Genomic DNA, 144,179 nt, shown 5'->3' on the forward strand with positions numbered 1-144,179 from the left:
GCCCCTTTGTCCAGCAGGATAGTAGCAGTTCGGCGCCCGCACCAGGTAGTTAGGGGAAGGGGCTGAAAAGTTGCCGTTTAATTACTGACGCGTTTCTGGCTTATGTTCATTAGGAGCATCTCCTAGATTTCTGTCCCCATCTTGTGTATATACTGGATATCTATATACTGGATGTCACCACTAGCTACCACCCCCCCTCCACCTAATTTTTTTAAATTATTTAATGTATTTTATTTTTTTATATATATATTTAAAGAAGCACCTCCATAGCCCATTCCAAAAGAGAAGAGGCAAAAATATTTTGCACTATAACCATATACTAAACCTTTGGCATACTATACTCCTCTAGCACATGTGATCGCACAGTGTGTATGTGATCCTTACAAGTAGTTAGTAGTGAGTGTTGACCTAGTCTACAAGCTCCTGGCAGCTCCTGTACCTTTCCTCTTGTCTAACATCACAATACAACCAAGTGGTTCTTCTGTTAGTAGGGAACTTTTCATTGACAGGGATGTGTGACAGGAGGAAAATAATTTGCAAGTCTCTGAAGGTTTGGAGGAGTGATCACAGGACAGGCTGTATGGTGACAGTGCTGAGCTGCTATGGTGAGATGTAGCTTCAGATGAGCCAGTGACAATGCCAGCTTCAAAGCCTCTCACAACAAGCAGCCTCACGTTTGATATTTTGATTCAATAGGACCTGAGCTTCACAAGATCCCCCCTTCCCTGTTTATCACTTTCTTCCTTAGTTCTGATTTCTTCCCTCACCCAGTGTCTTTCTGGTGCCTGCTCAAATTAAGCTTGTCTTGTTTCCATCCTGACAACTGTTCCACGACTTGTCCTTCTTCAAGCTCCTCAAAGACTCTCTCATCCTGCCTGATCTTCCCCAGCAATCGTTCTGAATTTGCTTCTTGTCTTGCAGCTGATGCAGAGAGAAGGCTGAAGGATAATGGATTTAAATGGCACTTTGCAATAGAGGCACTAGATCTAGAAAAAAAAAACTGCTCTTCCTTTATCTACTCTGATGTTTTCAAGATGGAAAAGGGTTAAAAGTATAAAAGTATACACAGTGCAATGACTATACCATAACCCAATATTGCATCCTATAACATAGTATAACAGTATATAAACAATGGTACATTAGGCTATTATAACAATTTGGTAGGAATTGTCACATGACACAATCATTTCTCCTTACTCCAGATGATATAGATAGGCTTGTTTCCTCACACAGTAAAAATAAAATCTAATTACAACCGTCATTTTAAGTGAAAATATTAAAGAGTAAAAAAAAACAACAAAAAAACGGCGGTATTTTGCAAAAGCTGATCTTATATAAGGAGCGTGTTTATTATTTGAACAGCCGTAATCAATTATGAACGTTATCCTATACGGTGTGTACACTGTTGTCCAATTTCCCATTGACTTCAATGGGTGCATTATTGTATTGAAATTACAGCTGTATTTATTTTTTTACCTCAAAATTACTTTTTATTTTACAGTGTGTGAACATAGCCCTAAGGTGTCATGGAACATGTTCTCTTTTTTCAGTGTGTGTTGCTGGCTGCACTTTGGCAGTGGTTTGTCCTATAGAAATGAACAGGATATGTGGACTGATTCATCATCATTATTAGTTGTTGTCACAAACTGCCAGTGTGAATGGGCCCTTACTGACATATGAGTCCATTTTGTTTATTTCAGACACCGCCAACCTGTCATTTTTACTATACAAATACTATATACCTGTATGTATAGCAGTTTACATGTTAGAAATCTCCCAGGGGCACCTTCAGTTCAAGTTTCAACAAATTTATGTCATGTCATGTACAGTATATATAGTATATATATATATATATATATATATATATATATATATATATATATGTTGCAAACTCAGCAACATGACAGTGAAAGCATTGCCTCACAGAAGACTCCATTGATTCATTACTGCTAAGGAGTTAGGATGGAGCCAACATCTGATTTGTTGCTGTCCCATAAACTTTTTTTTTTTTTTTTTTTTTATGATCAATACATTTGTGCATAAAATGATATTAGTTTTCCAGTCATTTTTTTTTTCTGGGCTTGATGTCCTTTACAAGACCTACAGTATACACATACTGTATCCTGTATATAAAAATGGGTAACCTGACGTAGAAGTAGATACATTTAACATCCCAAAGAAATGAATGGGGTCTGTCACGCTACATGTTGGTAGCCTTAAGCGGATACCAGAAATATTTCATGTACTTTAGCTTCAGGTGTAATAGATGGGATTGTATTGTGTCTGCATCTTAACTTTACTATAGTAGGATATTTTTTAAGCTAACCTTTATGTCAATAATAAATACATATTATATGTATAATAATTCCCGCCATATGTTAATGACAGTAATTCGTGTGTAGTTTGGCCCATAGAAATTACTAACACCTGTCTCTTATTCCTTCATGATTTTTTTATTTTTTATTTTCATAAGAACATACTGGAACCCCTTCAGTCCTAATTATTATTATTATTATTATTATTATTAGTAATAATAATTTACTAAGCAGATATTTTTCTATTGTCTTTATGAAATTATTTTGATAAGTTTTTTGATACTTGTAATACTAATAAAGTGAGAGTATCATTATCATTAACATCATTTTAATATAGCAAAATCCCCCCTAGTTCTTATTTTATTGAAAACTTTCACATGCTGTCATGATAAGTAAGATGTTATAACTACAATCATGGCGATCTATTATTATTATTGTTTTTGTTGTTGTTAGTATCAGCAGCGGCAATATGTTACACCCATAGTTATATTTTTATTATTATTATTATTATTATTATTATTAGTGCTTCAGTATGATCATATTTTTGTAATATATATATTTTTTTTTTATAAGATTTTATATTATTTTTATACTCTTTTTATTCTAAGACACTATGGTCCGGCTTCCCCTCGAAGTTAACTAAAGCCCCTTTCTATTCGAAGCCTTTTCTGATTTTACCCAAAGACAATGTAACAGTTCAAACTGCTTCCGCCATTACAGACTCATTAATAAGAGCCTCTCTGAATCTGCGAACCCTGCAGAACTGCAAAATGACTTTTTACACTGTGGCAGAGTTTAACAAAAGATGACATAGTCTTATGGATATTCGATTTTGTGTATCCTCCATACATAATGAGTATGTAAAAAAAAAAAAAAAAAAAAAAAAAGCTTCTAGTCAAAGGGCATCTTATTAGATGAGGTTTGTATGTGGCTTTCTGCAGCCACACTAATTTAGAGGGGGAAAAAAAAAAAAAAAACATTTACAAATCACTAGTATTAGGCAGTCCCATTATACAGGCCTTTCTTACCCATTCCATTATCTTTCCTTTTCCATTTTCATGTAGCTAATTTTACCTCTCCATTTTTATTGCTGTGCTTACTAACCTTTAAGCTGCAGTGGGTATAATAGAAGGGCAAACAATTTTCTCACAGTTAACTAGACAGCATAAATGTCACATGTTGCAAACTGAAGCCTATTTGCAAAAAAAAAAAAAAAAAGAGACAACATTGAATACATAACATGCTGTAATCCCAATGATTTGCTTTCCACATTGATGCGGCTGGAGCTTTACATCCACTGCAAGGGATGGATTGTTTACTGCAGCACTAAACAAAGAAAGAGTGGAGCCCACCACCATATATCACAGGGCTCCTGGCATTTGCAGACAGCAAGCAATGATTGCACAATGGAGAGTTACATTATTTATTTATTTATTTATTTTTATAAAACAAAAACAACAATTATCAGTTCTAAACAAATAAATCAAATAGATACTTTGTAACATCGAGGCCTTGAATGTTTGTAAGAAATCTGAGACCAATAACAGAGGTATATTTAATAGTTTGGATGTCTATGCTTTGCCTTTACTATTATGTATCAATGGATAAATATTACGTATTTTTATTATTTTATTATCAATAGAATAATTTAAAGGCAAACTAGAATATTAACGGTTTCCCCCCCATGTATCCAGATTCCACCAGTTCCTAAATATAATATTTAATGTTAATATTTGGGATTTCATATAAAAGTTGTATTGAGGTGCTTCAAATCTGGTTGTTAGTACGAATGATGAAGTCTCTATATATTCCTCTAATTTATTACGCCCATGTTCAGATATGCATATACGATAGTAGTAATTGGCTATGTTCACACATAGTATTTCCGTCAGTCTTTTTTCAACCAAAATCAGGAGTGGAACTGACAGGGCAAAATTATAATGGAAAAATTTGCCTAATTTCTGTGTTTTTAGTCCACTACTGGTTTTGGTTAAAAAAAAACATTGACCAAAAGACTGATGGAAATATTATGTGTGAACATAGCAATAGATTGTAGTATAACAAGAGATTATGTATAAGGCTATGTTTACGCACAGTATTCTTGCTCAGTATTTCGCAACCGAAACCAGGAGTGGATAGAAGACACAGAAAGGATCTGTTCACACACTGTTGAAATTGAGTGGATGGCCATCATTTAATGACAAATAAATACCATTAGTTTAAAACAATGGTCGTTATTTCCGTTAAATGACAGCCACCCCCTAAATTTTAACAGTGTGTGAACATAGCCTTTCTGTGTTTTCAATCCACTCCTGGTTTTGGTTAAAAAATACTGAGCAAAAATACTGTGGGGGAACATAACCTTAGGCTATGTTCCCACAACCATTTCGTTTATCATTTTTAAAATGACGTCCTTTGGCTGTGTCTTTAATTGAAAAGTCCATTGAATTTAATAGTAAAGACTGAGAAAGGACGGTGAAAAAAAGAAAAACTGTGTGTGAACAACTTAAAATATAACATCTGTTGTTTGCAAAAGACGACCGAAAATTATTGACATGATCATTATTTTGATGTCCGCACAAACAACGTCCGGTATTTTATACATTGTGTGCATTGGAACGTCCGTCATTCCATTGACTTCAATGCATTGCAGTCAATTAAATTGTGGCAGTAACGGACGTGTTTTTAAACAGAAAAAGCGTACGCCTTTTCTCTTTTTTGATGTTATGTGAACATAGCCTAATAGGTCTCTTTTCCATGTAAACAACAGTTAGAGAAACATAGAGAGAGGTGGGGATCCTCAGCAGGGATTGTGCAGTGGGTAGAGTAACAGAGATATATCTATTAATTCTACAAATTTAATTAAAAAATTTGCGTTAGTTTTGGATGGAGTGATACGGAGCACGTCCCTATTTTTTCATATATCATTTAAAGAAGTTGAACACAGGTCTTTGTTTACATCTGGAATAGACTTGGGAAATATGCCAGCCAACAGTTGTCTTGGGTTGTCCAAAGCGTTCATTAACATGCATGTTTGGCTCAGCCAAATCAGCATGTTAATCCCTATGGATAAAATAGGGAAAGCAGCTGCCAAACACCTCTGGCACCACTTATCTCCCGGGGAGAACAATAACATCAGCTGTAAAAAATGAAACATGGTCAGTCTAATTGCCCCAAAAAGAGTAGATACCGGCGGGTATGAGGCAATCCCCATAGTTAAAGTGGCCACAGTGTTCCTAGCAACACGGTCCTCTTTGGAGACCTATGTTCTACTGTTGTGAGGCTTGTGTAGATGCAACCCTTCAGATGACCATCATATGGCTACATTGTAGAGCCAGGATCTTTTACATATAGATGACTATGGGATTTGATGGTGATCCCAGTTTTCGTCAGTGCAATCATAGACACTTAAGACACCCAAATACAAATGTTACAATGCAACTAAATCGGCCTAGGACAGGCACCCATATAAACAGCCTGTTTAGATATGAAGGAAACAGAAATGTAGAATAAAATCCCTGCACTGAATATATAAAATACTTAAATAAATGTAATTGATAAAAATATATAATAAAAAAAAATATTTGTATTCGGAGAACATAAATTTGCCCTTACTGTGTAGCTCATGTTCAATCCTTACGCGTCATTTTCTATTATTACTTCTAGAAACTCTTGTTAGATCTCCTACTAAATACGATATCCTGAACTGATTTACATGCTGTGCACAAGATCTTTCTTTACTATGTAATTAAACATTAAACAACACTGCGCGAACGGATATGCAAAGCATGATGGGCACATTATCAAAGACTACAAGAACGCTAGCATTTAGTGCTGGGAAAGCTGCACACATCTCTCCAGGAGCACAGCGTAATGGCTATGTTCTCAGAGTGTTTGATACAGTGTTTATATCAGTAATATATAGAGCATGCGGTGTCTTTGGAAAGGTAGCCACTCATATACGGACTTCAGCGAATGCTCAGTTTATTAAAAAAACAAACAAACAAACCCAATAAACGAAAAAAACACACATACACACATATGCGCTATTCATTTTGTATGGGGACGAGTTCAGCGCTCGGAAGCATTGAGTGACCCCATAGAGGATGAATGGAATGCAGACCATGGTGGCCATTCATTGTAGGGCGTCTCCATTCTTGGGATCAGTGATGGCTCCCGTGGTTGGACCTCCAGTGATCAACTTGTTGATTCCTTTCCTATGGATGAAGGTTAACAAGCTGAGATGGAAATACCCCTTTAGGGTGCGTTCACATGTACAGGATCTGCAGCAGATTTGATGGCCCATATTAGATTCAAAGCAAATCTGCAACTTCAAATCTGCTGCAGATCCTGTACATGTGAACGCAGCCTTAAGAATATCTCTTATATGCTCAAATTAGTGTCCCTCACTATCTATACATTGCTGTAATCTTGTAAGTTATCGGCATACATTTCTAGGCAGGCTTCTTGTATGAACTGAATCGTGTTACCAAATATTCATGGTTTTCTTAAATGTACCTTATCTTTGATAATTCCCCCAAAAGAAAAAAGTCCATTGGTGTCAAATAGAGTTGATCGAACCTCGGAAAATCCTAGGTTCGATCGAACTTGAACATTCCCTAACTGTCCGCATTAGATTGCTGATGTCTTCACGGTCCGTGTGGAAGGAGGAGCGTGCCCGGGGACCGCCTGGAATTCCGTGATTCAGCCTGGGTAATAGGACCGGGAAGGCATCAGCAATCTAATGTGGAAGGTTAGGGAATGTTCGAGTTCGATCGAACCTAGGATTTTCCGAGGTTCGATCAACTCTAGTGTAAAGTCTGGTGATCATGACGGCCATTTGATTGGGCGTATGTATTTATGCACCTATTGGTTATGTTCTTGTTAAAGCACAATGAGGGGCACCTCTATCTTGTTTCATTTTTCTTCTCCAACTCCAAGTGGGGCATAAAGTTTTCTTGCAGCATGTTAGGGAATCTGTCAGCTGCAATTCATGTACCAAACTGCTGACATTGTTAGATCAAGGAGACACCTGGTACCTTTCATATATCTGTCTGAGATTCCAGAATGTAGAAAATGCTTGTATTCTATATTAAGAAGAGTCAAAGAGGCTTTCCTGATCTCCTGAAGTGCAGCAGGTTTTAACACCACCTTATTCCCCTCCCCCCCTCCCCATACCTGACCCTTCTTGGAAATCCAGGAGCTACCAGGCTGCAATCAAGCAGGGAGACTAAGAGAATAAGAGCATTTCTTTACATCCTGGAAGCACAGCTGTATATATGAAAGGTACCATGTGTTTCAGCTATCTAACAGTGTCAACAGTTTGGAAAGAGAATTACAAATGGCAGATTCCCTTTAAGGTACAGGTTTGAGGTAACCACTCTAGCCTAATTGGGAACACTATATGTAATATGTTTATTTATTATTACCTTTTAAAAAAAAATAAATTAAACTTTGAGGAGGGGCTGTGTCAAATTTTTAAAAACTTTTTCAAAATACTTTTTAAGTCCCCATAGGGAACTATTATGTGCAATTGTTAGATTGCATACACTGTTCAGTGCTATGCCATTGCCAGTGTTACCAGCGCTCTTCTCATAGAGTCTGCCTGAAGCAGACTCTATGACCAGATTGCTAATCGGACTGCACAGAGGTATTAGACCTCCGTCAGTAAGTGAAAATGATAGGTACCCCCGCAGCCACACTATAGGGGTCCTAATCAGGCAGTGACAGGAGCTCACTGACACTTAAATACCACCATCGGCGTAATTTGAGGGGTTAACAATAGGCAAGAGCACAATTGCTGTTGTCCATTAACAATGAGGACCCGGACCCTCTATGAAGCAAACTCAGCTTGAGCTCACTTCATAGAGCCCCTGCAGTTAATGACGTAAATGTATGCCATGTATCGTTAAGGCACAGACTTCCATGGCATACATTTACGTGCAATGTCAGGAGGGAGTTAATAGTACAGGGTTCAGAATACAAATGTACACCACAATCTCCAGATTTAAAAAAAAAAAAAAAAAAAAAAAACACAATAAAAACACTATACAATCACTTCCTACATTGTGTTGGTCTAGCAAATAAATCTAAATAAATCTAGTTTGTGAGTGCAATGTGAATACGTTCTCAAGGCATCGTGTACATATACAATTTGTAAATAATACAAATACAACCTTCCCCACTGTATTGGTGCTTTGCATTTACAGATATTTATTTCAAGCGAGAGGATTTACAGAGAATCACCATTGGCTTCCCACATATTCCAAAACGCATTTGTTGTTAATTAAAAGCTAATAGATCCACTGGAAAAAAAAGGTTACATGTTGTTTTTCTATCTCATTACAGTAAATGAGGGATAAATCCAATGGATCCATTGCAATATTTTTTTTTTCTACGTAAAAGTCAATGATGGATTGAAAACGGGGCGAAAAAACTTTACATTTTACGCACCAGTTGTCCAGCAATCCATTATTGATTGACTGTGGATGGTTTCTAGAGCGTGCAATTACACATTAGGCTAATCCAATATTAGTAGAAAGGGTTTGTCTTCTTTCCAAAGATGTTGTCCATAGAGCAGAGGACTGCTAAAGCCTTCTGTACCCCAGAGTTGAAACCACCCCCCCTCCTAAGGGGGTGTCTAAGGGACCTATTAGACGGGCCCGATCAATAATGTAAACAATCACCGATTTTCTAGATTTACTGGGCCTATTATATAGCTCGAATATCAAGGGCTGCATGGACATTGTTAGCGATGTCTGTGCAGCCCTTATCCTAAACTGTTCATACATTACCTCTCCACACTCCCGGTCTTCTTCTGCATTCGTCTCTCTACCTGGCACCATGCGCTGCAACTTTTCTGATCTAACAGGCCGCTTAGTCAATCACATATACATGATCTGTATAGGAATAATTCACAGGCAGCAAATATTTTGGGTCAATTATGTTCTTTCATGTGCCTTTAACTTTACAAAGGTTTTTCTAAAGGATATGAATCCATGAGACACGAGAACTGCTGTACAGAGACATTCTCCACTTCTATTCTATATACTACTATTTAGGAAAAATAAAGGGAGATTTATCAAACTGGTGTAAAGTAGAATTGTCTTAGTTGCCCCTAGCAACCAATCAGATTCCACCTTTCATTTTTCAAAAAGTCTGTGAGGAATGTAAAGTGGAATCTGATTGGTTGCTAGGGGCAACTGAGCCAGTTCTACTTTACACCAGTTTGATAAATCTCCCCCATAGTGTGTCATATATGCATACTATGAGGTCTACAGGTCCATTTGTTGTAGTGTGCAGATGTGAATCATGGTTACCATGACTGTGAGGCCCAACAACAAGGTAACATCACTCAACAAATTTTTACCTCTTTAGGCTATGGTGCACCTGAGGAAGAGGCCAGTCTGGCCTGGAAACACGTTGTGCTTTTACCCTTTTATGTATTTTATTGTTTTGTTTATTAAATTTTATATTCCATATTATCTGGTCCTCATGGTGGATGACCTGCTTCTACTCACCTGTGTTTTGGATCAAGTGGATTGGAGGTGTGGTTGCTGACTGGCATATTAGGCATTCTTTACAAAAAAAAGAAAAAAAGAAAGAAATCTACTTCAGCCGAGGCACAAAACCAGAAAAACACACTTGTTGGCAGTAAAATGTGAATATCCCTGACATCCATGGACTTGCAACCCCGGAAAGATTTTCCCTTGCAGTATCAACATTTTTTTTTTTTGGCAGGCGAGATCCATATTTCTCATCAGACTGGAAGCTTCCTTTCGGCTGCATACATCTTCTTCTTGCGCTGAACAATACATCTTGTTGAATATAAAAAAGAAATAAGGAACCAAATGATGCAGAAGAATAATCTGAAAATCAATCACGGCAAATAATATACTTAGGTAGAGATGTAACCGATGACTATATTATTTATCTAGTGTGAAATGACACAGCTTAAACACCCGGCTTGACTTCTATGTCTATTAAATGTTTATACATTGTAATCATGTTTTTTACATGCCATAGTGGTACTAACATTTTTTTTATTTTTTTATCTTTTGGTTTTGTAATATTGTGGTTAAAAAGTGGTAGAAATGGTATCCCCCTCTTGATAAGCTAATCCGTATTCATGGAATAGGGAATAACTACCTAATTGGGGGTGACCACAGTTTCCCATTAGTATGAGAAGTCAGGTGCGCATGCGCTATGTATAAGGGATTACTTGTGTGAACTAGGCCAAGAGCTTTTATCTGGTGTCAATTCTAACATCCGTTGGAGATGTAAGCTCAAAACACAATATTAGACTCATACACATACATGTTAAGGCTATGTTCACACATTGTATGACACTGGCCGTTCCGTGAACCGGCCGGGTCACGGAACGGCTGGTGTCAGATAAGATCATCCCGGCCGGTACTGCTGTACCGGCCGGATGATCTTTAGTGCTGCTGAGTTCTGATGCGGGAGGATCAGTGTGTGCTCGCATCAGAACTCCCCACTGCACACTATGGAGCAAGCGGCCGGAGCCGCACGCTTCATTGTGAGCACTGACAGGTTCTCAGCGGCCGATGTTCAATGAATAGCAGTTGCAGAAAACTGACATGTCAGTTTTTTTCGGCGCCGCTAGACATCCCGGCCGGAGCGTATACTATGTGAACATAGCCTAAAGGTGACTATAAAATTGATGGTCAATCTTTAGAATATTCTATCAATATCTGATGGTTGTATAACTCCAGGCATGAGGATCAGTATCATTGTTTACCAGATAAAGTACAGTCCATTTGGTTGTGGCTGCTGGTGCTTTAGTTTAAAGGGGTATTCCCATCTAAGCATGTTATCCCCTATCCATAGTTGATTGTTGAAGGTCAGACTGTTGGACCGATCCCAAAAATGGGGACCTGAATCTCCCATCAGAATAGAGTAGCAGGGAGTACATGCTGATGGGAGACACAGGTCTCTGTTCTAGAGATCTGTGAGGGTCCCAGCAGTCCAATTTGTATTACGAGGCACAACCACAATGTAAGGTGCTCTGTCTGGAAAGCAATGTAAGGGATATACAGTATTACCAACTGGGGCATTATGGTTTTTTCATTCAGCTAATCAGCAAGGGTTCTGGAAGGTGGGCCCACAACAGTCAGGTATTAGTGACCCACCTGAATATACTCTATATAGTCCCAGAAAACCTATTTAAGGCTATGTTCAAACAAGAAGTTGTTTCGTAGCTGTTTTTTTGGCCGTCTATATTATAGCCATAATTTGCATAAATCGGTCAAGTTTTGGTGCCAAAATGATAGTTATCTAAAAAAAATAGCCGTGGAATGGCCCCCCTCCAAAAAAGACGTAGTGTGAACATAGCCTAAAGCTGATATATACACACAAGGGGAGATTTATCAAACTGGTGTAAAGTGACACTGGCTCAGTTGCCCCTAGCAACCAATCAGATTCCACCTTTCATTCCTCACAGACTCTTTGGAAAATAAAAGGTGGAATCTGATTGGTTGCTAGGAGCAACTGGGCCAATTCTACTTTACATCAGTTTGATAAATCTCCCCCACAATATATGCCCAATATTACCTCTACAAAGGTCTACACTGGGTGACACAATAACCACACTAGAGCACATCACCCTTTTGCGTTTCTTCCCAAGAGACCAGCAGGAGGCACTATTACAAATTATTTTGTTTTCATCATTATATATATATATATATATATATATATATATATATATATATTTATTTATTTTTATTTTTTTTTCTAAATAATAAATATAAGGCTGGGTTCACACTACGTTTCTTTTATCCTTTTTTTTACAAACAAAGCCAGAAAAAATTGTGTGTGCATCCATTTTTCCATTAATTTCGATTATATAAAAACAAAAAACGGATCAAGACGCATGTTTTTTTTTAAAGTACAGAAAAATGTGGTTGACCTTGTTTTTGTCTACAGTAAAAAAACAAACAAAAAATGTTTTGATCCATTTTTTTTTTTATTGGAAGTCAATGGAAAAACGGATCAAAACAGATGCACACAAATGCATCCATTTTCCATCTCTTTTTTTTTTTTTTGGAACAAAACTAAGTGTGAACCCAGCCTAAGGGATATCTAAATGTTTGATCTATTTGATACTGATATTCCAACTTCAATTCTAGACATAAAAAAGTGAGATTCCGTTCACTGCATCATGGGTTAGAAGCCTATTGTAAATTAGATGATAAGTACTGTAAACAACCCAGGAATCTAGTGTCTTGTGTATGGGAGACTCCTGCGGTTGCAATATAAAGCTAGCCCAGTGCAATTTATCAGTGTCCTCAGAATAGATAGTTATAACATTGCTGCGGGATGTAAAGTATTGACAGCAGTAAATGCTCCTGATGCTTCATAAAATAAAATTAAATGGACTCACATTCTAGAAATCATAAATTAAGCTCAACCTAACTCAATTATTAATTGGGACTTCATTAGCAAAGAGTCTCAGGGCGGTTGTTAGTGCAGTTTCCATTTATTTTCAAACCATTAGACAGAGACTGTCAGATATAATCTTTGTGGATGCAAGCAGAGTTCAACAAGTTATAGTAATAGCCAAAGTAGGACATAAACAGCTTGCAGCAGGCAGACGGACATCGTTTACTGAGGGATCGGTAGAACTCGCTTCATAACGGCCAAGAACGTGTTTCTTGGGGTAACAGATCTTACTTAACTGTCAGCACTTGCCATTTGCTTTATTGCATCTTTTATGTCAATGCATTTTCTATGACTAATTTGCCAATATAAATATACATACTTGGGAAGAATAATACAAAATAATAAAAAAATGCAACAGCTCGCCGCAATGGCAAGATACAGACCCAATACAGATATCAAAATCACTAAAAGCAGCGCCGCAACTGCTAAAAAAAATCTCCATAAAAATAATGAGGCTCTTGGTTACCATTAGCAAATAGTGTGAACCATCCCACCACGATAAGGTGGCCTCATGCCCGGGATGGTCCTACACTGTACTTTGGCCTCTCCATGGCATGTAATACGCCTATGTTCTGGGCATCCAACTAATAAAAATAAAAACAATAGTAGAGGCAGCCCCCCCCCCCTCATATCTGAAACCTAGGCAAAAAGACAAATTTGGTCAGTTCTCCTACAAGGCAGGAACACATTACATTACTATGGCTGAAATTGCAGACACACAAAAACACCAAAAATAATAATACGAGAGAACTACTCTGGTAAAACCTGTACTTCACAAGCAGGACAAACAGAAGCCCCGTTCCTCATAGTTTTGTATAATTATCACTTAGTCACTTAGTAAATATTATCAGAACATATATCTTAATACTTAGCACTTTTTTGCCTCTGATGTGATTCCATCAAAATTTACAACATTTGTAACTATTCCTTGAAAATGTATGAATTAATTCATAAATGTCAAACAATCTGAACTGAAGAACAACATGAGGGGTCTTGCATGTCATGAATGTAATAAGCGTAAAAGGAGAACTCCGACATGAGCTAAAAAAATAAACATGCTGCAGTAGCTAATCGTATGTTGGGCTGTATATATATAATGGTATGCTGGGCTGTATAGCTAGAGGTATAACCAGTAGGAAGAGGGAGATTGTGATCCCGCTGTATTCAGTTCTATATCTGGAATACTATGTCCAGTTCTGGTGACCTCACCTACAAAAGGATATAGATAAAATAAAATGGGTCCAAAAACCGGCTCCAAAAATAGTGAAGGTTGTCAAACATAAAACATATCAGGAAAGACTTAAAGGCGTACTGCTGCACTGATAAAAAAAAAAGCTAAAAAACCCCAAAAACAATCAATCGTAAACATAGTTTTTACACTTATCATCCCTCCTGAGTCTGTTTCCGTTTGAATTTCCCGCTGTTTGCAGGTCCCTGAAGCTCCAGTTGGTGTCTTCATTTTTTCTTCGTTTCCTGGTTTGGGCTTTCCCATGATGCACTTTGTCTCCTGTGATGTCTAACTGACTCTCTAGAACTGTTAGATGGCTTACATCTCAGCCAATTAGAGCTGAGCGACCTGAGTCAACTGACAAGGGGAGGCTGGCCTAACAGGGCTTAGACCCGCCTCCCTCTTGATGATGTCATTGTCACAAAATGGCTGCCAGAGAACAGCCTGGGGTCGACAGTCATTAGGTAAGAATGAGTTTACTTCACTTCCTGGTCGGGGATTGAGGGGGGAAAAGATAGGGAAGGGGGGCAGATAGGTGATTGAAGCATATTACAATGTTATAAAACTTTGTAATGTGTTTCAATTACTGGGGAAAAAGCTTTTCACTGAAGTACCCCTTTAAGGATCTGGAGGAAAGAAGGGAAAAGGGGGGGGGCATAAGTGAAAACTTTAAATATGTTAAAAGACTAAATAAGGTTTAGGAGGGAAGTGTTTTTAGAAAAAAAAATGAACACAAGAACAGGAGAACACAGTGATAGGATAGTTGGGGAAAAGATCAGAAGCAACTTGAGAAAATATTACTTTACTGAAAGAGTATTAGATGCTTGGAACAAACTTCCAGCAGAGTTGGTAGGTAAATCTACAATAACAGAATTTAAACCTGCCTGGTATAAACATATATCTATCCTAAGATAATAAGAAGGGAAATACTAATAGGGCAGGACAGGTGGACCATCTTCTATGTTTCTATCACTTCTTGTCAGCTCCTGTTTCTGTAGATTCATTCAGCACAAGGCAGCATCCTGTAATCACGCCTCACTCTCTCTAAATGTCCCAATACAAATATGTGTATATGTATATATCACAGGAGGATGGGGATGTAGGCTGGAAGGGCTGGTCAGAAATGGTGACATCACTCAGACTACAGGTCCTACTACACGGGCCAATGGTGAGGAGCGAGTGCCGTCCTGTCAGGAGCTGTGGGAGGGGCTTCCCAACATCTGTAGCTTTAAAGGATTTCAGCACAGGAGGGCTTGTATCCTAATACAGGTGAGAGGGCAAATATTCCCTATAATTTTCTTAGTACAGGATTTCCGTAATGGAAGAAATGGAACAAAACAAAGATGCAATGGACATGTTATCTCTAGCAAAAAAAATGGGAAATGTTGGGTGTTACAATGTTGTTGTGCTAGAAACACAAAATCGCTGTGGGCCTTTGATGTAGCAGAAGGATCAGGTGCAGCATCCACCAGTGCCGGTACCCATAGTGGGATCGGTGGAGAGAGAGATCTCCTGTAAGATGTTGGTATGCTGAAGTCATTATTCCATCGTGCCCACTGGTGAAAGTAGGAGAACCAGTGGGGAGACAACCTCTTTCAGGTTTGTGTCTGTGTAAAATGGCCCCATAGACTTCTCTTGGCTCTTTCTCCTGATCGGTCATGGTCTGAACATGCTCAGACCCCGACCAATCAAAACTTCTGTGACATGTCAAAAGTTTTATCTAATGACCGTGGCCATTCAAGGAATATTTCTTCATTAATTTTTTTTTTAACATTCATAATGTTAATTTTTGGAAATTTCTATAAAATGTATGAGCAATTTTTTAAGTTTCAAAACTGCATAAAACTTTTCTTTAAAAAAAAAAAAAGAAAAAAAGTGAACTGTAGCTAGAACAAACTTCCAGCAATGATATATGACTTATTACTCTGTGTAAATACCAAATTAGCATAGCTGAAACTAACATTTCTGAAGCCAGCCAAGAAAAAATATTAACATTAAGATCTTGTTTTTTTTTTTCTGTTAGGTAACTGGTGTTTTAAATATGCGGAATAATCATCCCGTAATACCACAGATATACGCGAGATGGAATCGTTACTTGATATATAGTGAAATTAAATGCTTGAACCTCCTCTTCAAAACCGTTCTTCTAATTTCAAAAGTAGAGGAGGAATACACAAAGATTGGAAGATGAAAGATTGATCTGCCGGCCTATTATCGACAGAACATAACCACAAGTTCTTATTTGTTGCTAAGGAAAAAAAATTTAATTGGCCATATATTTTATTGGCAATCCAGTATAGAAGAATAACTAGAAGTGGAGAATAACATTTAAGACAGACAATCATTTATTGATATTTATGTTGTCTCATAGATACGTGATACTATGTCATGTGGCTGCAGATTCCTATATAATTTTACCTTTTTTTATTTCTTTTTCTTTTAGTGAAAACCGAGAATTAGCAGCATGCCTAAATGCCTAAACTGTCCAGAGCAGGAAAGGTTTTCTATGGGGATTTGCTACTGCTCTGGACAGTTCCTGACATGGACAGCGGTGGCAGCACAGAGCACTGTGTCATACTAGAAAGAATACATGACTTCCTGCAGGACATACAGCAGCTGAGAAGTACCGAAAGAGTCTAGATTTTTAATTATTAAAAGTAAATTACATCTGTATAAACTTTCTGACACCAGTTGAATTAAAAGAATTTTTTTCACTGGAGTACCCCTTTAACCCAAATGATGTCCTGGGACATAATGAAAAGCAGCAAGTTACCGCACTTATAATGGCACATTATAATGCACAGGGGCTCTATGAAGCAAGCTCAGAAGCTGAACTCATTTCATAAAGAGTGAGGATTGGCTGCTATCGAGCTGTCCTCCTGTCACTGTCCGATTGGGGCCACCACAGCAAGACCGAGGGGGTCTGGATTGTATTCCTTACCTACCGGAGGTCTAATACTTACCTCTGTGCAGTCAGCTTGGCACTGCACAGAGGTAACACAGATAACACTGCTCACGGCTATGCAATGTCTTAGCATTGACTAGTGTTAGCAATCTAATGATTGCATGTAATAGTCCCCTAGAGGGACATAAAAAAAAAAGCCAATATGTTTAAAAGTTTAAATCACCCCCTTTCCCAACAAAACATGTCAAAATAAATAAACATATATAAAAATATTATATATATATATATATATATATATATATATACATATATATATATATATTGCATTTTCTGGAATTGTTTTTTAAAAAATAACTTTTATTCAAAAATCTTTTAAAATAGAATTTTTATGCCACACGTCTATTAATATACTTACACAGCCTGGAGAATTACATAAAAAATGGCATAGTCCCGAGGGGATTAAGAAATCCAATTACACCCGCACCAAGATTAAAAACTGTAAAAATTAAGGAACGTTGGGAGAAAGAGGCCACTGATGGCTCCCTACGTCTGATGAAAATATTGCTAGAAGAAGAAAAAGTATATTTGGAAGAATTAACGACGAAACTGGATGAAGCCGTAGAAAAAATAAATTTTCAGAAGGAAGAACCATCATTCAGCAAAAAAGAAAAAATCTTGGAGGAAGACATACAAAAATTTGTATCTCATTTAAAGGAAAGAAAACATCAGCAATATAAAAGGGATTCAGCAGATTTAAAAGAAAAACGGGTATATGAGTCCATCAAATATAATAATGTAATAACCCCTCAAGAAACAGACGTGTCGTCTTCTGAAGCTGAGGTATCTGACACAGAAAATTCATCTGGCCGAGGAATAAGAGAGTTACAAAGAGGAAGGGGCCGTGGACGAGGAAGGGGACGTGGTTTTTTAAGGACCCCCCCAGTATCCCAGTATGTACTGAGAAATAGGAAATAAGAGGTGGAAGTGAGGAAGATAAGTTGCAAATAATAAATTTAACAAAACGTGTACTTACAGAATCCGAAATGAATGTCCTAGTGAGGGGTTTATCATTTGTACCATCAGTCAAATTTAATGCGTTCATGTGGGTTAAGGACCTAAACATGTATGCTCGAAATTTAAAATGGAGAAAATATTTCACAATAAAAAATAAAAAGGATTATCAACAATTGGGGATTGAGGAGGAAGACATGCCCATCTATAGAGACATGTTGGAACTAGCAAATTCAACATCAAGAGTTGAAGGGGAAGGTCCATTCACTCCTCTGAGAAATAAGAGCTTGAAAACACCTCCGATAGGGGATTACACACAAATTGACACGTTTGTTGAAGTGGTGACGGAAGCCTTCAAAAATTTGGAGGAAAAAACTATTGGTCATCAAAACCTCTCAAAGGAGGAAAGAGAGGCTCTGGTAGGTCTAGAACGTGATTCCTCCCTGGTCATCAAGACCTCCGACAAGGGGGGTAATATTGTATTGATGACCAGGGAGGAATATGACGCAATGTGTCTTAACTTGTTAGAGGACCAAGCATGTTATCGTAAATTAAGAACAGACCCCACAGAAATATTTTCTAATCAATTAATCAGTATACTCAATAAAGCCAAAGAAGAGAAGCTGACTGATGTAGTGGAATATAATTACCTTAAACCGGACCATCCAAAAATTGCTAGTTTCTATACGATCCCGAAGATACGGGACAAAGATATGAGATACGGAACTTTGCCAATTGTAACACCACGGGAGTGATATACATGCTAACCTGCCCATGTCCAAAGAACTATGTGGGGAAAACATTCAGGACATTGAAGAAAAGGCTGAGTGAGCATATTGGGGACATAAAAAACAAGCGTGATACCCCCGTAGCAGCACACTTCCTTGAAGAGCATCAAGGAAAATGGGATACTTTAAGATGCCAAGTGATAGAAGTGGTTCAGAGGTCTAAAATGCGGGGAAACTACGATAAAAAATGATTGCAAAGCGAGGCACAATGGACATTTCGGTTAAATTCAGTGCGACCCAACGGTCTGAATGACTATATATCGTATATGTCATTCCGCTTAACGTATTTGCAAATTAGAAATTAAAAGTAAAAAGAAAAAAGAAACAAGATCTAAAGCATCTCTCTAAAAAGATACAGACTTGCGGCTCAAGAGCGGGATCCAAAAAGAGGCTTGACACGCAGCGGCGTCTCGAGTAACCAAGCAATTATGCACATGATACAGATCACGTGGACACAACTCTGGACTGAAACGTCATCGCTCCAGCATGACCGCTCTGTAGGTGATGATTGGAAGGTGCAACAGTTTGTAATTAGAGTGGGCGGAGACGTGCAACATATAAAAAGAAGCCAGGAGCGTCGATTCATTGTACGGCCATCACCAGAGCTGTACGGAGTGGAGCAGTTGCACCTAGTCCCAAAGAATATGTGAGACTAACCTAATGGCCCCTGAAGATGTATGGAGCAAGAAACGTGAGCACGTCGGGCATTAAAAAACAAGCTTGAAGAGTGTCCAAAAGAAAAATAAGGGAAGTAATCTCTTCAGTCTATTTTTATATTTATAAATAAAAACGCAATAGTATGAATACTCGCATAGTAAATGGACAATAATATAAAAGACTGGGACAAAAAAACTATAAATTAAAAGAATAACCTATGAGATGCTTGAAGTGAAAAAACACATATCTGAGAAGTACTCATAGTAATATAGGACATTGTAAGGTGCTGGTTTGATGTTTTTTTTAACTTTTTTGCACTTTTTGTACAAGCTTAATATGGTGATGGCTGTGTAAGTATATTAATAGACGTGTGGCATAAAAATTCTATTTTAAAAGATTTTTGAATAAAAGTTATTTTTTAAAAAATTTCCAGAAAACTCAGTGCAATATAAATTAATTACAGGAAATAAATTATTTATTTATATCTATCAGTGCACATATATATATATATATATATATATATATATATATATTATATCATAGCGTGCACAACTGTCTACGTATTAAGATATAACAATACTACTGCCATACAGTAAAAGGTGTAATAGGAAAAAAGTGGCAGGATTGCAAATGTTTTGTCATATCAGAAAATTTTTAAAAACTATTAAATACAATACAAATAAAAACTAGAGATTGTGGTGCACCAAAAAATGACGCCTCAACTAGTTGAGTCAGCTGAGACTCCGTTTCACAAAAGTATGTTTGTTTTATGGCATTGTGTACTGACCCAACCAATTGCTTAAGAGACTGTATACCCACAATCTGCCCCCCCCCCTCCCAAGCCACTTGTACCGTCAGATAGCTGCTTTTAATCCAAGATCTGTCCTGGGGTCCATTCCGCAGGTGACACAGTTATTGTCCTAAAAAGCAACTTTTAAACTTGCAGCCCTGTGCCAAATGGCCATTGCCTAGATTGTGTATGCATTAGGCTGGCACAACCTCTCTGTCCCTCCTCCTCACCATTAGGAATGCCACAGGCAGATTTTCTGTTCATCAACTGTGTCAGCACGGCACATGGGCTGGATCATTAAGGCACAGTTCACTGCAGAGGAATAGGAAATATCCTGCCGGGGCATTCCTAATGATGAAGAGGGTGGGGAGGAGGGACGGACGGGTGGTCCAAGGTTAGGGCACGGATACTCTAGGCTACTGCTGTTTGGCACAGGGCTGCAAGTTTAAAAGTTGTTTTTTAGGACAATAACTGCATCACCTTCTGAACGGATCTCAAAGGTACAAGTGGTTTGGGGGGGACAGATTGTGGGTACACAGTCACTTTAATAGCCAGAATTCCCAGAATCACAGATCTCTCTGATGCTGTGTTTATATAATCCAACATTCAGGTAAGGACACTTGGATTCCCAGTGGAATAAATGTACCTATAATAAAATTTGTGAAAGAGAAACATAATCTACATTTCTCCCCTTCCTCCGATTGGATTGAAGAAAAGACACATAGCGATACACAATGGTCACACTGCATCAGCTCGGCTATTCACAATGCTCTCATTATAGACAATCAATATTGGGAGCTACTCATTCACTCATTGTCTGTAAGTCGCTATCAGTGCTTACATGTAAATCTATACTTATTCCTATCACAATAACTAAGAATGATGTCAGAGGTTATTAATTTATGTATGACTACCGATATTGCACTTTACAGCCCTCATTAATAACTATTGAAACACCAAGACAACGGACATTAACAGATGTCATAAAATCTTCACATTTGCCCATCAATTCCACTAGGCCTTGCACTCCAGTAACATTCAGCGCTGCGTACTAACTGAGGTGTCAGGATGTTGACAGGTAGAGATGAGTGAATCTACAGTAGGAATAAAGCAAAGCACTATGGGAGATTTATCAAACATGGTGTAAAGTGAAACTGGCTCAGTTGCCCCTAGCAACCAATCAGATTCCACCTTTCATTTTCCAAAGAGTCTGTGAGGAATGAAAGGTGGAATCTGATTGGTTGCTAGGGGCAACTGAGCCAGTTTCACTTTACAGCATGTTTGATAAATCTCCCCCTGTGTTCCTATCTGTATTCTGCTCATCAGCTTTGAAGTCTGCTCTGCTCCATGCCAGGTGCTGGGAAAAGATGGATCCAGTCTTGGGAAACTGGGAGAAGTTTCCCAGGACTGGCTCCATCTTTTCCCAGCACCGGGGGAGGAGTGGCAGGGAGAGGAGCAGACATCACAGCCCGCTGCCTTCTGAGCACAATGCAGATAGGAACGAAGCGCTTCTATTGACAAGTTCTAACCTGCAGAGAACTTTGGGGAAGATTTATAATTCCTTGGCTTAAAGTGGGCATGGCCTCCAGTATATGCCAAATTTACACCTGCAGACTGACTGGGGTGTTTCTCCTATAACGCAGTGCATTTGGGTTTCTGTCATTGTGGGAAATAAAATGTCTCTATATCAAAGTGACTGATAACAAGATGTTCCTACACTGTCCCATACTAGTGGATGCTCTTTACAGATACGGTCCCAGCAGAAGGCTATTCTAAAATGTGAGCCACATTGGAAAACACAAAAATATTATTAGTCTATTTCTCATAGCTGTTATTTTTTTTAAAAAACCAGATTACCAGACTTAAAGGGGTTATCCAGCGCTACAAAAACATGGCCACTTTCTTCCAGAGACAGCCCCGCTCTTGTCTCCAGCTTGGGTGGGATTTTGCTGCTCAGTTCCATGGAAGTGAATGGAGCTTAATTGCAAACTGCACCTGAACTGGAGACAAGAGTCGTGTTGTCTCTGAAAGAAAGTGGCCATGTTTTTGTAGCACTGGACAACTCCTTTAAAACGTACGGAAGTTCTTCAGACCCTTTTACTTTTTTCACACTTTATGATGCAACCCTGTGCTAAAACAAAATAAAAAGTCAAGTTTTCCTCCATCAATTTACACTCACTACCTCACAAACAGAAGTGAAAACAGAAGGTTAGAACTTTTTGGCAAATTTATTAAAAAGATTTAAAAAAATCCTTCTTTCTATTTGTCCTCAGTCAGCACATGTAAAGGTTTAACCACTTATTTTTTCCACTTTGCACATAAAAAAGAACACACCAGTAATAATTAATTAATTACACAACAGAAGGGGTGAGTATGCCAGTCTTGATAAATGTCCCCATAACAATGCATTCCATACATGTCATTACCTTTTCTGTCTCCTTCCTTCAGTTCTAAGCCTGCTGCTTTGTGCTGAAGACACAAAAAACTGTATAAGAACTGTTCTCTCCCTCCTTTCCGAGGCAGCTCACGTATACAGGGTTCTAGGCTGGCTTATTATGCCATCTGTAATGTGGGAGAGTTAATCTAAGGTCAAGTACTAGTGTGGGGAGAGAAAAGCGAAGAAAGCGGGGGCGCCTCCTGGTGCAATAAACGATGGCAAGAGTATCAAACACGGGGAAAAAAAGTGTTGCACTCACCTAGAGGAGTTGTGCTGGATTATAGGCACAACTCTATATTAAGCATTGTAGCATTGTAAGTGGAACACCGCAGCTCCTGCCGGGGTACGTCCAAGGGAGTCGTACAATAAATGATGAGGTATGCCGGCCACAGCAGGCTTTAGGACCATGTGAAGTCCCGACTTGTGTAGAGCGCAGGTGTCCAGTAAACCACAGATTGGAGTGGTTATTTCATAGCAGGAATATTTATTAAAATCACAACGACGCGTTTTGGCCGCCAAATATAAGGTGGCCTTTCTAAAGTTTACCTCTCAAGTAAACTTGAGAAAGGCCACCTTATATTTGGCGGCCGAAACGCGTCGTTGTGATTTTAATAAATATTCCTGCTATGAAATAACCACTCCAATCTGTGGTTTACTGGACACCTGCGCTCTACACAAGTCGGGACTTCACATGGTCCTAAAGCCTGCTGTGGCCAGCATACCTCATCACAATCTAAGGTCAAGTTACTTGTGACCTTAATGTGATTAACCCTCCTGGTCTCACAGAAAGCATGTACTTTCCTTTTTAGCCATTGTAAAAGGGGATCCCTCCAGTCAGTTTTATAGCCAAGATAACAGGCATCCACTGGCAAGTTAAGATGCCCATGGTTTATTGCATACAGTCATAAACAGCACTTGCATTAGGCAGGAAATGGGAAAGAAAAAAACCTCAAAGAGGATGTACCACCAGGTACATCCTCTTTAAGCTGAACCCTCGGATCGAACGGCGCCGTCAAAGGGAAGCCGGTGCCGCGGTCTGTTTTTCGGCCCGCGGCCCGTTTCCTGTGCACGGCGCCGTTCTATGCACCGGAACCGCCCGGTGCTCAAGCACTGGAAGTAGGCCGGGCCGCCCCCAGTGGGAGGGAATTCCCTCCCCTGTATGACGCAGCTCTGTTAGAATGAATGGAGCCACGTCATACAGGGGAGGGAATTTACTCCCACTGGGGGCGGGCCGGCCTACCTCCAGTGCTTGAGCACCGTAATATGACTCATGTATAGAACGGCGCCAGCACGGGGAAGCCGGTGCCATGGTCCGTTTTTGAACCGTGGCCTGGTTCCTATGTACGGAGCCGCTCTATCCACGGGTATCGGGCCGGGGCTGAAGCACTGAAGGCGGGCCAGCACACCCCAGTGGGAGGAAATCCCCTCCCCTCTATGATGCTCCATTAGAATCAATATTGGTTAACTTATATGACTAACTTATGCTCACTATTCCTGCTGCATCAGATTTATAGGTGAAGACCGGCCTGGACAGTGATCCTGTCCATGAGAGGAGCATGTGACATGCATGTCACTGTGTGTCCGCAGCAAGTATACATTGCACATCAATGGTCTTTAAGTTTACATTTTATTCTCACAATAAGCTGGTATATCCTTTTGAATGCTGGCATAACATGCCTGTGTACAAAAATTTCCACAGGCACCTATTTGGACATACACCAATAGGTGAAAGCCCTGGAGATTTTGTCAGGATCTTGTCTGTCTCCACCTCTATGCCAACAAGGCGGGCATTTGCCATTACACAGGGTTCTTCTTGAAATCGGTGTTTACAGATTTATATACACCAATTTATGGTGCATGTAATTGAATTTCACAGAAATAGAGATCCACAGGGGAAATGAAAAAGTGTACGTGTTACAGTGAGGACACAGCTGCCGATGGAAGTTGTGTCGCTGTGAGAACGTCTTAGCATTGGAGAGTTCCGTGTACAAGCCCTACTGAGAAGAATAGGGCTTGTGCATGGAATTTGCCAACGCTCAGCAACCTGAACTTAGAAGCTGGGTCTACACGCAGAAATTTAAAAGGCCTCACTGAAACAGCTACGCTTCAATAGTTGGTACAGTGCAATTTTGCAGTGAACTGCGCAATTGTGGTAAAATAGCGCTATTTTTGCACCTATTTTGACAGAATAGCGGGGGGGGGGGGGGATCTGCTATCTTGACGCAATTGTGCAGTTCACAGCAAAATGGCAGCGGGCGGTCTCTGTATCGGGCCCCCCGGCTTCTGTGTTTTGAATAGAGCTGTGCGTAAGGCACTTGACCCGCAGCTGGACTACCCCTTTAGCCCCTAGATGACCCAGGACGTAACTGTATGTCCTGGCGTCGCTAGGGGAGTTCAGAGGGGGCTGCGTGGTGACACCACTCTGAACTAGTGATGCACGATGCACCGAAATATCGATACTACTATCGATATTTCGGGCAAAAAAACGGTTCGGTACCGAAATGGTTCGGTATTGAAACTTTATGTTAAGTTGCGTAATAGCGCAACTTAACATGAAGTATAGTTCAGAGAACATGGCCGGCGGCTAACTGAGCGCCGGCTATGTTCTCTGGGTACTGCCCCCTGGTTTCCCCTCCTCCGCCCGCTCTCCGCTCCCGACGGCGCGGATTTCAAATAGCCGGCACATATCGATCGCTAGTGTCGGCTATTTGTACATGCCGCTGTCACAACTGACAGCGGCATTTAATCACTCCCAAGCCGCTCCGTATGCAGCAGAGGTCTGCTGCATATGGAGTGGCCCCCACTGCTAATGACTGCGGCCCGCGATCCCGCGAGCGGCAGTCATTTAACCATTATCAGTCTCCCCACCCTGGGATCGGCTGGTGCAGCGGCGTCCCCCGCACCCTCCAGTTCTCTACCTTCCAGGAGCCGCCGGTGCAGCGGGGGTCCCCCGCACACTCCAGGAACCACTAATACAGCGGGGTTCCCTGCACCCTTTAGCACTCCCACCAGGACCTGCCGCTGCAGTGGGGTCCCTCCACAATCCTGTCGCCATCCCCACAGGGCCCGCCGGCACAGTGGAACAACTCCCAGCATATCTTTTTGTGGGGAGTTGTGCACAAGGAGGTACGCTGGGAGTTGTGTCAGGAGGCTGCTGCTGCACTACAACTCCCAGCAGCATACCTCGTTGTGCACTAGTACAACCCACAGCATACCTCTTTGTGCACAAGGAAGTATGCTGGGAGTTGTAGTGCACAAGGTGGTATGCTGCTGGGAGTTGTTGTGCCAGGAGGTTGCTGCTGCACAACTGAAACTCCCACCATAACTCCTTGTGCACAACAACTCCCCACAAGAAGGTATGCTTGGTGTTGCAGTTGTGCATTAGCAGCCTCCTTGTGCACTACAAGTTCCAGCATACCTCAGTGTCCACTACAACTCCCAGCATACCTTCTTGTGGGGAGTTGCAGTACACAAGGAGGTATGTGGGGGTTTTAGTGCATACGAAGGTATGCTGGGAGTTGTTGTGTCAGGAGGTTGCTAATGCACAACTGCAACCCCCAGCATACCTTCTTGTGGGGAGTTGTAGTGCACAAGAAGGTAGGTTGGAGGTTGTGCACAAAGAGGTATACTCCCAGCATACCTCCCAATGCACTACAACACCCAGCATACCTCCTTGTGCACGACAACTCCCAGCATACCTCCCAATGCACTACAACACCCAGCATACCTCCTTGTGCACTACAACTCCCAGCTTACCTTCTTATGTACTAAAACTCCCAGCATACCTCCTTGTGCACAACTCCCCACAAGAAGGTATGCTGGGACTTGTAGTGCATAAGAAGGTATGCTGGGAATTGTAGTGCATAGGGAGGTATGCTGCGAGGTAGAGGGGAAATAAAAAGTGTTTTGTTTTTTAAAAAAAAAAATCATAATAAAGGTTCCAATAATCCCCCCTTTTCCCTTTTCTTTTCAAAATAAGTAAAAAAAAAAAAAAAGGAACATACATGTATTTGGCAACCATTGCATGCATAATTGTCAGAACGATAAAATGTATCAAAGTGATCAAAAAGTCAGATAAATAAAAATGTTGTACATAGGGGCATCATATTCGCAGTCTGGGCGGGGGGAAATTACAGTATATTTGTATTTTTACATGTTTTTTTTTATTTAGTATCGAATTAGTATCGAGTATCGAAATAAGAAAGCTGGTATCGGTATCGAACTTAAAATTCTGGTATCGTGACATCCCTACTCTAAACCGCCATGATCCTGGGTGCTATATGCAGCCCAGGACCACAGCTATTAGTGGGCATGGTCCGATCACCGTGCCCGCAAATTAGGCATTTAGATGCAGATGTCAAAGTTCACAGTTGCATCTAAATGCTTGTTTTCCCCCATACCTGGTGGTCTAGTGGCGGGACCGCCCCCTATCCGGACGGTGGTCTGTGCCATAATGGCACTGATCCCGGCTCTGTAATCTATTGCTCTCGTTTGCAGCAGCCAAGAGCAATAGAACACCAATCTCATTGATCTATGCAGTATATCTATACTGCATAGATCTAAATGAGAGATCAGTGTAGTTATACTAGAAGTCCCCCAGGGGGACTAAAAAAAAAGTTTTTTGTTTTTTTTATTAATAAAAAAAATCCCCTAATAAAAGTGTGAATCACCCCCCTTTTCCCATTTTATAAATAAAAAAAATAAATAAAGGTTTAGTATCGCTGCGTGCGTATTCGCTTAAACTATTAAATAATCATATTCCTGATCTTGCATGGTAAACGGCGTAAGCGCCAAAAAAAATCCCAAAGAGCAAAATTGCGCATTTTTGGTTGCATCAGATCCAGAAAAAAGGTGATAAAAATTGATAAAAAAGTTGCATATATGCAAACAAGGTACAAGATAGAAAGTACACATCATAGCACATAAAAATGACACCTGACACAGCCCCATAGACCAAAGGATAAAAGTATTATAAGCAGGGGAATAGAGAAATTTAAAGGAACATATATTTTTTTTAAAAGGTTTTAATTCTTTAAAAGCCATCAAATAAAAGTTATACAAGTTACATCTCGTCGTAATCATACCGACTTGAGGAACATATATAACATGTCAGTTTTATCCTACGGAGAATGGCGTAACCCCCCCCCCCCCCAAAAAAAAAAATAAAATAAAAAAAAAAATAAAATAAATAAAAAATTTGCCTTTTTTTTTTTCCAATTGCACCACACATAATTTTTTTCTGGTTTCACAGCATATTTTAGGCAAAAAATATGTCTGGCATTGCAAAGTGCAATTAGTGGTGCAAGAAATAAGTTCTCAACTGGGTCTCTAGGTGGAAAAATGCACGCGCTATGGCCTTATATACATGAGGAGGAAAAACGAAAGCGCAAAAATAAAAAATTGGCCCGGTCTTCTAAGCGTTAAGCTAAAGGTACATTGACACTGACCATGTCATGTTATCACATTACATTTACAGAATTACTGTTAATGGTCTCACACAGTATAGTCTGCTTTTTACCACTGAAATCCTCTTATTGATCTGTGTCTATGGCTACTATTGATACATACATAAATACATATTGTTTTTATGGTTAGACACAAGTAATAAAACTTTTTTGGCCCAAAGCACGCCTATATAGACCCTTACCTTGCCATCCACATGTTGTAGGGTGTCCATCTTCTGGTACTGATATCACCGGCAGCAGACTTCATTATATAAACATTTACAAAAATTTTTTTTGTTTTAAACATATAAAATGCAAACATGTTATTCTCTATTATAGCTCATGTAATGATAAATATATTTATTTAGGTTTATTACTGACAAACAATATCTAGGATTTGTAGGAAAATTTAAAGATTTCTAATCATTTTCATTTCAAAAAAGGTTTATTTATTCACAGCTCCATATTACCGGCATATCCTGCAGTGCTGTACATAGATTGTCATCACTCACATCAGTCTCTGTCCCCATTGGAGCTCACAATCTACGTTTATTATCTCGCAGACACACGTTCTATGGCCAATTTTACTGGAAGCCAATGTTCCTATCTGTATGTTTTGGGAGCATGGGAGGACAATTGGTGTGCAGGGAGGAAACAAACATGGCAAGAACATACAAACTTAATGCAGATGTTACCCTTGGTCCCATTCGAATCCAGGACCCCAGCACAATGCTAACCACTGATCCCCCATGCTGTCCATAAACATAAGATGAGATTGTTGTTTCTTTTAGCGACCAATATTTAGCACAATGTAAACCACTTCACCTAGGGAATTTTTTAGGCTCTCTGTATTGATATAATAAATACTTCATATTACCATATACAGTACCTACTAAATATTTATATAGAACATTACATCTGCCCCGGAGGCCTTAGGGTATGTGCACACTACGGAATCGCAACGGAACACCCTTTGCAGATTCCACAGAAAGGTGTTCTGGGACTCTGCTGGCCGCACGCAGCTTCGTTGCTAACATAGACTCCATTCTATGGTTTGCCAGATTCTGCCGATTTCGCGAGCTGCAAAATCCGTCGTGGTTCCGTAGTGTGCACATACCCTTAAATTGAATCTATCATCAATTCAACGTTCCACAATGCAGACACTGTTAGAGCAAGGAGGCCCATGGTATTTCTCATATATCCATCTGTGCTTCCAATTGGTAGAAAAATGCTCTTCTTCTTCAGGGAAAAGTGTCAAACAGGCTTCCTAAGCCCCTGAAGTAGTGAGGAAGTGCTCGGTCCCCTTCTCATTCCTGTATGATTAACAACTGGAATCTGTGCCCTGCTTCCACCTCTCGCACCTGCACACAATTTTTATGCACAGCACAGGTGTGAGATATGAAAGCAAAGCTCAGTTCTTAACGCTGTCAATTAAGCAGGGACAGGTATAGGAGGGGAAGCGAGGAGACGTAACAGCCTGCAGCACTTCGGGGGCTTGGGATAGCCTCTCTGGTACTTTGCACTGGAAAATAAATGCATTTTTCTGCATAATGAAGGCACAGGCGAATATATGAAAGGTACCATGTGTCTCCTTACCATAACAGCTATTTAACAGTGTCAGTTTAGAAAGAAAATTCCAGATGACAGATTCATATTAAATACGTTGTTTTCAATATAAAGGTGTATTTTAAGAACAAGGCAAAAAATATAATAATTTATCTTAAAAAAATCCACTTGTCAACAAACTTGTCTCTTAGAGCATAAATTATTTTCTATTTATATTCTAAATGTAACTCAGGAAACATAATTATAATGTAGGTAATGATAGCTAGAAGAGCTAGGGTAAAAAAAAAAAGAAAAGTATACTTCCACAATAAAAGAAAAAAAAAAAAATATAGCAGCAGCATTTATGTTTTTACTGAGTAAAACTCTTTTTGATGAACACATTTGGAAATCTGGAAGAAAGTTCCTGAACTACACGGCTGTCAATCTGTGAACAAAAGGAAACGTCCAGTAGGATAAGCTCTTTGCAGCATTCCAGTAACTTCCGTAAAGATGGTGGACTCACCAGCCTGGTACCTAAAACAAAAACACAAATTCAGCTGATGTTCTCTGTGAACAAAATTGAGGTTACATTGTAGAAGTACAAGGATAAATTTTACAAATAGTACAGTTACCGTATATGCCACCATGCCTTATTTTGTTCACAGATTTAAAGAGGTTATCCACTTAAGATTTAAAAAATCAAATGTTAACTGGTCTTACTCACCAAGTCCCCCTGAGTATTTTGAGCCATCTCCTGTCTTTCTAGCTGCTGCCATTCCTGAGTTACAAGTTTTTCTAAAAGCCAATCTATGTGAAGGTGGTGCCGGTCGGGAAACTACATTTCCCATCATGCATTTCCCTGATTGGTCTGTACTCGCCCCCTTAGCTTTCTTTCCTCCCCACTGCTGTCATTACTATTGCACAATAAACACAGGATTGTTTTTTCACTTATTTATTTGAATTAGCACTTTCACTAGAGAACAGGTGCATGGAGATGATGCAGATGATGTCTCCAAGTCAATAGCTCTGTATATACAAAAGAAGAGGATGGAACTGAGGTGGGTGGGGCAAGTGTGGAGGTGGGCGGGGCAGGTGCTGCTAACATAAGTAATGTACTGAACTGGCTTACTATAGATATGGTCCAAGATAAATTAAATAAACTCAATGTAACCAAAACTCTGGGGCCTGATGGATTACACCCCAGAGTTCAGAGTGCTATAATTTCTTTACTCTTGTATAAAATATTCAGTGATTCTTTGGTGGCTGGTATTGTGCCGAGCGATCGACATAAGGCAAATGTAGTGCCGATCTTCAAAAAAGGGCTCTCGAACTTCCCCAGGTGACTATAGACCCGTAAGCTTAACGTCCATTGTGGGGAAACTACTTGAGGGGCTTATAAGGAAATACATCCAGGAATATGTAGTGGGTAATAGTATTATAAGTGATAACCAGCATGGCTGTCAAAGCTGTCAAACCAACCTAATATGTTTGTATGAAGAGGTGAGTAGAAGCCTGGATGGAGGGGCGGCTGTGGATATAGTGTATCTGGATTTTGCTAAAGTGTTTGACACAGTCCCTCATGGGCGTCTGATGGGTAAGTTAAGGTCTATGGGTTTGGAAAGTTTAGTCTGTAACTGGATTGAAAACTGGCTTAACAATTGTACCCAGAGAGTGGTGGTCAATGATTCCTACTCCGAATGGTCCCCGGTAATAAGTGGTGTACCCCAAGGGTCAGTACTGGGCCCCCTTCTGTTTAACTTGTTTATTAATGATATTGAGAATGGAATTAACAGCAATGTTTCTATCTTTGCAGATGACACCAAGCTTTGTAGTACAGTACAGTCTATGGAGGATGTGCAGATGTTACAAGCTGACTTAGACACATTGAGTGTTTGGGCGTCCACTTGGCAAATGAGGTTCAATGGGGATAAATGTAAAGTTATCCTGGGTACCTGGGTACTAATAACCGCATGCATCATATGTCCTAGGGGGAGTTACACTGGGAGAGTCACTGAGGGAGAAGGATCTGGGTGTACTTGTAGATAATAGACTACAGAATAGCACACAATGTCAGTCAGCGGCTTCTAAGGCCAGCAGAATATTGTCATGCATTATAACAGGCCTGGACTCTCCCTTGGTGCAGTCTCATCTGGAGTATGCTGTCCAGTTTTGGAACCCGGTTCATAAAAAGGATGTTCTAAAGCTGGAGAGGGGAAAAAAACGGGCAACTAAACTAATAAGGGGAATGGAGCATCTTAGTTATGAGGAGAGATTAAAAGAATTAAATTTGTTTAGTCTTGAGAAGAGGGAGATATGATTAATTTATTTAAATATATAAATGACCCCTACAAGAAATATGGGGAAAAGATGTTTCAGGTAAAACCCCCTCAAAGGAGACGGGGGCACTGCCTCCGCCTGGAGAAAAAAAAGGTTCAACCTCCGGAGGCGACAAGCCTTCTTTACAATGAGAACTGTGAATCTGTGGAACAGTCTACTACAGGATCTGGTCACAGCAAAAACAGAAGGCTACAAAACCGGCCTAGGCAAGTTCTTAGACCAAAATAACATAAATGCATATGTATAGAACCTAAAATCATCTGTCCCCTTCCCTGTATCCATCCCCTCCTTGTATACCCCCTTTCCCTGCATCCATCCCCTCCTTGGTTGAACTTGATGGACATGTGTCTTTTTTCAACCGTATTAACTAAGTAAATAGACAGCTAAACTGGGCACCACAGAGAGGAGATCACATGTCCTGTGTCTACAAAGGGAGGGGGGAAGAGGGAGCAGTGTATTGTCAGAGAGGACACAGAAGAGAAAACAGGGAAAAGGTGCAGGAGTTATACATGCATATTAGATATAGGGTGGTATTGGGAAGGGGGATCATTTAGAATATTATTTTTGTTACCCGGATAACCTCTTGAAACTGAAAAATTAGAGGAAGGCAGAGGGGTGGGAAAATAATAAACAAACTATACCTATCCTCGTGCCCTGTACCGCTGGTCCGAGGTCCCATTAACAGATGTCAGCCATGAGCAGCTCTTCCAGTGGCAACGCCACGCACCCGGGTGATCGACTGCCTTCTTAGCCAATCAGTGACTGTGGCGGGACACCACCCCACTCAATTAATGGCTGAGAAAGCAATCGTTGAGGGATGCCATGGTATTGCAGCTGGAAGAGCCAGGTGTACATGACGTACCCAGATTTTAGCAGAAAACGACAGCTGGCGACTGTCAACGGGACCCAGAAGCGGCACTATTGAGGTGAGTTTACTTTGTTTTTTATTTACTCATACTCCCCTGACTTCTAACCATTATTCAATTTCATGGCAATTTTCTATAAAGCAGTCCAAAACCTGCTCTCCAGCAAACCTAGAGGTTCCTGACCCAGAAAATAAAAGATTGCTAAAAATCTATAAATATTAATATGTAAAATGCCAAAAAGCTTCAAATATTTTCTGCATAGAAAATAAGCACAATTTTTAACAATACTTACCTAATATATCAAGGTACTGAAGATGCTGACAATTTGTGGCTAATTCTTCGATGTCAGAGTCACACACGGAGCGGTTAGCGGTAAGAAAGAGCTTCCTCAAACCAGGGAGCTTACGAGCAAGGCTTGAAAAACATCCGGTACCACTGTGAAGTGTAGGACACCAACCAAGGTCAAGTTCTTCAAGAAGAGAACAACCAGAAGTGAGGTCTATTATTCCTTTTTCCGTAATGTTTTTACATCTCCACAAGTCTAAAGTGCGTAACTTCTTGCACTTGGCGCCTATAACGCCAGCGATTAGGTCATAGTCTTCAATCTGTCAAAATAAAGAATCTTTCAGTCTTTAGTTTTTTTTTTTATTTATTCCCAAAACAATGTTAATCCTGCCCATTGGTTGTGTCTGGTATTGCAGTAAAACAGGCCCCATGGACAATAATTACCTCTTATTATGAAAAAATTACTTTACTTTTTAATAAGAGATCACATTTAAATATGGTAAAATACATATATTGGGATATCTCCTTTGGAATTTAACCACTGAGGTCGTACATGTATGCCCTGGCGCTTGGGGAGCCGGGGTGGGGGGAGGGGGTGTCCCACTCCGAACCACCAGGCTCCCAGCCAGGGACTGTGGCTGTTAGCGGGTGCGGCGATAGGTATTTAGGCAGCTGCATTTAAATCCATTGGTGGAGGTATAGTAAACAGATCCCCCCTCCCTCTGCGATGCGATCGCAGAAGAGGATCAGCTGTTTTGGCCGGGCTGGGCCTGGGTAGCAATGACGCTGATCCCAGCACTTCATTGCTCTGGGCTCCAACAGCCCAGAGCAATGTATCACTGATCTCATGGATCTATGCAGTATGTATGTACTGCATAGATCTCAGTGAGAGATCAGTATAGTTATAATAGAAGTCCCCCATGTGACTTCAAATTACTGAGTAAAAAAAAAAATGCCGAAGTGCAAAATTGCAGATTTTTGGACACATAAATTCCAGGGAAATTGTAAACAAAAGGGATCAAAAAGTCTCATATAAGCAAGAAAGGTATCTATAGAAAGTACAGATCATGGCGCAAAAGATTACAACTCAATTACCCCAAGGACTAAAGGATAAAAATGTTACAAGGAGGGTAATAGAGCAATTTTAAGAACTTTTTATTTTTTTAAAGGTTTACATTTTTTAAACGAGGTCTGATAAAATAAAAATTATACAAGTTGCCTATCGTTGTAATCCTATTGACTTGAGTAACATAGATAACATGTCAGTTAAAAAAAAAAAAAAAACACACACAAAAAATGTGGGGTTTTTTTCAATTTCACTGCGCAAATATTTTTTTTCCATTTTGCAGCATATTCCATAGAAAAATTAAGTCTGTCATTGGAAAGTACATTTGGTTTAGCAAATGATAAGGGCTCATGTAGGTCTGTAGGTGAAACAATGCAAGCGCTGTGGTCTTTAAAACTTGAAGAGGAAAAAAAGCAAACGTGCAACAATAAAAATTGGCTCAGTCTTTAAATGGTTAAGCTGCAAAATAAGGATAGTTTAGACACCTACATATGTAGATAGAAACAAAGACGGATACTTTATACACATAGAAATCATCTGAAGAACATATAGGGTGAGAATAGCTGAAAAGACAAGTGAAAATGACTAGAGTATTGGATACTTACCAGAACGCAGCTGCCAAGGTTAAGGTGCTGTAGCTCTGGACAGAAGTTCAGAATGCTAAGTAGAGCTGTTTGCTGCCATTGGAATTATGTCAAAGGAAGATTTGAGAGGAAGAAAAAAAAAAAAGAGGTCAATTGGGTCATCACCTGCATTGCTTAAAATGCAGCTTTAGGCTTCCTATACAAACATTACAAATACCATTTAATGAGTCCCTAGGTATCCTAAACATTGATTAGTTTATAGTGTAAAAATCATTACAGGCCTAAATGTCTGTCACTTGGATGTGATTTCTTATCCCCTGGAGAGGTCTATTCTTTAACTTTGGCAGGCGCTCTCCCAATGGATTTCTGTTTGAAACAACGGTTAAGTTCAAAGATGTAGGGAAGCTGGGTCATAAGCTCAGAGACCTAAGAACATCTTATAAAGGTGGGCAATAGAATCTCTGACATCTCCATCCAGACTGATAGAAATGCCAATAGAGCTGAAGAGAATCGGCATTGAATTTTTGACCTCTGTGTCAAAGGATTCAGCGAGCTGACAAGGCTACTACCACTAGAAGGCAACAATGAGCATCGGGGAATCCACACGCACACCGATCATGGTTATATAGATGGTTTGTATAAAGGTAACACATAAAATCTATATTTATTTGCAAATGTCAAAGTAGTAAAGCTTAAATTAATTAAATATATATATATATATATATATATATATATATATATATATATATATTGCGGACATGTCATTGGTAAAGTGCTCGAGGAGATGTACATCTAACCCAGGTTAATACGTAGCGTGAGATGGTGAGTCCAGGAGGCATCTGTGTTCAGCAGTGTTATGCTGCTGAGCTATTATTTATTATTGCCGGGCCTGGACTTACATGGAATGGCAGGTAGGTTTTTGGTAGTGGGACTTGCCATTCCCTCCCCCCGATCCAGGTCAGGTTTAGGGGTCAGGTGTTTCTGACCCTAATCATCCTGACAAGGTAAAAGCCCTGCAGAGGATCCAGTGTGTGCTCTCAGCCAGGGGTGAACAGTCTGCATGCTGGTTCTCCTGGGAGCAAGGAATACTGCTGCCGCTGGGGCCACTTCATACCTTGCGATACCGCCTATTGAAGCATCAGATAGGTAACCTGCCTGTTAGTAGGCGCCCAGACGGGCAAGACCTTTTTGTTTTGTTCTTAAAAGCACGGTGTTGCTGTATTTATGTTTTCTGGACTGTTTATGCTGCAAATAAACGCCAAGCTGTTATTTTACAAAGCCAAGTCTGCTGTGAACTGTGTCCAAACACACCATCCCCCGGGAAGATCCCTACAATATATATATAATATATATATATATATATATATATATATATATATATATATATATATATAATATATATATATATATATATATATATATATAATCAGGGCTCCAGATGGCGACCAAAATGGTCGCCAATGCGACTGATATTTTGCAAATGGCGCCCAGATTTATTAATCTGGGCGCCATTTGCGACTGGCCCCGGCGGCGGCGCGCTGTCTCTTTAAGTATCCCCGGCTGATGCGCGGCTGCCGGGGGTGTCCCATCCTATCCCCGGCAGCGCGGCGCATCAGTGAGCTGCCTGGGGCCCTGACTTCCGGCACAGGAAGCGCGCGTCAGAGACGCTTCCTGTGTCAGAAGTCACAGCCCCGGCGTACAGAGAGCTCACTGATGCGCCGCGCTGCCGGGGATAGGACGGGACACCCCCGGCAGCCGCGCATCAGTCGGGGACAGCGTCCGAAGAAGAAGAGGATCGCCGGGGGAGCGGGTTGTCAGGTGAGTTTGTGTGTTTGTTTTTTTTAAATACTGCTTAGCATAGAGGAAAGGGGGGGCATCTATAATGGGGGGAGAAGAGAAGGGGGGGCATCTATAATGGGGGGAGAAGAGAGTGCCATCTATAATGGGGGGAAGAGAAGGGGGGGCATCTATAATGGGGGGAGAAGAGGGGCCATCTATAATGGGGGGAAGAGAAGGGGGGGCATCTATAATGGGGGGAGAAGAGGGGCCATCTATAATGGGGGGAAGAGAAGGGGGGGCATCTATAATGGGGGGAGAAGAGGGGCCATCTATAATGGGGGGAAGAGAAGGGGGGCATCTATAATAGGGGGAGAAGAGGGGCCATCTTCAAGGGGGGAGAGGGGGCTAGCTATAAGGGGAGGGGGTATCTATAAGGGGGGGAGAAGAGGGGGCATCTATAATGGGGAGGAGGAGGGGGCATCTATAATGGGGGGGAGGAGGGGGCATCTATAATGGGGGGGAGGAGGGGGCATCTATAATGGGGGGGAGGAGGGGGAATCTATAATGGGGGTAGAGGGGGTCATCTATAAAAGGAGGGGGTCATCTATAAGGGGAGGGGGTATCTATAAGGGGGGGGAGAAGAGGGGGCATCTATAATGGGGGGGAGGAGGGGGCATCTATAATGGGGGTAGAGGGGGTCATCTATAAGGGGGGGGGGCCATCTATAAGTGTAGGGCAAACTGGCTGCAGACACTGGGAGATAGATATATGCACAATTATTATTATCAGGGCCCCTCAGGTGTCTGTATTGTAGGGGGTCGCTTGCATTAGTCACTAGGTGAGAGATATATCTATCTATATACACATCTTGTGGGGGGTCACTATGGCTGCAGTCATAAGTCTAGCTCAGTATGTATAGACTGTTGCAAGCTTTTAAAGGGAACCTGTCACCCCCGGTGATGGGGTGACAGGCTCCCAACCCCCCGTTAGAACTCCCTATACTTACCTCATCCCGCCGGGTCCCGCTTCTGGAGGTGGTCAGGTCACGGAGATCTCAGCCGCTGCAGCCCGGCGCGCACACTGAGAGATGAGTCCAACACCCATAGAGAATGACGGAGCACTGGACTCTCCCGTCATTCTCTATGAGCGTTGGACTCATCTCTCAGCGCACGCCGGGCTGCAGCGGCTGAGATCTCCGTGACCCGACCATCTTCAGAAGCGGGACCCGGCGCGATGAGGTGAGTATAGGGGGGTTGGGAGCCTGTCACCCCGGCACAGGGGTCGACAGGTTCCCTTTAAGTTCAAGTTCAGAAGAGTAAGCCTCATTAAAAGGCTAGCCAAGTGAAGCTGAAGTACTGAGTCAGACTGTATATGGTTGTCAAGTTGCAAGTTTCCATGTTGAACATTTTCAAACTAAGAAAAGAAAGGATCTAAAGGAGGAGGAGGCTGCCGTGGCCTCTGCACACAGTAAGTCCCATGTAACATAACATTAATTTTACATGGTTTAAAATGTTGGCGACCAAATATTCTATTTGGCGCCTAAATTTTTCAGGTTAGGAGCCAATGGCTCCTAGGTACATTTTTTAGTCTGGAGCCCTGTATATATATATATGTTGGTATTGCTGCAATCATACTGACCTAGAGAAGAAATAATTTAAATTATTTGATGAATAGCATATAATAATAATTATTTTTATTTATAAATTTCATGAAAACATTGGATCTTACAAAGGTCAAAAAAGGGGAGCTGGTAAAAAATGGTTAAAGGGGTACTCCAGTGGGGGGGCACTTTTTTGCTTGGACCGGGGAGGAGGTGGCTGAGGGAAAAGACGTCCACTCCGGTGCCCGGCCGCTTCCTGGTGTCTGACGTGGGCCCGAGACGTCACGTCTCAGGTCCACTCAGCCAGTCAGTGAAGGAGGCGGGATCCATTTTAAGTCCGCTCAGACCCCGCCTCTGTCACCAACTGGCTGAGCGGACCTGACACTGGCTTCTAAAGAGACTTAGCAAGGACCACAAGGGAGACAAATTGGGTAGGTCCCCCCTTTTTAGCCAAATAGCTGAACAAATCAAGCAGCTTTTGCAATCAGCCCCGCTTCATATCTTGGTGTTTACCAAGCCAGAAATGCAAAGCTGGACAAAAGGAAAAAAAAGTCACTTCTTTATGCAGGTTTCTTGTACAACTAAACTGATTACTGGAATTTATTTTACTTCCACTTTATAAATGAACTATTCACCAGCAGAACAGGCTGATAAAAGAACAGAACCTCCGATTCCTACACCCGTGGGTAAATGTTAATAAAAGCACTGATGACAGCACAACACCGCAACCACTGCCTTACATAAAAGCAGTAATACAAATTCCACCATATACACCATCATATAAAGCAGGCATTGCCTACATACTACTCATTCTGAAGCATAGGTCAAAGGCTTTAAAAGTCAGCTAACAAAATAAAAGGTCACTGAATATACTTTGGGGAAGGTGTGGACTTATCATCTTCGTGCCTAGCGTCTGCAAAGTTGAAGATATTTGTGCAAAAAAGTTTAAATCCAACAGTAGAGAAGGTGCTGGCACTACAGTGCACACATCCCGCATTGGCAAGTCGTCACAGTCATAGGGGGTGTAACGTCAAATCAGACAAGTGAAGGTGTCTTCCCATGTGGAAATGATGAAGACTGCACTCACCAAATAAATGACTTTGGATGCTTTATTAGGCTAAGTTCACACAGCATTCTGTTTTTAAAAACAATGGACGCTGATTGAAATTAAATCAATGTCTGTTCTTTTTGGCAGGAGCGGCGCTGCATTGAATTTAATGCAATGCCGCCTGCTGTGTGCAGACATCGTTATTTTAAAGAACAGGCGTTAAAATAATGGACATGCCTATTATTTCCGGGTGCATCCGAAAACAATAGCTGTTCGCACAACATAAAGTACGGCCGGCAGCTGTACTTTACTTTGGAGTGAATAGTTAATTGCTTTGTGGACACACCCAACAGTTCCCACAAATCAGCCGGCAGTATAACGCCACCCATTGCTTACAAGGTGCAACAATACAAAGTAGCAGGTGCGTTCCACAGATACGAGCGACAACCGTTTCACACTAACTGTGCATCTTCCGGAACACATTAAAAAATGATTTAACTTTTTTTTTATGTGCGTCCTGCTAACTTAATAAATCCACACCTTTGTGTTCAGGTTCTTACAATATAATGATCTCTGCTGCTAGTCTGTTATAATCAAATTTAGTTTTTATACTGAAAACCCCCTTGATCCCTATGTGCAACCATGGTATAGCACATAGGATCCTTCTAGAGGTGCCACAAAAGTGCACCCCCCCCCCCCCCCAAAAAAAAAAAAAAAAAAAATTTTTAATTATACATAAATTCACCCCATGATAAAAGTTTAAATCACCCCCCTTTTCCTATATATATATTTTTTTTTTTACTATCGCTGTGTGTGGGATCGCCTGAACTATTAAATGATAACATTCCTGATTTTGAGTAAGCGCTTTAAGTGCAAAAACCTGCCAAAGCGCAAAATTACAGATTTTTGGTTACATCACATCAAATAAAAACGAATAAAAAGTGATCAAAAGTCGCATACGCGCAAGCAAAAAAATTATGCCTCAAACCGCACCATAGACCAAAAACTAAAAGCGTTATAAGGATCAGAATAAAGAAATTTTATACACATTATTTATTTTTGTTAAGTTTTAATTGTTTAAAAGCAGTCAAATAAAATAAAAATTATATAAAATACCTATCGTTGTAATCGTACCGACTTCAGGAACACAGCATGTCAATTGTCACCACGAAAATATATATATTTTTTTTTTCAGTTTTGCTGCATTTTTCATGGAAAAATGAACATTGTAATTACAAAGAACAATTGGCTTTGCAAAAAAATAAGGGCTCATATGGGTCTGTAGGTGAAAAAATAAAAGTGCTATGCCTTTTAAACACAATGGGGGAGATTTATCAAACATGGTGTAAAGTGAAACTGTCTCAGTTTCCCCTAGCAACCAATCAGATTCCACCTTTCATTTTCCAAAGAGTCTGTGAGGAATGAAAAATGGAATCTGATTGGTTGCTAGAGGCAACTAAGCCAGTTTCACTTTACACCATGTTTGATAAATCTCAACCCAATGAGATAAAAACAAAAGTGCAAAAAGGAAAATTGGCCATGACATAAAGGGGTTAAACAATAGCAGTTCTGTAAGAAAAAACAGCATGTTGGACCTAAACTGATAGGGGGAGATTTATCAAACATGGTGTAAACAGAAACTGGCTCAGCTGCCCCTAGCAACCAATCCGATTCCACTTTTCATTCCTCACAGACTCTTTGGAAAATGAAAGGTGGAATCTGATTGGTTGCTAGGGGCAACTGAGCCAGTTTCACTTTACACCATGTTTGATAAATCTCCCCCATAGTGTTCAAAAGTAGAAATTCATTGTTGGGATATAAACACGCTACAAATGCAACAATCTATAAGATTTCTGTTTTCACAGTTCTCTCTCAACAGTTTTAATCATTTTTCATTTCATGGCACAAAGAAATTTACACACACAAAGCCAAAGCGTCAGTATGTCCTCACCTCAATTTTCGTGCGGTAGAGAACAAGGCGTTTCAATCCGCAGAGTTTAGAAACATGGCTGAAAGCCTGAGGTGGCAGCTTATCACAAGAGGCGAGATTTAATTCCTGTAGGTTTGGACACATCTCCGCTATGACTTCCAGACACGCTTCATTTAGGAAATGGCCACAGGCCAGTTCCAGGCGCACTAGCTCGGAGCCACACACTTTTAGAAGTCTGAAAATGGGGAGGAAAAGAGGGACAAGACTGTAAAAATGGAAATATTTTGCAGATATAACATTACAACAAAAATGCAATGAGGTTGTCTTATTCTTACAGCGGACAAGTCACTAGCTGAGTAAAGTAATGGCAGTGTACAATGGGGCTACCCTGAATCAGGAGATATAACTCTTAATTCAATCCATTGCTCCAGCGCTGAGATATAAGCTTTAGAAGTTTTATGCAAAAGCCCAGGAACCCGGGCGACAGAGCCTCAGTGGGCCCCTTTGGGGAACAAATCCGGCATCTCACTGGTTCTCTCCCACTCTGAGAGTGTCGATGTGCTGGGGGGAGACAGCGGCCTCTTGCGTCTGGAGGCAGAATACTTCTGTGGTGCATATGGTGAAAGGCATAGACAAAAAAAAATCCAAGCGCCAAAATTGTCAATTTTTGCTACAAAAAAAAATAAATTGAAAATAGCAATCAAAAAGTCCAGTACAGAGATTGAAGATAATGTGTCCGTTTAACTGTACACTGCATTGCGTAAAAGTGAAAGCCCCCAAAATTACCAAAAATACATTTTTTTTTTTTTTCATCTGGCTATGCCTTTTATGGTAAAATGGTCATTTACAAAGCAAATTTAGTTTTGCAAATAAATAAGCCCTCATATAAGACCTTTTTTGATGGAAAAATTAAACCATTATGAATTTTAGAATGTTAAGATTAGAGATGAGCGAACCTTGAGCATGCTCGAGTCGATCCGAACCCGGATTTGATTAGCGGTGGCTGCTGAAGTTGGATAAAGCCCTAAGGCTATGTGGAAAACATGGAAATAGTCATTGGCTGTATCCATGTTTTCCAGACAACCTTAGAGCTTTAGCCAAGATCAGCAGCCCCCGCTAATCAAATGGCGAACGTTCGGGTTCGGATCGACTCTCTAGTTAAGATAGTTTAACAGCCAGGATTCCAGGGATATCTTTTGGGAAGGAAGCTGAAAATATTTGTAAAATAATATAAAATAAAATAATTAAAAAAATATATATATATATGATTTCAATTGACCTGACTGACTGGGTTTTGTACTATATTTGGCAGCCAGCTCTGTGATAGCTCAGTCTCCAGCCCTTCCCTCTCCTCTTGTGAGCTCAAATCCAATTTGATCTGAGCTTAGATCAGAATTCAAGAGAGGCGGGAGAGAGGCAGCAGATCAGTCAGTCAGAAAGTTGACTGCCGGATTTAGCAGAGGACTAAGTCTGGCAGCTTTCAGCCTTTTGTAACTAGAACTGACTGCAAATACGTTTTATTTTGTAAAAAGTATACAAAACTATAACTCCTGAGTTTCCTCTGGACACAGGAAAGAAGGAATTTCTTTTCAATATGGGACAGGTTACATATTTTAAAGGACATGGAGTAGTTAACCTCCCAGGATCGGCTTGGTGATCCCGGCTTGGTCTATCCTCTTCCAATGGAAACAGTAATTATAGCAGAGATTTTTACTCAATACTTTTCAGGATCCTCCGCTATTGACCCCTCCCACTGGCATGTCATACACAGGAAAAGAACGGCCCCTGGAAGTTCAATCAATTGCCACCATCAAATGAAGGGGGACACAATCTGAGGTTAGTTTGGGGAAAGATCAGTAGCAACGTGAGAAAATATTATTTCACTGAAAGAGTAGTAGATGCTTGGAACAAACTTCCAGCAGATGTGGTTGGTAAATCTACAATAACTGAATTTACACCTGCCTGGGATAAACATATATCTATTCTAAGATAATAAGAAGGGAAATACTAACACAGCAGGATAGGAGGACCAAGTGGTCTTTTTCTACCGACAGTCTTCTGTTTCTATGACCTGGTTTGCTGGCTGAGGAATAAAATATTGAATGTCCTATTAGCTGTGACTTTAGTGGGTACGCTGTAAAAAACAAACAAACAAAAAAAAATCTGTTTCTAAAGCCGGAGTATAAAAACACACCTGTGTTGACATATTGCCAAATTGAATAAAATATATACTCTTGACTTGAGAAAAGATTACTATTAAAAGGGTTATCCAGCGCTACAAAAACATGGCAGCTTTCTTCCAGAGACAGCCCCGCTCTAGTCTCCAGCTTGGGCGGGGTTTTACAACTCTTTTAGATGTTATTATCAGCAGTTGTACTATAAAGGTACCTGTTTATAAAATGTCCAGCACCTTGACCACCCATACAGACAAAAGCAGGAAGTGTTGATCGCCAGGTCTACACACCATTAGGATGGTAGCGGCAAGGAATTGGGCTGGTGAGGATAACTTTTATGCCAGCCTGAGCATATAGAAGAAATACATGTGGAACCGGACAACCCCTTTAACCCCATTCAAGACTGAGTTTACTTTCATAATTGTGTTTTTTCCATCTGATTTTCTAAAAGCCCCAATGCTTTTTTGTGTGACAAACTGTGCTTTCTCACGATACCTTTCCTTTTACTATAAAAATATATGGCCAAAAAATATATGATGATAATAATAATAATAATAAAAAAATATATAAATCTATATAATAAAAATGAAAGTCTGTCTGTCTGTCTTTCTGTCTGTCCCATATAGACTTCCAAACGCCTGAGCCGTTTGACCCCAAATTTGGCACACAGATACATTGGGTGCCCAGGAAAGTTTTAGCGAAGGTCCCGTCCCCGCCAGATGTACAGGAGGGAAGGGGGAGGGGAAAGAGCGGCGCCCCATAGAGATGAATGGGAAAATCTCCTCACTACAAACACAGGTGATATAATTAGCTGCATGTCTCCAGCAGTAAACGGCAGTTGGGATTCTTAGCAACCAATAGGATTACTGCTTTCATTTTCACAGGGAGTTGTGGTTGCTAGGGAACCTGCCTCACAACATCCACAGTAATAACTGGTAGACCCCCTACTCCATCTATACAGTACATGTATACAGGACCCCCTACTCCAACTATACAGTACATGTATATACAGGGCACTAAAGGTATACAGGACCCCCTACTCCATCTATACAGTACATGTATACAGGGCAGTATTGCCAACTGCTGCTGCCCTAAGCACTAAACCTGAGGACACCCTATCCTCACTCACCAATTAGCATCAGGATAGGTAGGTAATAGCTCCACACGTCAAATTTAACACCGCCACACCAGACCTGACCAATACCTCCATACTGTGACTGGATAACAACTCCATACCAGACCTGACCAATACCGCCATACTGTGACTGGATAACACTGCCACACCAGACCTGACCAATACTGCCATACTGGGACTGGATAACACTGTCATATCAGACCTGACCAATACAACCATACTGTGACTGGATAACACTGCCACACCAGACCTGACCAATTCTGCCATACTGTGACTGGATAACACTGTCATATCAGACCTGACCAATACCGCCATACTGTGACCGGATAACACTGTCATATCAGACCTGACCAATACCACCATACTGTGATTGGATAACACTGCCATACCAGACCTGACCAATACCGCCATACTGTGAATGAATAACACCACCATACCAGACCTGACCAATACCGCCATACAGTGAATGGATAACACCGCCATACCAGACCTGACCAATACGGCCACACTGTGACTGGATAACACTGTCATACCACACCTGACCAATACGGCCACACTGTGACTGGATAACACCGCCATACCAGACCTGACCAATACGGACACACTGTGACTGGATAACACCCCCATACCAGACCTGACCAATACCGCCATACAGTGACTGGATAACACCACTATACCAGACCTTACCAATACCGCCATACTGTGACTGGATGAATCTGCCATACCAGACCTGACCAATACCACCATACTGTGACTGGATAACACCGCCATACCAGACCTGACCAATACCGCCATACTGTGACTGGATAACACTGCCATACCAGACCTGACCAATACCGCCATACTGTGACTGGATAACACTGCCATACCAGACCTGACCAATACCGCCATACTGTGACTGGATAACACCGCCATACCAGACCTGACCAATACCACCATTCTGTGACTGGATAACACTGCCACAGCACCTCCACCAACTCTATACTACAGGTATACAGAACCCCAAACTATACACTACAGGTATACAGGACACCTGAACTATATACTTCAGGTATATAAGACCTCCACCAACTCTATACTACAGGTATACAGCACCTCCACCAACTCTATACTACAGGTATACTGGACCCTCTATACATACTGACACTTTATACCCGGGCAGCGCCGGGTACATTTTCTAGTATATATATATATATAGAAACTAAAATGAAACAGCAATTTAGCTCCTTTTTTTTTGGGGGGGGGGGGGAGTTTACTATGCAAGTTATAGTAAAACTGACAGGTTATTTGTATTCTGCAAGCCAGTACGATTACAACAATATCCAATTTATATAGCTTTTGTTTAATTTTACAACATTTAAGAAGAAATTAAACCTTTCAATCAATTTTTTATCACAATTACAATTTTGGTTCAGATGGGACATTTTGATCACTTTTTATAAATTCTCCTCTCATAGGTGATATGATCAAAAAATCAGTAATTCTGGAATTTTCCTTTTCTTTTTCATTTACGCCATTTACCGCGCAGGATTTAAAACAAAAGGGCCCACATTTAGTATAACTGTCTAAGCACAAACTTATGCTACATTTAAACGGAGCGATAATTCGCCCAATCGATCGTTTAACGATTTTGAAGCAACCATTTGGTTTTTATAACGATCAGTGTTTAGACGAATAAATCGTTAGGAAAATCGTTTGAAAATTCGTAAGAAAAATTGTTATTGTGATCGTTTCTAAGATCGCTTAAGCCCATCTTTTACATAGGGTGAATTGGTGAAAGACTGTTTACACGAAGCCATCTGCGAATTTTTAGCGAACGACAAATGACGATTTAAGAACATGTTGAAAGATCAAAATGAACGATTTCTCGCTTGTCGTTTGCTGTGTTTACACGGTATAAATATCGCTCAAATGCGATCGTTTATGCGAAAATTCGAACGATATTCGTTTCGTGTAAATGCAGCATTAGACTAGACAATCTTTAAATGTGCCAGATTTATCAGGCTGTTTGGTGAATCTTAACGAAAAATCCCTATGAGAAATATAAATCCCGCACGAACAAATTGTAATTTACTAAAACCAAAAAGGAAAGCATTTAATTATACATGATTAAATACATGATTAAAAAAAACAACAAACTACTGAAAAAAATAAAAAGCTGCACATCGCAGGGAAATGTACGTCAGGTCTTGGGGCTCCTGACTTTCCACTATTTAGGTGTCTTAATCTTTTATGGTAGTTTTGGCTTTGATATTGGTTGTGTAACTGCTTTGTGCATATAAGCTTTTTCCCTGACAAGTTTAGGCTTTGATTTTCTGGTTCATACTCTTTCCTTAACCCTTTGAGGACCAGGCCCAAAATGACCCAGTGGACCGCGCAAATTTTAATCTTAGTGTTTCCGTTTTTCCCTCCTCCCCTTCTAAGAGCTCCAGCACTCTCAGTTTTCTATCTACAGGCCATGTAAGGGCTTATTTGTTACAGGAATAGTTGTACTGTGTAATGGCGTCTTTCATTTTACCATAACATGTATGATGGAATTCCAAATATATTATTTATGAAGATATAAATTGGTGAAATCGCAAAAAAGAATGCAATATGGTAACGTTTGGGGGGTTCCTGTGTCTACGTAATGCACTATATGGTAATAGCGACATGATACCATTACTCTATAGGTCAGTCCGAACACAACCATATGCAGGTTTACGCAAATTCTCTAATGTTATATATTTTTTTTTAAATGAAATCCTTTTTTTTGGCAATTAATTATAAATAAAATGGGCCTATTGTGACGCTTATAACGGTTTTATTTTTTCACCTACGGGGCTGTATGGGGTGTCATTTTTTCCGCCATGATCTCTAGTTTTTATTAATACCATATTTGTGAAGATCGGACGTTTTGATCACTTTTTATTAATTATTTTATATATATAATGTAACATAAAATCGGTAATCCGCGCACTTTTTTCCCTCTTTTCGTGTACGCCGTTTACCGTTCGCAATGACGCTTGTTATATTTTAATAGATCGGACAATTACGCACGCTACGGTATATTATATGTTTATCTATTTATTTATTTTTATATGTTTTATTTATATAATGGGAAAGGGGGGTGATTTCAACTTTTATTGGGGGAGGGGTTTTGGGGTAGTGTGTTAGTGTTTTTAACTTTTTTTTTTTTACACATTTGAAGTCCCTTTGGGGGACTTCTACATCCAGTACTTGGATTTTTACACTGATGAATGCTATGCCATAGGCATAGCATTGATCAGTGTTATCGGCGCTCTGCTCATTGAGCCTGCCTGTGCAGGCTTAGTGCAGCAGATCGCCGATCGGACCGCACGGAGGCAGGTGAGAGACCTCCGGCGGCCCGTTTTACCGATCGGGACCCCTGCAGTCACACTGCGGGGGTCCCCGATCGGTAAGTGACAGGGGACTCCCCCTGTCACTTACACTTAAACGCCGCGGTCGCGCCGTGATCGCGGCGTTTAAGGGGTTAATGACACGCGGCAGCGCGATCGCTGCAGCGTGTCATTACCGGTGAGGTCCCGGCTGCTGATTGCAGCCGGCCCCCACCTGCTATGAAGCGCGCTCCGCTCCGGAGCACGCTTCATAGCGGGAGAAACACCCAGGGCGTACAGTTACGCCCTAGGTCGTCTGGGGACAGACTTCCATGGCGTAACTATACGCCCTGGGTCGTCTAAGGGTTAAAGTGTCACTGTTGTTTTATTTTTTTCCAGAAATCAGAAGTAGAGGCGAGTTTAAGAAACTTTGTAATTGGGTTTATTAGGCAAATATACCATTATCTGCATTCAAAAAGACTTTCCCCAGGTCTCCCCCCCCACACCTCCTGTCTCATTTACTGCTCATTATCAGGAAATCTCGAATCTTTTACATTAGCCGGGCCCTGCCTGTTCTATGGAGAAGGGAGGGGGGAGGAGGGAGATTAGTCGCCAGCAGAGAGCAGTGGGAGCTGCATGAAAGCCGGTATTTAGAGGTCAGTGCTGACTGTCAGAGGAGATAGCCCGGTGATGTAGCTGTAAATTAACTCTTTGTTGTCCTGTTTTAACGCCTCATCTCCCTCCACATCTCCCCTCTCCATAGAAAATCATAAAGACAGGGGGGAGAGCTTTTCATGACAAAAATGCATTTTTCGGCTAATAACCGAATAACCCAATAACAAAGTTTCTTAAAATCGCCTTTACTATTAATTTCTGCAAAAAAAAAAAATTTAAACAACAGTGACACTTTAATACTCTTAGGTTCCCACTTGGTTTTACCCTATTTATGCTGTTTGGTGCTTGAAAGTGCTAAATATTTATACATGTAAATACTTGGTTTGCCTATTGTACAATTTTGCACACTTTTGCAGTTTATTTTATCCATTACTACAAGCTTCCAACATTGCTGCATTTATTCAATCAGAGATATATGGCATTGTGCGTTCCCTTTCCTATACTGTGTGTAAGGTAACGGTCCATTCTACTGCTTGTAATATTTTGGTTTTGTCTGTTTGTTCTTGCTACACTTGCTGTTGTAATCATGTTATTTATTGTCCCTAAAATGCTATTTTTTTTGTTTGATAGTCCTGTCTACTCATAGTTTTTTTTTTTTTGTTTTTTTTTTTTTTGGGGGGGGGGGGGGGGGACTTAGGCTGGACCCCCTTTTGTACCAGGCATACCAGTGTCTAAAATGCATAACACATGTGAAGAAAGAACATGGGTGCCATTTTTTCAGCCAGAATTCTGTCGGAAGCATATAAGTAAATTTGGGCCAATACTTAAATTTTTCAGACAATTCCATATTCAGTGATACATTTGTGTATCTGAATAATGGTAAAGGGGGGGTAATTTGAGCTTTTATATTATTTAAAACTTTTGCAGACAGAGCCAGACACTACTATCAGAGTTACCATAGTAAACATAGAAGTTAAGTAGGGTTCTGGCTGCAGTAGTAACACAAATCATGTTGTGGGGATGCAGACAGCTGCGCCACTTGTGATTTGGACATTTAAATGCAGCAATTGGTACTGATAGGATTTAAAGGGTTAAGCGACAGACATACGCGTGCTCATTAGCAGCAGGTGATTGTTCCTGAGCCCGCTCTATTCACCTCCTCACGACCGTTTATGTATATATACCGCGGACGGTTGTGAACAGATTAAATTATAAATATGTGCACTAAATTTAATTTACAAAAACGTATACAACACAATTAGTATATCTGTCCTCTAAAAATACTAGTAGTGTAATATATGTGCAGCTTCACATGAACGTCTGAGGCTACAAAGGAAAAGAGGTGTGAAGTCTCTATTGTACAAGCAAAGACAGAAGCCTACATATACCGCACTGTTAATTTAATAAAAAAGAAGAGTCATTTACTGTGGGGTCAACAGGTAAACATGGAAATATATGCACTAGAAAATCCTAGCTAAAAGGCAGCATCTTATGCAACGGCGGAACCTGTGAAAGAATTAATGAGGAGAGGTGTAATGCTTACCTTTGCCGGCTCCTGACACGGAGACGCTCATGGTGTGATAGCACCTTCTAGACCTTCTGCTTCTCTACATAAGCCTGACAACTGCACATTTTCAGCGTGCTTCCTAAATACAGTTTTGACTTGCAAAGCACTGTTCAGCTTAGTGTTGAAAATGACAGCACTGGTGGCTCTCATAACTATGCTGATACATGCAAATAATGATAGAATAATAAGAAAAGGTACAGGCTTGATGTGATATTTGCTCTAGGGATACTTTACTTTCCCTCTAAGCGAGTCGTATTATTCCGGTATAGCATAAAAGCCATTTTCCCGAAACAAGAGACAACCTGGCTTTCATATAAATTTGTTTGCCAACACAGCAATTTTATCCCTTTAGGCGTGTCAGACATAACCTGACGGCAGTATTCGGAAATACGGTGCTCGAGCATTTACTATATATGTGGGCGATACATGCAGAACGACAATGTTTAGTAATTCATATTGTGCTATACGTGTTCCTCCATTACATTGAGAGTCAGGAACGGAAATGCTGCACAGGACTATTAGCACTTACACAGTATGGGCTCTGTGCACACTGCCATTATCGTTCTGCTATGGAAGATTTATATTGCAGGTGGCAGACCTTACTGTAGTCTACTGTGGCAAGTAACAAAAAATGGACCCATTGTAAGTCAAGGGAAACCGCAAAGCCAGTGTGAACCGATCCAGCTAACATATCTTTAGGGTGGGTTCACACATAGCGCAGTTGCAGCAGATTTCAGGCTTCGAGTTCGCAGCGAAATCCGCAGCGATTCCATGCACTGTCATTTTGAGTAGGTTTACATCCTCGCAGTGTAATCTTTATTCCGCTGCGAGTATGTAAAGCCTTGGGAGAAAATTAAAGTGTCACTGTCGTTAAAATGTTTTTTTTTTTGCAGAAATCAATAGTACAAGAGATAAGAAACTTTGTAATTGGGTTTATTAGCCAAAAAATGCATTTTTATCATGAAAAAGCAGTTTGAAGCCCCCCCCCCCCTGTCTTCATGGTTCTCTATGGAGAGGGGAGGGGTGGAGGGAGATGAGGCACCAAAACTGAACAACAAAGAGTTAATTTACAGCTACATCACCGGGCTATCTCCTTTGAAATCAGCACTGACCTCTCTGAACTCTGAATACCGGCTTTCACACAGTGCCGCTGTGTAATCCTTTGTTCTCTGCTCTCTGCTGGCAACTAATCTCCCTCCTCCCCCTCCCCTCTCCATTGATTAGACAGGGCTCAACTGATGTAAAAGAGTCGAGATTCCCTGATAATGAGTGGTGAATGAGAGGAGGGAGGGGAGGAGCTGGGGAAAGTCTTTTTGAATGCAGATAATGGCATATTTGCCTAACAAACCCAATTACAAAGTTTCTTAAAATCACCTGGACTATTGATTTAAGTTTTATTTCTTGGGCGCGCGGCCCAAGTCATCTGGGCGGCTGCCCGCCCATGTGTAGTCACCGCTCTCTGCCTGTCAGTGCGCTCGGCAAACTGTTAGCAGGTAATGGACTAGCAAGTAATGTTACATTTACAAGCAGTAAGTGAACACCAGTACTAGCAAACATTTATTCAAGGTTTAAAACAGAAGTAAAACAGAAGATAACAAAGGTCGCAATGAAATCACATGTTCTGCTTTTTACCACTTAACACTTGTACTTGCTGTAACTAGAAATGGCCCATCATAAATGTGGCCCTTGGAATAAAAAAAAAATGCCATTTAAACGCAATTCCACCATAAAACCGGGATAATTGTGTTAGGACGTCTCCTTCATAGTATTTCTGAGATAATAATGTAAAAAAAAAAAAAAGTAAAATAAATAATGAATGCAGCTGGGTATATATTTATGCCAAATTACATATAGCTCACCAATAAATAACATCATCAATAAGTGAAATTACCCTCAGCCTAGCCTCTGGATATTTACATGCCTGAAGCAGTGTACTGTGTATGCACACTGCAAATCTAGTGGAAAAATGTATGTCAAATTATTTAGCTGGAGGATGAGGGGATTGGAAAATAGCAAGGTGGTTAAACTTTTACAAAATCTTCTAGAAAGTCTATTAAATTATAATCGCTGTTGCACATTTTGTTAAAAGAGTGATGTGATTTTTAATTATTATGTCATTGCCTCTGGCTGAGTCCAGGAGCTTTGCCAAGGATACATGCTTGGAATGATGCGCCGCTCTAAACAGTCATTCAAGCAAATTTGGTGCCTGCACTAAACTATTAAAAAATGTAAGCGGTCTTTTTTCCTGCAGCCCAGAGGGTTTAATTAAATAGGACGAGGGAGATTTCGCACCTACCCTGAAAGGGTTAACTTGTTCTTTTGTGGCCAATTAGCCACTTCTTGTAATTGCACATATGTAAAGCCGAATAGAGCTATACAGAGGATGTACAGAGGAGCCAAACTAGGGGCTTAAAGGGGGTATTCCGGCATTGGAAAATTGTATGTAAATAAAACTATCCCCCTAAGACATATAACTTACTAATATAGTGTAATTACTAATAGTACTGGCATCAGCATGGTTTACTTAGTAGATGTGAAAATAAAAGTACTATACAATGTGGTATTGTCTTCAGCTCCTATCAATGGTTTTTGTGTAGATTTCCAATAGTTTTTAGGTGAAAGCATTGACAAATTCACCCCCATTATCTTCTTGGCGGGGCTTGGCTGGATCCTGTCTCTGCGCTCTAGCCCCACCGCCTGAGTGATGTCATCACTTCCTTGTAACACACACACATACAAGATGGTAGGAGTGCTATGGGAGAGGAGTGATTTTATTTGTTTTTAAACTGGGGCAGAATGGTAAGCAATGGTATATGATTTCACTTAATTTTTTTTACATAATGCTAGAACGCCCTTTAATAAGAAAAGAAAAGCCTCGAGGAAATGATGGCCTTACCCCCCCTTACTCTATGTGCAAATCTCTATCTGCACCACTCATAAGCTTAGATGCTGCACATTCAATATATACCTGTATAAAACTTGTCTCTGTCCTCTTTCTGCTCTAATATAGTTTCATTTCATTGGCTGACAGTGTCACCTGGGCGGAGCTTCACAGCAGTTGGACCCCCTCTCCCAAGACAGAGATGGCCTAACTGCCGTGAAGCCCCGCCTAGGTGACACTGTCCACTGATTAAATAAATCGATTTTAGAGCAGAAAGACGACAGGTTTTATACAGGTTTATATTGAATGCGCAGCAACTAAGTTTGTGGATGGTGCGGAGAATGGCACATAGAGTAAAGGGGATGACAGTATCACTTTAATCCAAAGTGTCATAGGAGCATAGAGGGGTTTTCCTTACTGATCTACATTAGAACTGTGATTTCTAGACCTCATAAATATTTTATAGTCCCTATTATTTCAATTACAGAACAGGATTTGCCTGCAATGTTCATAGTCCATTCCTAAAGCAAGCAATATAGGAACTGCCAGAAGGGCAATTCTGTACATCGCTTGCGCAACTTTGTTTATTCATATCTCAACACACTGTCCTCCATCCATCTCCCAACAAGCAATACGCCGGAAGAGCGCTGTACTCGGCTCTTTCCGTTGGATCCATAGGAATGAATAGAACTGTGGGTCGCGTGCCGGAGATCGTCGGGGGCATACAGAGGTCGAACCACCCATGATCCCCTACTTTTCCCCTATCCTGTGGATAGGGGAAAAGTGTATTTTTCCTGGAATACCCCTTCAGGGTGCCTTCACACATAACAGATCTCGCTGCGGATCCCTGCCCAGTACAATCTATGGGCAGACAAACTCGCAGCGGGATGGATATCCGGTTGTATGTCAGCAGCCTGCCCCATTAAACCCCCCCACACCTTCTTCACGCTCCGGCTTGCTTCGGGGCTCCTGGCATCTTCACGTCCTTCTCAGCCAATCAGTGCGCTGCGGCGGACCAGCTCACTGATTGGCCGAGCGGAACGTGTCGGGAGCCCTGAAGCAAGCCGGAGCGTGGAGCGTGGAGAAGGTGATGTATAAGCTCCGGTGATGGTGGTGGGGGTGGGTAACAGGGCAGGCTGCAGACATACTCACAGCCGGATATCCATCCCACTGTGAGTTTGTCTGCCCATAGAGTGTACTGGGCAGGGATCCGCAGCGAGAAATCCACTGCGGATCCGTTACGTGTGAAGGCACCCTTAAAGCGATATTGTACCCTTTTAAAGCAATTCACTGTATACAGACAAGCTCAAGCCTCTTGTTCCAGGCTACCTTGTCAGTGCACTTGCACCATCTTCACCGAGCGTTCGGGACTTCTCACTCATGTGGCGCAAGCATGGTAAAAGTATGGCCTGTAACTCTTACAGCGACTGCAGTGTATGAATGAGAAGTCCTGAATGCTGAGTGAAGATGGCGCAGGTGCACTGACAAGGTGGCCTAGAACAAGAGACATGAGCTTGGCTGTACACCTGCACCGATTTGGATGCTTTTGCGCAGGTGTGAAGAGGATGGCATCAAAAACTACTTTATAGGGGCGTTCCAGATGAAGTGGGCGGAGATGAAGGAAAAGAGGCGTAGCTAAAATAGGGCACGAGCGTCCTAGGCTGTGCCTCATTGACTCGGTGATTGGCTCAGCTGATGCTGCCTAAGGTCGTTTTTAGGCAAACCACATCAGCGGGCGCATTACAGAAAACATGACTGGGAAGGACAGCTGAGCAAGTGAATGGTACCTATGATGGGGGGGGGGGGGGGGGGGGATAGGTGAATACAGTATCACTTTAACCCTTTGAGGACCAGGCCCAAAATGACCCAGTGGACTGCGCAAATTTTGATCTTAGTGTTTTCGTTTTTCCCTCCTCCCCTTCTAAGAGCTCTAGCACTCTCAGTTTTCTATCTACAAGCCATGTAAGTGCTTGTTTTTTACAGGAATAGTTGTACTGTGTAATGGCGTCATTCATTTTACCATAACATGTATGATGGAATTCCAAATATATTATTTATGAAGATATAAATAGGTGAAATCGTAAATAAGAATGCAATATGGTAACGTTTGGGGGATTCCTGTGTCTACGTAATGCACTATATGGTAACAGCGACATGACACTATTATTCTATAGGTCAGTCCGAACACAACCATATGCAGGTTACACAGATTCTCTAATGTTATATATATATTTTTTTATGAAATCCTTTTTTTTGGCAATTAAATATTAATAAAATGGGACTATTGTGACGCTTATTACGGTTTTATTTTTTCACCTATGGGGCTGTATGGGGTGTCATTTTTTCCGCCATGATCTCTAGTTTTTATTAATACCATATTTGTGAAGATCGGACATTTTGATCACTTTTTATTGATTTTTTTTAATATATAATGTAACATAATATCGGTAACCTGCGCACTTTTTCCCTCTTTTCGTGTACGCCGTTTACCGATCACAATGACGCTTGTTATATTTTAATAGATCGGACAATTACGCACGCTATGGTATATTATATGTTTATCTATTTATTCATTTTTATATGTTTTAATTTATATAATGGGAAAGGGGGGTGATTTAAACTTTTATTGGGGGAGGGGTTTTGGGGTAGTGTAATAGTGTTTTGAACTTTTTTTTTTTTTACACATTTGAAGTCCCTTTGGGGGACTTCTACGTACAGTACTTTGATTTATACACTGATGATTGCTATGCCATAGGCATAGCATTGATCTGTGTTATCGGCGATCTGCTCATTGAGCCTGCCTGTGCAGGCTCAGTGTAGCAGATCGCCGATCGGACCGCACGGAGGCAGGTAAGAGACCTCCGGCAGTCCGTTTCAACGATCGGGACCCCCGCAGTCACACTGCGGGGGTCCCGATCGGTAAGTGACAGGGGACTCCCCCTGTCACTTACACTTAAACGCCGCGGTCGCGCCGTGATCACGGCGTTTAAGGGGTTAATGACACGCGGCAGCGCGATCGCTGTTTGCAGCCGGCCCCCACCTGCTATGCTTCATAGCGGGAGAAACACCCAGGACGTAAGGTTACGTCATGGGTCGTCTGGGGACAGACTTTCACGAAGTAACCCTACTTCAGGGTTGTCTAAGAGTTGAAGAGATAAGTATATTTACTGTATGTTACAAGCACAAATCTAGAGAACTGTACCATGGAAAAGGGGTAAAAGGGAATATTCTACAAGGAAATTACAGGCAATGTTTCACCTCCCCTGTGGCTTTTCTCATCTATACAGACCTACGGGAAGATGGATCTTCTGTACTTCATATAACGAGAGGCTCACGGTGGTCAAAGACTTTCAAAAACTGTCGGATGAACGTTCATTCTGCCATCAGCTATCTCTGCTGGTGCACATATACAAATCCCCAATATACACTTATTACGGGAAATGCTTATAAAGTTTTTTTTCCCTGCACTTACTACTGCATCAAGGCTTCACTTCCTGGATAATATGTCGATGTCAATTCCTGGATAAAAGGGTGATGTCACTAGAGATGAGCGGACTTTTCGGATTTCTGGTTCGTGAGAACCAGAACGATTGGCGTCGGATTCCCGCTGTCTGCTCGCTCCGAGGAACGCCTGGAAAACTGGGATACAGCCATTGCCAATGGCTGTATCCCAGTTTTCCAGGCGTTCCTTAGGAGGTATCCACCCGCTGCACAGAGCGAGCAGACAGCGGGAATCCGACGCCAATCGTTCTGGTTCTCACGAACCAGAAATCCGAAAAGTCCGCTCATCTCTAGATGTCACTTGCTGGATAACATGGTGATGTCACTTCCTGGATAAAACGGTGATGTCACGACCCGACTCCCAGAGCTGTGCGGGCTGTGGCTGCTGGAGAGGATGATGGCAGAGGGATGCTCAGTGTCCCTCCAGTGTCCTGTGTCCCTCAGTGTCCCCCTGACATCATCCTCTCCAGCAGCCACAGCCCGCACAGCTCTGGGAGTCGGGTCGTGACATCACCATGTTATTCAGGAAGTGAAGCCCTGATGCAGCAGTAAGTGCAGGGAAAAAAGCACTTTATAAGCATTTCCCATAATAAGTGTATATTGTGGATTTGTATAACTTTTTGGGAGGCAATAAAATACTTTAACAAAAAAATTTCACCGGGCTTCTCCTTTAATGTATTCTCAGTAGGCGTAAACTTACCAGATCTCTCTAACAACAAAAGGATTAATCAGTGGAAATCCAATATGCTCAATCTTTCTCTCCCTCCAACGTCATCTGTTGAGGAGAGTCAGGAGGCCACCTTACATATTATACAATCAGTGGGGTTTGGCCAATGTGTACAAAAACTTATTGGGAATCCGTCAGCTGCAATTGCCATTCCAAACAGATAGTAGTTAGATCAGGGTACCTTTCATATATCCCTCTGTGCTTCCAGAAGGTAGAAAAATACCTCTATTTCCCGGTACAGTGTCAGAGAGGGTTGGCCAAACTTCTCATCTGCTGCAAGCTGGAATGCCTCCTCCCACAACTGAAGCTGATTGGGACTGTCAATCAAGCCAGGGCAGGGGTGGGAAGGGGAGCGAGAAAGCATTCCAGCTTGCAGCATTTTAGGAGCTTGGGAACGCTTTTTTGACAGATAACAAAAGCACTTTCACTGTTTTACATTGTTTGCACCAGCACACGCCACACATTTCATAGCAGCTGACCTAGGTACTGCAGCTGGTGCCACACAATCTCGAGAGTAGGATCACTAAAAACCCAATATTAATGGCCTATTCTGAGCCGTGGATACCCCCTTTCATTAATACTAAATTATAGAGCTGCCTCTGTTCATACAGATTTTTCTGATCAATGATGGAAATGTTAATTTACCTGCTAAATCCTGAGGTAGTGATAAAGCCTCTGTTTCCAGTCCAGGACAGATTCAGCCATTGGACTAGTGTGCATCGAGGCAAAAGATACTCCAAAGAAGCATCAGTCAGAGAGGCCCAATAAGGCTGTAAACTTAAGTGAGTATACTGAAGAGGATCACAGCAATGCTGATACAGGAGCTTGCAAGTCTGTGCCAGCCGACACAAATCTGGAAGTGCTAAATGGCTAATGATCAGCTGGATTAGCTACAAGAGAAAAAAGAACACAGTAAAACAAAGAGTAAAATACACACAGTAAAGCACATTTTCCAGCAAACACTGCACTTTGTATGGTGCACGCACAGGATGTGTACATGGAATTAGCTAATATATTTCTCTTCAGTAAGGCCACACATTCTGTATATACAGGCTCTATGCTACTCCTGGCATCATTCATTATGATGCTGTGAGCGGCAAAACAGTTAAAGTGATGCTGTCACCCCCTCCGTACTCTCGTTTCATTTCATCAGTGGACAGTGTCACCTAGGCGGGGCTTAATGGCATCTAACTGCTGGGGGGAGGGTCCAACTGCGGTAAAGCCCCCGCCTAGGTGACTGTCCACCGATGAACTTAAGCTATTTTAGAGAAGAAAAAAGACACAGGCAAGTTTAAAGAGACTCTGTCAGTAGGTGTCTGCTGTCCTATCTAATGGTAGCATTAACTAGTGACAGAGAAGCTGAACAGAATGATGTATCACTTACATTGTTCTGTACAGCTGATCCAGAGATATCCTCCTAAATAACATAGGCAATAAGTAGTCCTCTCCATGATGTGCATGAGCCCAGTAGTCCTCAATATTCATGAGAAAGAGAAAACTCCACCCACCAGCTGCTGATTGTCAGTTATCTATCCATGCTGTGTATAGGCAGTCAACTGTCAATCAGCAGCTTGGGCGCAGTGGGAGGGGTGTGGCAAGAATCCTATTCTCCTGCATATTAGGAGAACGGCTGAACAAAATTATGTAAGTAATACACTGATCTGTTCAGCATTTTTTTTAATAGTTTATGCTGCCCCTTTTTAAGGCAGCATAAACCTAGCGACAGATTCCCTTTGATACAGGTATATATTGAATATGCAGCTGAAGAACGCACATTGAATAAAGGGGGGGGTGACAATATCACTTTAAATCTCCACACTACTGTACTGACACAGCATGTCCGTACAGTAATGGACTTTCAAAAGTACGTTCCATAGCATACAGTCCATGCACGGACTGTATATATGGAGGTGTGAATCTGGCCTAAATCTTCACAGGTTCTGCAGTCAAGTCACTGATCAGAGGTGAGTGTGTGCAAATAAAATAGGCACGTTTGATTGCACATGCATGTTATGAAATTAATTTTGGTTCAGCTCCATGACCTAATTGGACGGTACATTAGTCTCTACTCATTAGGTTAAGTCCACATGCTGATCTTGCAATGAAACCACAGGGAATCTGGTGGAAAATACACACGCTTGCAGTCTCACCAAGGATTTCACTCCTGCTGCACTGAAAGTGGGGAAAGCTGCATACTAATGATGCTGCCGATTTGAAAATCTTCAGCGTGCTTTTATTTCCCTTCTGGAAAATCACAGCATTTACACGCTATTGTATTCTGCTGCACATTTTACCTAAGTAAATCCACAATGTGTGAATTCACCCTAAGGGTACGTTCAGATGTCCCGGATCCGCAGCGGATTTCTCGCTGCGAATTCGCAGTGAGACCCGCTGCAGATTCCTGCCCAGTAAACTCTATGAGCAGACAAACTCGCAGCAGGATGCACTTGGTCCCCGTTCAGGCTTGCTTCGGGCTCCCGGTGTCTTCACGCTGGGCTCAGCCAATCAGTGCGGTGCGGGGGGCAGCACACTGATTGGCCGAGCGGGACGTGCCGAGAACCCCCGAAGCAAGCCAGAGCGGGGACTAGGTGAAGTATACGCTCCGGCGGAGGGGGGGTTAACTGGGTGGGTGCGGACAAACTCACAGCTGGATGTGCATCCTGCTGCGAGTGTGTCTGCCCATAGAGTTTACTGGGCAGGGATCTGCAGCGGATCTCGCAGTGAAAAATCCGTGAAAAAACCCAGGAGTGGATTGAAAACACATAAAGGCTATGGGTGAGATTTATCAAACATGATGCAAAGTGAAACTGGCTCAGTTGCCCCTAGCAACCAATCAGATTCCACCTTTCATTTTCCAAAGAGTCTGCTAGGGGCAAATGGGCCAGTTTTACTTTACACCATGTTGATAAATCTCCCCCCTATGTTCACACACTGGCAAATAATGGCCGTTATTTTAAAACAGCGGCTATTATTTGCCATTAAATGACGTTCATCCACGAAATTTCAACAGTGTGTGAACAGAGCCTTTCTGTGTTTTCAATCCACTCCTGGTCTACTTTGGTTGAAAAATACTGAGCAAAATACTGTGTGAGAACATAGCCTTTCCTAACATAGGAAAGGATTGCTTTGAGTTTTACCTGTAGATTTAGATAGCTATGGTCCACAGTGGGTTACAGTAATAGGCATGTGGATTTGATTTTAAAAACCTTGTTCACACGCTGCAGAGTTTTTCTGCGCAGAAATTGTTGATGTTAAAGTCGACAGCATGTGGATTTTTGTTCATCTCGTTGCGGAGGGATGAAACCCTTTGAGTTGCTGCATTAAAATCGGAGTGTAAAAGATGTGAGTTTTGCTGCGGATTATTTGCAGTGGATGTCATCAGCAAAAAAATCCACCACATGTGGACTTACCCTTACAGTGGCTGATCAAAATATATCTAGTCCAAGATTCTAGACAGTTTAGCAGTCCTTCAGCAGACGCAGCAAGACAGCTTGGGTCTCATTTGGCAGAAAATAGCTTTCAAATACTGCGGTAGTGTATGCTCTGATGCCGTAAGTGCTTTGAGGCCATGTTGCAGAATAGGCTAAAAAGGACCAGATTTGTTTTTTAATGGTTACATGGTTTAAGAAAAAAAAACTTGCATCATTTTCCTTCCTATTGTGTGTATATATATATATATATATATATATATATTTATATAAAGTGGTACCTTGGTTTAAGAGTAACTTGGTTTAAGAGCGTTTTGGTTTAAGAGCATTGCTTTGGTTTAAGAGCTCCCCGTACTGGGTGCGAGCAGGAGTGGAGGAGGGGCATGGTCTGCATAGCAGGGTCTACAGCCCTGTACTCTGTCCCAGGAAGTCTCCCTCACCTTCCAAATCATGGCAGATCCACTTCAGGCTGGGGCTTACATCAGGGGACAGGACTGTGGAGGTAATCTCTTTACAGCTGTAACCCCTCTCTCCCTGGACAGAGAGTGCTGCTATACTGTGCCCACATCTGTCCTGCTCATTCCTTCATGCTCCTGCAGTCTCTGTCAGTCCTTGTATCTCCCATCCTCTCCATTACTGTACAATAACTTAGTGTAGGGACCCATGTGTATCAGATACCTGCACGCGGTACATGGGGCAGTGTGGCTTGATCAATTCACATACAGAATTCTGATGTTGTTAATGCAGCCGAGAGGTACAAGTATCAGCCATAGGTGTGAGGTGCAGCACTCTTTTTCTTCCCTGAACCGTACAATAACTTATAATATCACATATTTTGCTGTTTCTGAATGTTTGTTTGTTCTACATTTTATTCAGAATAATAAATAATTATTTTTGGAGTGTGGAACCAATTGTCTGTATATCAGTGATTTCTTATGGCAAAATTTGCTTTGGTTTAAGAGTGGATTTGGATTACAAGCATGGTGCCGGAACAAATTATGCTTGTAATTCAAGGCACCACTGTATATATGTATACACACGTCTTGAAGGTCACAAGCGTCTCTAAAAGCTTAAAGGGGCACTCAGCTTGTTTTGGGAGTCCTAGTTCTGTACTTCCTGGTTGGGTAGTTGCTCTGTACTACGATTTCCAAAATGAATTGCTTTCCCTCAGTTGTTCATCACAGTCCTTCCCACCCTGTGTACTCTCCTTCCACAGCACTCCTGTCAGCTCTCTGTCCAAAGCTGTTGCAGAATATCTAATTTTACTGCAGACTATTGCAGAGTATAGTTGCAGCATCTGCTGCTTTTACTTCCTGTCTGCTTTTTTGCACACCTCACTCTCCCTAAATGTCCCAATAAAGATATGTGTGTATCTGACAGGGAGATGGTGATGTAGGCTGGAGGGAGTGGTTAGAGATGGTGACATCACTCAGAGGGAGGGGCTAGAGCTCAGAGAGAAGATGCAGCCAAGTCTACAGTAACATCAGAGGATGATACATTGTTTTGAGAAAGAGGGAGGAGCTGGAGACAATACACATTTTGTATTCTTTTATTTTCCAGAAGCCAGCAATATTAGTGATATAACCTATATGTCTCTAAAATCAGAATAGCCCTTTAAGAGTTAACCTGTTATCCACCACAGGGTCTCCCCAGCTTTGTTATGGACATTATTAATTAGTTTTTCTCACAATAATGTAGTCAATGTAGTTAACGTATGACAAGTAGAAGCAGATGTCCCATGCTAAGGTTACCACGTTATTCGCTCTCACACTGAAGTAGAAGTTTTCCGTTGCCTCTAACAATAACTACAAGTATTTAAATAGTTTGTAGCTCAGGTCATATGACCCCACAATCTGACCCCCCCCAAACCACTTGTACCCTCAGATAGCTGCTTTTAATCCAAGATCTGTCCTGGGGTCCGTTCAGCAGGAGATGCAGTTATTGTCATAAAAATAACTTTTAATCCAGCAGCGCTGTGTCTAACGGCCGGGGCTTACATTTGTATATGCATTAGGTTGGCACACCCTCTCTGTCCTTCCTCCCCACCCTCCTCAGTATTAGGAATGATCCAGGCAGATTGCTCCCTATTCCTCACCTGTTTGTATAATGAACATGGGCTGGATCGTTAATACACCTGTGCAAAGCTCAAACAGCAGTAAATGTTGAGGAGGGTGGAAAGGAAGGACAGAGAGGGTGTGCTAGACTAATGCATATACAAATGTAAGCCCCGGCCGTTAGACACAGCGCTGCCGAATTAAAAGTTATTTTTATGACAATAACTGCATCCCCTGCTGAACAGACCCCAGGACAGATCTTGGATTAAAAGCAGCTATCTGAAGGTACAAGTGGTTTGGGGGGACAGATTGTGGGTACAGAGTCGCTTTAAGACCGGCATACAAGTACGTGGGTCTTATATAAGGCCCCGCCTCCTTTTTCCCGGAAGGATTCACTAAGAGGTGCATGCCTCTCAGTGAATCCAACCGGCCAGGCGCCTAAACCTGCGCCCGGCATACTAAACCTTCCAGCAGGTGTAGATTTGGATAATGATTTACGCCTGCGAGCAGGTTTAGATCATAAAAAATGAGGCGTGGGAGGAGGCCACACCTCCGCCCCGCCTTGTCACGCCCCACCAAGCTCCCCCAGCCGGCCCATCGGGCGAGTGAGGCGTACGCCTTGGGTGGACCATTCATAAATGTCCCCCCTTATGCTTACCTCTCTGCACTCCCCCGATGTCCTGATGTGGCCTCTTCGGTGTCCCTCGCAGACTGCAGCCCTGCTACTTCCAAAACGAACTGGTCTCTGGAGTGAGAGCCCGCTCAGCCAATCACTGAATCAATGTCCTGTCACTCCTGTGACCAGTTCTGTCCTGGAAGCAGCAGGGCTGCAGCAGCGGGGAACACTGGAGAGGCTGCATTGGGACACTGGACCCTTTGAATGAAAAGTTCTAAACTGTCACCTTTCTTTTAGGAGCGTGGCTCTGTCGAGTTCGGATTTATGAGCATCCCATTCCTCCACAGAAATAATAACACCAGGTATATGTTACAGAGACAATCTGTAATCTTACCTCATAAGGCAGCTTGTCAAAATAGCCATTATTAGTCCAATCCCTGAGGCTGGAGCTACTGAACTGATTTGTAAGGCAGTCAATTCCACAGCCATCTTTATCATCGTATTCATCTTCATCCAAATCATTCATATCAATGGCAGCTGTTTTCAATGAAAGCATTGGTTTCTCTTTTACACCATGCAATTCCACAGCATCTAACTCGGTGTAATAATCCAAAAGAGAGCTATTAGTTTCCAGGCGTAATAGATTGGTTGGGAAATCGATTTCTTTTATGCAGGGTGCGAACTGGCGAGCCTGAGGAGAATGGACACGTGTGGGTTCTGCCGACCAGATTGTTTCCCATCTAGACATGACACAGAGAGTATTTTTACTGGTTACTAGTAACAGCAATGTTTCATTACCTCTTACAAGAATTTTCAGTCTCTAAGATCACACCAGGCCTTCTTAAAGGAAAAGTCAGGCGAAAATTTTTTATTTAAGTATTGTATCACCCCCCAAAAGTTATACAAATCACCAATATACACTTATGACGGGAAATGCTTATAAAGTGCTTTTTTCCCTGCACTTACTACTGCATCAAGGCTTCACTTCCTGGATAAAATGGTGATGTCACAACCCGACTCCCAGAGCTGTGCGGGCTGTGGCTGCTGGAGAGGATGATGGCAGAGGGATGCTCAGTGTCCCTCCAGTGCCCTGTGTCCCTCAGTGTCCCCCTGCTATCATCCTCTCCAGCAGCCACAGCCCGCACAGCTCTGGGAGTCAGGTCGTGACATCACCATTTTATCCAGGAAGTGAAGCCTTGATACAATAGTAAGTGCAGGGGAAAAAGCTATTTAAGTGCATTTCCTGTATATTGGTGATATGTATAACTTTTGGGGGGCAATACAATACTTTAATAATAATTTTCGGTGGAATTCTCCTTTAAGCCACTTAGTAGGTGTAAATCTAGTGTGCACTGCTTTGAACCAACTACTAAGGTTACAAGAATCATATGATGTATCAATGTCTGCATCACCTACATGGTATCTCCACCTTTGCATTTTAGGTAATTTATACCTTAGGTTATGTTCACACTATGTAAAAACAACGGCCGTATTTCATAACATAGTGTAAAATAACATAACATAGTGCCTTACAATGAAGTTTAAATTTTTTTAAATTCTAGAAAAAAAAATATTCTTACATGGAACGCCATGAACAGGAGACAGTACACTTCAAACAATGGCAAGTCCAAGTGCAGCCCGCAATTGCTGGCACTTGCAACTCACCGATATCTGCAGGTGGCATCTAGACTTTCTGCTTTAGACACTGGTTTGAGGCAACTCAGGACTGCAAGCGTTGGCCACTGCTGTTAGTCCTGTGGGCACATTCTCACATTATGGTCATGGCATGTGGCCAAAGCCAAGCCTCGTTGCACTGGCAATGGTGGCAATATGGGGACGTAGTTTCAGCTGCTTGCAGTGTGTAAGAGCGCCTTTAGGCATCATATGAATTCAATGGATGTTTTACCTGTGCAAGGATTTTAAAGTGTCACTGTTGTTTAAATTTTTTTTTTGCAGAAATCAATAGTACAGGCGATTTTAAGAAACTTTGTATTTATTAGATGAAAAATGCATTTTTATCATGAAAAAGCAGTTTGAAGCTCTCCCCCTGTCTTCATGATTCTCTTATGGAGAGGGGAGGGGTTGAGGCACCAAAACAGGACAACAAAGAGTTAATTTACAGCTACATCACCGGGCTTTCTCCTCTAAAGTCAGCACTGACCTCTCTGACCTCTGAATACCGTCTTTCACACAGGTCCTGCTGTGTAATCCTTTGTTCTCAGCTCGCTGCTGGCGATTAATCTCCCTCCTCCCCCCTCAATAGGTTACACAGGGTTCGAATGTTGTAAAAGAGTCGAGATTTCCTGATAATGAGCAGTGGATGAGAGAGAGGAGGGGGGGGGGACCTGGGGAAAGTCTTTTTGAAGGCAGATAATGGCATATTTGCCTAATAAACCCAATTACAAAGTTTCTTAAAATAGCCTGTACTATTGATTTCTGCAAAAAAAACGACGGTGACACTTCAAGACCCGCTTGCCTTTTTGCTTGACATCATAGGAAACTCAAAAGAAATCAGTCAAGATTGCAGAAAGCACTATGCAATTTATACACCATGGGACTATAAAGTATCATATTGTTCACGAAGGAGACATGTTCTGTCTTCTAGAGATGAATGGAAGAAAAATAAAAGAATTCCAAGACGGCATACAGCAGCAGTCGTTCCCATCTTGCTGTCGGCGCTGAAAGCAAGCAGGTAAGTGCAAGGGCGGCTCCAGTTAGTTGCTATCCTAGTCGTTCGTATTTCAAAATGCTGAAAGACACTGAAAGACAACGATCAGCCGATATTGTGCATGTCAGCTGATCGTTGCCTTTTAATACAAAAAGCGATTATCGGCCATAATGGCCGATAATCAGCAAAATACGGGCGATGATTGCTTTGTGTAGTAGGGCCTTTATTCTGAGAAGCGATTAGATAGCTCTCAAAATGTTTGACCCAAGTTAGACAATTTAAAAAAGACCTGTCCCTGTTTAAAAGTAATAAAACCAGTCCTTAGATCAGGCCTCTTATCAGTCAAGAAGGTGTCTAACTTGCCCAAGGTATACCTGCTCCAATATCACCTGCCCACAGATCAGCTGTTTTGCAGACAGCAACACCACTAGGGCGCACCCACAACAATATATATCATCAATAGCTCCCAGTATGTGAGGAACTGGATCAGTCCTGCTTATGCCTTTGTACAGATGGTCCACGGCTGCCGTAACAGTCCATACAAACGTATTGGAGAGGTAGTATTTATATGTCTCTAAAGTAGTAAGAGGATGCTTTATTTCTAACAGTTGCGTTGCAGCACATTTGGTGTTAAGATCATCATTCATAATAGAGTTAAGCCTAAGCATAGTATCTGGTCTGTATGCACCTTTAGGCTCCTTTATGTTTAGACACTGTTTAAATAATGGCTGTCAATTAACTTGAAATAATGGCTGTTATTTCACGCTAAATGCCTTAGGGGCCTATTCCACAGAGCGATAATCGTTGTCACTGTTTCATGGAGTGATATCGGCCGAATCGGGCCAATTATCGATTCATGGAACAGAGACAATGATCAGCCGATGATCGTGTGATTGGTTGATCGCTTATTTAGGTTCAAACCTAAAATCATTGGGCACCAACGGCGCATCGCTGCGTGGAATAGCGATACGCGGCATGCAACCAGCGATTTCACAAGCACCATACTTTACAGGGCTTCTCCTGGGCTCCTTCTTCCTCCTGGTCCCGCATGCAGCAGCAGCTTCAGAGCAGTCTGTCAGCTCAGACAGGCCGCTCGGATGCTGCTGCTGCGCGCGGGAGGAAGAAGGAGCCCAGGAGAAGCCCTACAACATGTTTAGGTAAAGTATGGTGTTTAAACAAGTGCTGCAAGGATATCGGTAATCGCTTAACAATTATTGGGGTGTGGAATAGGCCCAGTAAATGAGCGCCGATCTGCTAGATCGCCATTATTATTGATTATTATTATTGATCGGGCCCCCATCAGGCCGTGGAATTGGACCCTTATAGTTTATGTACACCTATAGTTTTCTCTCTTTGTGTGGCTGGGGAGGTGCCTACACACTAAGAGTAGCACCTATTGTGATGTGGTGTGGGCGGAAGTGCTGTATTTATTTCTGAAATGTCTTAACACTCATTTCTTACTAAATGGCAAGTTAAAGGGGTTATCCACCTTAGGGCCCTTGCACACTAAGGAAATTACACGGATAACATTCTGCAGATTCCGTCTCTCGCCCCCTCGGTCAAAGTTTCACCGGTCCCATAGGCTCCATTCTATGGTCAGGCAGATTCCGTCGTCCACCCAAAGCTGAATTCGCCCAAGCATAGAATGGAGCCTATGGCACAGGCGGAGAGTTAAGCGGGGGCGCGCAAGGAAGCAGCGGCAAGTTTTCCGTGTGATTTCCTTAGTGTGCAAGGGCTCTAAGAGCTAAAACAATAAAATGCTAGCTGGTCTTACTCTTTAAGCCCCCTGAATATTTTCAGGTGTCTCCTGTCTTTCTAGCTACAAGTTTTTCTAAAAGCGATCTATATCCAAGATGGCGCCGGCCAGGAAACTACATTTCCCATCATGCATTTCCATTTGTGTACTCGCTCCCTTAGCTTTCTTTCCTGCCCCCTGCTGTCATTACTATTGCACAGTAAACACAGAACTGTTTTTCACTGATTTTGCATCACATCACCCCAGTATGTATTCCATACTAGCTGATGATGTAGCAGAGCTGACGCGCGCATGGTGTAGCTATGTGCTGCATAATGGCATCTGTTTACCAGGGGGTGGGGGATGTAGTGTAGGTTTAGATCTCTACTTGCTGACTGTGAATGAAAACATTCTAGTTCCATTAAGACTCTAAGAACATTCATAACTTACGCAGAGCTGTGAAACAAAGACAGGTACATATACCTACATTCACTGACAGCAAGCAGAGATGTAACTATAACTTTTCATATTACATAAACCTAGGTTAAGGACACACGTACGTCTATGAAAGCAGCACAGGTGCATGGAGATGGTGCAGATTATGTCTCCTGGAGGTCGGGTTACCAAATCAATAGACTATGGAAGCAGCACAGATGCATGGAGATGATGCAGATTATCTTGGGTTACCAAGTCAATAGACAGCTAACCCCGCCCCCAGAGAGGAGATCACATGTCCTGTGTCTACAAAGGGAGGGTGGAAAAGGGAGCTGAGCGTCAGAGTGGACCAAGAGTAGAGGATTTTACACATCAAGATAACATTGGATAACAATGAGAAAAAAACAGGGAAAGGGTACAAGATAGGTTATACATGTATATTAGACATAGGGTGCTATTAGGAAGGGGGATTGTTTAGAATATAGTTTTTGTTATCCAGATAACCCCTTTAAAGACTTTGTGCAGTTACTACACCGATACAGTCATTTTAAAATCCAACAGTAGGATTAAATACTAAAGTCTTTGCGGCAAAGTAGGGATACCCGATGCCAGACGGTACCCTCTCACTGACATAGCACACAGGCCTTACCTTACTTCAGCAGGTGTGGTCTGGGAGTAGGGGTTTACAGAACAGGCAAGTATCTTCACAATGGATCCTGGATGATAGGTTTCAAGAATATAAACCGCTGTCGGATAAACAGGCTCCTCAAAGGCAAGCTCTACGTAATCCTGACTGAAGAAGCTTGGTGATGTCCTCCTGAAAGGAAGAGCCGAACTACCACTCTGATTCCACCAGTTTCCGTAAGTTCGAAACACGGCCGTCTGTGTAAAATCTCCAGAACTTGGATAGACGTTGGGAGCGCCTGCTAAATTCCACATGGTGTAAGACATGCTGTTTTCACTTCCATAGTGAGAACTGAAATCCAAGACTTCTTTGGCATACTGCACAACTTCAGTAGACACCGGCAAAGAGCGGCTGTTCGATTCGATGGCTCTGCGACTGTTAAGCATTTCCCCCCTACTAGCTAACCGGGCACGGCGCCGAAGGCAAATGTAATAAAACATGCTGAGGACTGTTAGCATGGGAAACCAAGACGACATGTAGCTCAAACAGGCGTGACCAGTGAATTGTGTGGTCTAACTTGTTTCTTGTCGTAGCTGATGGGTAACCTGGTAAACACATTCCTGCAGAAAACAAGAGAGGAAAAAAAACTGATTAGATTGAAACATTATACTGATGCCGCTGCTAAAACCATTATAATCGTGGCCATGTACAGTAACCCTAAAAGGAATTAAAGGGGAAGTCCGAGAAAGTATTCTAAAAGTGCTTGTCTGTTAAAACTTCAGCAGTTGCATAGTTGGTACGATTGGAAAAACACACCTTGATTAATAGTGCGTTTACACAGAAAGATTTATCTGACAGATTTTGGAAGCCAAAGCCAGGAATGGATTTAAAAAGAAAAGAAATCTCAGTCTTTCCTTTATGACCTGTTCCCTGTTTATAGTCTGTTCCTGGTTTTGGTTTCAAAGATCTGTCAGATAAATCTGCAGGTGTAAACGCACCATTAAGGGTGCGTTTACACAGAAAGATTTATCTGACAGATTTTGGAAGCCAAAGCCAGGAATGGATTTAAAAAGAGGATAGATCTCAGTCTTTCCTTTATGACCTGTTCTCTGTTTATAGTCTTCTCCTGGTTTTGGCTTTTTAAAGATCTGTCAGATAAATCTGTCTGTGTAAACGCACCATAACTGAGGGAGAGGATGGATGAAGGGAAGGGGGATGGATGATGGATACATTTCCACATGAATTCATGTTATTTAGCTCTAGGAACCTTTGTAAGTCTGTTGTGAAGCGCTCCCCTGTTTTAGCTGTGATCAGCTCCGGAGGTACACTGTTCCACAGCCTGTCTGTCCTCTCCGGGGGGGACCCAAACTGTCCCTGTAAGTTAAAGGGGATATCCGGATAGCAGGAAAGATCCTACCTTCTTCCGTCTGCGAATCAGTGCAAGTAACTTCCGCAGATGAGAGGTGGGCAGGAGCAGGCTGCGAGCACTGCAAACATTGTGTGCGGGCAAAACCACACCCACAGTCCAATAACTGTGTGATGCCACCATGACATTAGGCAGCTATAGGTCCCGAAACTTGTCTCCCCCCCCCCCAATGTCTGCGGAAATATCCACGCTGACAGGCAGAGGGGGGAAGTGGAGCGCTGGAGAGCAGAAGAGGTAGGATCTTTCCTACTCTCTAGATATCCTCTTTAAACGGTGTTATCTCGGATAGCTGGTTTCTTTTAAAAACAGTGCCACGCCTGTCCCCAGGTTCTGTGTCGTACCACAACTCTGCTTTATTGCGTCAATGGAACTTGACTGTACAGTATAGTAATCAGCATGTGTGGAGTATAATGTATAGTAACTGCATAAACCTGAAAAAAAAAAACAGCAGCAGTTTGTAGATACAGGATGGAACTGCAGATGCCCATAATGCAGTAGTGTAGTACAACAAGCTAGAATAGAGAAGTGGGGCTGCTGTCAGAGGTCTGTGTGGTCACATGACAGCAATAGGGAAGGAGTGTGTGTTCAGCATGGACCAATCAGGAAGTGCGAATCACAGAGCTGTGCAGGTGGACAGTGACAGAAAGTTTTCTATACATCAGTATAGAAGGGATGAGCATATGTTAGCACATCCATGCAGCACTCTCTGTCCAGGGAGAGAGGGGTTACAGCTATGGAGAGATTACCTCCACAGTCCTGTCCCCTGATGTAAGTCCCAGCCTGAAGTGGATCTGCTATGATTTGGGAGGTGAGGGAGACTTCCTGGCAGGGCTGTGGAGTCGGTAAGACGCAGCTCTGACTCCAACTCGACTCCGGAACTTTATCAGGACCGACTCCAACTACTGCTCCTTCATAAATGACCAGTCATATACCAGGGGAGTTTTTCATCACACTGACTCAGCAGCTTCTCCCTAATGTCCTACATGATCCTGGGGCGACTTCTGAGTGATTAGGGAAAGATATAAAGCAGCTTTTCATGTGTGTGCAGTGAATGCAGCCAGTCTCCAGCCTCCATGTCCTGAACTACTGACAACTAGACTAGATGAAGCAGGTGGTCTTTTCCTGCTGACAGACTTCTCTGTTTCTAATATTCATCATACACAAAGATACACTAATAATGCCAGATACCTGTGATATAGAGGGGTCACACACAGTGACATAGAGGGGTCACACGGATGGGTAAATAGGACTTCTTTATTATGAACCAACCACCCCCTGCCCCCCCCCCCCCCCTGGATTTTTCACTATTGCCCAGAATACCCCATTAATTTCTGCCTCTCTTTCTCACACACAGCCTACTGCAGCCACAGCACACACACACATACGACCTGCTGCAGCCATAGCACACACACACAGCTTGCTGCAGCCATAGCACACACGAACGCACGCACACGCACAACCTGCTGCAGCCACAGCATACAAACACAGCCTGCTGCAGCCATAGCACACACACGGCCTGCTGCAGCCATAGCACACACACGGCCCACTGCAGCCATAGCATACTGAAGAAAAACATGATGTTCCCCCAGAGAGAAAACACCACATTGAGGACAGAGGTTACTGCTACACTACTTATGTTTTCTTCTCCTCTATATCACACAGGATATCTTCATATTACACTGCTGCTCATATACAGTCATCCAGGAAGAGAACAGCACAGATCTCCCCCCACACAATGGAATCTTCCAGCTCAGAAATAAACTGCCAAATAGGGACCAACAACTTTTCCCCGACCACCCTTATGTAACAGGGCCAGTGTCCTATTAGAATGTTGCTCATCAAAAATATTGATGAGCAAAACTTATAAAATCCATATCAAAACTCAATTCAAAACAATTTTAGAGTTGGAACATTTTTTTCCGACTCCACAGCCCTACTTCCTGGGTCAGAGTACAGTGCTGTAGACCCCAATATTTAGGCCATGCCCCCCCCCCCCCCCCCCCCCCCACCCAGTACCAAAAGCAATGCTTTTAATTCAAGTGACAATTTTGAAAAATCTGTGAGCTCTTCTTGCAAAAAGCTCTCAATTTAAGTTACTCTTTTTTAAACCGAGGTACCACTGTAAAAAAAATGGAAAGAAAAAGGAACATCATGTGATCTAACTGTGAACGTCCGGGAGAGTGCAGCACACAAGGGCTGTCTTAGAAGAGGTGGGTGGCACATCCAGAAAGAGACCCTCACCGCAAGCTGACGGCACGGCACACTGTAATGCAAGCATTTTTACAAGAACTATAACACTTCGAGTGCAGAAAGAATAGAATGTCATTTAATGCTATTGCAATGTTATGTAAGTTTGAGTTTTGGGTATAATATAGCAGTTGGCCGCAATACCCCTTTAAAAAACACAATGTGGGAATACAGCCTTAGGGTATGTTCACACTTACCGGATCCGCAGCTGATTTTCTGCTGCAGATCCGCAGCAGATTTCATTTAAATAACTGAACACACCATCAAATCTGTTACGGATCCTGTAGGTGTGAACGCACCCTTACAGTACTTTTGGCCACTATTCCCTATTGTGTGCTCCACTATAAACTGCAGGTGGGACCTGGACCAGTTCACTACCGCATGCACTAGCCACACCCACCAGTGCAGCAGGGAAGAGCACCTTTTATTTAATAATTCTTTTTCTCTCTTTCCCTTTTTGTTTTGCAGATGATGATGGTGTCCTGAGGACTACATTGATGACCGACAGATTTTTTTTTTTTTTCAATTAAAAAAAAAATCACTGGTGTATTATGTATTTTTTTACTCACTTTTCAAGCATTCAAAACTACTAGGCTGGCATTATAACTACTAAAATGGCAGTATTACCCCAGTACCCACCACCATAGTGACTCAAGGAGTTGCTGGGTATCATCAGTCCAGAATATCAATAAATGGTGTTCCTGGTCTGGAGCTGTAGCAGACTAGTATTATTAGACTGGGAAGGACCAATATAAATCACCCTTCCCACCCCGCTATTACTAGGCCGTAGCTGTTTGGTTATGGAATAGAGAGTGGCTTCCAGCTCCCATTAGGCTAGAATCATACATTCGAGTTTTTGAGCCAAAATCTGAAGTGGATTCAAAGTAATGGGTAAAAAAGGAGGCACTTACACGTCTCTTACCTGCTGGATCCACTTCCGGCTTTGGCTCAAAAACTAAAGTGTCCGTTTTACAAAAAAAACTACCATGTGTGAAGCAAGACTCAATAAGCCTGTAAAGTGAGTAAAAAAATAAAACAAGATACAGCAAAGAATTTTTTTTATTATTGAAATAAAAACACCTCCCTTTCACCATTTTATTAAACAACCAAATCCGACAGTCATCCACATGTACGCCGAATCTGATGTGGTCTTCAGGACACCAGTATCTGGGAAAGCAAAAAAAAAAAGAACAGAGAAGAAAAAGTTAGTAAATAAAGGGCAGTTGTACATGCAAGTCTAGGTCCCACCTGGACTTTGCAAACACTTAGGGCCATGTAATGCTGCGTTTACACAAAGCGATAATTCGTCCAATCGATCGTTTAACGATTTTGACCGTTCGCAATAAAGATCGTTAGAAAAATCGTTACTGCGATCGTTTAAGATTGCTTAGGGTGCGTTCACACCTACAGGATCTGCAGCAGATTTGATGCTGTGTTTAGTTATTTAATTGAAATCTGCTGCAGAAAATCAGCTGCAGATCCTGTAGGTGTGAACGCACCATTAAAGGACAACTCCGGCGAAAAAATTTTTTGGCTTATTTAACACACATTACAAAGTTATATAACTTTGTAATGTGGTTAAATACCCGGTCTGGCCCCCTTCCCCCACTTTCCGACCCCCGACCCCCCACCCCGGAAGTTAAAGAATATATACATTACCTATTACGGTCGTCACGGTCCTCTTCTCGGGTGTCGGGTGACGTCAGAGCTGGGGGCGGTCCGGGTCTTCTTCCTCCTCGGCGTCTTCATTGAGAGTGAATGGGAGAGAAAAGGCTGCTGGTGCACATGTGCACCAGCAGCCTTTTCATTGGCTGGAGCGCATCACATGGCTTCCAGCTTGCTCAGCCCTGATTGGCTGAGCTTGCTGGAAGCCATGTGATGCGCTCCAGCCAATGAAAAGGCTGCCGGTGCGCAAGCGCGCTGGCAGCCTTTTCTCTCTCATGGACCCGGAAGAAGGAGACATCGCTGGACGGCGGACGCAGGTGACGGTGAGGCGGACGGCGGCCGAATGGAGTGGCGATCGTCACCGGAGGGATGGTGAGTATGGTGTCTGTGTTTTTTTTTTTTGGGGGGGTCCCGCCGGAGTTGTCCTTTAACCCCTAGACGACCCTGGACGTAGGGTTACGTCATGGAAGTCTGTCCCCAGACGACCCATGACGTAACCTTACGTCACGGGTGTTATTCCCGCTATGAAGCGCGCTCCGGAGCGGAGCGCGCTTCATAGGAGGTGGGGGCCGGCTGCAGTGAGCAGCCGGGACCTCACCGGCAATGACACGCTGCAGCGATCGCGCTGCCGCGTGTCATTAACCCCTTAAACGCCGCGATCACGGCGCGACCGCGGCGTTTAAGTGTAAGTGACAGGGGGAGTCCCCTGTCACTTACCGATCGGGACCCCCGCAGTGTGACTGCGGGGGTCCCGATCGGTATAACGGACTGCTGGAGGTCTCTTACCTGTCTCCATGCGGTCCGATCGGCGCTCTGCTACTCTAAGCCTGCACAGGCAGGCTCAATGAGCAGAGCGCCGATAACACTGATCAATGCTGTGCCTATGGCATAGCATTCATCAGTGTAAAAATCAAACTAATCTATGTACAAGTCCCCCAAAGGGACTTCAAATGTGTAAAAAAAAAAAAGTTAAAAACACTAACACACTACCCCAAAACCCCTCCCCCAATAAAAGTTGAAATCACCCCCCTTTCCCATTATATAAATAAAACATATAAAAATAAATAAATAGATAAACATATAATATACCGTAGCGTGCGTAATTGTCCGATCTATTAAAATATAACAAGCGTCATTGTGACCGGTAAACGGCGTACACGAAAAGAGGGGAAAAAGTGCGCAGATTACCGATTTTATGTTACATTATATATATAAAAAAATTAATAAAAAGTGATCAAAACGTCTGATCTTCACAAATATGGTATTAATAAAAACTAGAGATCATGGCGGAAAAAATGACACCCCATACAGCCCCGTAGGTGAAAAAATAAAACCGTTATAAGCGTCACAATAGTCCCATTTTATTTATAATTAATTGCCAAAAAAAAGGATTTCATTTAAAAAAAATATATAACATTAGAGAATCTGTGTAACCTGCATATGGTTGTGTTCGGACTGACCTATAGAATAATTGTATCATGTCGCTGTTACCATATAGTGCATAACGTAGACACAGGAACCCCCCAAACGTTACCATATTGCATTCTTTTTTGCGATTTCATCAATTTATATCTTCATAAATAATATATTTGGGATTCCATCATACATGTTATGGGAAAATGAATGACGCCATTACAAAGTACAACTATTCCTGTAACAAATAAGCCCTTACATGGCCTGTAGATAAAAAACTGAGAGTGCTAGAGCTCTTAGGAGGGGAGGAGGGAAAAACGGAAACACTAAGATCAAAATTTGCGCGGTCCACTGGGTCATTTTGGGCCTGGTCCTCAAAGGGTTAAAGTGACTGTACCACTAGGCCCTGGCTGAAGCACTGGAGACGGGCCGACCCACCCCCAGTGGGAAGAAACTCCAGCCCCTCCATGTCGTGACTCCATTAGAATCAATGGAACCCTATCATAGAGGAGCTTGGGTTTCCTCCCACTAAGGGTGGGTCGGCCCGCCTCCAGTGCTTCAGCCTGGGCCTGGTGGTACACTTTAAGCCCATCTCACCCATTAGGGTGAATCTGTGAAAGTCTGTTTACAAATTTTTTGCGAATGACCAACGATGATTTGAGAACATGTTGAAAGTTCACGATGAACGATTTCTCGCTCGTCACTTGATCGTACGCTGTGTTTACACGAGCCGATTATCACTCAAATGCTATCGTGAAAATGTTAACAATAATCGTTCTGTGTAAATGCAGCATTACACAGAGCGATAATCGCCCGAATCAGGCCAATTATGGCTCCAGGTAATAGGGCCCTGTGACTAAATAAATAACATCACTCTCTAATGCTATCTAGCTTCCTTCTTGCATCATCCAGCCCCAGTACAGGGTAACCAGGAAACATAAGCCTTCCAGCTGTTAGGAAACTACAATTCCCATCATGCCCAGACTGCCAGAGCTTGCCCAGGCATGATGGGAGTTGTAGTTTCACACAGCTGGGGGGCCTGGTCCATTCTAGCAGACAGACATAGGGCCAGCTCTCATATGACAGTATGGACATAGACAGTAGTGACATGCCAGCCTCCTGGCGGTGACAACCAGTGCCGCCCACCGTGCAGACACACACCGGGGAGGCTATGAGACACACAGCCGCACTGCTATATACAGGGAAGCCTCCGTGCCCGGCACCTGCAGCTTCTATACACACATACCGGGAAGCCTGCCGGTTATATACACACAGACACTGCCCGGGCCCAGCTCCACGCCTCCTCCCGTTACCTTCCTGCCGTACCGAGCGGCCGGTGCACAGCTGCTGAGTAACAGCACGGTACTTGCTATTTCCAAGTGGGCGAAAGGCCCTGTGATGACGTAATCCCCACGTGACCAGCTTCCTGTATGGGCGGAGCTATGGTCACACTGCTGGGTTCCGGGTGTGTGGAGGAGCCGTTCAGTGCGGAGCTGGTGTGGGAGGATTAGGCTGGGGGTGACCGCTCTCTGGCTGTACTGTAATGCGATGTTCTGCAGGGACAGGCTGTGGTTGTACTGTTATTCAATGTTCTGCAGGGACAGGGGCTGTGGCTATACTGTAATGCGATGTTCTGCAGGGACAGGCTGTGGTTGTACTGTTATTCAATGTTCTGCAGGGACAGGGGCTGTGGCTATACTGTAATGCGATGTTCTGCAGGAGCTGTGGCTATACTGTAATGCGATGTTCTGCAGGGACAGGGGCTGTGGTTGTAATGTTATGTGATATTCTGCAGGGACAGGCTGTGGCTGTACTGTAATGCGATGTTCTGCAGGGACAGGGGCTGTGGTTATACTGTAATGCGATGTTCTGCAGGGACAGGGGCTGTGGTTGTACTGTAATGGGATGTTCTGCAGGGACAGGGGCTGTGGCTGTACTGTAATGCGATGTTCTGCAGGGACAGGGGCTGTGGTTATACTGTAATGGGATGTTCTGCAGGAGCTGTGGCTGTACTGTAATGTGATGTTCTGCAGAGACAGGGGCTGTGGTTGTACTGTAATGGGATGTTCTGCAGGGACAGGGGCTGTGGCTGTACTGTAATGGGATGTTCTGCAGGGACAGGCTGTGGTTGTAATGTTATGCAATATTCTGCAGGGACAGGCTGTGGCTGTACTGTTTAGGACAGGGGCTGTGGCTCTACTGTAATGTGATGTTCTGCAGGGACAGGGGCTGTGGTTGTACTGTAATGGGATGTTCTGCAGGGACAGGGGCATTGGCTCTACTGTAATGTGATGTTCTGCAGGGACGGGCTGTGGCTCTACTGTAATGTGATGTTCTGCAGGGACAGGGGCTGTGGCTCTACTGTAATGTGATGTTCTGCAGGGACAGGGGCTGTGGCTCTACTGTAATGTGATGTTCTGCAGGGACAGGCTGTGGTTGTACTGTAATGGGATGTTCTGCAGGGACAGGCTGTGGTTGTACTGTAATGTGATGTTCTGCAGGGACAGGGGCTGTGGTTGTACTGTAATGGGATGTTCTGCAGGGACAGGGGCTGTGGCTCTACTGTAATGTGATGTTCTGCAGGGACAGGGGCTGTGGCTCTACTGTAATGTGATGTTCTGCAGGGACAGGCTGTGGTTGTACTGTAATGGGATGTTCTGCAGGGACAGGCTGTGGCTGTACTGTAATGCGATGTTCTGCAGGGATATGGGTCTGTGGCTTTTGTGTCATATTCTACAGTGATGGGGGGGGGGAACATACTAAAAAGCATGAACATTATTTCCTATGGGGAAACATCTAAAATATGGTTTTAATTGGTTTAATTAGATAAACCCGGGACAAACAGGATGAGTGGCCTGAGTGTATATACCATAAATACCGATGAGGTATAACTTACCTGTGCAAGGTAGGGTATCACACATAGGTATTTATGGTATATACGCTCAGACCACTAATCACTACAGAAAAATCCTGTTCATTGCGGATCTATCTACTTAAACCAATTAAAGGGATTGTCCAGCGAAAATCTTTTTCTTTCAAATCAACTGGTGTCGGAAATGATACATTATAATTAGTTCTTGTTGTATTGTGCTGTGTCTGATATACAGAATAAAAGATTTTTATTTTTTACTAAAAATAATTGTCCTGTTTTGTTATTGTTGTGGTTTTTAAAAACCTTAAAGGAGAAGTCCAGCGGTTTCTAAAATCCTGAAGTCTGCAGGGTGAGGGGGAAATTGATTGCAAGTAGGCACTTACCTCTCCTTGTGCCTGCGGTGACCCGGCTGATGGACTGGACGCTCAGCCAGTCAGTGACTGGGGCGGGACACAGTCCATCAGTGGATAGCAACAAAGTGGCACACACTCCAGGATCTGCACAAAAAAGCCAAATGATACTCCTTCCTATCTGCGTCCTGTTGTGTATGCAAAAAGAAGTTTACAACCAATTGAAAAAAAAAATTGACGGCCCAATATTAATAAATTCTACAAAACACCTGTGGGCTCAAAATGTCTATTTTGGTACACCAAGGCCTCTGTAAAATATCGGTGGCTGGAAAATATCATGAGATGGATGCCCTAAAATTCACTAAGTGCTCCTTCATGTCTGGGGCGTGTGGTTGACTGGTAATCTAGGGCCACACATGGGATAGTTAAAAAAACAACAACTTAGAATTGGGGCAATAATTTGAGTTGCACTTCTCTGTCAACACTTGCTGTGTTACAGAAAAAATGGATTAAAACTAGAGATGAGCGAACCTGGAGCATGCTCGAGTCCATCCGAACCCGATCGTTCGGCATTTGATTAGCTGGGGCTGCTGAACTTGGATAAAGCTTTAAGGTTGTCTGGAAAACATGGATACAGCCAATGACTATATCCATGATTCCCACATAGCCTTAGGGCTTTATCCAAGTTCAGCAGCCACCGCTAATCAAATGCTGAAAGTTCGGGTTCGGATGGACTCAGCATGCTCCAGGTTCGCTCATCTCTAATTAAAATCCATTAACAGTTATGACCACAAAAATTTACACATTTGATTTGTTAAATGAGCCTTACTGCCTGTGCATACAACCATAAAATTGATCAGGATTTCTGATTCCTGGACACATTGGGGTCTATTGGCCAAGAACACCAGTATTTTGTACTCTGAAGTAAGCGAGTGATGATAGTCCCGGAAACAAGCCAGGGATCTATCATCACCCGTCCTGCCCAGTGACCGCTGCGATTGGTCCGGATGTACAGATGGACCAGTCACAATGACAGTGACAGAAGGGTTTAGCCAGATATGCCTATCCCAGCGAAGGAAAACTTTTTTTTAAACTTAACCCTTTGCCTGCCTAATTGTCACCCCCTTTCACCTCTTGCTTGTCACCCCCTGCCCCCCTACCTGATTTTTACTACCTGTATGTAGTCTGGGTTCACACAGCGGTTTTTTCAGTCCGTTTAAGGCTGGGTTCAGACTACCTTTTTTGCAATCCGTTCAACGTGTCCGTTTTTAATTGGTGACTAATTGTTGCCCCCCTGTCAACTTTTGCTGTTCCTGAATGCGTCCCCTGTCATCTGGTGCAGTACCTGAAAATCTTGCGCTGTTGCTGATAATCTGATGCTGTACCAAAAGGTCTAGCACTGTACCTAAATTTCTAGGGGGAGATTTATGAAAGGGTGTAAATATACACCTTGTGTAAACTGCCCACAGCAACCAATCACAGCTCAGCTTTCAGCTCTGGTAGAACAAAAGCTGAGCTGTGATTGGTTGCTGTGGGCAGTTTACACCAGGTGTATATTTACACCCTTTCATAAATCTCCCCCCTAGTGCTTTAGCTGATAATCTGGTGCTGTACTTAATGTGATATTGTCACCCACTTTCCATATAAGAAGTTCATAGCACCATTCTTAAAGAGACTCTGTACCCACAATCTGACCCCCCCAAACCACTTGTACCATCAGATTGCTGCTTTTAATCCAAGATCTGTCCTGGGGTCCGTTCGGCAGGTGATGCAGCTATTGTCATAATAAACAACTTTTAAACTTGCAGCCCTGTGTCAAATTGTCATGGCCTAGAGTGTCTGTGCCTTAGGATTGCAACACCCCTCCATCCCTCCTCCCTGCCCTCCTCATCACTAGGAACGCCCCCGGGCAGGATTTTTCCTGTTCATTACCTGAACACTGCACAGGTGCCTTAACGATCCAGCTCATGTGCAGTGTTTACACAGGTGATGAACAGGAGAAATTGTTCTAGGGGCGCTCGTAATGATGAGGAGGGACGGAGAGGCAGGGCTGCAAGTTTAAAAGTTGTTTTTTAGGACAATAACTGCATCACCTGCCGAACGGACCCCAGGACAGATCTTGGATTAAAAGCGGCTATCCAAAGGTACAAGTGGTTTGCGGTGGGCAGATTGTGGGTACAGAGTCACTTTAAGAATATATACTTATCTTACCATATAAAGGATTTCTTGGTGGTCTCTCCCCTTAAAAATGCATGTTATTAATGCTTTAGCGCTGTTTTTGATAATCTGATGCTACACCTAAAAGTCTTATCAAATTTTCTTCTGTAGGGGAACATAAGAAGTTGAAGATCATCTGGGAGTTTTGTGCCCAGGTATATTATTATTTACGTCCGCCACTGGAATGAATAGGAGGTCTGAAGCAGATGGAGCTCTGAAAGGGGTTAAATAAATGTATTGCCCTTCTATTTTAGAGGGGTTAACATTAAAGTTACTCAGGCAACCAAATCTCTCAACCTCCCTTAGCACCAGTAGAAGAGTGAGAAGCATATAATTAGAGATGAGCGAACTGGGTTCGGGTTCGAGTCCATCCGAACCCGATTGTTCGGCATTTGATTAGCGGTGGCTGCTGAACTTGGATAAAGCTCTAAGGTTGTCTGGAAAACATGGATACAGCCAATGACTATATCCATGTTTTCCACATAGCCTAAGGGCTTTATCCAAGTTTTGCAGCCACCGCTAATCAAATGCCGAAAGTTTGGGTTCGGATCGACTCGAGCATGCTCCAGGTTCGCTCATCTTTATATATAATGCCATATTGTGGTTGCCCAGCCCAACCCATATGTCTGGATTTCCTCAGAGTTTTGCTGTATGGATCTCAAAGTTTTGCATTGAGATCCATACAGCAAAGAGGACAAGGTACACCAGCCATGCGCTCCTCTCCCTGCTCTGTGTGACCTATACGGGAGCGAATGCAATCTGCACAGACTTCTCCCGACTCCTGATTCTCTGGCGGTTACCGTCTAAACACTCAGACCCTGACTGATCAAAACTTGTCATATGTCTCTCTGACGTGTAAAGTTTCTTATTTATAACAGTACCTATATATTTCTGCTGTCAAATTAATTAGCATCTTTTTTTGTATTTTGGACTCACTCCTGGTTTTGGTAAAAAAAAAAAAAAGAAGATGAAAATGTGTCTCAAACATGGAATATATATATATATATATATATATATATATATATATATATATATATATAGGACCAAAAGTAGTTGAACAGTACGTGTCATAGGGTTATGAACTTTGGGGGAGATTTATCGAACATGGTGTAAAGTGAAACTGGCTCTCGCCCCTAGCAACTGTACACCATGTTCGATAAATCTCCCCCTTCATAACCCTATTAAACATACTGTCCACCTACTTCTGGACCACCCTGTGTGTGTGTGTGTCTGTCTGTGTGTATGTATATATATATATATATATATATATATATATATATATATATTATATTTAGTTATGTTTGAGACACATTTTGGTCAAAAAAATTTTTTTACCGAACAAATCTTTCCATGACCTTTTTTTCTCCGGTTTAAGCTCCACTCCTGGTTTTGGCTAAATCTACTGACCAAAATATGGACCAAATACTGACTGAAATCCCATGTAAGAACATGGCTTAAAGTAAAAAAAAAATGTATTATAAAACAAACCCTTGGTTAAAAAAAAATAAAAAAAAAAATTTGCGAGGTACAGTGTTTTTGCTAGCAACCATTTTTGAGAGACAGAGAAGTGTTTGTCGTACCTTACAAATTCATGTTTCCATGGGTTCTACATATGTAAATTAGAAATAAATTGGACCATGCACAAAATGTGCACTTTTCCTGATCCTAATAGCCCTGCTGGTTTTAAGGCTGATTAATGAAGACTTATGTATGGTTGTCATGATTCACTCATTGCTGAGGACATGTTACGTCGAGTGCAGAACAAGATTTAGTTTTTATGTCGCTGCATTCAATATCTCAATTATACATCGAAGGAATTAATGTACAATTAGCATGGAACTCTGCTTATACCCAAGAAGATTGTTATGCAAATGGAACAAACGTGTGGCAAGAGATGGAATATATAGCTCAACCTTCTATACCCCAAAATATCAGTCCTGTTGTAGACTACCCCAACTTTCTTACATGCCATTTAATTGATACATTTACTAGGAATAAATAATTTGAGTTTACTTTTCATTTATAGCATGATTTTTGTCTATTCGCAGTAACCCCTGTTACTTTAGGAAAGGGACTGGGAAGTATATGTTGCAGACATGAAGGTATTCCACAAAGCATAATGGACCCTGAGTAAGCTGCTAGATGAATGACAAGCTCACGACACAATCTAACTTTGAGGTCAGCTTTGGTTTTGAAGAAACATGAATAAAACCAGGACGTGCTAGTAAGGTAATGAGAGTATGACCTTACTACATAAGGATAGTGAATGCACATTGAAAAGCATTTGTGTGTGTAAATTGTACATGCATTAGTTAGGCACTGTATGGGAAAGTACTGTAGGTCAGATACCATAAGAGTCTCTGCAGGGGGCAGCCACAAGTGAAAGAAAACTCTTAGGGCCCTATTCCACCGGACGATTATTGTTCAGATTATCGTTAAATTGTTCGAATCTAAATGATAATCGTTCGGTTGAAATGCAATTAACGACCGAACGAGACCTATTTTTATCGTTGCTCGTTCGCAAATCGTTCGCATTGAATAAGACATTGTTCGGTCGTTCACAATAGATACGAACGCAATAGCGAATAAATAACAAAGAAAGACTATCGCAATTACGATCATAAGTAACGATTATCGTTCCATGGAAATGAGTGAACGTTTTCAGGTCTTTCGCAATACCGGTCGTTTGAGATCGTTAATCGTTAACGATTATGCAAACGATAATCGTCCGGTGGAATAGTGCCCTTAGGCTGGGTTCACACTGCGTTTTTGCAATCCGTTTTTTTTCATCTGTTTTTTTGCAAAAAACGGATGAAAAAAACGGATTCATTTGTGTGCATCCGTTTTGATCCGTTTTTCCATTGACTTCCATTGTAAAAAAAAACGGGTCAAAACGGATCCGTTTTTTTTTTGACAGACACAAAAACATAGCTGACACTACTTTTGTGTCCATTAAAAAAAACGGACTACAATAGAAGTCAATGGAAAAACGGATCAAAACGGATGCATACTAATGCATCCTTTTTTTTCCATCCCTTTTTCATCCGTTTTTTTGCAAAAAACGGATTGCAAAAACACAGTGTGAACCTAGCCTTAGGGGGATTTATGAAGACTGGCATACAAGTAGGCCGGTCTTATATTGGGCCCGCCCCTTTTCCCTGGCAGGATTCACTAAGAGGCACACGCCTCTTAATGAATCCGACCGGCGTACTAAATCTACACCTGCTTCCAGCGGGTGTAGATTTGGATCATGATTTACGCCTGCAAGCAGGAGTTAATCATGATAAATGAGGCGCGGGAGGAGGCCACGCCTTCTCCCTGCCTTGTCACGCCCCCCCTAGCCTGCCTATCGGGCGAGCATGGCATATGGCCTCCTATATAACACCCCCAGTCTGTGTTCTCCTTGCTGGTTATTGAGCTTGTCTCTCCCTGCTTCTGACCCTGCTATTCTGTCTTTATTCTGACCCTTCTGCTTTGTATTTCTGACCTCCCTTGCTTGCCGCCAGCCCCTGACCTTTTTGCCTGTTTTTTGACTACGTCTATTGGATTCTGATTTTGTACTTTTGCTGCCCGACAGTTGTGACTTGGATTGCTGACTATTCTTATTGTGTTTGTTTGTCTTGTCTCATCTTTTTATTTCACGTATACAGGCCAGGGACCGCCGCCCAGCTGCCCTCTGCCATTTTAGGGCAAATAGCGGCAAGTAGGCAAGGACAGTGGGCGGGGATTAGCTTAGGGTACACTGTCTGTGTTTCTCCTGCTTCCCTCTGTGACCTGAATTGTAACACATGTAATCTATCTGGCACCCTTTGCATGTTTTTTTCTCATTCTTATATGCTGTGGAGTGTAAAATCCTCTACTCTGGGTCCACTCTGACCACGCTCAGCTCCCTCTTCCCCCCCAACCTTTGTAGTCACAAGACAGGTGATCTCCTCTCTCGGGGCTGGGTTAGCTGTCTATTGACTTGCTAATCCAACCAGGGCCGTCTTTCCCATTGGGCAGGGTAGGCGGCTGCCCGGGGGCCTATGACTCATGGGGGGCCCCAGTGGCAGCCGCCTACCCTGCAGAAAGGAAGGGAAGCTGATAAGCCACCCTGTGCCCCCCTCTCCCCCAGTACATTACAGGGCCGCACTGACGCTGCGCACTGCCCCAGCGTTCTCCTCTCCTCACATAAATAAGCTGCAGGGCCGGTCTGTGATGTGGGCGGCTGAAGCTCCCGCCCCCGTTAAGCCCCGCCCCCTGTGGACTGGTCCCATGTTCCTCCTGGCCTGGGACTTCCTGCCCCCAGCAGGCCTTGGGATGGTTATGTGTGGGGCCTCACAGCAGCTGCAGCCTGTGCTGCCATAGCAGGAGACCAGCAGTGTGGAGAGCAGGAGGCTACAGGCTGCTAACCTCCAGCTACAGGGCTTCCTGACCATCCCCCTCCTGTCCTGTGCTCCGCTGCAGGAAATGTCAGGTACCTGGGACTGTAGATAGCAGGGAGGTCGGGACAGAGAAGAGGTGGGAGTCTGCAGATCTGGGCTGAGAGAAGAACACACACACACACCCCTACCCCTGTTCCCCCTATAGCTGCCCCCTCTCCCCCAGGCTGCTTTGCCCCTGTCCACCTGTAGCTGATCTGTACCTCCCAAGCTGCAATGTGCACCCCCTCCCCCCCAGACTGCTGTGTTCTCCCCTTCAGGCTGCTGTACCCCCATACACTTGAGGCTGCTGTACCCCCCCCCCCCCCCCACACACACACACACCAGACTGCATGTATGGCCAGGTTTGCACTATGTAAAAACAAGCCTAACATGTGTAAAGATTATTTATATATATATATATATAGATATATATATATATATATCTATATATATATATATATATATATCGTTACACATGTTAGGCTTGGTTCCTATTTGTGGTTTTGTTTTGTTTTTTCTGCTCCTGAGCATTGAAGGAGAGGAATGAACCCCCCCCCCACACAGATGCTGCAAAACTGCTCCACACAGAAGGATACACACATACAGAACAATATGCATCCATACAGAACGATGCACACCCATACAGAACCATACAGTACAATATACACTCATACAGAACCATACAGTACAATATACACCCATACAGAACCATACAGTACAATATACACCCATACAGAACCATACAGTACAATATACACCCATACAGTACAATATACACCCATACAGAACCATACAGTACAATATAAACCCATACAGAACCATACAGTACAATATACACCCATACAGTACAATATACACCCATACAGAACCATACAGTACAATACACACTCATACAGAACCATACAGTACAATATACACCCATACAGTACAATATACACCCATACAGAACCATACAGTACAATACACACTCATACAGAACCATACAGTACAATATACACCCATACAGAACCATACAGTACAATATACAGTACACCCATACAGAACCATACAGTACAATATACACCCATACAGAACCATACAGTACAATATACAGTACACCCATACAGAACCATACAGTACAATATACAGTACACCCATACAGAACCATACAGTTCAATACACACTCATACAGAACCATACAGTACAATATACACCCATACAGAATCATACAGTACAATATACAGTACACCCATACAGAACATACAGTACAATATACAGTACACCCATACAGAACATACAGTACAATATACAGTACACCCATACAGAACATACAGTACAATATACAGTACACCCATACAGAGCCATACAGTACAATATACACCCATACAGAGCCATACAGAACAGTATACATCCATACAGAACCATACAGTACAATATACAGTACACCCATACAGAACCATTCAGTACAATATACACCCATACAGAATCATACAGTACAATACACACTCATACAGAACCATACAGTACAATATACACCCATACAGAACCATACAGTACAATACACACTCATACAGAACCATACAGTACAATATACACCCATACAGAACCATACAGTACAGTATACACCCATACAGTACAATATACACCCATACAGAATCATACAGTACAATACACACTCATACAGAACCATACAGTACAATATACACCCATACAGAACCATACAGTACAATATACAGTACACCCATACAGAACCATACAGTACACCCATACAGAGCCATACAGTACAATACACACCCATACAGAACCATACAGTACAATATACAGTACACCCATACAGAACCATACAGTACAATATACACCCATACAGAACCATACAGTACAATACACACCCATACAGAACCATACAGTACAATATACAGTACACCCATACAGAACCATACAGTACAATATACAGTACACCCATACAGAGCCATACAGTACAATACACACCCATACAGAACCATACAGTACAATATACACCCATACAGAACCATACAGTACAATATACACCCATACAGTACAATATACACCCATACAGAACCATACAGTACAATATAAACCCATACAGAACCATACAGTACAATATACACCCATACAGTACAATATACACCCATACAGAACCATACAGTACAATACACACTCATACAGAACCATACAGTACAATATACACCCATACAGTACAATATACACCCATACAGAACCATACAGTACAATACACACTCATACAGAACCATACAGTACAATATACACCCATACAGAACCATACAGTACAATATACAGTACACCCATACAGAACCATACAGTACAATATACACCCATACAGAACCATACAGTACAATATACAGTACACCCATACAGAACCATACAGTACAATATACAGTACACCCATACAGAACCATACAGTACAATACACACTCATACAGAACCATACAGTACAATATACACCCATACAGAATCATACAGTACAATATACAGTACACCCATACAGAACATACAGTACAATATACAGTACACCCATACAGAACATACAGTACAATATACAGTACACCCATACAGAACATACAGTACAATATACAGTACACCCATACAGAGCCATACAGTACAATATACACCCATACAGAGCCATACAGAACAGTATACATCCATACAGAACCATACAGTACAATATACAGTACACCCATACAGAACCATTCAGTACAATATACACCCATACAGAATCATACAGTACAATACACACTTATACAGAACCATACAGTACAATATACACCCATACAGAACCATACAGTACAATACACACTCATACAGAACCATACAGTACAATATACACCCATACAGAACCATACAGTACAGTATACACCCATACAGTACAATATACACCCATACAGAATCATACAGTACAATACACACTCATACAGAACCATACAGTACAATATACACCCATACAGAACCATACAGTACAATATACAGTACACCCATACAGAACCATACAGTACACCCATACAGAGCCATACAGTACAATACACACCCATACAGAACCATACAGTACAATATACAGTACACCCATACAGAACCATACAGTACAATATACACCCATACAGAATCATACAGTACAATACACACCCATACAGAACCATACAGTACAATATACAGTACACCCATACAGAACCATACAGTACAATATACAGTACACCCATACAGAGCCATACAGTACAATACACACCCATACAGAACCATACAGTACAATATACACCCATACAGAACCATACAGTACAATATACACCCATACAGTACAATATACACCCATACAGAACCATACAGTACAATATACACCCATACAGTACAATATACACCCATACAGAACCATACAGTACAATATACACCCAAACAGAACAATATACGCCCATACAGAACTATACAGTACAATATACACCCATACAGAACTATACAGTACAATATACACCCACATGGGGCTGCACAGCACAAGGTTGGGGGTAGGGGGGATGCGGGGACTTGATCTTGGGTCGGGGGGCCCAGTTCACAGCTATGCCCAGGGGCCCATCGTTTTGTTAAGACGGCCCTGAATCCAACCCCAGGAGACATCATCTGCATCATCTCCTGTACTGCTTCCATAGACTTACATGTGTCCCTGAGCCGAGGTTTCTGTAATATGAAAAGGTATAGTTCTATCTCTGCTTGCTGTCAGTGAATGCAGGCATATGTACCTGTCTTTGTGTCTCAGCTCTGTATATTGTAAGTGTTATTGATGTTCTTAGAGTCTGGAGGGAACTAGAATGTTTTCATTCACAGTCGACAAGCACCCCCCCCAGTAAACAGATGCCTGTTATGCACCACATACTGTAGCTACATCATGTGCGCGTCAGCTCTGCTACATCATCAGCTAGTATGGAATACATATTGAGCTGATGTGTTGCAAAATCAGTGAGAAAAAAAAAACTGTCCTGTGTTTACTGTGCAATAGTAATGACAGCAGTGGGCAGGAAAGTAAGCTAAGGGGGTGAGTACAGACCAATTAGGGAGATGCATGATGGGAAATGTAGCCATCTTAGATATGGATTGGCTTTTAGAAAAACTTGTAACTCAGGAATGGCAGCAGCTAGAAAGACAGGAGACGTCTCAAAATAGTCAGGCGGACTTGGTGAGTAGGACCAGCTAGTCTTTCATTCCTTCGCTTTTAGGTGGATAACCCCTTTAAGCGATTCCTCTTAATGTACAAAAAAATAAATAGATGACATGGTCAGCTCTGCTGCATCCGTACAATAATGGAGAAGCAGATTTTAGATATACCAGGAGGAGTCTATGACTATGAAAGACTACAAGTTTAGAGCAAAGTGCTTTATACTAAGAATGCTATCTGTCGTGAGATTAAATGAGACTTTGTGCAGTACCCTCTAAGGAACGGCAGGGAAATGGAGTGCATGGCGCCCAGGTTTGCAGTGGCCCTAGTTCTAAAATGTCAAATAGTGGTTGTAATTGTCAAATAGAAATTGCAATTCTCAATAAACATTGGGGTAAGCACTTTACTGGCAATACTCTTGTTGATTCAGTCACGTTTTATGTTTTCATTTAGCAGTGTAGGGACGTCTCATATTTGTTGGGTTTTTCATCAGAATTAGATTGAGCAGATTTTTTTTTTCCTACTAAAACTAATGGATTTCCAGGTTGTGTGATTAAATTCTTATACCAAGATTTCTAAGGGGAATTAAAATGCCAGGATGCTTGATATAGTAATATTCACATTGAATTCTGATTAAATATAGTCCTATCATCCTAAAGGCACAGAGGAATTATGCAATTAGTGTATAAATATGCCACTAGAAAATAATTTAACTATATGTACAGTTACACATAATCTACAATTTATATGTAATTTAAAGACCCTGTTAGCTCAATGTGTACCATAAGGACTCGTCTATTGCAGAGTAGTATCTGTCTTCTAGTTCTCTCTCTTTTCAGCGCTACGTGCCCACCTCTTCTTCATCTGCAGAAGTCAGCAAGTTTGACATCCATTGTGAGTAAAGCTATATACAATAAGTAATTCAAACCTGCTGATGTTGATTGTATTATTCACTGCAGTGTGTAGAATTGTATGCAAAATGCTTGGATCAAAATGCTTGGATACAAGAGGAACAACCTAAAAGCGGGCCAGGTATATTTTACTGAAAAGAAACTCTCACACAGCCAATCTGACTAACTAGTTATTTGACAAAAACTGGTGATGTGGTACTGTATAACTAGACGGATTTCACATTCATGACTTGCGGGGAGGTTGATAATGTCCCCTAGGGGGGCTGAATTTGTCGTCATGCGGCCTTACCTAAAATACTATAGATGAATTTGCATGTTCCAGGTTAGAGAGCACTGGAACACTGGGCTGCTGGTGAGCTGTCAGTGCCAGTGCTGGAGGCAGGCCACATATTTTTTTGAGGGGGAACAGGCGTAGCTACTGCGTTCGCCACTGCGACTGGGCCCCCCTTGGATACCGCACTGCCCCCTATGGTGGCCATCCACACTGCTCCCCGTCCCATCCTATAACCCAATCTTGTGACCGCAAGCAGTGTCTTGCTTGCGGTCACAAGATGCAGTTTCCGACTGCCCCCGGCTGATGAGCGGCTCCCTCACAACAGTCTTGATACACGCCCTCCTTTATGTCCAGCAGGGCTGGGAGCAGGGACACTGCAGGTGGGGCTGTGGCCATCAGACGGACCACCTAGGTCACAGCTCCTGAATGGGGGAGTGGAAGTGCACAGCAACATCAGGCACATTCCCGAATCTTCTCCTCAGCGTAATCTTCAGTTCCTGTCTGTATACCACCGTCTCTAGAAGAACCGATGGAACTCAGCAGGGTAAGAACTCCACCGGAACATATAGGTAATTCCCCTGTAGGTGGTCCCCCTCCATCTAGACATCCACTGTGTACATAGCCCCTCCCCCCAAGTAAATAATTTCCTCCAAGTAGGTGATGCCTTGTAGGTACCCCTCCCCACATGTAGGTAATCCCCCTGGTGGTTACTCATCCCCAGTAGATAGTATCACCTAATTTTGGTATCCCCCTATAGGTAATCCTCCCTGGTAGTTTGCCCCCCTTTCCAGTATTTAGTATCACCAAATGTCTTGTGGCCAGAAGTATAATGCTTCCTGTGGCCGCCAAGGTGGGCCCACCCAGGAGCAGGGTCCCACCACTTGCAAGGGTTCGCTGGGTACTAAGACCAGTCCTGCCATGTCCTGCCTCATGGCAGAAGCATCCATGGTAGGGACCATCAACCAGTTGGAGCCACCATTTAGAGTAGATCGTTCAAGCAGGTCGGGACAGTGGTGTGGGTGACTGCAGGGTATCGCTACCTAATGTAACAGTAATCACCTATGTAGCTAGCACTTTTTATAGGCACTGTAAACTCATTTACTGTGGTATAGACAATGATGTGAATAGAATTGATAGAATTGTAAATGCTATGCGTTATTGTAGGTGGTCTCTATAGTATGGACACTTATGTACACTAGCTATAAGTATCAGTTTGTAAAAGCCTTTACCGTTTTGGCACTACTATTTGATGTGCACTATTGGCAGAAAGCTGGAAACACGCAACAAAATATCTCATAATTACAATTACATTACAATTGTATACAATAGGCCAAACATGACCTTTGTGTGCACCCTCTCCAGATTTATCTCTTAGTACTACAGGTGACCACTAGAGAAAAGCGCAACTGGAGCATGCTCAGGTCTGTTCAAACATGCAGCATGCAGCATTTGGTTACTAGTGACTGAGGAAGTTGGATGCATCCCTAGGGAGTCCTATGGCTGTATCTATGTTTTCCAGGCAGCTCTTAAGGGTCATTCACACGTCCATACACAGACAGTGTTCTGCGGACTGGACCTGGGTACTCCCAGCAACATGATTAATTATGATGTCGAGAGTTATGCTGCTGTGTCAGTATACTAGCGCAAACTTTTAAACTGCTTAGGAACTCCTGACATCATAATTAATCATGATGCTAGGAGTTCCCTGGTCCAGTCTGAAAAACACCACCCGTGTACGGACATGTCATTGACCCATTAAAAAAGCATTCCGGAAATAAATTTTTTTTATTTGTCCCTGTGCTGTCCCTGCGCTGTCCCCGGATGCCCTTTAGCGCCGTTCAAATCATGCGCACGTTCTTTTCTGTCTCCATGATGATTGAAGACTGGAAGTCACACTCTCCAATGCATTCTCTCGGGGAGAGTGTGATTTCCGGACATCAATTGACATGGAGACAGAAGAGGGGTCAGAAGAGCAGTGACTTGATTGCACGCGGGATTTTAACATCGCCGCAGGACCGGAAAGAAGCCACACAGCGGGACACTGATCATCGCTGGCGAGTATACGCGCCACTGCGCAGTGGGGGGTCTAATAAAAAAAAAATTCTGGAAAGCTTCTTTAAGGCTGCATCCAACTTCCTTACCCACCGTTAATCAAACGCTGCACAATAGGGCTCGAACGGATCTGAGAATGCTCGAGTTGCGCTGATCTCTAGTGACCACTGCATTCTTACCAATAAGCACCTAGGTGACATCACTGAAGTATAAATCAGACTGCAGATTTAAAAAAAAAAGATTATGAAAAATTCTCTTGCATTTTCACTTTTGCCTCTACTGTTTTCACCACATTTCCTCTACGTAATTTGATTTATTTGCCTATTATTTTAGCTGTCACTTTTACGACCTAAATTAAACAAATCTCTTTGATGAGTTATTAGTACTAAAGGGTTAAGTCACCCCCCCCCCCCCCCCCCCCGTTTTTAATAAATACAGTGTATTTGATATGGAAAACACCAGTGTTTGATATGTCAAGTAAAACATTTGTCAATCAAAAGTCTTTAAGCATAGGTCTACGTGACATTTACTCTTTTACAAACCAATATAGTCCCCAGCGGCATGGCTTTTTTCTTCTCATTTAAATAGTGGTAGAAGAACAAATCATACCGTAGGGCAAGTTGATAACTGCCAGTCACGATTCCTCCCTTGTTTACTATAATGAGGAGGGTAATAAATGCATCTGACCATTGCGGCTGGCATTTGCATAGATGAATGATTTGTCCAGTCGGTCTCTCTCCAGTGATTTGGACCCTTTTGTGATCACAAAGAGCATTCAGCCTCGTAGGAATTTCCAGCAGCCAAGCGCTCATTAGCAAACATCCTTTAGTATGAATGATGCAAATAACTGCCACTGAAATAATAAACTGGTACACAAAATATTCTATTTGATGGCTCCGAACATCAAATTGCCTGAATTGTTGACATTCAAATAAGCCAGAGAGCTTTATTGTTTTGGAACAATGAACCCTTGTAAAAAGGGTGGACATTGTTTTACCTCCAGTGGACCTTGGCCGCTTATCAAATGTGTCTCTCAAACTGGCATCCAGCATTTTAAACAGTCATTGAGTCAGTACCAGATGGAGATGTGGCAATGCCTTATCAGTCCCAATGTCTAAAGTCTTTTCTGTTTTTAATTGAAATTTAATTTCGTTGAAACGTTGTAAACGCATTGATCCAAACCAATTAGCTGCAACTTTTATCACGTTCCACAAAATAATATTAGAGGAAATGCCAATTTTACACACCGTACCAGGCGGCAGAGGACTGTGTTGCTAATACAATTTTAGCCTTCAGTTATTTAGTAAGTCAGTTAGTAATGGTTTTTAAGTTCGGAAAATACAATGGCGCTAACCTTATTTTCTGAAGTCCAAAGTGTAACTGCAACTAATTACTCCATCTATAGCATTTGTGAAGGTGTCGCTTTGTTTCATAAATTTGGGATGAGCAAATCATTTCCATTTGTCACGGTGAGATATGAAAAGAATACCCTTGCTAAATGTGTAAAGTTTCAAAACGACGGTTTATAATAGACATTAGCTTAGCGCAGTAGAATGCATAACATCTATATGCATAACTTCTATTTAGATTTATAGATTGTGCCATATATTGGAAGAGGAGTTTAGATCTGATGATATCTTGGATGCCTCTTGTTTTCCCATTAGGGGTCTTATTCCACAAAGCGATTTTTTGACGATAATCTCAAATAACTGTTATGGCAAACAACCCGAAATTGTTCACCCAATTACACGGAACGATGATCCTTACTTATGATCGTTCTTGCGGTTGTCCTGTCATCGCCACTGCAAATGACTGAACGAAGTCTTTTTACACCGAACCATGCGAGCAATTTGCAAACGATCAACAATAAAAATAGGTCCAAATTCTATCAAACGACCCAACGATTTCTTGTTTGTCTTTTAATCGTTGTCTAATATTACACAAAACGATTAACGTTCAACTACGAACGATCTAACGATTTTTCAAACGATAATCATCCCGTGGAATAGGGCCCTAAAGTGTGGTGGATACAGAGTTCAAAGTGATTCTGTATCCACCAACCCATCACACTAAACCGCTAGTACCATCCATTTGATGAGAATAAATCCTTACCAGTCGTAGTCATGTCTTTTTAAATGTGCCCGGAGCCTTGATTACAGCATCTTTTAATCTGCAGTGCTGTGTCATACTGGTGTGTTAGTGCCCCAGGTCTACGACGCCTCCCCTTCCTTCCTCCCCACCCTCCTTGTCAGGAAGACCCTCAGGCAGGATTTTTCCTTCTTATCACTTGTCTAAACTGCACCTGGGCTGGACACAAATGTAGTTTAAATGAGTGATGAATGGAAATTCTGCCTGGGGGCATTCCTAATAATAAGGAGGGTGGGGAGGAAGGAAGGAGAGGCGTCACATACCTGGGGCACAGACACACCAGTTTGACACAGTTCTGCAGATTAAAAGATAATTTTTTGCCGTAACCAAGGTACCAGGCACATTTTAAAAGACACGACTGGTAAGGATTCACCCTTATCAAACGGACGGTACGAGCAGTTTGGTGGGGGTGGATTGGTGGATACAGAGTCGCTTTAAATTATACTATCAACTAGGCCACCAATTTATATTTCTTTCAGGTACCAGTCAAATGTGCGTAAGTAAAATTATAAGATGGATATGCATTCACTTAAATGGGTTGTAAAGATTTTTCCTTTCCCGAAAACAATTTCAGTACCGAGTATATGAGTCTGAGCTTTAATACCAGACACAGACCAATCCTGCACAACGTTTTCATGGTCCCTTTATATGAAACAACTTTTTAAACCACAACAATGAACGGTTTGAAAAGTCATTCTTTATGGTCTGATGGATGATCCTCACAGCCAGTCAGGTGGAAACTTTCCTCATTGTTGCGTAGCAGGAACCCTGAGCTAGACTGCAATACGTTCTTACTTAAATGCCCCCATTAGAGGCACATTATATTTAGAGCTTGCCACCAGTAAAAAATATGTATTACAGCAGTACTGTTGATCAAGAGTAACAATCATTTTACAGATACTGATTTTTCCCCCCCTTAATTCTCAGTGTGTAGTTATTGTCTCCTTTGTTAAGAAAGGGAATTAAAGAGATTATCTGGGAAAAATGAATACTTGGCCAGGCTGCTGGAGGAAACATTTCGGTACTGTATACTCACTTTTCCTGTTCCCCAACCATTGCTGGATCTCGGGCCGCCGGCTCTGCACTGTTCCCTGTGTTTTCAAAACATCCAATGACATTGTGCTCCTATAGGAAACGGGCACTCAGTATAACGTCTATGCTGAGTGACCAGGCGGGAGTGCAATGTTATGAAAACACAGGAAGCATTGCAGAGCGGGCAGCCCAAGATCGAGCAGCAGCAGGGGAACAGGACAAGTAAGTATGCATTACCAACATGTCGCCTGCAGCCCCCAGCAGCCCTCTTTAACAATGTGCTCAATGAGCAGAGCGCCTATTGCACTGATCAATGCTATGCCTATGGCATAGCAATGATTAGTGTTTGCAGTCTAATGATTGCATGTAATAGTCCCCCAGGGGGACTTAAAATGTGTAAAAAAAAAAAAAAGTAAAAATGTTTTTAAAAATATCCCAAAGCCCCTCCCCCAATAAAGGTTAAAATCAACCCCTATCCCATAATACAAATAAAACACATTAAAATAATTAAATAAATAAACCACACCTGTGGTAAAGCTTAATCTTGTTACTAAACTGGCACATTCGCTTTAAGGAGGAGTGTCAAGTGACAGATCTACTTTTAGGCTATGTTCACACTACGTATGAGACCGGCCATAGTTCGTACACGGCCGGACATGTGCGGCTGAAACTACGGCCGTGTGAAAAATAGACATGCAGGCGAATTGCGAACATACGGGCGAACCGCGAACATACGCCTGTAGTACAGTTATGCTTTCCTAGCTTGTTTCGAAACGATCTGAAACAGGTCATTTACTTGGAAATCTTTGCCCAGCCCAGTAAACCCCACAGAACCTTTGGATCTAAAAATCAAGTTCAATTTGGCTGAAATAAGTACTTCGTACAGGACCGCATGGAAATCCACGGCCGTGAGTTGGAACAGTTCCCGGCCGCAAACAATGGTCTTGTTCATTTTTCACGGCGCCGCATACGATCCGGCCGTAGGCTCATACGTAGTGTGCATTGTGCGGGCGTATATCGTATACTTTCCAGCGTACGCATCAACCTCATAACTACGGGCGTATATTCGCGGTTCGCACTACAGCCGGAAATATACGTAGTGTGAACATGGCCTTAATCTTTAAAACTTCACATTGAAGGACCTGTATAAGTTTTATGTGCTGACCGATCACTAGACTTGAACCAGCCTTTACCTTTGGTATTTGCCTTGTCCAGGGCCACAAAAAGGCTCCCTGGGAACACAGCAGACTCTACAAAACATCAACAAACTTTCAAAATAAAACACTAAGGGGAGATTTATCAGACATGGTGTAAAGTGCCATTGGCACAGTTTCCCCTAGCAACCAATCAGATTCCACCTTTCATTCCTCACAAACTTCTAGGAAAATGAAAGGTGGAATCTGATTGGTTGCTAGGGGCAACTGAGCCAGTTTCACTTTACACCATGTTTGATAAATCATGGAATTGTTCATGCAATGTCAAAAAAAGATAAAAGGCGTCTGCTTTTTCTATTTAAAAAAACTTCCATTATTGCCGCAATTTAACTGACTACAATGCAATGCATTGAAGTCAAGGGAATAACGGATGTCCAATGCCCACAGTGTATAAAATAACGGACGCTGTCTGTGCGGACGGCAAAATAAAAATGTCAATAATTTTCAGTCACACAGTTTTTCTTTTTTCACCGTCCTTTCTCTTTCGCTGCAGAGGTGAGTCCGACGCCCATAGAGAATGACGGCTCCATTCATTCTCTATGGGCATCGGACTCACCTATGCAGTGCGTGCGCTGGGCTTCCGACAAGGATATCTCTGTCCCGGGGCCGGCTCCAGGAATGGGACTTGGCGAGATGGGGTAAGTATCCGGGGCTATAGCGGGGGGGTCGGGTGGCCTTCACCCCTGCATGGGGGTTGACAGGTTCTCTTTAAAGACACAACCAAAGGGCAATCAGTCCACCTGAACTAGAATAATGTACCAGCCATTGTTATTGCACTGATGGACAGCCAATCCTCAGAATAACGGATGTAAGTTTGGACTCAATATGACTCATTTATGACTCAATATGACTTCATTTTAAAAATTATAAACGGACAAGAAAAAGTGTTGTGTGAACATAAACAGACTGAACAAGACAGAAGCACATAGATCCATTCTATATAGACTATGGGGTCACCTCAAAGCAAGCACATAAAAACCCAGCCTGGACCCATACTCCAGTAAACACAGCAAGTAATGAGTAAATAAAGAATTTCTAACCTGCATAACATTACACAGAGCCTATACAATGTATTAGTAAGTGTCTTTGTATTTAGTCATATATGTTATAAAGTTTTTATTTTTTTCCTGTAGCCTCTAATAAAACAATGCTGTAGTGATATAAAACACAGCAATTAGTAATATAAGCCTTCATTGAAACAGACATATCAAGAGAGTGACTGGTCCTCCATTGGATACCCGGCCAATTAGGAATCTACTGGTGCAAAAACAATCTAGAATGAAATGGTTCCATGTTACATTGTTCAGGTCATCAGTATATGAAGAAACTGTTTCCAAACATTAGTTATACATATACAATGCTCAGGGGTTAAAGGTAAAAAGCTTAATTCACAGTATGTGGAATAAACTTAAGATAATGAGTCTGGTAGATCAATATAAATGAAGTTGAGATTGAAAAAACGGGATGCTGTTTGTAGACTTGACTTAGTGGAAACCAAAATGGCCCAGCAGAGCATTTCAATAAGTACCAAAGGATGAAAAGGACAAGGTCAATGACACGTAAAATCAATGCCAGAGTTCAGGGTTTAGAGCACAGCTTGCCTACTCAGTCTTAAGTTCAATTGCAATATAATGATCCTGAAGATGAGTCCAACAAGGACTGGCAGATCCTTCACAGAAGGACATCTGACAATGATAAACCATAGGCAATACATTACAGGCAGTATATACAATGTAATCAGAACGTCTTTAGATTTCTTTCCCTTTTTTTTAAATTTTGTAATGTTGCACCCTTGGGTTAAAATAAAAAATAAAAAATAAAAAAAAGTTTGCCCCTACCATTTAACACAACAGAATGCTAGAAATCATTGTTGGCTAATAAAATATTGTATTGACATACATTAAAGGGGTTGACCACTTTATAGTAAAATTGTTCAGTGTTCAGTATTAGTAACTGTACTTACTGTATATACTGACTGCAGCTTCCTGTGTACCTCATAGAGCTCAAATCAGACTCCCCTCCCCCAGGCTGCTTTGTGGTGAGTCTGTCCATAAGATGGTTGACATGGAGGAGCATGTGCCCATGCCCCACCCCTTAGTGTCCACCACTGAGCCTGTATTCAGTATGTCTATAGAAGACACTTGGGGGCAGGGCATGGTCACATGTTACTCCATGGCGGCCATCTTTTGAACAGAATCAACACAGAGCAGGGAAGCCCAGCCTGGAAGAGGCGAGTCTGATTTTAGGTCTATGAGGTACACAGAGAGCTGCTGTCGGTAAGTGCAGTGAGTACAGTTACTAATACTGTACACTGAACTATTTTACTATAAAGTAGCCAACCCCTTTAAGTATTCAGACTCTTCACTTAATACTTAGTTGAAGTACCTTTGGCAATGATTACTTAGTTTGGTGAGGCCGTTAGCTCTAGGAAATTCTTGGGAATTTTGAAAGTACTGACATTTTTTGTATCCTTCTCAAGATTTGTGGCTCCACACGATCCAGCCTCTGAGCTATACAGGCAGTCCTTCCCACATCATGGCTTGATCTTTGCTCATATATATGTTGTCAGCTGTATGACTCTATATAGATGGTTGTGTCTTTCCAAATCATGTCCTATCATTTGAATTTACCACAGTAAATCAAGGTGTAGAAAAATCACAAAGATTATCGAGAGAATAGAGAGATGATCGAGAGCTAAATTTCAAGTATCATAGCAAAAGGTCTGACTGTTATGTCTATGCGAAATTTAAGTTTTTCCTTTTTAGTAAATTTGCAAAAAATGATAACAATAAGGCTAGGTTCACACAATGTCTTTTTTTTTGGCTATTTGATGGACGTCTTTTTGGACATCGTCAATTTGAGGTGATATAACATCCATTGTTTCGAAATCACGGACTTCATTTAAAAATAATGGACGTTATTTGACCTCAAAATGACGGACGTCCAAAAAGACGACCATTGAACGGCTAAAAAAAGACTTTGTGTGAACATAGACTAATTCTTCTTCCACATTCCCATTATGGTGCATTAAGTACAGATTGGGGAAAACTTTTTTAGCACAAGATCACAGCATAGCAAAACGTAAAAATATAAGACTTGCTGAGTGCTTCAGCTTGAAAAAAAAACCTTAAAAAGGAACTAAAGCTAATAAATTTTCTATTCTAGTAATCAAATTATTAGTCTCTCTAGTTGTTCCGTTCCTCTTTACCAGACGCGTGTAAACAATATATTGTACATATTTGGTCAGCAAAATCTGCCGTTGATTGACAGATACTCTATTACAGCAAAAAGCCGAGAAACCAATTACATACACAAAGAGAAGCAGAACATTGAAAATATCACAAGAGTACAGCCCCGAGGCACATGCTTTGATGGTCTGCCCTGGGCAGAAAATATCACTGGGGTGTCTCATTCATAAGAAAGCAAGGTACAAGAGCATTTACACACAAGTTGTGCTGTCTGGAAAGCAGGCGAATAGCCAATGCTCATGTATTATTGGTTTCAACTGTTTCTTCAGTTCGAGCATATGTTTTTTCTGTGTGAGGTCATTATGTGCACTCGTATTGCTACAAACAGAAATGTACGGAAATAGGCTTTTCTGAATGATTGGAGTGTAGGTATTTAATGCTGTAAAGCTGTAAATTAGGATTATTAAAAAGCTAATAAATAAAAGTGGTTTTATAAGAACAATAGTTTTAAAATAACAATGGACTCATAATTTGTAGCACTGTGGTTAAAGTGGATTTATCACCTTAAAGTAAAACTGTCACTAGTTTTATGCTGCCTAAACATAAACTAGTGATAGAAATGCTGAACAGAATGATGTATCACTTACTTCATTCTGTTCAGCGGTTCTCCTGATAAGTAGGAGAATGGGCTTTAGGCTGCACCACCAACTCTGCCCCGCAGCTCCTTATTGACAGCTGTCTACCTATACACATCTGGGTCATGACGTGTACACCCTTGAGATCCTGGGGTCCTGAGGCCGGTCCCGCCACTCACCAAGGGCATGGGGAGAGGTAAGTTCTTGCTATCATTCCCCTCTGCTCTTGCCGGCTGCCGGATTTTTGAAATCCCTGGACTACTTCTTTAAGGCTTTTAAAACCACAGATGGCTTGGCACAAAAAAAAAGCCCTTAAACAGCCTCATTGATAGAAAAATAAAAATGTTATAGGGGGTCAAAATAGCATGAATACATGGATAACATGGATATAGTAGTATTCAAACTCATGACATACGCCCGGGTTGCAATTGATAAATGTGCCCCAAAACATTTAAAGTTGTCGGCACGTTCCGTACATGAAATGAGGCAAACCCTCAAAAAAATTAATTTTAATGTCAGGTTGTGAGGCAGCAAAACACAAAAAATGCCAAGAGGGGCGAATACTTAATAGCAAGCCACTGTATATATAGCATAAGAAAATTATTCTGGTTTTCATAAACCAAGCTTTTTGAATCCATTTTATAAACCCAGATCTGCATATGTATTTTACATACAAATATCAAAAATACTAACACTAAATACTAACAATACATTGATCTTGTGTGATTTAATGGTGCAGCATTGCAGCAGTTGGAGCCTATGATTGGTAGTTACACGTAATCTGCCAATGTAAACACAATATTTGCATATGTACTGTGAACTTTATGACTTGGAAATATTGCATTGAGCAGAAAATACATTAAGTCTCATTAGGATGTAACCCTCTAAGGAGAGATGATCAGTGTGCAAGCAGCTGCTGACATTAACCATGGGGATATTTATAGGCGAGCTAATTAGCCAAATAATAGCTACTATTATTTCATTGCAACTTAAATGGTTACACTAGTAGCTTGTAACTTCTCCATTGACTCCTTTGGATTTAAACCTTAGTGACATTTAGGCTAGCACTATATTAGCACGTTCAGACATGGTAAAGATGGAGAGCAAGTTGTGACCTTTTTCTTAGAAATTAATAGCCTGATTATTTTAGGTCCCTGACTGTTAATGTATAAAATCTTAAAATAAAAAAGACCACTTACAGCGTTCCAAAAAATTCTCTTATACACTTAGAAAAACTTCAATCAGCTGCTAAGATCATACAAAGAAAATAATTCAACAGTATCAAGGAAGTTTATTTAAAAGCTTCTGGTAACATGTGCAAGAATACATTATTATGATGTAATACAGTGAAGGTGACCATGAAGGTGGTGTTACACTAGGAAAACATTGCAATCCTTAAAGTTACTCTGTACCCACAATCTGCTGACCACATACCTCTTGTACCTTCAGATAGCTGCTTTTAATCCAAGATCTGTCCTGGGGCCCGTTCAGCAGGTGATGCAGTTAATGTCCTAAAAAACAACTTTTAGACTTGTAGCCCTGTGCCAAACGGGTGTGCCCTAGAGTGACTATGCACAACCTCTCTGTCCCTCCTCCCCGATCTCTTCATCATTAGGAATGCTCCAGGCAGGTATTTTCCTATTCATCACCTGTGTGAACACGGCTCATGGGCTGGATCGTTAAGGCACCTGTGCAGTTTTCACTGCAGAGGAATAGGAAAAACCCTGCCAGTGGCATTCCTAATGATGAAGAGGGTGGGAAGGAGGGACGGAGGTGGTGCAAGGTTAGGGCACAGATACTCTAGGCCACGGCAGTTTGGCACAGGGCTGCAAGTTTAAAAGTTGTTTAGGGTGGATACAGCGGGAGGACCGCCTGGAAAACTGGGATACAGCCATAGCCATAGGTTGTATGCCAGTTTTCCAGGCGGTCCTCCCGCTGTATCCACCCGCTGCACGGAGTGGCCAGACAGAGGGAATCTGATGCTGAGTGTTCGGGTTCATACGAACCCGAACCTCGGCAGGTTCGGACCATTGTTAATATAAAGCAAGCTTGTAATTTACATAAATATTTTTTTTATCATGCTTGAAAACAAAGCCATACTTACTTGTATCCAGGTCCAGTCTCCTGAAGCTTTTTAGTCTTCTGCTGGTTGAAAAAAAAGACCAAACGCCGGAAGTTCTGGCCAGTAGAGCATGTGACGACATAATGCTTCTATCAATGAAATGACAAAGCTAAAAGCTATGGTGCGACTGATGACAAATGAATCCATCATAATGAAGCCTAAAGGCAAGCAGGCAATATCATTATCCTGGATTATTCCGCATATAGGGACATGTGTCTCGCTATTCTTTCAGAACTGTGGTACCAAGTCTAGGACACCACCATTTCAGAGCTGGCACAAATCCTTGGATGACAACTGGAGAAGCAGTTAAATAATGGAAAGAAGAGGATCTTAATATTATATAAATACCTACAAACGGCCTGTCAGGAATGTGCAGTAGCCTGGTGGGAACTGGGCCTGGTTTTTTGCTTTTGTGTGACACACCTGATTGTTTCTCAGCTTCCAGCAATGCAATTTACAATGAACTCTGCTAGCCCTGATTGCCACAGCTGAGCAAGTCTGTTTGATTGACGTTTTTCTGTGCCTGTCTGGAACCTGGAGGATCAGAGCGCCGGTCCAATGGGGATCTGGACAGGGATCTTAATCCTCATAAAAGAAAGCTGAGCCAGTCTCTCAGCGCTGGCTATTAAGGTCATACCCTGATCCCAGCTCCCCCTGACTATTCCTGCAATCCCTGTACCTAATTCCTCTGCTTTATTTACCTGTACCTGACCTTCCGCCTGACCTTTGACTATCCGTTTGCTCTCCGACTTTGTACCACGTTGCTCGTTTGGTTCTGACTTGGCTCCCTGACTCCCCTTTTATTGTGTTCGTCTGTCTGTCTTGTTCTGTGTCGCACGTATCCAGTACAGGGAACATCTTCGTAGTTGTCCGCAGCTGCCTAGGGCCGATTGAGGTAAGAAGGTAGGGTGTGTTAAGTATCAGGGCCCACTGTCTTTACCCCCCTTGTCCTGACATAGCCACCTTCTATAGTCTCCTAAAAATCCATGAATCCCCTCTTAAAAGGCAATCTATAGTGTCATGGATTAACAGCATGCACAGAACTAGAGTGTGTTTTGATCAGATCCCATTTCCTTATATAAGTGACTATATAACTCTATACACAACATGGAGTGTCAGACTCATGGTGTCTGGTGTCTTCTGTTTGAATTTTACTAAAACACAATTTATTCTTCTGTGATTGACATTGCTGCCAAAGCTCAGGGGTTACGGTATACGGAGCCATTGTGCTCATATATATGCAAATTTATTCCTGGGTTGGTCGCGTAATTGGGACACATAAATTAAATTATATATATACCCCCATATTTTTCACTTGATAAGATGCACCTGACTACAAGATGCGCCCCTGGTTAAACAACTGAAAACTGGGGGAAAATATTTGCCTAAGGCAGAGAAGGGGTCAAAGTTTATTGAAATGCCAGGTCCACTTTTACACTCTCCATGATAGTACATTATACCCACACATACACAGCTCTGCTGCATGCACAATACACACCCAGCTCTACTGCAACATACACATTCAGCTCTGCTACATAAAAATACCCCCAGTCACACAAATCTGCTAAATAAAGGAACACACAGCTCTGCTACATAAACATATCCACTGACACACACACTTCTGCTACATCACTCACACAAACAACACTGCTACATACAAAGACACGCACACCTCTGCTACATAAACATTCACAGACACACACACCTCTGCTACATCGCCATACACAAACAGATCTGCTTCAATACATATAGACATAAAGACAGACAGAAACACACATTTTAATACAGATTGCCCCTGCCTACAGTATCTGTATCTGGACTATATATTCCTCACAGTCATACAATTAAATAACTATAACATCACTAAAGGTCCTGCAGGTCCTTTAGCTTCCATTCTGTAAGTTCTCAGATGGGGCTTCTACATGTAGGAATCTGAATGTGGTTCCTCTCCTTCAAGGCGTAGCACTGATCAGTGCCCACAGGAGAAGGGAGAGGACTGTGCAGCTATCAGTAGTCAGGGCGGTGTGACAATGTCGAGACAACTTGTCTGAGGAATATAAGATGCAGATACTTTGCAGCAAGATATTTTCTTGGTGGAAAGTGTGTCTTATACTAAAGCATGATCTGTAGTTTTTTGTACAGTTTTTTGACATGTAGTACATGTGACTTTGTGATTGCATTTTACACCATTTTTTGTAATATAATGTGACCAAAAAACTACAAATGTGGTGTTTGGTATTTTTTTATGTTTGTACTTGTAAAGGCACACATCTGTGTCTGTTACCCCCTACCTGCTCCTTTTCTCTCAGCCTGTTCGTCCTCTGGCTTTGAGCTGGCCTCCTGTAGGATTGGGCTCCCTCTAGTGGCAGACATGCACCAGTCCACCTGTATTTAAAGCTCAGTCCACAGACTCTGAAGTCTTCTGACATGTTCTTCTGAGGGTATTTATAGTCTACACCTCCTCAACTCTTTGCTCAGTTGTTGTTTGTCAGTCAGCAACCACATCTGTGCTCCCTGATGTTACTTCCTACCAATTTTCTAGTTATTTGGATCTCCAACCATTCCTAGTTCCAGCTCGGCTCCAGAGTGAACTGTGTCCTAACACTACATCCTGCACTTCTACCACAGAGCACCTAGTCCCAGACTCTGACACTCCTTCAGTTCTTCAGTCAGTGGTCACTGAGGTCCTTCCCTGAGGGTAGTGACCTGGGAGTGCTGGTGAAAAAAGGAAGCTTCTTAGACTCCCCTCCTCTGGGTATGAATGCCAGTACGCCTCGGTGATTCAGGGGATCCACCTCCTCAGCTTGGACCATCCATTACCGCACTAATATTTTATTGGTTTGGATTACTCTGAACCTGGTGATACCAAACATTTAAATACTTTTTGTGTTAATTTTGTAAGCAATCGTTTGATTGTGGCACTTCAATAGTTAAATGGCCATCATCGGAAAGCTTTCTTTGCTGGTCATTGATAATGGATGTCAGATAGCAGCTGGCATTCTGCCCTGTATGGAGCAGGTTCAGTTCATACATTGTCACCTGACTCATAATGTAACCATATGTCTTGGGTTTGGAAGTGGTTAGGGAAAGGGACTTGGGTACCATTCAAACATTTTTGGATCAGTTGAACAGCAGGGAGATTGTTCCCTAGTTTACACATGAAAGAGCCACTTTTTATACAGTACACCTTAAAGGGGAACTCCAGGTAGAGGGAAAAAAAAAACTTCTGCAGAAGCATATAGCATTACATACCTATCCCAGTTTTGAAACTACCAAAAATCCATTTGTTTTGGGGGGGGGTTGTTCTGTATTGTGTTTCTGTACTTCCTGGTTGAGCAGTTCCCAGAATGCAGTACTGGTTCCAGAATGCAATACTTTCACTCAGCTGTTCATCACAGTCCTCCACCCTGCCCATTCCTTGCCCCCCCCCCCAAAAAAAAAAATCTGTTGTAGAACATCTAGGCTGTGTTCACACATTGCGGTTTCATTGTGTTACTGAATCATTTGCAGTACTTTATCATTTCATTGTAGTACTTAATCATTTCATTGTGTTCCGACCCCGACAGCACACAGTTACTACCTGTAACACCACACAGCACACTGTATTCTCTACCTGTAATGCTGATATTGGAATAAAGTGGGAAAAAAACTTTTTGAATTTAAATTTCTTTTTTTCTTTTCATTTCCACGTACTTATTATGATCAAGCATCTTTTAACTTTGAGGTTAAGCCCCACAATAAGGACTTTATCCGATATTATCTTACATGGGATATACTGTTTATGCCTCGTTTTTTGTGCAGGTGGGAATAGCAGTGCCGGCTCTGATCCTCTCTGCTGTTTAGCATCATTTACTTGTGTTACTGCATCATTTTTGTGAATACGCTGCAGTACTGCAATAACACTCCAACATGTGTGAACACAGCCCTATTATCACTGCACACTTCTGCACAATCAGTGAAATCAGTGCAGCAGCTGCTTTTGGCTGGTCAGAGATGGTGAATTACTCAGGGGATTGGGGGATCCAGCCAAGCCTCTTGTGACATCACGCCCTGCCCCCTGTCTGCATCATCAGCCTGATCTCAGCAAACACACACAATGTGAGACAGAGGCTTGAAATATTTGTCTCCTAAGGGGGGACAGCAGTGGGAGCAGGAGACAATGTGGATCCGCACAGAGGCCATTTTTCTTCACTTCCTGGATTTCAACGAGCTAACAGTTAGCAGAACTGTACAGATATGGTATAACATTGTATAGACACATCTACATAACTTTTAATGTACTTTTAATAGAAAACAAATTTTCCTTATGTGGAGTTCCCCTTTAACATAGTAAAAAGTTACAAAAGCAAAATCTCTACCTCGAAAGGTGATGACAATTAATAAGAAATTTATTACCCATTTCCTTTGAGAAAAGACCCAAAAACAGGGGCAAATGTATCAATGTGTTTGCGGTCTTTTTTTTTTTTTTTTTTTTTTTTTTGCTAATACTGAGTTTTTGTGCACAGTGTATTTTTTTTCTTAACATTTATTAAGGCAAATTAAGTAGATTTCTATAGTTTACACCATGTTCACCATTCCTCAGTTTTTTTCGCCAGGCAGGGGGCAAATGCCCACATATTTCTGTTTGCCTTTACCACATTCAATTATGTAGACTTTCACAATTAATAAAATCTGAAATTTCAAAAATAAAAATAAAAAAGAAATGAATAGCATGTGTCCACATCTGTGGTTGCATCTTGTTCTAAAATGGGTAAGTTTTCATGAAGGATGCTCAGAAGAATAACGTATGTGAAAACATAAATGGAGAAGACATAGAAGGTAAATCTTTATTGTTATTTTTTCGCTAAATAAAATCGATTTATGATCACTCCCCGTCCACATGATAAGTATGTGGTTGATGAACCAACCGCACTTGGATGTAAGGAAAGGGTTAGAAATAGAAAAGATGTAATGTTCTTCCCATCAGGCCATACATAATTCCGCTAAAGTTGGAGAAAATCCAGTTCCCATTGGAGCACCTTTCACCTGTCAAAAATATTCATTATTAAACAAAATGAATTATGATTAAGTAAGAAATCTGTCACATCAATAATATATTCTCGCAGTTTATTACTGCAGTTACTGTATTTGTAGAGATGATGGACGAGAGTCGAAATGGCTTGATCAGCGGGATTGATGAGGAAAGAGCAGTAAGATCAACTATCATTTTCCGTCCAATCAAAATCCTAAAAAGGTCCGTAGTACCGGGCCCGTGTCCTTTAAAAATCCTTACACTTTGATAACTAAAGGTTAAAGAAGATTATCCACTCACAGATTTTTTTTCATTGAGTGATCACAATCCAGAGATAATAGGGTGTAATGGAATCCATAAAAATAGGTGTTATAGGGAATTCCGCTAGAAAAGTTGGACCATTTTTTTATCTGTTATCTCTAAAGAGACTCCTTCCTGGACAATGTCCGATAAATGTTGTTAGAAAATAATAGTTGGATCCTGTGATAATCTTTTATAGGTAGTTGTTTCCCATAATATTTTATGATTCATATTGTAATATATATATTATGTAATAAAACGATTTTGCCACCTTTATCTGTTATTATTTTTAAAATTGGAATGTACAGTAATTGTTTAATGACTTGTCTCTCTATCCACGTGATTTTTAGAATTTTTAACCCTTAAACGACCCAGGGCGTATAGTTACGCCATGGAAGTCTGTCCCCAGACGACCTAGGGCGTAACTGTACGCCCTGGGTGTTTCTCCCGCTATGAAGCGCGCTCCGGAGCGGAGCGCGCTTCATAGGAGGTGGGGGCCGGCTGCAATCAGCAGCCGGGACCTCACCGGCAATGACACGCTGCAGCGATCGCGCTGCCGCGTGTCATTAACTCCTTAAATGCCGCAATCGCGGCGCGACCGCGGCGTTTAAGTGTAAGTGACAGGGGGAGTCCCCTGTCACTTACCGATCGGGACCCCCGCAGTGTGACTGCGGGGGTCCCGATCGGTAAAACGGACTTCCGGAGGTCTCTTACCTGCCTCCGTGCGGTCCGATCGGCGATCTGCTGCACTGAGCCTGCACAGGCAGGCTCAATGAGCAGAGCGCCGATAACACTGATCAATGCTAGGCCTATGGCATAGCAATCATCAGTGTACAAATCCAAGTACTGGATGTAAAAGTCTCCCAAAGGGACTACAAATGTGTAAAAAAAAAAAAAAGTTATAAACAGTAACACACAACCCCAAAACCCCTCCCCCAATAAAAGTTGAAATCACCCCCCTTTCCCATTATATAAATAAAACATATAAAAATAAGTAAACAAATAAACATATAGTATACCGTAGCGTGCGTAATTGTCCGATCTATTAAAATATAACAAGCGTCATTGCGAACGGTAAACGACATACACGAAAAGAGGGAAAAAAGTGCACGGATTACCGATTTTATGTTACATTATATATAAAAAAAAAATAATAAAAAGTGATCAAAACGTCCGATCTTCACAAATATGGTATTAATAAAAACTAGAGATCATGGCGGAAAAAATGACACTACATACAGCCCCGTAGGTGAAAAAATAAAACCGTTATAAGCGTCATAATAGGCCCATTTTATTTATAATTAATTGCCAAAAAAAAGGATTTCATTTAAAAAAAATATATAACATTAGAGAATCTGTGTAACCTGCATATGGTTGTGTTCGGACTGACCTATAGAGTAATAGTATCATGTCGCTTTTACCATATAGTGCATTACGTAGACACAGGAACCCCCCAAACCTTACCATATTGCATTCTTATTTACGATTTCACCTATTTATATCTTCATAAATAATATATTTGGAATTCCATCATACATGTTATGGTAAAATGAATGACACCATTACAAAGTACAACTATTCCTGTAACAAATAAGCACTTACATGGCTTATAGATAGAAAACTGAGAGTGCTAGAGCTCTTAGAAGGGGAGGAGGGAAAAATGGAAACACTAAGATCAAAATTTGCTCGGTCCACTGGGTCATTTTGGGCCTGGTCTTCAAAGGGTTAATGGAGGCATGGATAATATCATAAGTGATATAGATCACACTCCATAGCAAATTAGAAGTGGTGCAATGCTACAACATGAGATTTCATAGGATACATTGGAACATTGGAACATTTAGTGGAAACACTATGGGGAACATTTATTAAGTTAGTTTTTTTGTGCCAGGCTTAAAAATGTCCCCGTAGTGCCAAGGCTCTGAGGATTTATGTAGAGACGCAATTTCTCTACATAAATCCCCTACACATCAGAGCCCCTGCGTGCATACTAAATGAAACCTACACCAGCGGGAAAATGTTAAATGTACCGCATGCAAAGGCCGCGCCCCCTGTGTGCAGCCCCACCCCTGTTCTGCCCCCTCCCTACTCTTTTGACATAAGCGACGCAGATAGGTCAAAAGTGAATAAAATATTCACAAAAACAGCGTTTGCGAATATTTTTACGTGCACCAGGCCCATCTGCTCTGATAAAAGGCAATTTTAGCCTTATAATAAATATTCCCCTATGTATAGAGTTTTATCTTCAGACAGATTTTCTTGAGTGGAGTCCATTAGCTAGGACCACGCGGTGTATTAATTTGTAATTAATGAATGTTATTTGCACAATGGCGGTCGTTGTTATGAAAGACGGCCATCATTTTTACATATGGTAAACCTAGCCATGAACTGTAATAAACTTACCTGGTAATTATAGTGAATGTACCATTATGTACCATTAGGTACATTCTCTTTAAGCGCTGCACATGAATAGAACGGTGCCGATGTGGGTAAGCCAGTGCCGCGGTCCTTTTTTCGAATTGCAGCCTGGTTCTAGCACACTGCGCCAGTCTATTACCAGGCATTGGAGGCGCCCCTCTATGATGCAGCTCCATTGACTCTGATGGAGCCGCATCACAGAGGGGAAGGGGTTTCGTCTCACTAGGGGCGGGCCAGCCCACCTCCAGTGCTGCAGCCCAGGATGGTGCTTGGTAATAGAATGTGCGCTGGGACCAGGCCACGATTCAGGAAAAGGACCACGGCACCGGCTTCCCTGCAGCGGCACTATTCTATTCATGTGCAACATTTAAAAGTGAATGTACCTGATGGTACATTCTCTTTAAACAATAGGTTACTGAATGCATTGCATGTGATAAGTGAAATCTTTGGAACCTTCGGCCCTGCAGCTGTTGCAAAACTACAATTCCCATCATGCCTTGACAGCCAAAGGAAATTCTTGTCTAGCTGTAAACCTCTCCCAGTCACCTGTACTATATCGTGCAGAAAATCGTTTTATTGTTCGAACTTAAAGGACACCTGTCACCCCTGTGCCGGGGTGACAGGCTCCCGACCCTATACTTACGTGATCCCACCGGGTCCCGCTTCCTGAGCCGGTCGGGTCACGGAGATATCAGCGCCCGAAGCCCGGCGCGCGCGCTGACAGTCCGATCCTCCGTCATTCTCTATGGGCATCGGACTCATCTCTCAGCGCGCGCGCCGGGCTTCGGGCGCTGAAATCTCCGTGACCCGACCGCCTCAGGAAGCGGGACTCGGCGGGATCACGTAAGTATAGGGGGATCTAACAGGGGGTCGGGAGCCTGTCACCCCGGCACGGGGGGTGACAGGTCCTCTTTAAACAATGATCGTGCTGTGTGATATGGTGAACGATTACAGGTTAATGATAAACAATCTGATTTGCAATAGTTTATCGTTAATCGTTAAACCGTAAGGGTCCTATTAGACAAAGCGATTTTTAAGGATTAACAATACATGAGATTATTTATTGTTAACATGAAATTGGCTGCCAAATTACACATAACGATAGTTGTTAGTTATAATTATTACAACGATGGTTAATACGATTGTTTACTTCATCTGATCCCGGCAAATGACGGAATGGTTTGATAAAAGGTCCATTTACACAGAAAGATTATCTGCCAAAGATTTGAAGCCAAAGCCAGAAACAGACTATAAACAGAGATTCGGTCATAAAGGAAAGCCTGTGATTTTTCCTATTTTCAAATCCAATGGCTTTGGCTTCAAATCTTTGGCAGATAATCTTTCTGTGTAAAGGGACCTTTACACTGAATGATTAGTGAACGAATGTGGAATTACTGCAAACGATTAACAATGATTTTAAGGTCAGATCTAAATCAACGATTACCGACATACAAACAATTTTTTGACCGTTGCCTGTAATTACGCGGGACGATTATCGTGCAGAAAATCGTTATATCGTTCGAATTTAAACGATAATCTTGCTGTGTAATATGGTGAGCGATTTCAGGTTAACGATAAACAATCTGATTAGCGATTGTTTATCGTTAATTGCTAATTGTCAGACAAAGCGATTTTTAACGATTAACAATAAACTAATTATTTATCGTTAACCTGAAATCGTTCACCATATTACACAGAATGATACTACGATCGTTACCACGATCGTTTACTCCATCTGATCCCAGCAAATGAAGGAACTATTTGGAATTACACTGAACGATTAGTGAACGAATGTGGAATTACCGCGAACGATTAACGAGGATTTTAGGGTGGGATCTAAATCAACGATTAACAACATACGAACAATTTTTATGATCGCTGCCTGTAATTACACAGGACAATTATCATTTAAATTCGAACACTATAACTATTCACCGCACGATAATCGTCCTGTGTAATATGGCCCTAACACTGTCTCTTCTATTCTACAGATGACATTGTTCCACTATAAATAGCCTATTAATGAATTTTCCCACTAAATCAGCATTACAATCAATGACCTCCTGAATATCTATTCTGCAGGACATGGTATACATAAACTCATGTACAGTCCCCGTCTGTGTTGAGAAGGCGCCATGAATGTGTAAGGCGTGAGTATAACAATCTGGTAGCTCCTTGTCTCTGCTTTTACTTAGAACTTCTACAGCATTTAATTATTGTTTGGAACCTCTGATGATACTTTTCTTTTCTAATTTTTGCATGACTACCGAGCAACCACAATTCACAAGAACAAACTAATTAATGGATTCCAGTTCTGACAGCTACAAGAAGACAGATGAGAAAGTAACATGCTTCTGGCAGCGTGTTATCAATTGGAAAGCAACAGCGCATCCCCTCTGTGTGGTACAGTGAGCTGGAACAGACAATGACAGATGACACAGCCCTAGACAGTGATGCCTGTACAGTCTGACAGCTCCACTTGCAGTCAGTCAAGACCACAGTTTGAAGTGGAACTTAACCAACTTGATTTGCAGAATATGCTTCCTTTTGTCAGCCTTAAGGATGTAGGTGAAATGAAGAAAACTGTCATGTCATTTATACTATCTGTGAACCTCATGATCCATTATAGTGCAAGAAGAAAGGCAAAAAAAAAAAAAGAAACATCCTTCACCTGGGGGAGGAAGAGGAACAATGTCCAAAATAATGGAGATTGGCAACAGATTGTTATCTAAAAATAAGCTAGACAAAACGTTATGATCCGGCCACGTCCTATGATGTCATACCTTCTTATTGTGTACTCCTGCTTATTACCAGCACTGCTTTTGCAGTAGGAAGCACAAAGATAAACTATATATATATATATTTATTTTTTTCCTTTTTATATAGTTGATAAAATATTTTTTCATTGTACAGAAATGCACAAGAGATAATACATGACGTCCTATGCATCGGAAAATGTAGGCATTATATAGTTATGTCGTTTGTTTTTTTTTCATAAAATGAAACCTGTCATCCCATGACCGCCTACCAAGCTGTCAGTGTTTTTATTTTCATAATTAGATAAATGAAAAGTGTCAAGGAGGCGGAGTCTATTATTCCTTGAGCCCTTGCACCGCTACACCTCACTGTCGCTGATTATGCAGACAGGGTATACAGCACAAGGAGGATAAGAGGTGCTAGGGGCCAGGAAACTGGCCTCTTGACACTATTGTCAGGCAAATGTAAGGCAAAAAATACAGTCACAGGCAAAAAAAAAAAAAAAATGTATGTTCTAAATGCATTGAGTGATATCTATCCAGCGTTGCCACTAGCTTGGTAGGCAGTAAGGGAGAGACAGATTTTATAGGTAGATTCTTATTATCTCTCATTAGAGATGAGCAAACTTTTAAAAGTTCAGTTTGGCAAGGTGTGCTGAACTTTGAAGAAAAGTTCTGGGTTTGTCTGATCTAAACCTTACACAACTTGCACTTAAACAGCCAAACGATTGCAAGTATTAAGCTGTTTTAGTGCGGCTAATTCGCTAATTAATACTTACCTGTCTGTACTCCCCCAGTGTCCCTGCTGATTGAAGCCACCTCCACTTTCTGACCGAGACAAAAGTGACAGCCCGCTCATCCAATCGCTGGCCGCAATGCTGTTCCATCTCAGTCACTGATTGGCTGAGCTAGATGGAGGCAGTTGTGATCAGTGGGGGACACCGGAGACCTATAGGAGAACAACAGGAGAGTGTGGACAGGTGAGCATACTCCTTTTTTGTTTTCTATGTTCATTAAATTGTACGGCCTCCATCTTGAACTGGAAACTTTTTGCAAATTCATAACAAATCTTGATTTGTAAAGTCTTATTGTACCTCTACCTTCCCTATCATGTCTTACAACAGGACTTTTTTTGCTAATAGTCTACAGTGCTTTATAGGTGATGTAATACAAATTTCTAGATACCAACTTCAGTTGTGCGCTGAATGTCAGTAGGTAGTATTGCAGATGTGGGGGAAAGAAGCTCAGTAGATGTAGAGAGGACGGCACTCACCAAGTTAGTTCTGCAAATTTATTAAAGTGCAGGTGACATCAGGTTCATATAGGATGTGTTTTGGCCAAGCATGGCCTACCACTACTACTACCACTGAGCTGATGAAGGTAATCACCTGCACTATAATAAATGTGCAAAACTAACTTGGTGAGTGCCGGGTCTTCTCTACTACTTGTGGGGGAAAGAAGCGGCATGAAAAAATATTACTTTACTAAAACGGTGGTAGATGCTTCAAACAAAGGTTCATCAGATGTGGCTGGTAAAAATATAGTAACTGAACTTAAACATGCCTGGGAAAAACTTAGTTACAAGTAAGAGCTTACAGACCTTACATCCAACTTGGATCAACGAGGGAGTTGTCGATTGAAAACTTCTTCTATATAGAAATTCAACATTGCCAGTTGTTCTGTTCAAAAACCATGATACAATAACTGTCTTGTATGGCTCAAGAAAATTGTGACAATACCGTATATATGTATTTTTTCATACTTTTAACTTTTACTGAATAATGTTTTTGATTTGGACTTTTTTCTTATTAAAACCACAAATATTTATGGTACATACCTTGCTTGCTTGCTTAAATACCCATTCAAAGTAAAAGGCTGTTAAATACATTAACCCCTTCCCGTCAGTAACATGTATATATACGTTTCTACTGCACATTGTATAACGTTGTAATGTATGTTATTTAGTGAATAATTGTTTAGAGCCGCACTAAACCTTTAATCTGACCTGGACTTTTGTGCATCAAAGGGCTCGGTCTTGAAGGGGTTAAACATTGAATGTTCTTTTTATTCACTTTAGTCATACAAAACCATGCAGAAAAGCAGCATTGAAAAAAAGCTATGGTGCCAACAGGCAGGGCATGGATGAGGGGTCCATACATCACATACAAAAGAAGGAAACTGCAGCACTCTAATTAAATAATAATAATAATCCAGTATACTGTATATACTGGTGCAACGGCCAAATGGGGAATACGTCGGTACATAGATTTGGTGTATTTACTGAAAATAGAACTAGGTGGTAAAAAATCGAATAAAAATAACATCAGATCTAAATTATAACTCATAAGCTTTTCACGTTCTGAATTCTTGCCGCTGAAGATGGTCATGATAGACTATGGGGCGGATGTATGGTTTCTTGTTATATTATAAGTGTAATATGTTTTGATTTTGAGTAGCTGGCCAAACAAAAGCTAAATGCAAAAATAAAATGTCATCTACATATACCGTTTGCTGTTTTTGCACCAATGGCAAATGTTGTATTGAAATTGAAGCAAAATGGTAAAAACCAGTGAACTTGAATTAGAAATAAAAAAAAAAAGTAATAATCAATAATAGGAGTTGTCGTAAAGCAAAAGTGAGTGCATATGAAAATTTGGACATTACAGAAGTTTTACTTTTGAAAGCATAGAAATGAAGGATTGATCTGCTTTTTCTATTTACTGCGCCATGCTTCATTTTCATCCCAAGGTTAGAGCATTCATTCTCCGCATACTTAAAAAAAAGGCCACCCCAGGATTTGAGGCTCCAGTCAGAGACAGAAAATCAAAATCACAGCATGGGACAAATGTATGAAAAAGAACACAAGCAATAATAATAACAAAAATATATTGCACTACCTTGAGAAAGCTACTTAAAAGGCATTAAGAAAAAAAAAACATGGAGAAGTTGACAGTGATTTTACTCCAAGTATTTTTTGGAATCTGGGAACTTGGAAGAAATACTCTCAAAGGAGATTTACAGAACTGTGGTATGTATAATGAATTTAGGACACTTATGCATAAATGACTCTTTCAAAGGACAATGAATCCTGATGAGACATCAATGAGCACTGAATACATATCAGTTACAGACATTGTAGGGTAGAATGTATCATTTGTCTCAATAAAACCATAGAAAGTGTTTTGAGCAAACATACAATAGTTGAAGTACTGGTTTCCATACATAATTTCAGCATATACCCCCAACTTTCATATGGAGGCAAGAAGGAAAAATATATGCAGTGGGTGTGCAGGTATGGCTCAATCTGGCATGTTTTTGTGTTCTGCTGTTCTTGGTGTTTTAGATGAGCTACATGTCCTTTTCCATACAATGTCTATTGTATGTCCCCTCTATACAGGCTTGGACTGGCCCACCAGGGTGTCGGGAAATCCCCCGGTGGGCCCTTCAGCCTTGTGGGCCCTGAGTAGAAAGCAGGCCTTCCTTTTTAGGAACTCCAGGACAGACATATTTCTGCAGGTGAGAAAAACCCTTTAAGATATTGTAACAATAACAATTGTATTACTGACTGGCAGTATGCTAGCATTGGTAGTCACATACACAGCTTATGCAAAGTATCTGTACCAACGTGAAAGATTTGCCACTGGTTTAATCTGTGTATGTATAGAATCACTTTCCCTTGTGAGCCCAAAGCACCCCAGGCCTCCACTGCCTCCATATGGAGTGTCTACCACAAATATATCTCCCCATGGTCGTACTTTTTTGCCCCCAGTGAGCAGATAATAGTATTACTTTAGGGGAACTAAAGCTCTTACAAGTTTGTATTTCACGGTAAGAAGATGGAACAGCCTGGCCAATTTAACCATTTCACGACCATGGGTCATTGATGCATCAATGCCCAGGTCATTTTAGAACATAATGATCCCATAAGCTGATTTCCCTATGTCTGCCCCTTCTCCTCTGTCCCTTGCTGCTGTTACTATCTTGTGACAACGACAGGGGAGAGAGGGGAGGGGGCAGAGCTCACGGGCGTGTGCCCAGCCTTCTCTTTCCTGCCGGCCTCTGTAGCCAGGAAACCGGAAGCCTGAGGCTTCCGCTTTCCATGGCTACCATCGGGGCTCCCAGCGGACAGAGAATTCTCCCTCTGTAGAGGGAGAATTCTCTGTCAAAAACCCTATAGATGCTGCGGTCGTGCTGACCGCAGTATCTATAGGGTTAACTAACGCTTCAGTGCTGAGAGTTGCGGCGGGTCTCCGGGTATTACTGATAGCCGGGACCCGCCACAGATGACACAGGCGCAGCTCCTGCGCCTGTGTCATTCTGCGGCGTAAATTAACATTGCTGCAGTATCAGGCATAGGCTACAGCAACGTTAATTCACAGTGCAGCAGCGGGATGGGGATAAACAACACTTTGAATCTGGGATTGAGTCCTTGAGTTGACAACAGAGTAACAGTGCAATTAAAGTGTCCCTGTCGTTATTACTTTCAAAACCTAAATCAACAGTAGATGTGATATGAAGCAAGTTTGCAATTTACGTTCATTATCTATTTTTTTTAGTTATCATGGAAAACACTGCACTTCCTGTTTTCTCTTTTTGTTCTCAAAAAGTCAGAAAACAGGAAGTCCTGTGTATCCCAGGGCTCACAGAGAAGGCAGTCATGTGACTGATAGACACACTGAACACACTGAAACTGGAAGCAGTTGCAAAAAGCAAATGGAGAATATTAAGTTGAGCCAAAGGTTCTGCCCTGTCCCTTATAGTATATGGGAGTTATGGGATCAGTAATATTTATAGAAATGCAAATGAAAGCAAAACAATAATAAATTGCACTGACAAACTCCTAATCCACCATTTCATGTTCAATTTGATACAGTGCCACTGCTTCTGTAATATACTCCCTGATCTAGTCAACCAGTAGTAATACGCTTAACGCTCTATACATATGAATATCCTTTAAAGTTACACTGGCATTGTTAAAATACTTTCATTGTTTTTGTCTCAGAAGAGATGTGTGAAGGTGTCTAGATTTATTTAGGTAACATTGTTATACAAAAAGCATTCTCACTTCTAGAAAGAACTTATTTCTGTTAATTAGTTCAGTAAACACCATTAGAGTCTGTGAAAGCACACTTCTCACCGAGCTGACTTGTGCATGCCCTACATACACATCTAGATTTATTCTTGCTCTGCAATGCTGGTTTAGATAAAATCCATGGCGAAAAATATTTTATTTTTTAAACATACCGTTGTAGTGCTCTTTCTATTTTCTTCACCATCTAAATCAGGCAGCCACAGTGACTTCTTCTAAATGCAACATACTGTATCTCTGCAGAGTATTGCAGTGTATCACATGGCAATATTGTTCTCACTAATAATACTCCAACTGTGTCCCCTACAGACAACTATTGCCTCCTACTCAGTATTAATTTCCCAACTGTGCCCCCCCGCAATTAATGTCCTTACTGCCATCCCATTGACAAATAATGCCCCAAAAGTACACCCACTCATTAAAAAAGCTTCCTGTGCCTTTATGTAATGCCCCGCTTAGTAATGTCCCCTGTGCATCATGTAATATTACCCCCTGTAATTATGCCCTCACATAGTAATAATGCCCTCTGTGGCCCCTTGCAAAAATAGCACCCCTCTGTGCCCCTTAAAGAAATTGTGTTCTCCTGTGCCCCATACAGAAATAATGTCCCTTTCCCCATACAGTAACAGTGCCCCTGTAACCCCATACAGAAAAAAACACCCCTTGTGCCTCCCTACAGAAATAATACTTCCTGTGCCACTATAAAACTTACCCAAAATGACTAAATTCCCTCTCTCTGCCCCTTGTGCCTCCATACAGAAATAATGTCCCTTTCCCCATACAGTAACAGTGCCCCTGTACCTCCATACATAAACAATACCCTTGTGAACCCATACAGAAATAGTACCCCCTGTGCCCCCATACAGAAATAGTACCCCCTGTGCCCCCATACAGAAATAATGCCCCTTTCCTTCATATAGTAATAGTGCCCCCATACAGAAATAGTACCACCTGTGCCCCCATAGAGAAAAAAGTGCCCCTTGTGCCCCCCTACAGAAATAATACTCCCTGTGCCACTATAAAACTTACCCACAATGACTAAATTCCCTCTCTCTTTGTCCTTGATTTACATAGGCTGCCGGTTTTCACAAGGACTGGTTGTTAGGGCAAGCAGGATGACATATCCCTGCTCTGCCTTTGTACCTGATTGCATTTTTGACCAGAGTAGGCAGTTAAGTAAAAAAAATAAATAATTTTTTTTTTTAAATCAACTGGTGTCAGAAAGGGCCAGAGATTTGTAATTGACTTCTGATAAAAAAATCTCAAGTCTTACAGTACTTATCGGCTGCTGTATGTCTTGCAGGAAGTGGTGTATTCTTCCCTGTCTGACACAGTCCAGAGCAGTAGCAAATCCCCATAGAAAGCATCTGGAATTTTTTCAAGATTGTAAAAAATTCCACTTACTGCAGGACAGACAGCAGCTGATAAGTACTGAAAGACTTGAGATTTTTTTCAATAGAAGTAAATTAAAAATCTTTGGCACTTTCTGGCACCAGTTGATTTGAAAGAAAATATTTTTGCTGAACTATCAATTCATCAAAACCTAACATCAAAAAACAAAACTAATACAGACCCTGTCCACAAAATGAATGAAAACTCAGACTTCAGACTAGACCCTCTAAATAAAGACAGACCATATACCAAACCTCTAAACAAATACATATTTCTGATACCAAAATTCATATCCTAAACCATGCTTTCTAAAATAATACAGATTATAAATAATTCATATCACAGATCAAACACTACATTGAATCCATACCTGATATCAAACCATTGGACCAGGATCTAAAATGCGCACAGTCACAAAACCCTTCAACTAACCTCCCCGTCAGTGCAGTTTCCACCAGACACATAAAATAACTTAAACTACACCAAAAGACGATAGTGGAGAACTTAAACCCAATAAAATTTAATTACTCATGAATTTTCTAAATTTGACAAGTTTATTTAAATCCATCACAGAAAAACAACAACACATTAAAAGAAAGATCTGGGAGGTGGGGACCACGTTACTGGGACAGGATATCTTAAAGTGTTAGTGCATCCATATAAATTATTATGTAAACAATGTATTATAATTTATACAGCATGAAGTGTATAAGTACAAGCTGCAAGTGCCATTTGCTACTGTATGCTGATCAGAACCATATGTATACGGATATAAAAAACTGATACCGATATATGGTTCAGGTCCCAGTCTAATGGCCACCCACCTCACACTCCAATGCCATTTCGCACTGCTTCGTCAAGGACGTCCTGATCGTATGATCGTTATTGCGTTCGTCCTGTCGTTGCCACTGTGTTTGCCGCTACTGCGAACGACTGAATGACGTCTTATTCCATGCGAACGATGTGCAAATGATCAATGATAAAAATAGGTCCAAATTCTATAAACATTGAAATCGTTGGTCGTTTAATCGTCGGTTGCTATTACACTAAATTAAAATCGTTCAAATCTGAACGATTTAATTATTTTTCTAACAATAATCGTTCCGTGTAATACCACCCTAAGCATGCTACTGTAAGACCATGTCTCTGAGAACACCTTAACATGGTGACATGGTACACTCTGTTTGATCAAATCAAATAGTTTGCTAAGCTCCTCAATTTTTAATATCTATAGAGCAGGTTTTTATCATGTGTACATTGGGGAGAGTATATACGGTAAGCACTTGCACCTGTAGGTTGCTGTTGCACTTTTTTTTTGTTTGTTTGATAATTCTCCTCATCTGTTTTAATTTGGATCCCACTCAGGAGTTTATCTTGTGGACCACAATTACAAAATGTAGTTCTGTAGAATATTTATATGCTTTTTCCCTAAGGTTTACCATACTTCTTATCTCCCTAAGATAAGATCCTCATTTTTTAATATCTATAGAGCAGGTTTTTATCATGTGTACGCTGGGGAGAGTATATACACGGTAAGCACTTGCATCTGTAGGTTGCTGTTGCACTTTTTTTTTTTTATAATTCTTCTCATCTGTTGTAATTTGGATCCCACTCAGGAGCTTATCTTGTGGACCACAACTACAAAATGTAGTTCTGTAGAAAATTTATAAGCCTTTTCCCTAAGTTTTACCATATTTCTTATCTCCCTCCCATACAAGGTTAACATATTATTTACCATTTAATCCCGTTTAGCCCCTGCACTTTATTGTAATTATGAAATATTTTCGGAAAACTGTTCTTGTAGTGATCTGAGAAATGTTCACTTAATTTTTTAAACACCGAGCCTTGTAAACATAATAAAGAAATGTGCAATGGTTGCATAATTTTATTTGGGAGAACAAAGGAGAGATCTGTTAATTAATGTGCTTACTTACTCACACGTTCAGTAGTCTATGCAAAAGACAAAAGTTGTCATTTCCTTCACCGCTAATTATGTCGGTTTATTGCTGCGGACCTCCAACATGCTAACAAGCTGGGACGCTGTTTTATTAGAATTCACTCTGCTCCGCCATCCTATGCATATTTATTATGCCAGAGAATGGGATTCTCTTCTTCTATCCTTCACTAATTTAAAAGAAGATATCCTCGATGAAATGTATTCAAATATTTTGACATTTTGCTTCACCTCACTTACAGAGCAGAAATTGTTTCTGACAGTTATTATACAGTATGGAATCCTGCTGCTTCCTTCTGCTAGAGCACAGGTTCAAAAGACGAGAGAAATTGCGTTTTGTTCAAAGAGTGAATATCTTGGCCCAGAAATAAGAACACTGTCAGCTGTGATTCACCGAAAGTTTAGATATGATCAGCTTTCAAACTTAACATGTACTTGGTCCTTCAAGCTGAGAAAGACGCAATGTTGGAAGGTTTGTCATTCTCTTGCTTTTTTAATGTAAAATAAGGCTAAGCACAAAAGCTTTATTGGGACAAAGCGACATTTAGCCAGTGCATTTAATATTGCAATTATAAGAGCCAGGTATTTACAGGGTTAATTCCCAGTCCACGACCATGATATGTATTTGTTGCTAAACCGGACTTCTATTTGTCAGATGCTGAAAGATCTGAGGGCAGTTGCTTTTCAAAAAGACTTAAAAGAAGGTTTAGCACCAGGTAATTTTTTTTTCTTGAAAAGACTAAATTACTCCGTGCAGTTATACAAGAGTCATGGATCCGCCCAAGGGCTTGACACATAACATGGGACTTATAACCAAATAAAACATCACTGGCAAGAGATAAAAAAATTATCAAACACCCTTTTCATCTCATTGTTGCTCCAATTGTTCGCACTGCATTGATTCATCAGGGCTCATTTTTATTCTCTTTCGAGTGGAAAACTGTAGGGCTGAGTTTTTAGCGGGTCTGGTTATAAATATACATTGGTGGCATGAAATTTCAAATTTGATAGGTTTACATCAGATTGTCAGCAGACTGTCACTAATGGCCAATAAAGAAAAATAAATAAAATAAAAGGTATATTTATTATTATTTTATTTTTTATTTTTCAAATTAATATCTTGCTACCGTATTTTTTGGACTATAAGGCGCACTTAAAATCCTATAATTTTCTCAGAAATTGCAAGTGCGCCTTATAGTCCAGTGCACCTTATATGTAAATTAATTCTTCACTTGAGTTAGGGTAAGTTCAAACTGAGTAAATCAGGCGGAACTCTCCACCACGGAATCCCGCCTGCTTCAGTGTGCCATAGCCTGTCAATGCTGCGCTGCGCCTTACAATCCGGTGCGCCTTATAACCGGGTGCGCCTTATAATCCAGTGCGCCTTATAATCCGGTGCACCTTATATATGAACCTAGACATTTCAGCAGGCGCTCTTTGGTAATGCGCCTTATAATCCGGTGCGCCCTATAGTCCGAAAAATAACAAGAGTGATAGTAGAGCTATGGCATAAGTTAGTGGGACTATACATACATTACTATTCCAATTCTTTTTCCAAATTGGAATTTCCTCTTGCAGAGTAAACAATAGCTAGTGAGAAACAAGGCATCCAAACTTAAAATCTCTTCTTGCTCAGCTCCTGAACTTGCTGGACTCCAAGCTCCTTTGCTCTTGACATTATCTGTTTGTCTGTTGAAATTCTAGACTTGTTTTCTTATAGGAAAAAGAGCAAAAAGCAAAGAAAAATGGGGAGCGATCTCTTTACAAACCAACTAAACTGCACAGAAATGTTTTATAGCAAGTTCACTCACTTCTCGGAGGGAAGATGGACCTACTCCCCCCCCCCCCCTCCGAGAAGTGAGTGAACTTGCTGTAAAACATTTCTGTGCAGTTTAGTTGGTTTGTAAAGAGATTGCTCCCCATTTTTCTTTGCTTTTTGCTCTTTTTCCTATTCACCTGTGCCGGAGCTGTTTGGAGGTATCCGGAGGGTATAGCAATCCCGGCTGAAATCATTTTGAACTATTGCTGGCCATTATACAACAGTGAGTGGTGGGGAGTCACTACTCACCAAGTGTAAGTGAATTTGTTTTTTAGGCTATGTTCACACGTCATAACAGACCGGCCGTTCCGTGACCCCAGTCGGGTCACGGAACGGCCGGTCTGTGCCCGGATCATCACGGCCGGTATTTAGAGCTTCCCATAGCACGCAGTGAAGCGAGCGGCCGGAGCCGCTTGCTTCACTGTGTGAACTGACAGGTTTTTCTGCGGCCGGAATTCTCTAAATTCCAGCCGCAGAAAACTGACATGTCAGTTTTGTTCCGGTGCCGCATGAGCTCCCGGCCGGAGCGTGTACGATGTGTTTACGCTCCGGCCGGGATCCCATTCAACATAAAGCTATGTCACACACCGCAAAACTACGGCCGTAGTTCTGCGGCGAGAATTGCGGCCATAGTTTTACATTGTGTGAACATAGCCTTATACTGTATGTATTTTTTTGAGTTTGTGGACACATATCTCGCCGCTCCCAATGTATTTTTCCTGTTTTACTATTTAGACTTTCTTTCTAAAGTCTAAGGACTTCCTATATAACTTCACTTTTCCACTTCCTTCTTACAACTTTATTGTGCTCCTGCTTTGATCGAGCCAATTTTCGTTTTTGCACTTTCATTTTTTTTCCTCCATGTTTTTATCAAAAGGCCAAAGCACTTGCATTTTTTCACCTACAGACCCATATGAGCCCTTAGTTTTTGCAACACCAATTGTATTTTGCAATGACAGACTCGATATTTCCATAAAATGTGCTACAAATCTGGGGGGAAAAAAATAATTGTGCGGTGAAATAAAAAAAATATATATATATATTTTTTTTTATTTTGGGGCGGTTTCGTGTTTACGCTGTTCACCTTATGGTAAAACTTGCATATTATCTATGTTCCTCAAGTCAGTATCATTACAACGACAGGCAACTTATATAACTTTTATTTTATTTGACGGCTTTTAATAAATTAAATTATTTAAAAAAACTAAATGTTCTTAAAATTGCTCTATTACCATCCTTATAACACTTATTTTTTGGTCTATGGGGCTGTGTGAGGTGCCATTTTTGTGCTATGATCAATTTTTATTACAATTTTTCTGAATTTGATGTTATCAAAAATCAGCAGTTATGCACTTTTTCATTTTTTTTTACACCTTTTACCTTGCTTGATCAGGAATGCTATAATTTAATAGTTCGGGCAATTCCGCATGCGGTGATACCAATTATGTTTATTTATTTTTTTTTATTTTTTTTATGGGAAAAGGGGGTGATTTAAACTTTTATTATGGTATGGGATTTTTTTATTAATAAAAAATATATTTTTTATTTACACAGTAACTTGAAGTCCCCCTGGGACTATGATTGCTGCACTGATATCTCATAAAGATCAATGCAGTAAATATGTACTGAATTAATCTATAAGATCAGTGCTCAATTATTATAGGCTGATGGAGCCCATAGTAATCAAGCGCCAAGCTGAGATCAGCATCATTGTGGCACTATGGTCTGGCCCGGGCAGCGCGGATCGCCACTCCGTGATCGCATATACTTCTGTCTTACCCACTTTTCATATAACTGATATCTGTGTGCCAAACTATGGCAGACTAAAGAGCATGTATATCTTCACCATATTGCTTATACCTGTGTAAAGTAGATTACTGACTTGAACTTGTTACTGCTATTGTTACTGCTACTGCTATTGGACTTTAATTCCTACCACAGACAATTACATAACTCAAACAGAGTGGCCTGCACTTTCTGCCTATCTGAATCTTCCAGAAAACCTATGGGATCTGCTGAGCTAACTTTTTGTAGTATATATGTAAGTCCTTATATAGCATTATCATAAATATTGACAAGGATATTCTTTTAGGAAACGTTAGCACTTACCAACATGTCAGTAATTTTTAAAATGTTTAGCATTAGCATTTAGATTTTTTAGGGGATCAACAGTTGCAGTTTTAAGTTTCTTCATGTAGGTGAAGAATATTTTGTAATTTATTTTACCTTCTGTTGCAATCGTTCTTTCTGATGCAACTTTTGCTTATTTTATAAATTTTTTTATACAACATATTCTCCTGATTAGTATTTTCTAATGCTTCCCCACTACCTTTCAGTAGTTTCAGTAATCACATTTCTTTTTCTGTACCCCCCCCCCCCCCCCACCCAAAAAAAAACAAAAAAACACTTTGGGGGAGAAGATTTATCATAGGGTGTAAAATTTAGACTGGTGCAAACTGGCCACAGCAACCAATCACAGCTCAGCTTCCAGCTCTGGTGAATGGAAAGAGGAACTGTGATTGGTTGCTGTGGCCATTTTGCACCAGTCTAAATTTTAAACCCTTTGATAAATCTCCCCCTTTATCTTTTGTTGGGTCCTCCACTAGTCTTTTATTACTGCCAGAAACCTATTTCCTTTGTTGGACCTGCAGGTTTCTGTTTTCCAGGTAATATTTAGGTATTCCTCAATAATAATGACTTAGCTGCCTCATCTATTTGTCTTGGCAGGGGTTTTTCCACTGCTTTCATTACTTGGAGACTTGTAACAGTCTTTCTACCCAAAGAGCCTCCACATTTTTGTCACATATATGCAGAATGGGTTTAATGCAGGATTTTACAAATAGGCAAACCCCCATATTTTTAGTAGAGATGAGAGAACCTGCCGGATTTCTGGTTCGTACGAACCAGAAATCTCGGCATCTGACTCCCGCTGTCTTACAGCTCCGTGCAGCAGGTGGATACAGCCTAAGGAACGCCTATAAAACTGGGATACAGCCTATGGCATAGGCTGTATCCCAGTTTTCTAGGCGTTCCTTAGGCTGTATCCACCCCCTGCACGGAGCCAGCAGACAGCGGGAGTGAAATGCCGAGATTTCTGGTTTGTACAAACCAGAAATCCGGCAGGTTCGCTCATCTCTAATTATTAGTACAGTCCTTTCTGAACAGTCTATAATCTTGTAGATTAACTGCCCAATCATAACTATCATCCCTGTCTTGCTTACCCCTAATATATTATATTCTCCCAAATGTTTAATTCTAACATGCCAAAGTCAGCATTACACCACTATCACAGGCTCTCACCAATACACTCCAAGAACAACATAACCTCTCTTTAAAGTGGAAAAAAATACAAGGAACCCTTCTTTCCTCTCCATTAGAATGGACATAAAGCCTAATTGTAATCAAAAGAAAAAAATTTCTATTTTCTATTCTAATTGTCTATGAAAACCACAGATGGCATTGACAAGGAGGGAAATCAAACAGCACACACTGTCGTTGTGTGTGTGACACATCCTACACATAAAGGGGTGTGGGTCTCATGGAAACCATGTAAAAATTTTATTTAAGGCCCTTGAGGGAAGCCCTCCCAAAATCCTTGGCGGTAGTGACAAATTAATTACAATACAGTCTTACTGGGATTTGAATGTGCACACTTTCAATCCTTTAAAGACGACCTATCTAGGAGAGGGCAAGTGTGGTAGCCCTGGCAAACGAGGGTACATTTAGGAACGTGCTGGAAATAGGAAATAGTTAGCAAAAACAGACAAACGTATGAACACAATAAACTGTCCTGCGACAATTTTTAGCTAACAGGAACTAAGCCAACACTGGTGTAAATAGTATACTATTGCACAGCGCAATAAGGTGTCCTGTGACAATTTAAATGTAACACGAAATAGGCCAACACAGGTGTATACAGGAGAATTATACACTGCCTGCCTGTCTGTATAAGTAGCTGATGTCCTGGTAGTGTATGCACTGAGCTATAGACAGAGCTATATTCTGTGCTGTGTTATAAAACGGGTATTCCACGGGAATATTATCGTTCGCACAATCGTTAACAATAAACAATCCAAACGACCGCTATTGCGAAAGACCTGAAATCGTTCACCCATTTACATGGAACGATAATCGTTACTTATGATCGTTCTTGCGGTCGTCTTATCGTCACCATTGCTTTTGTCACTACTGCGAACTACTGAACGACGTCTTATTCAATGCGAACGATTAGGTCCAGGTCTTATTAAACGATCAACGATTTCTCGTTCGGTCGTTAATCATTAACTGCTATTCAACCGAACGATTATCGCTTAGATTAGAATGATAATCATCCTGTGGAATAGGGCCCTTAGCCCTAGCAAAGGCTTTTGGGGTCTTGCCTGTCTAAAATCTGTGAAATTCCTTATTGTCCCTACTCCAAGATCTCTCCCTCAACTTGTCCTGCAACAATTAAAATGTAGGAGCAAATAGACCCAATGAAGCCTATTCACATTAAACAGTAGCTGTCTATCTGTGAGATAAGGCCGCTGATGTGCACATAGCCGGCCTATTCACTGTCTATTAAGAGCTATATGCTGTGCTGTGTAGTGTATTAGCTCTAAGAAGGGCTTTTGGGTCTTACCTGCCTACAATCAGCTAAAATCCTCACTGTCCCTACTCCAGGATCTCTCCCTCACTATGTTCAAGGTGGCATCTGATAACTAGCAGCAGGAGCTGAGTTCTTATAGTTTGAGGTCACATGAGTAAGCCAGCCAATGTGTGTAGATGCTGTTCTCACCATGCCTGTGTGCTCCTAGGGCCCATCACACCCTCCCTGCATAGTTATTGGCTAGATGTTGGCAATCATGGTGGGAGGTTTAATGAATCTTTACTGCATTTTTGTTTAGATACTTGATCAAAAACAAATATATGGAATTGTGTAATATTCGATAAAATAGCTACTTGATGAAGTACTACTCGCTCATCTCTAATAAGGTTGTCACATACTTTCGAAGCTTAATCTTACTTCTGGATTCTATTTGAATCACCAAAAATGTCATAAATAGGGTCTTAAAATTGCCGTTTTATATTGTTACATGATGAAACTGGCGGATTATACTTAAATAATAATGCCCATGTCAAACCGTTACCATCTGCGGTCTCCATTCTGTATTTCAAAAATAAGACGATTTTGTCAAAAAGGAATACTCTCACTTGCCAAATGACATTAGCACTATGCTTGCCCCGAAATCGAAATCTTAAACTTGGAGAAATTGCTTTACTAAATTTTACAAAAGCTAACATTAAGGCCCATATGATCATTTGGCAAGTTTGATCATTCATTTTAGGTCCACATTTGTGAAGAAGAGAAGAAATACAAAAAATAAAAAATAAAAGGATGTGTGCTTTAATACATTGTTAGTTTAGCGGTTCCCAGGCTATGTATTCAGATGCATCCTGCGGTGAGATTAGAGAATCAATTTGAGTTGGCCTTAGATTGAGCTACCAAGTGATTTGTCATTTGTGAAATCTCTTTTTACATTTCAGAAATTACATTTAACATAACTTTCAGAAAAAGCCTTGAAATGTATTTTAACTTCAAACTGTCCTTTTTCTAAAAGTTGGTATATTTCAACAAAAGATAGTTTGAGGCTGTGCGGAATAATTTGTAAAGCCAAATACGGCCAACTATATTGTTCGCATTTCTCTTTTTTAGAAGTTGTACTAAAAAATGTAAGATGGAGAACTAACAGAATTTAAATGACCTGTCTTTCAATTTGAAAAGCTATAAAGATGCTAGTTCTTCACCCCAGTAAGAAGATTCAATTATGAAGCTCTTTATATTCATGCTCCTTCACACAAGTGGATACTTTTTTCCCTTGGTATCATTTTCTCAGCAGGAGTTCTACCTTGACAGAAGTGCTGTGTTTCAGTGCCTCTCATTAAAAAAAAAAAAAAGACGCTACATAGTAGGATTTTAGATATAGGTACTAAGTCAGGACCTAGATGTGCCTCTTCCATGTAGGGAGGATTGCAGACATACAAAAGTCAAATTCAAAGCACCATTTAGCATCAAATAAAGCTTGGCAAAAAAATAAAATACTGACTGACCTGGCCTGCTGGCACATAGTGTAAAGTCAACCAAACAATCATCAGAAGGTTAACAGTCCAATTTGATTATCTACTGGGGGGTCTGGTAGATCCATATTCATTTCTGGTGTCTGTGTTACTAAAACACTGCCGTCAGGTGCCGTCACATGAGTGATAGAATGATATGCAGCTAGTACCAGATCTATCAGTTCCCGTAAAAAAAAAAAGAATAAAAAAGTAACAGCAAAATAAATTAAAATAATTGTTTGAAATATATTAGTAGTAAAGCATGGATTTCCCTCAGTATTATGGGGACGGAGTTCCTTCTCCTCTGAGAGGGACAGATTTCCTTCTTCTCTGAGAAGTACCAACCTTAAAGATGAGGAGTAGAGATGAACGAACACCAAAATACTTTTTACAATACTGAAGTGCACAAGTAATAAGAGACTTCAGTATTTAATCAGGGGCCCCCTGGTTAAGGGTACCTGGTAATCTGAAAGTGAAAGTCTGGCTCTCCCTGGGGGCCAGACTGTGTTCTGTTGATGGGGGGAGGGAGCAGGGAAATTATACTTAAAGGGGTTGGCCACTTTATAGTAAAATTGTTCAGTGTAAAGCAGGGGTCTCAAACTCAATTTACCCGGGGGCCGATGGAGGTAGAGTCTGGGTGAGGCTGGGCCGCATCAGGGTTTCCACAAGAAAAACAAGATAGCAACCCTCCATATCCACTCCCCTACAGTCACCACATGCTGCTGACTGAATAGTACCCCATATAGTATCCAATCTCAATTATAGTGTCCTATATAGTATCCAATCCCCCCATATAGTGCCCCACATAGTATCCAATCCCCCCATATAGTGCCCCACATAGTAGCCAATGCCCCCATATAGTGCCCCACTGTAACGCCTGGAGTAGTGGATCCACTGGGCCGACACTAGCGATGGCACAAAACCGCACCAGGGAGTGGAGTCTAAGGGGCCGCTGGTTTTCACCACAGCCCGCCGCAAGGCGGGATGGGCTTGCTGCGGCAGGTGACCCCCAGGTCGCTACCCCTGGTTTGGTTGCTAGTGACAGCAGGCGAGGCGAGGCAGGAGCAGTAGGCAGGAGATGGTGCTGGCAGAGGTCTGTAGGCGTAACCGCAGGAGACAGGCTGCACACAGGAGCAATGGGGTAACAGAGGAGCAGGAACCAGGAACGAGGACTAGGGACCAGGTAGCGGACAGGAATCAGGAACAAGGACTAGGGACCAGGTAGCGGACAGGAATCAGGAACAACAGGGAGCTGGGCCAAACGCTATGGGAAGCATGTAGAGGCTCCAACACCTGGAAGGGGGCAGGGCTGGAACTTATAGGGGAGTGATTAACATTCAAGCCAATTAGGAGCGCACTGCCTCTTTAAATCTGAGACAGCCGGCGTGCGCGCCCTAGGAGGCGGGGACACGCGCGCCGGCCGGCACAGTGACGGGCAGGAGCGCGGTGAGGTGAGGCGCCCCCCCGGGGCCGAAGCAACAGCAGCGCCGGGTCCCTGCATATGGACACCGGCTGCTGCAGAAGCGGGAGAGAGGGTGCGGCGGCGGTCCGGAGCACGGGACGCCGCCGTGCTCCCTAACTCCCACATAGTAGCCAATCTCCCCATATAGTGCCCCACATAGTAACCAATCCTCCCATATAGTGTCCCACATAGTAGCCAATGCCCCCATATAGTGCCCCTCATAGTAGCCAATGCCCCCATATAGTGCCCACATAGTATTCAATGCCCCCATATAGTGCCCAAATAGTATCCAATGCCCCCATATAGTGCCCACATAGTAGCCAATTCGCCCATAAATGCCCCACATAGTATCCAATGCCTCCATATAGTGCCCACATAGTATCTTATGCCCCCATATAGTGCCCACATAGTATCCAATGCCTCCATATAGTGCCCACATAGTATCTAATGCCCCCATATAGTGCCCACATAGTATCCAATGCCTCCATATAGTGCCCACATAGTATCTAATGCCCCCATATAGTGCCCACATAGTATCCAATGTCCCCATATAGTGCCCACATAGTATCCAATGCCCCCATATAGTGCCCACATAGTAGCCAATGCGCCCATATATGCCCCACATAGTATCCAATGCCTTAATATAGTGCCCACATAGTAGCCAATGCCCTCATATAGTGCCCACATAGTATTCAATGCCCCCATATAGTGCCCACATAGTAGCCAATGCCCCCATATAGTGCCCACATAGTAGCCAATGCCCCCATATAGTGCCCACACTATCCCACGTGACCCCCCCACACACTACCCCACGTGACCCCCCTACACACACTATCTCACCTTACTCCCCCCCTACACACACTACCCCACCTGGCCACCATCCCCACACACACACACTGCCAACCCCCCAGCCTTCCCACCCCCCGGCCGCCATCCCCTGGGTTACAATAGAATACTCACCAGCTTGGATCCGCTATCACCGGTCGTGGGGCACAACTGCCGGGTGACGTCATTCCAGCCCGTGTAGACTAGAGGCAGAAGAGAAGCGCCACGGGAGCGTGGAGCCGCCACGGCCGTCCATCCAATGAATGAGGGGACGGATGACGTCACTGAGCAGCGTGTCCTCAGCATGCTGTACGTCCGTGAGAGGGGGAGAGAAGGCAGTGCTGACGCAGTGAGTGCCGGGGCAGGGGGGGATGTTCTGGGGGCGATCGCTGTCTGGTGTCGGCACGCCTCCTGTAGTTTGACGTCGGTAGGCAAAAGATACGGGGCAGTGACTTTCCTGTCCGGGGAACTGGCCCCGAATCTTAATGCCTAGAGACGTCACTGGGTTGGGCCACATATAATGCGGGACACTGGGTGAGGTGGGGGCCGCAAACTAGTGTCCCGAGGGCCACAGTTGGCCCGCGGGCCGCGAGTTTGAGACCCCTGGTGTAAAGTATTAGTAACTGGACTTATTATACGTACTGACAACAGCTCCTTGTGTGCCTCATAGAGCTAAAATCAGACTCCCCTCCTCCAGGCTGTGCTGCCATGCTCTGTGGTGAGTCTGTCCATAAGATGGCCAGCATGGAGGAGCATGTGACCATGCCCCGCCCCCCAATGTCCACACTGAGCCTGGGTATGTCTATGGTGGACACTGGGGGCGGGGCATGGTCCCATGCTTCTCCATGTCGGCCATCTTATGGACAGACTTACCTCAGAGCAGGGCACCCTAGAGAAGGGGTGTCTGATTTTAGCTCTATGAGGTACACAGGTTGCTGCTGTCAGTAAGGGCTGTAAGTACAGTTACTAATACTGTATGTACACTGAATTATTTTACTATAAAGTGGCCAACCCCTTTAAGACTTTTATTACATTGTACACAAATTTGATATAACAAGCGATTGTCTGTATAATAACACCCAACGATCACACAACGAACGAAAAATCATTCATTCTTGTCTTTCAACATGCTGAAAAATTATTGTTGGTAGTTCGACGATCGTTCGCATATCTGTTTCGTGTAATAAGTCGTTCGCCGATAAAACATGTTGTGTGGGTTGTCCTGAGGAACAATTAACGACCATAAAACGATGTGGAAACGATCGTTCATAACAGCAGTCGGTGAATGTAATAACCGCAGAATCGCTCTCTACAAAATCGCTAGTTTTCAATAAGGATCGATCGTTATTACCGTGTAATACGGCCATTACTGCTCCGGTCTTTCATCTGTGTTCACTATTAATGTTTAGCCAGTCAGCGGCTGAGGCAGTCCCATCTCGGTTGCTGATTGGCTAAGCTGTGATAGTAAAGACTGAAAGAAGAGCGCTTTGGTAAGTATACTCCCCTCCCCCCCCCCCCCCACCGCACCCCGTGTGGTTTAAAATATACCTGTCACAATCGTGCCTCCCAGATCAGGACGGTAATCTGGAAGGTCAGGTCTCCATGCATACGGATTGTGTGTGATTGTGTCTCCCTAGTCATAGAGACCTGACCTTCCAGATTAGCAGAGGATGTTGCCGCTGATCCAGAAGGTCCAATCATGATTGTACACACTATTAAGGCTGTGGAAATGCATAATGCTTTTTGTTAACGAGCACCGAAGCAGCACGCAGTAGTCGCTCGAGTATCGAGTACTTTTGAGTAGTCCGATTCTATTCTCGATAGAGCATGCTTGCTCATCTCTAATGATTAGGTGATTATTTACAGCATCTGAATAGTAAATTTAGTATTGTTCTCAAATCTGGCCAGGGTTCGGATGTGATTAAATCAGTTTGCCTGTTAAGTCAGTCCATAGAGGGCAAGAGGAATATTGATCAGCTTATTTTCTTATAAATTCACCAAAAACAAATCCCAAACCTGGGTAATTAAAGGGGTAGTGCGGCGCTAAGAAATTATTCACAGAATAACACACATTACAAAGTTATACAACTTTGTAATGTATGTTATGTCTGTGAATCGCCCCCTTCCTGTATCCCACTACCCCCACCCGTGTACCCGGAAGTGTGGTGCATTATACATACCTGATCCTTGTCGCGCATCTTGTGCCAAGACGTCATCGCCGGCCGGCCGAACCGCTCCGACCGTCCTTAGTGCCGGCCGCCTTCTGCAGCGCCATCAGCTGCTCAGCCGTGATCGGCTGAGCATAACTTTGCTCAGCCAATCGCGGCTGAGCACAGTTATAAAGCGGCAGAGGGGGGCCGGCATCAGGGACGGCGGCAGCGATTCGGCCGGCCTCCCGAAGATGACGTCTTTGCACAAGATGGCGGACGGGCGCGACACGGATCAGGTATGTATAATGCACCACACTTCCGGGTACACATGCGGGGGTGATGGGACACAGACATAACATACATTATAAAGTAATGTAATGTGTGTTATTCTGTGAATAATTGTTTACCGCCGCACTACCCCTTTAATCTCCCAAACATCTTTTGTTTGTGCTTAACCTCTTAACATCCGATGACGTACCTGGTACTTCATGGCACCAATAAGGGGGTACAAAGAGGGCCTCAGAAATGTTATGACACTGATCTCAGCTCATGCCAGTCAATTACTATGGGTCCCAGCAGGCCATAGTAATCAAGTGGCGATTACATAGTTCATTAATAAAGAAAAAAAAAAATTCCATCCCATAATAAAAGCTTAAAATCACCCACTTTTTCCCATTTTATAAAAAAAAACATATTTGCTATCACCATCAGTGGAATCACCTGTACTATTAAAATATCACATTCCTGATCTAGCACGGTAAACAGCGTAAGCTCAAAAAAAAAGTGCAATATTGCTGATTTTTGGGTGAATCAAATGCCTATCGTTGTAATTGTACTGACTTGAGGAACATAGATAACATGCCAGTTTTACCATAAAGCAAATAGCGTGAACGCAAAACCCCCACAGAGTAATTTTTTTCTTTTTTTAATTTCACCACACAAATAATTTTTTTTCAGTTTTGCAGCATATTTTATGGAAAAATGAAGTCTGTCATTGCAAAGTACAATTGGTGTCACAAAAAATAAGGGATTATACGGATCTGTAGGTGAAAAAAATGGAAGCGCTGTGTCCTTTTAAACTCAAGGCGGAATAAACGAAAGTGCAAGAACTAAAATTGGCCTGGTCCTTAAGGGGTTAAAGAGACTGTGTTAGTAGATTTATGCTGCCCGATCTATAGCTAGCATAAACTAGTGACAGAGAATCCGAACAGAATGATGTATCACTTACATTGTTCTGTGCAGCTGATTTAGAGATATCCTCCTGAATGCCGAGGACTCTGAGTACCACTCACTTGTTCTCTCCATTAAATGCATGTGCTCCTTAGTTTTTGATATTCATGAGCACTAGCTCTCTCTGCCTACTGGCCCCTATTTAGCAGTTGTCTATCTATATTATGTATATACTGTGTATAGCAGCCAGCTATCAATCAGCAGCTGTAGGGTGGAAGGAGTGGTGCAGCATAAAGCCACTTCTCCCCCATATCAGGAGAAGGGCCGAATAGAATTATGTAAGTAATACATTGTTCTGTTCAGGATTTCTGTCAATTGCTTATCTTGCTTTCATGTAGGGTTGCATAAACCTAGTGACAGATTCCCGTTACATTTTTATGATAAATGTTCAACCAATAATTCTGTATCATGCACCAATTCCATAACAAATGTAAAAATGAGAAATTTACAATTGCTACCTACACTATTTTACTAAGAAAGGCTGGTGTGTAGTAAAGTCTATATAGCAGGCTAACTTAAAGTGTCACTGTCGTTATAACTTTCAAAATCTAAATCAACAGTAGATGTGATATAAAGCAAGTTTGCAATTTACATTCATTATTTTTATTTTTAGTTATCATGGAAAACACGGCACTTCCTGTTTTCTGACTTTTTTTTCTCAAAAAACAGGAAACAGCCAGAGAACAGGAAGTCTTGTGTATCCAGGGCCAGCAACAGCACCCGGCTTACCTGGGCAAGTGCCGGGGCCCACAGCATCCCTATGGGCCCAGTCCCACCAGGGCTGCTTTCTTTCCTTACTGACACTGGCTAAAGGTAGGGAACAATCACCTCCCTGCCTGGCCAACAAGCGTCTCCTCCATGCTGCAGATCAGCCTGATCTGCACTCCCTGCATCTTTCTGCATTGGCCCAGACCGGATTAGAGGAGGCCAGAGCAGCTAAGCTTAAGGGCCAGGAGATGGTGAGTGTACAAAGGGGAGTGGGGCAGTGTTTTGTGGGGTGTTTAGAGACCATGTGACTCTCCAATTGCTGTAAAACTCCAACTCCAATCATGCACTGCTATCAGGACATGATGGGAGTTGTAATTTGACAACAGCTGAAGAGTCTCTTGTTGGGAAACAGTGACTTGTGGGACAGTTTATAAGTGCAGTCGTCTCTAACATGTGACTTTCCAGTTGCTCAAAAACTACAACTCCCACCATACATTGCTGGCTGCGCATGATGGGAGTTGTAATTTGACAACAACTGTCGAGCCACTAGTTGGGAAACACTGATTTATGGGGACGATGGCACAATTTATTGGGGGGCGGTGGCACAGTTTATTGGGGGGAGCAGTGGCAGACTAATGGGGGGAGCAGTGGCACAATTTATTTGGGGCAGTGGCACAGATTATTGGGGGGCAGTGGCACAGTTTATCGAGGAAAGCAGTGGCAAAATTTATTGGGGGGCAGTGTGCAAAGTTTATGGGGGGCAGTGGCACAGACTAATGGGGGGAGCAGTGGCACATTTTTGGGGGGGCAGTGGCACAGTTTATTGGGGGAAGCAGTGGCACAATTTATTGTGGGCAGTGGCACAGATTATTGGGGGCAGTGGCACAGTTTATTGGGGGGCATTGGCACAGTTTATATGGGGGCAGTGAGAGTTTATTGGTGGGAGGGGGAGCAGTGGCACAGTTCATAAGGGCAAGTCCTTTTTACACATAGAGAGGGCCTTAATACAGATTGAAGCCCAAAGGGGCTCACCTACTGATGAGCGGCAGAATTGAGGCCTAACTATAGATATGCGCATTAAGAAGGGGCACAGCTAAAGATAGGGGTGGTAAAGAGAGGGGGCTCAACTGCAGATGGGATCCTAACTACAGAATAAGGCATAAAGAAAGGAAATAACTTTAAAGGCACAAAGAGGGTCCCGATAATGTTGGGAGCTTGTATAGAGGAAGGTGTTGAAGTGCCTAAGATGTTTGTGTGGCAGAGGGGGGCATCTTTAAGAGGGCTACACAGAGGGGGACCAACTGTTTTACTGTCGCCACCTGAGTGGTCCAGAAAGGGGCCCGCTCAGACTCTGTTGCCCAAAAAACCCTGGAGCCGGCCCTGTGTGTATCCCAGGCCATCTGAGCGCTCACAGAGAGAAGGCAGTCATGTGATTGAATGACACACTGAGCTGTGACTCTCTGTACTGGCCGGAATTCCTGTGTTTAGTCTCTTTTTTTTCAACCAGCACAAGTTAGAAAATCTGCCTTCTTGAGACTGGACCTGGATTATTGGTAAGTACAGCTTTGTTTTACAGCATGATAACAACAACAGAAAATAATAAATGTAAATTGCAAACTTGCTTTTTTTTACATCTACTTTTGGCTTCTGTTTTGCTCAGCCAATCGCGGCTGAGCAGCTGATGACGCGCTGAAAGAGGGCCAGCATGAGGGAAGGCTGGAGCCGCCAGGCCGGCCTCCTGAAGATGATGTGATCGTCCCAAAATGGTTGACAGTGATTCAGTGAGTATACTGTATCACACTTCTGGGTCTGGTGGGGGGCGGGGGGAAACATAGGAAAGGAGGTCATTCACTTAAATAACACACATTACAATGTTGTATACCTTTGTAATGTGAGTTATTTGGTGAAAAAATGTTAGACACCGCACAACCCCTTTAAATTACCTGGTAGATCTTATTAACCAAAACTCTTTTACTATTCTCATCCACTGTTCAGAGGACTGTTCATTACTCTATTGTTGAAAGAATGTAAATATTCTTTTATCCTGATACATAGGATTATTCTGACATTATTTTTCTATATATATATATATATATATATATATATATATCCCTGATATATTTCTTAATTCCCCTCTTTTCTTTCTCAATATCTTTAACAATACCCTTTTCATGGCTAATTAAAAATACCTCCTTATCCTCCATCCATCTAACTGCATTTTTCAATTGGAAAAATGAAATTTAGCGCGTTCAGGGAGGAAATATTCAAGATTATGCCAGTCGCTTAATCTGCCTTCAACGACAATATCTTTTACTCTCCTAATTCCCTTTTCATTAAGTGTTTTTAAGCATTTTATATTTTATAAATCTCTTTCAACTTTTTATTAAACCATAAAGGGCTACAGTGGAGTGAACATTTTAATAAAAGTAAATTCTTCACGGTTTTCCAGGATTTTGCTATAGATTTAACTAAGAGCATGTTCTCATCTACCTATCCCCCCCAACTGTCCCGACTCGAATGATCTTAAAATTTCATTAAAAATACTTCATTAGAGATTCAAGATATGGAGAAATATCTCAATTCAACAACCTTTGTAATTGAAAAAAAAAAATTAAAAAAATCTGGGAGGCACAGAAAGCCTTTGGAAGGCATATACATACATACAAAAAATTTTTTGGGGTAGAATTACTAATTTCACCAGATTAACTTTGTACGTTCTAAAAATTAAAAGATTGTCCAAAAGCTCTGTTTTATCTGATTGTTTTATCAAAGGTTTTACATTTGTCTCATGGAAATCTAATATTTTATTAGATATTTTAATACCTAAATATTTTAACAGGACTTTAATACCTTCAGTAAGTTTTGTAGGTTGCTAATGATTGGTTGCCTAATTTGTAGACAAACCCAAAAATCAGCCACATAAATTAACCAAATATATAAAAAGTTTAAAATCGGTATTGAGTAAGAAAGTCGATAAATTTAATCTTTGAAAAGTCTCTATCTTGTTTTGGGTTACGTACGATCACTGCCTCTAGAAATGTAATACTTTCTTAATATGATACAAAAACCTTTAACAGATCGAGGGGGGGGGAAGGAGCACTGTTCCATACCTACAGTATTTTTTACAATGGAAGCCATCTAGCCAAGGAGAGAAATTTCCCTTGATTAGTTTAAAGGTATTATTCAATTTACCTAAAGTTCTATGGATATCAACTCTTGCCCTTTTCCTTCGTTTTTTATCCTATCAAGAAATTGTTTAATTTATAAATATCTTTTCTTATCTTTGACTTGTACAAAATTAAATAATAGAAAAATTTTACATAGTGGCCCTCTTGGTCTTTAGTCCTCGACAATTTTTTGAGATGGTGGAAAATAGTGCGAAAATGATACAAGTTACCATCCAATATCTCCCCATACTGTCCCCTATGATAAAATAAACTCTTTCCACACTGGTGATCTAAACATATATATCCATTGAAGGATATAAGCGATTAACATACTGACCACATTCGGAACTGGGATCAAATCCTCAGATCGTCCGGGCAGCCCATAGGGGACAGCGGCAGTCTGCTGCCGTCGCTTTTATTACACGGTGCAACAGCGGCAGATCATTAACAGGCTGATCGTTGCCGTTTCGGCCTGTTGAAAGAGAGTCTTCTATTACACGAAATGATTATCGTCCTTAACGTTCGATTAGGCCGATAATCACTTTGTGTAATAGGACCTTCATAGTCTTTCCGCTCAGGTTATATTCACACAACATTGTTTGTGGAAAAAAAAATGGCTGTATTTTAATAATTACGGACGTAAATGAAGAGCATAATCATTATTTATGGCTGTAATTATCAAAATATGGCCATATTTTCAATGACAAAAACATTGTCTGAACACAGCCTCAAAGTGATCTATACCAAATCTGGAGCTGAACATCTTACATAGCAATCAAACTTTTGTCTTTCAGACTTTGCCTGCTCACTGTTGTTTGTGGTCGCTGATTTAACTCAACTTAACGTAGCTCTTAAAGGATTAGCGCTTTTATTATTAAATTACTGCATATGTTTTTATTTAATTACTTTAAGAGGTTTTCCTATAGGTCCTCTTTAAGTTCCAAGCCTTTTCGAAAGGAAGAGTTAAAGAAAGGCCTTCGTGACCTTCCATCCCATACTTGGTGCCAAGAACACGGCCATGTTCATGAGCATAAGTGGGATTCTACTGATAAATAAGTAAATGAAATATTTATTAACACAACAAGAGTTAAAGGGGAACTCCGGATAAGAAAACCTTGTTTTCTATTAAAAGTACAATAAAAGTTATATAGATGTGTCTATACAATGTATTACCATATCTGTACGGTTCTGCCACACTGGTAGCTAATAGAAATCCAGGAAGTGAAAAAAATGGCCCCTGTGCCAATTCACATTGTCTCCTGCTCCTGCTGCTCTCCCCCCCTAGGAGACAAATCTTCCATGCCTCTGTCTCACATTGTGTGTGTTTGCTGAGATCAGGCTGATGATGCAGACAGGGGGGCAGGGCGTAATGTCACAGGAGGCTTGGCTGGATAACCCAATCCCCTGAGTGATTCACCATCTCTAACCGGCCAGAAGCAGCTCCTGCACTAATTTTACTGATTGTAATGGGTGGGGGCTGTGATGATCACATGAGGGAAAGCATTGCATTCTGGGAAATGCCAAACCAGGAAGGACATAAACACAATACAGAGCAACCCCCCCCCCCCAAACCAATGGATTTTTGGTAGTTTCAAAACTGGGATAGACAGGTAAGTAATGCGTTATATTTCTGCAGAAGTTTTATTTTTTTAACCTCTACCTGGAGTTCCCTTTTAAAACATACAATGTTTTGTAATAAATCTGAGATTTAAACCTTCTTTTCCTTTTCATATTTTTACAGCTTTATATACTTCCTGGGACATCACCCCTGCACTTCTACACACCAGTGGCTGTCTATCTTTATTCATTCACCTGTTTGTGCACTACCCAATTTATATATGAATGCTGGTAGTGTTTGTAGAAAACTGTCAGCTTTATATCATGCTCAGAGCTGAAGGTTTAAGAAGGCTGTGCTGAACCTTAGGATGCATGCCCCCTCCCTTCCCCACCCTTCCCTGCCTTGACTGATTGACTGATTACAGGGATCATATTCCATCACTGACCCATGCACTTCTATTAGTCAAAGTAGGGAGGGGTGGGGGAGGGAGGACGCATGCATCCTAAGGTTCAACACAGCCTCCTTGACCCTTCAGCTCTGAGCATGATCTATGGCTGACAGTTTCCCTTTAACTATTGAACCAGTGTGTGTGTACTGTAAATCAATAGCTATTTAGATAAGTGCCTAATCAACTGGTATAGGTATGTGTAAATGGCCAAATGAGTTGTTGTAGTATAATTCCTTACAAATTGTAAGAAACTCATAGATCTGAGAAAATTATAGTTGAATATTTACTAGTCTTAGTATACTAATATTCTTTAAACATCAACTATACTATAGTATATTACCGGTTAATGTCTTTTTTAAATCAACTGGTGCCAGAAAGAGACAGAGATGTGTAATTTACTTCTCTTAAAAAAAATCTCAAGTCTTCCAGTACTTATCAGCTGCTGTATGTCATGCAATAAGTGGCAAGAGAGGTTTTCTATGGGGATTTGCTACTGCTCTGGACAGTTTCCTGACATGGACAGAGATGGCAGCAGAGAGCATTGTGTCAGACTGCAAAGAATATAACACTTCCTGCAGGACATACAGCAGCTGAAAGGTACTGGAAGAATGCAGAAGTTTTAATAGAAGTAAATTACAAATCTCTGACACTTTCTGACACCAGTTGATTTTAAAGATTTTTTTTTTCCGTACCCCTTTGGACTACTGGCAATTTTTTTTAGCTACATTAAGGCACACCTATGGTCAATGACTGCTACCTTCTATTTTTATATTTCATATTTTATTTTATTCCTATTCTGTTTGCTCAGATTGACAGTTGTGTATAAAGGCCCTATTACACAAAACAGTTATCGTCCTTATTCATCCGATATCGGCCGTTATGTGTAATAGCAATGGCAGTGAGCTTAAAGGGGCTTAATAGGGGCTTAAAGCAGTACTAAAAAAAAAACAAGAAAACACAATCATAAGCATAGTTTTTAGGCTGGGTTCACACTGCATTTTTGAAATCCTTTTTTTCATCCGTTTTTTGAAAAAACGGATGAAAAACGGATTACAAAAACGGATACATTTGTGTACATCCCTTTCGATCTGTTTTTCCATTGACTTCCATTATAAAAAAATTGGATCAAAACGGATCCATTTTTTTTTACGGACACTAAAACGTTGCTGACACTATTTTTTTTGTCCGTAAAAAAAAAAACGGATCTGTTAAACGTATGCTAAAAACGCAGTGTGAACCCAACCTTACACTTATCATCCCTCCTGAGTCTGTCTCTATTTGATTTTCCCGCTGTTTTCAGGTCCCTGAACCTCCAGTTGGTGTCTTCCTTTTTCTTTACTTCCTGGTTTGGGCTTTCCCATGATGCACTTTGTCTCCTGTGATGTCTAACTGACTCTGTAAAATGGTAAATGGCTTAACGGCTTGTTCAGCAAATCAGAGCTAAGCAACCTAAGTCATCTGACAAAGGGAGGCTGGCCTAACAGGGCTTAGACCAGCCTCTTTCTTGATATTGTCACAAAATGGCTTCCACAGAACAGCCTGGGGTCAACAGTCATTAGGTAAGAATGAGTTTACTTCACTTCCTAGTGGGGGGTTGAGGGGGAAAAAGATAGGGAAGGGGGGCAGATAGGTGATTGAAGTATATTACATAGTTATATAACTTTGTAATGTAACTTTCCCTGGAGTACCCCTTTAAGTTGCTCTGCACAGCTCTACAGTATACTTAAATATATAGCACCATACTATAGGGGCGGACTAGATGGACCAGGTTGCTGTCCAGACAAGATGGGAATTATAGTTTTGCAACAGCTGGAAGGTTCCCCATCCCTGTCCTAAAGGTTATATTCCTTACTTCAGGCCATTCCCCAGTTCTAGACTTGCACCAGCATAGGAGGTGTTAATGATGAGATCTGCAATCAATGATTAATTGCCTGTCCTCTAAAAATCAATATTCCCCATCTATTTCTCTTTATTGCTGTGATGTAATTTTTATTTTGTCCTAGTTGCCTTCTGTAATCACTTTATCCATATTCTAATAATAGAAAACCCAGGAATTCATTGAGAGCAAATGGTGATGCGTTTTTCAATTCCAGTCACACCATTATTATTCTCTTCCCCGGACTGTGATGCATCACTGCCATTTTAACCACTTGCTCAGTGATCCCATTAACTTTGCCACTTGACAGGAAAGGTTATGAGGTCAGTGTAAGAAGTGAATTTAAGCAACGCGAATCAAACGAATTATCTATAAATAAAAACAAGACCAAAAAAAAGAGGGTTTTATCCCTTGTTCTTATCAGAATTACATTACATTTTTGTAGTCTACAAATCTGTTATTTACTCCATTGAATGTGTCGGTTAGGCTAGGTTCACAATGCGTTTTCAGCATCCGTTTAACGGATCCGTTTTTTTTAACGTCCAGAAAAATAGGGTCAGCAACGTTTTTTGGTCCGTTTTGGTCCGCCAAAAAAAACGGATCCGTTTTTTTTATAATGGAAGTCAATGGAGAAACGGATGCACACAAATGAATCCGTTTTTTGCAATCCGTTTTTCATGCGTTTTTTGCAAAAAACGGATGCGTTAAACGGATGCTGAAAACGCAGTGTGAACCTAGCCTTACAGTGACAATTATAGCTTGTTATTGATAAATATTTAGCGTAAAAAGTTCTAATTGTTCAACCCTTTAAAGGACCAAGCCCAAAATGACCCACTTTTGCGTTTTCATTTTTTCCTCCTTCCATTCTAAGAACTCTAGCACTTTCAGTTTTCTATCTACAGGGCCATGTAAGTGCTTGTTTTTTTTTTCAGGAATAGTTGTACTTTGTAATGGCATATTTCATTCTACCATAACATGTATGATGGAACCCTTAAAATATTATGTATTAAAATATAAATTGGT

The 144,179-nt window shown here is 41.7% G+C and overlaps 1 protein-coding gene across 3 annotated transcripts; it reads right to left on the bottom strand.

The window, feature by feature from the left end:
• Nucleotides 1–28,462: 28,462 nt before the first annotated feature.
• Nucleotides 28,463–76,737, bottom strand: FBXL4 (F-box and leucine rich repeat protein 4). 3 transcript variants are annotated; one of them, XM_069973600.1, is made up of 8 exons: nucleotides 76,653–76,737; nucleotides 68,600–69,195; nucleotides 63,507–63,852; nucleotides 57,660–57,904; nucleotides 41,098–41,311; nucleotides 34,741–34,812; nucleotides 33,077–33,389; nucleotides 28,463–30,115 (listed from the first exon to the last, which is right to left on the bottom strand). In XM_069973600.1, the coding sequence occupies exons 2-8, from the start codon at nucleotides 69,109–69,111 to the stop codon at nucleotides 29,952–29,954; spliced, it is 1,866 nt and encodes a 621-aa protein (XP_069829701.1). In that variant the 5' UTR covers nucleotides 69,112–69,195; nucleotides 76,653–76,737; the 3' UTR covers nucleotides 28,463–29,951. The 3 variants fall into 3 exon arrangements, with proteins under 3 accessions (XP_069829701.1, XP_069829700.1, XP_069829699.1); XM_069973599.1 differs by having other exon boundaries at nucleotides 76,640–76,725; XM_069973598.1 differs by having other exon boundaries at nucleotides 76,573–76,725.
• Between the last annotated feature and the right edge of the window lie 67,442 nt (nucleotides 76,738–144,179).

Source organism: Dendropsophus ebraccatus, chromosome 6 (assembly GCF_027789765.1).
Source record: "Dendropsophus ebraccatus isolate aDenEbr1 chromosome 6, aDenEbr1.pat, whole genome shotgun sequence".
Lineage (NCBI taxonomy): Eukaryota > Metazoa > Chordata > Amphibia > Anura > Hylidae > Dendropsophus > Dendropsophus ebraccatus.

Coding starts and splice junctions, on each gene's coding strand:
- FBXL4 (XM_069973600.1), bottom strand. CDS start 69,111: ATGTCGTCTTGGTTTCCCATGCTAACAGTCCTCAGCATGTTTTATTAC. Junction 57,905..63,506: donor TTGACAAGCTGCCTTATGAG/GTAAGATTACAG, acceptor TTTCTCTTGTAG/CTAATCCAGCTGATCATTAG. Junction 33,390..34,740: donor ACCTTGGCAGCTGCGTTCTG/GTAAGTATCCAA, acceptor TTATTTTGACAG/ATTGAAGACTATGACCTAAT.